General features: G+C 48.4%; 2 protein-coding genes across 4 annotated transcripts; one reads left to right on the top strand and one right to left on the bottom strand.

Annotated features, from left to right (window-relative positions):
- Window positions 1–59,827: 59,827 nt before the first annotated feature.
- Window positions 59,828–103,230, top strand: WIPF3 (WAS/WASL interacting protein family member 3). Of its 3 annotated transcripts, XM_054726408.1 has the most exons (11): window positions 59,828–59,917; window positions 60,242–60,365; window positions 61,182–61,292; window positions 61,796–61,945; window positions 84,399–84,531; window positions 86,750–86,881; window positions 91,587–92,351; window positions 94,069–94,218; window positions 95,204–95,305; window positions 99,828–99,904; window positions 100,594–103,230. In XM_054726408.1, the coding sequence occupies exons 4-11, from the start codon at window positions 61,853–61,855 to the stop codon at window positions 100,615–100,617; spliced, it is 1,476 nt and encodes a 491-aa protein (XP_054582383.1). In that variant the 5' UTR covers window positions 59,828–59,917; window positions 60,242–60,365; window positions 61,182–61,292; window positions 61,796–61,852; the 3' UTR covers window positions 100,618–103,230. The 3 variants fall into 3 exon arrangements, with proteins under 3 accessions (XP_054582383.1, XP_054582384.1, XP_054582382.1); XM_054726407.1 differs by lacking the exon at window positions 60,242–60,365 and having other exon boundaries at window positions 59,843–59,917; XM_054726409.1 differs by lacking the exons at window positions 60,242–60,365; window positions 61,182–61,292.
- A 6,652-nt stretch (window positions 103,231–109,882) lies between these two features.
- Window positions 109,883–137,345, bottom strand: SCRN1 (secernin 1). Its single transcript, XM_054726339.1, has 7 exons — window positions 137,187–137,345; window positions 125,234–125,415; window positions 122,128–122,330; window positions 119,056–119,250; window positions 116,761–116,926; window positions 112,044–112,224; window positions 109,883–110,041 (listed from the first exon to the last, which is right to left on the bottom strand). Exons 1-7 carry the CDS (start codon window positions 137,343–137,345, stop codon window positions 109,883–109,885), a joined length of 1,245 nt encoding a protein of 414 aa, XP_054582314.1.
- Between the last annotated feature and the right edge of the window lie 5,928 nt (window positions 137,346–143,273).

The following is a 143,273-nucleotide window of genomic DNA, read 5'->3' as shown; positions in this document are numbered from 1 at the left end:
AGGCTCCTATTATCTGAAAACCCTGTCTACCTTTCTGGAGTTGGGAAGAGTGTGAGCTGTCACCCTTCTCTTGGGCAGGAGTGAGCGGGCTTTTGTGTTACTTGGCACGAATCCACATAGAGAGGGAGGAGTGTGCAGACTGTGGATCTATTTATTACCTGGCTCTATGTATTTCCTGTGTGATCTCCATCTGTGAAATGAGAACAACAATATCCATATCACAATGGTGTTGTGAGAAGAAGAATTGGTGTGTGTTAACTACTTTGCATTTTCTTCTCATTGTCATTAATAGGAGCAATAATAATAATACTCATACTAACATGGAGAATACAGCAAATTCTGCCCCTAAAGGGATTCAATGGCAATTTAACAAAATGAACACCTCCCTGGGTCACACTGGATTTGGGTCTGCTGATTTGAAAGTACAGCATGGCTATCATGTGTCCCGTAGCACTTTGTCATGATAAACTTGAGCCTGTGGCAGGACCATTCTCTCCAGCACACCTGTGTGCCAATCACTCTGGGCTGTCAAAGACATCAGCTGTCCCAAGAGCATTAATCGCCGCCCCACCCTCTGCAGGGCTCTGAGGTTCAAGGTCCATGTAAATGATTCCATAAAAGAGAGCTGATCTTGGGTGAAGGCCAAGGTCAAGGTATGCTCAGTGCTCTGTAGGCTTCTATGCCCCTTCTCTCTGTCCTTAGTGCTTTGCTATACCTCCTGTATCCCTATCACCATCTCCCAGCTAGTGATTCTCATCTGCTATTGCGGAAGCATAAAAATAGAAACTTTTTAGGCTAAGAAGTTGTAATAGGAAAATAAGGTCACCTGAAAAAAAAAATGCAGAAATCAGAACAGAAATATACATAATGGACATGTTCATATACACTGAGTGGCCAGATTATTATAATCTCTGAACGCATAATAATCTGGCCACTCAGTGTATATCCTATTAATAAAAGGCTAATATGCAAACTGTCCCCTCCACCAGGAGTTCAACCAGCAGGCAGGCCGGCCAACCGCCCATGTCCACTTCCCCTGGCCAGGCTGGCTGGACCCCACCCATGCACGAATTCATGCACCAGGCTTCTAATCCTACCTAATAAAAGAGTAATATGCAAATTGACCATCACTCCAACACACAAGATGGCTGCCACAAGATGGCCAGCAGGGGAGGGCAGTTGGGAGGGACCAGGCCTACAGGGGAGGGCAGTTAGGGGTGACCAGGCCTGCAGGAGAGGGCAGTTAGGGACAATAAGGTTGGCAGGGGAGCAGTTAGGCATCAATCAGACTAGCAGGGGAGTTGTTAGGGGGTGATCAGGCTGGCAGGCAGAAGTGGTTAGGGGCAATCAGGAAGCCATGCAGGCAAGCAGTTGGGAGCCAGCAGCCCTGGATTGTAAGAGGGATGTCTGACTGCCCATTTAGGCCTGATCCCGGTAGGATACCAGACTGGAGAGGGTGCAGGCTGGGCTGAGGGACCCACCCACCCACCCACCCACCCCCCGTGCGTGAATTTCGTGCACCGGGCCTCTAGTATGTATATATATATTGAGTGGCCAGATTATTATGCATACAGAGATCATAATAATCTGGCCACTCAGTGTATATTGCATCTCCAATACATGTATAATACATAGAGAGATCCATACTTTTTCTATAAGTATCAGAAAATAAAAGGAGAGTAAAATTACCCAAAGTCACATTTTCCTGTGAAAAATGAGAGGGGTCCACAAAAGTTAGCAGCAGCTGTGCACAGTCAGGAGGTCCCATCCTCGGAGACAATCAGGACAGAGCAGGTGACAGGCCTGCAGCAACGCGTGTGGCTCCTTTCCTCATTGACTTGGTCATCGGTCCCGGAGCATCTGTGGTGTGGCAGTCACCGCAGAAGCACTGTGGCCTTTGCTTGTGAGGAGCTCATTGCCTAGAGCAGTGATTTCCAACCAGCCGACCCTCCAACTGGTGTGGTGCAAGGATGTTTAGAACATGCAGTACCTGACTGACCTCTTTCCCCTTAGGTTGTCAAATAAAAAAATGACAACAGTCAACACAACAGTAGCCGTCCAGCATCAATGAATCAAAATTGTACCTATATTTTTTTGTCAGATCAGCAAAAAATATAATCTATTTGTTGGTATGCCGCAGAATTCCAGTAATTAGTTCATGTGCCATAAGAGGGAAAAGGTTGAAAATCGCTGGTCTAGAGGCATCATTTAGGTGTTTTCTTTAGAGACTTCCAGTGTCTTCCAACTCAGGAAATCTATAATTCTGTATTTCTATATTCAAGGCTGACTTTGAACAGATATCACCTTATTGGCTATTAAAATAGTGAAAACATGATACATTATATGCAATTTTATATTCCGTTTTAGTTTCATGTACCATGTAATGAATGTTTCCATCATTAAAAACTCTTTGAAATATAATTTGTAATGACTACAAAGTAGTTTATTGTATGAAATATATGAAACAACTTAGGTATTTCCAAGTTTTCGGTGTAATAAATACACCCCAAAGAAAAATTGACAAATGACATGAGCCAGGAGCTCATAGAATTCGAAGTGCAAATGTCCTTCAAACATAAAAAGATATTTAAATTCATTAACATTAAAGAATTGAAAATTAAGCAATAATATTATTTTCACTTCTAAACTTAAAAGCATTTAAAACACTAGATAATACCCCATGTTGGGGAGGACACAGAGAAATAAACATTATCAAAAGTTGGATAGAAGTGTAAAGTAATGTAACATCCTCTAAGGGCTTTATGGCAATTGCAGTATTGTTTGTAATATAGAAAGCTGGGGCAAGCCAGATGTCCATTAATAGGTGATTGATTAGATAAATTACAGTATATGAGTACAAAGGGATATTATGGAGTCTTTAGAAAGCATGAGGTAGATTATATATATGTTGACATGGAGAGATGTCCAGAATATACTTATGTGATATAAAGTTAAAAATTAAAAGGACGATGCAAAATACTTTGTACTCTATGCACATTGTTCAGTGCAGGAAACAGATTAGTCCCCCGGCCTGGGAGCTCTAGCTGAGTCAGGTTAGTACAGCCCTGCCCTTAAGGAGCCGCGTCTCTGACTTTCAACAGTGGTAAATGCTCTCCCCTGCTCCTCAAATTCCTTGAAATAATTGCATGATTCCAGGTACAGTTTATGAATTGTCAGTTCTTTCTTCCAGGCTAAAATATTATTGACGATGACCTTCGTGATATCAGAAAGGTTCCACAAGCACTAATTGCCTGTTGAGCTTCATCCCCTGTTTCCTGGACTCTTCATTAAAGTACCTTGAAAGTTTAAAGCACTTTCATTTTTAACTTCCAGCGTGATTCTCTCCTTTGTTTCTTTAATGCAGAACCATTAAACACCAGCAAGTATAGAGACTCTTACTGCAAGTTCAGCACCTTTTCTAGTCAATAATAAGTTACACTTTCTTCCAGAATTCAAAATCAACAGCAGGAAGAGAAGTCACAGGAGCAGAAATAATTGTATAACAATTATGATAGCTCTCTGGAACTCTCATTGGCTGGAAGCATGCAGTGCAAACCCTCATTGGCCAAAAGTGTACAATCGAATATGCTCTGCTGGCTCTCATTAGGCTCAGAGTGTAGAGCACTAAAGAGTATAGAGAAAATATATAGCTGTATCCTGTGATGGATGTATGTACATTTTGGATAATATTTAAGAGACAACTAATGTTATTTCAAATCATCATCATTAGGGTAAATTAAACATGTTTCTATAACCCCATTGTTGTGAAAAGAAAACAAAAGAATCATATCTAATAAAAGAGTAATATGCAAATTGACTGTCACTCCAACACACAAGATGGCTGCCCCCATGTGGATACAAGATGGCCGCCACAAGATGGTCATCAGGGATGGGCAGTTGTGGGCCATCAGGCCTGCAGGGGAGGGCAGTTGGGAGGGACCAGGCCTGCAAGGGAAGGTAGTTGGGGGTGATCATGCCTGCAGGGGAGGGCAGTTAGGGGTGACCAGGCCAGCAGAGGAGGGCAGTTTGGGGGTACCAGGCCTGCAGGGGCAGGCAGTTGGGGGTGACCAGGCTGGTAAGGGAGAGAAGTTAGGGGTTACTGGGCCAGCAGGGGAGGGCAATTGGGGGCAACCAGGCCTGCAGGGGAGGACAGGTAGGGGTGACCAGGCTGACAGGGGAGGGCAGTTAGGGGTGACCAGGCCGCAGGGGAGGACAGTTAGGGGCAATCGGCCAGCAGGGGAGCACTTAGGCGTCGATCAGGCTGGCAGGGGAGTTGTTAGGGGGTGATCAGGCTGGCAGGCAGAGTGGTTAGGGGCAACTAGGCAGGCAGGCAGGCAAGCAGTTGGAGCCAGCAGTCCTGGATTGTGAGAGGGATGTCCGACTGCCCATTTAGGCCCAATCCCACCAGCATTCAGACATCCCTTGAGGGGTCCCAGATTGGAGAGGGTGCAGGCTGGGCTGAGGGACACACATACCCCCTGCCCCCTTACATGAATTTCATGCACTGGGCCTCTAGTTATGTTAATAATAATTTTAAAACATGCAAAGAAAACTATTTGGAGAAAATTACACTGATCAATTAACAATATCTATGTCTGGGATATGCAAATATGAGACAGTTACTTTTTACATTATATGTCAATGTAAATGTTTTATAGTGAGCATGATCACTTTTGAAAGCACAAAAAAGTAACACTGATTTTTTTAAAACATTTAGTAAACAGTTTTCTATAAACCTTGCCCCCAGGTGACCTTTCCTCCCCTAGCATATCATTGATCTAGCGGTTTGGACCCCCTGACCTTTCCTCCCTAGAGATGACATCTAGGCCTCAGTTGTATTTCAGCTCCAGGCCCAGAAAAGCAACAAAACCAGCCACGGCTGCCCTCAGGACCAGCTGCATTGAATAATGGCCCTGCCCTGGTGCTGGCCAATCAGTGGAGAGCTAGACCCTGAAAGGACACACCTGGAAAACTGCTGAATATGCTGTTGAGATCTTCCCCTGGGATCTCCCCTTAACTCTCCACCCTTAAAACCCTCAGGAGAGAGGACCCAGTATGAGCCCCCTCCCAGGAGCACCCCTGCGCCTTTCCTCCCCTCCCCCTCCCACTGGCCCCAGGCCCATTACCATTACCTTCCCCACTCCCAAGCTCCAAGGGGGGAAGGAGTACCTGTACTCCAGTACCTCCACAACTTTTTTCCTAAACCCAATTCTTCTACAAATTACTTCTTCCACTTCTGTGATTTTCCAGATGTTCTCTTCTAGTTTGGGTCTTGGCTCTGAATTCTTCCCTAGCCAGAACCCAAGTTCCGAGGTTGCTGAACCCAGGTCTGGTCTAACACATGATGCCGTTCTCGTCACCCCAACGTGCTGACTCATAAACTTCACCATCACAATTCTTATAATTCAAAACCCTTTGCCATGATGTTTGGATTCCTTTTCAAAATAAACACTTCTTATCTACATATGTGAGAAGATTGTTTTGAATTATGTTGAATTATTGTTTCTACTTTCATCAATCCTTCTTTCTCACTTGGAAATCGTTGTAATTCCCAAATTAGATTTCTTCACGCTAATCGCCATATTTGTCATCTTTACCTCGTGCTCTCATTTCATTTTTCTCTCTTCTCTTCATTCTCAGAGGGCATCCGAAGCTTCCTCTTTCTATGTCAAACCAGTAATTGATGGGATTTGATTTTTCCCATCATTTCAATTCTGCTCATTACTGTCTTAAAAGAGAATTTCAATCTTAAAAAAAAAAATTTGTCTTTTCCGATGCAGCGATGTGTTTACACAGGCCCCACTTTTCATCCTCATTTCCCTGACCTCTGAGAGATCTCTCCAGGTCACGTGTTTCCCAGTGGCCGGCTGCTTGTTGATGGTCATGGCTCTGCCCCATGGCTCACACCTGGTATATACGTCCCTTGCGCGGCTCCGCTGGGTCTCTGGCTACCTGGCTTTCCCTCGCTCTTGCTGTTCATCTCATAAAGTAATTGCTGTGCGACGGAGAGACGGCTGCCCACGTTCTTGTTGGCAAAGACTGATTTTCGGAGCTGGAGAGGAGAGGGTAGGGATCTGACTTGGAGTAACTTCCTGCTTCATTTCTGGCAGGTGGGTTTGCGGTTCCAGATACCACAGCTCAGAGGGCCACAGAGTTAGTGCATATTTTGGCCATTTGGGCAATAGTCAGACTAGCAGGCCTAGTTCTGGGTTGTTTCCTAAATTTTAATGAGTAATGGAGCAAGACTGCATTGGGGACTTGCCGGCATTTCAAACCACCCATCTTTTCGTGTGTTTTGAAAGAGGACCGTTGTCTGATTTTCTTCTGTCTCTCCTGGACCCCTCCAGCCATGTGAGTGCCTTGCATTTATGGATTTGGCAATCATGGGTTAAACATGAGCAGTTCCAGCTTTCCTTCAATTATCCCGATGGCATGTAACACACAGAAAGCTGTCATTTTACTGGGGCACAGATTCGCCTGCTGCCAGGCTGGGGTGGGGGAGCAAAGGACTCAGCCACAGAACATGCTGGGCCACCTCCGGGCAGTCACCCAGCCCTGGCACCGTGTGGTCTGCTACCTGCTAAGGCACAGTCCGCATCTCCCCCGAAATGCTTTCCACATTATATTTATTTGGGGGGCGGGGGGAGGGGAGAGAAGGGGAGAGACTGTCAGTACGTGGGAGAGAAAGCTGTCTGTGGTTGAAATGGACTGGGATACAAAGTGTTCAGAGAGACTATGTGAGGAAGGCCTACGTGAGCAGGCCTTTGATCGTGCAATTCAGGGAGTAAAGACAATAGAGGCCCCGATACACACCGAGGGTCCATGGCCCTACGGGTGCACAGGTCAGCTAAGTTCTTGGTTAGGTAGCTGGGTGGCGGTATCAGAGCTAGAAATATTTAGATCCAGTTCCATGATTGAGGAGCTAAGTCTCCAGAAAATAAGCCTGTGAGACTGGTAGTTTTGGCTACTTTTTCCCATAGCTACCATGTATTGAGCCCTTGCTAAGTGCCAGGTATGTGCTCAGCACATTATGTACATTATGGAACCCTCAAAATAGATCCACCAGGTTTGTGTTATTATCTCTGGTTAAACATGTTTAAAAGGATCAGATAAGTCAAGTGTCTTTGCAAGGTCACCCAGCCGTAGGGAGCAGAGTGGGCATGCGAGCTGCTCGAACCACGGTGTCTCATGCCCCCCTCTGGCATACAAACAGGGCTCCTTAAATTATACATTGATTTGCTTATGAAAAAAAAAATCTGTCAAGGGGGCTTCCACTTATCTCTAGGTCCAATAAGAGGTGAATAAAATGTAGAGCTTCTTGAAAATAAAGTTTGTCCTGCTTGGCCAGTGTGGTTCAGTTGGTTGGGCATCGTCCCATGCACCAAGAGGTTGCTGGTTGGATTCCTGGTCAGGGCACATGCCCGAGTTTTGGGTTCAATCTCCAGTAGGGGGCATGAAGGAGGCAGCCAGTCAATGTTCCCCTCTCATCCATGTTCCTATCCCTCCTCTTCTCCCTTTCTCTCTCTGAAATAGATAAAAACATATTTTAAAAACTAAATAAAGTTTGTCCCGTTCAGGCTGCTAAAGAGACAGCCATGGACCAGGGTGAGTACAGCTCCTCCAGTGCTCAGCTCCACACGGAGCCAGTCCTCACCCTCTCTTACCCACCCGAGCAGCACCCAGGCCTTGGCTTTTGGACAGATGTTTAGGATTATGGAGCTGGCAGCCAATCCAGAGGGCCTCAGATGCAGCCATGCCATTTTATGGATGAGGAAACTCAGGGACAGGACTACTCAGGAGCCTGCGCAAGGCCGCCGATGGCTAGAGTCGACTCCAGGCCTCTCTCTCGCAATACCGCGTTAACAGTCAGGAAAAGCCAGCCTTAGTTTTGCTCTGCCTTTGACGCTTTCATAAAAATCTGTGTGTGAAATTAACCACTGCTTGCTCCATTCCTCTCTGCTTTGCTGAGCAAGACTCTCCCGGAACTGCTTTCTGGCCTCACAGAAAGTCGATGTAAAGTGATCAGAGTTGAACGCACTCTTGAAAACGAGGTGGGTGTAGAAGAAAAAGAAGTTTCTTCTGAAGCCCTGGAAAGGAACACCCGCCTATCGCACACAGGGTGAGTCAGAGGGCGCGGTGAGGGAGCAGACCCAGAAAACTGATAAACACGGAGGAAGCCAAACAAAGCAAACACTGCGAATCTCCATCCGTCTTGCTCAGGGACAAAGGCTAACAGGCATCTGGAGCCTGGAGGCTGGCATTCCGTCCCCTGCAAAGAAGAGGTCCTGCACAGGAGAGCAGAGTGCCCGGTGCTGAGAGCATGGCTCCGCCCCCTGTCTGCCTTGCCCAGCCTCCCGCCAGAGGGCCTGCTCTGTGGCAGGTCTGGGCTCTCTCCGGCCTGCATCCTGAAGGAGCCTGGGGAATGGCCTGGGTGCCTCAGCATTGCCTGCAGGCAGGGATTTGTCAGGTGAATGCTGACTTGTCAGGTCAAGCTGGGCCATCATATCTCCCTATATCTTAAAGGTCAAAGTCCAAGCTCTCTAGCCAGCACCCAAGATCAGCACTCAGCTAGGCCTCAGTCCAGCCATATCATCTCCTGTTTTCCTTGCCACAAGTCCTCATTCTATTGACTGGTCTTCTCAGTGTGCCCCCAATATGCATTGTACATTCTTCCTCTCGCTACCTGGGATTCTCATTCCCTCCTCTTCTTCATTTCCTCTGTCCCTCCCAAACCTTCAGACCCTGCAGGAGGCTTTCTTTGAGCATCCTGGACACCTAGTGAGTGACTCCCGGGGCTGCCACTGCCAATAGAGATGATAAAATGCATGAGGGTCCCCGGGCCAGGCACTGTGCTCAGCTTCCTCCTGGATTGTCTCAGTGATCGACACACCAGCCCTGTATGGGAAGCATCCATTTCTTGGCAAGTGACTCCAACTCCAGCTGGATTAACACATGAAAAAAGTTATTATCTCACTTAAATGAAGAGTCTAGGCAATGATATGGCTTCAGTGGTTCACCAAGGACCAGTCTTTCTTAGTGCTTTGGCTCAGCTTCTACGAAGTGGCTCCTTTCTAAGCCTAAGGGAAGGAATTCAGGACTCCACGTTCTTATCTCTCAACATCCAGGCCAACCGAAGGCCGCCAAGATCTTACCCAGAATTCCCAGCAAAGGTCTCATTCTGTCTCCTGTTACAAACAGGTGATTTGGGCATCTCGGGGTCAGTTCTTGGGGCCAGAGGAATGAGACTTGGGATTAGCTTTGCCCAGTTTCTTGTGTTCTGCCCTTGCCCCATTCAAGTACACAGGCCAAAGTGGGGGAAGAAATGGCTCTGTAAAAAGAAACAAGAGTTACTGGGATACCAGAAATCACACGTGGGCGTCGTGAAAACACTTTGAGACGGGAAGAATTCTGCACACTAAAAATAAATTAGGTCCTACTTGTCTAGACAGCACGGGGAATATCTTTACTAATAAGTTTGAATGACAGATCACCATTTGGAGGTTGGCCACCAGCAAGTATTTTCCAGAGTTTTCTTCAGAGATGAAAAATGTGAACTCAGTTTCCAAGTCAACTCCCAAGACATTGTTCAAAATCTGCTGAAATAAGATTAATTTTATTGTTGGAGCTAGTGAAAACATGGACCTAACATTTGTTTCAAAGACTGTTTCTTGGAAAATTATTAGAGTAGGAATGGGAGTAGGCTCTCTTTATTAGCTCCAATCAACCAGATAAGGTGTTATCTGCCTGCCTGCTGAACATGTATTTTCATGCGGAACATGGCTACTTAGCATATGGTGGCTGTAAAGCAACTTTGCATGCCTTGGGCTTTGCTGGGTACTCTTGCCTGCCACGGCTAGTTCTGTCTTCCATGTTTGTGAGGAACAAGGCAACCTCATAAAGGACTCTAAGGGTCAACCGGGAGACCCTCTTGCTCAGTGCAGGACCGCCACCCCCACTCCCAGCATCCTCACAGGTAATCATATAGCCTCCGGCTGCCTCCTAGGGGCAGGCAGCTCGTTGTCTTGAAGCATTAACCTTGAGCCTGAAAAGTTGTCATGTGCCATGAGCAGCTTCTCCCTCAGAATTATCAGAGTGAAAAACAACACTGATGGCCACCTCTCATTCCCCACACCTTCCCGTAACCCTAAGCTCTGTTCTCTATCTCACCTCTGCAACTCAGGGAGGAGGCGCTATCTTTGACAGTCGAAAGGTACCTGGGTGTGGTGCCAGACTTTGTCCAGGTCCTGTGTATCTCTGGCATTCATAGACTGGGCAGCCAGGTACATCCATCTGCCTGTGCTGGGGACACAGACCTCTAAGCCTCTTGGTTTACCAAGGAAAGGAAGTATCTCTTTTGGATTCACAGGATGTAAAACAAAAATAAAGTCCTCTCCCTTTTTAGTCAAATATTAACTTCATTCCTCTCTTCTTCTCCCGGTCTCTCTTATTGTCCTCCACTCGTCGCTCTCTTTCCCACTGACTTTCCTTTTTTGCTTCTCTTTCATTCTCTTTGTCTCTCTTTTCTCTTTTTCCTACCCCTCTTTTGCCATGGACTAGATTCCGTACCATGTATCCTGCAAGTCTAGGTGGAGTGTGTGCCTTGCTAATAGAGGAATGTCCGTCCAAATAATTTATCCTCAATAGCTGAGCTTAAGCCAGAAAGAGCAGAATCCACAGATTAGATAACCAACACTTAGGTAAATATTGAGGGATGGGATGGGATTCCCAGATGTTTTTAGAAGGTAGATGAAGGATCTCCAAATTAGTGCCATCTAGTGGTTTGCTGGGGTAAGGTCGGCAGCACAGGTTTCCTCCCAGTGTCACAAAGAGGAAGGGAAGGTAAAAGTATTGCTCACTCACCGTGCAGCAGGCATTGTGTTGAGCAAGACACTATTTGCCATTGTCTTGTTTAATCCTCACAATAGCCTTGTTTTGTAGGTTGACAGTCTCTCTGAGTGAGGCACCAAGGGATTAGGTACCATGTGGGGCTGAGATCCTAACCATCACCTGTCTGACACCAAAGAGAATACTCTTCACACATCCCAGGGAAACAATAAAGCTACATAGATTCAGCTTATAGGACTTGGACACCATAATTTCCTAAAGATAAAATGGACTTTTTCACAATTTTAAGTAGATTTTTTTAGTTTAGATTTTTGTTTGTTTGTTTGTTTGGTTAGACTTTAGATCTTTAGATTTGGTAGATGTTTAGTTTAGAAGGAGAAGACTTCATACATTCACAACTGAATAGTAATACACATTTTAGATACATGGCTTTCTACTTCTACAGTTGAAACCAGTGGAATTTGTAAGACCCACTTGTGTTGTCAATAAAGACTGTTCCCCTCCCCTAATTCCTCAGTTTTCAAGTGGGAAGAATGTTAACATTTCTGGTCCCAGAACCAACAGTGAAAACCATCCGCGGTAAAAAGAATACACCATCCCTTTTCTGAAACTGCTAAGTTCAATGAGATGACAATATTTACTGAGAAATAACCAACCCAAGCGGGAAGTAAAGATTGTCTGTTTCTCATGATATTCATGAAATTGAAACAGCAGGAGTCTTTCATGTGAATCCATAGAAACCAGAGACCACTTCGGATGACCCTCACCTGGGTGCCTGGTGGAGTCCAAGGTCACAGCTAAACGTGAGACTCACTGTCCCGGTGGACTGGCCTGAGTACAGGAACGAGGTTGAGAACGGACACTGTGCACTTTCTAGTAGCCGTGATGGTCTCCCAAGGGCTGTGACGTGAGGGCCTGTCTCTGTGGCCGCATGGAGAAGCAGCATTCTGTGTGGCTGCCCACAGGGTCATGCCTGCTGCCCAGGCCTGGGAGGCAGCGGAAATGGTTCCTTCTGCCATGCAGCGTCGCTGGGCCCCAGTACGTATTGATGACTGACCGTCCCCTCTCCCCCTTTGGCGGGAAAAGACGTCTTCCTCATTGTCCTTATGTCGAAAGAGTAGGGCACTGTTTTTTTTTTTTTTTTTTTTGGGGGGGGGGGCAATGGTAAGATATGTACACATATAAAACCTTAATTAAAAATGGGAAAAAAAAGAGTAGGGCACTAGGACCCATGCCTGGCCGCCGTGGCTTTGCTTGCGAAAAAGTTCATGTAGATGAACTTCTTTGGGGCTTTACGTTTCCTGGGACTCCCCACCTGAGCCATCGGAAAAGTCTTAGAGAGGACCTGGGCATGTGATGGAAACGGAGGCTACTGGGCAACTTCCTTCTTCTAAATCCCTGTGACATTCAGGCCTGCAATGCCTCCCTTCAGATTAACTATGATATTTGCAAGGGAGCTCTCCAATTTCTCATGAGGGCTTCAGACAGAGAGAGAATCCAGAGACAATAATCCAACTGACGTATGATGTCCAGAAAAGAAAAAAAAAATCTGTCTAAAAAAAGGAAGAAGTGTAAAGAAAATGTCTTGAACCTCCTCCCATCCTCTAGGCCAGTGGTCGGCAAACTGCGGCTCGCGAGCCACATGCGGCTCTTTGGTCCCTTGAGTGTGGCTCTTCCACAAAATACCACGGCCTGTGCACGGACAGTGCGATTGAACTTCGTGGCCCATGCACAGAAGTCGGTTTTCGTCTCTCAAAAGAAATTTCCATAGTTGTACCGTTGATATTTGGCTCTGTTGACTAATTAGTTTGCCGACCACTGCTCTAGGACATGATCGCTGAGAGTTTATGTTGAGGATTCACTGACATGGGTGTGTGTCTGCCTGGACGCCTGGTGCATCGGCAGCTGGTCGGGAAGCCCATGAGCACTCCTGGGTAAGTCCTCCACGAGAGGAGAGTTAGAGAGGGGAGGGAAGAGGTAGACTGGAGGCAGGTGGGAGACATGGGGGAACGGGAGGGAGATGGGTGAGAGAAGGGTAGGGTGGAAGAGGAAGGGGGAGGAAAAGAATAGAGAAAAAGAAAGACAGCAAAGGGGGAGTGAGGAAGTGAACAAGGAGAGAAAGCGAGACATTGTTGAGAAAGAAGACGAAAGAGAAAGGAGAGAACCAAAAGCCCAGGGCACCCATCTTCCAGGCCCAGGTGAGGAAGAGCCGTGTCCCTGAGCAGACATGCTTGCAGCAGCCCCGGCAGGGCGAGGCGCCCTAGTTGCATAGTAATGAAGTTTCCGTGGCTGAGAGTCTCTGTGTGGACTGGGCTGGTCTCTGGTTTCACAGCCTGGCTGGCCAAGCCTGGCCACTGGGGGGCTGCCCGGAGCAGGCGTGTCACCTGGCACCTGCTCTGGTGGCCTCTTATTTCCTCTGCTTGCTGACATGCCCTCCAGGACTGCAGCATGGACGTCCGTGGGAAGGCAGTGAGAAATCCCTCAGGATGGGGACTTGGGTTTCCAGCTAAACTGTCATTGTCGTGAGAACCTCGGTGGGAGTGTCGGGTGTCCAGCCCCTGGGAGGACAGTGCAGAGGGGGGAGCACCATGGGGAGGCTGGCCAAAGAAAAGCTTCTGTGCTCTGCCGGCTCTGTTTTCTGCTGATCAATAAGCACTCCTTTCCCCTTTCATCGGCTTTGTCCAAATCGAGGACAGACGCTGCTGCGTGGTGGTGGACGGGACACAAGCCCTGTTCTCTTCTCTTCTTTCTTCCCATGCCCTCCCCCAACCATTTGCAAGAAAGGTGGACTCAAGCCTTTTAGAGGTTTTTGAAAACCCAGAGTAGACTGTGAATCAGAGAACACAAAAGACATTAAAAAGGAGGGAGATTAAATAGAAAGAGCGAGAGAGGGGTGTTTTTTTGTGTGTGTGTTTTTTTAAGGTCAGAAGACACAGGTCATTGACATTTCAGGTATCAGCTTTAGCTGCATAGAAAATAAAGCAAAAAGAGAGGGGGCAAATTTCCCTCCACGTGTGTCTCCTTTGCCCACTACACCCCAAGGAGCTGTCCAACCAGAATCTTAGAGTGTCTAAGCTGGAAGAGACCATCTCTTCAAACCTTTCATTTTCAGGATATAAAAAATGAGGCCAGTGAATGAAACCCCTGTCCCAGGTTGGACAGCTTTTCCATGATGCCGGCGGCGGCTCAGTGGGACAATCCTGGAGACGAATCGAGTTGGTTACCCAGTTAACGAGGCAGATGCAGGGCTGAAAGCTCAGGAAGATGAATCAAACCTAGTCATTGGCCAAGGGAAGTCCAGGGGCCTTGTGAGGAAGGCAGACTTAAACAGTGCGTGTCCACACCTATGGTGGGTGTTGTAAATGCCTTGTGTATTTAGCTTAGGGCTGTGCAGACAATGGAAGTGGTCAAACTCATCTCTGTGTAGGATCAAATAAAATATAATGAATGTATTTTAATTTCATCTTCTATGGGGATTTATAGCTTCATATTTCTCTAGGCCTGTGTCTTTGAGATCTTTAATTTAAAAAAAAAATGGGAAAACCTAAAACTGTAACCTTCTAGAAGAAAAACATGGGGGAAAGTCACTGATCTTGGATTAGGCAAAGATTTATTAAATACAAAAAAAAAAAAAAAGATGACCCATAAAAGAAAAGAATAATAAATTGGACTTCATCAACATTAAAATCTTCTGCTCCTCAAAAGGCAATGTTAAGAAGATGAAAGACGCCGAAACCGGTTTGGCTCAGTGGATAGAGCATCGGCCTGCGGACTGAAAGGTCCCAGGTTCGATTCCGGTCAAGGGCATGTACCTTGGTTGCGGGCACATCCCCAGTAGGGGGTGCGCAAGAGGCAGCTGATCAATGTTTCTCTCTCATCGATGTTTCTAACTCTCTATCCCACTCCCTTCCTCTCTGTAAAAGAATCAATAAAATATATTTAAAAAAAAAAAAAAAGAAGATGAAAGACAAACCACAGATTGGGAGAAAATATTTTCAAAACACAACTGACAAATGACTTGTGTCTATAATATATAAATAATTCTCAATTATAGGAAAACAAACCAACCAATTTTTTCAGTGGGCAAAATATCTGAACAGACGTGTCACCCGAAACAGATACACAGATGGCAAATAATCATCCATCATTAACCATTAGGGAAACGGACATTAAAACCACATTCCAATATAATGGCTAATTAAAAAACAAACAAACAAAACTGGCCATACTACGTGCTAATGAGGATGCGGAACACTAGGAACTCTCACCAGGATGCTACTGGTGGGTACGCAAGATGGTTCAGCCACTTTGGAAAACACTGGGACAGTTTCTCATAAAGTTACACTGATACTCACTATATTCAGTACACTTACACCCGTGCGTTCATTTCTGGTTGCTTCAGGGAGAAAGGACCACACGTTTAGGAGTGTAAAACGATATACATTCAGTCCTTACAGCCGCTGTAACCTACAGCTGGTTATAGCGAAGGGACAAAAGGAAGACTTTCCAAGTCAAAATAAGAATATGCGTTGTTTCCCATAACCCTCTCTCACTCCTCCCCCTAAAAAAAAAATCTCTTCACCATAAACTTTCCTCAAACTTTATTTATTTATTTATTTATTTTTGTGAAAAGAAAAAAAAAAAGAGTGCTCTGCTTTAGCTCAGGTCTAATTCTTCGCGTGTCTTCAGTAACTGTACTCCATTCCGGAACACGTTGCCAAAAATAACCCCTCAGCAGCCGCCACCACGTCCGCTCAGCAGGACGGCCCATCCTTTCTGGCTACTTTCATGTTGAGAGGAGAGCAACCTCTCCTCAGTGAATCCATCTTTTAATGGAATTTCTGCGCTACTTAGCAAAACAAGTCCACTCGGCTCCAACCCACGCTAAGTAATTAGGGATGAGCCTGTTTTAATGCGTTTCTGGGTATTCCACTCTAATACACTCTTCCATCACAAATAGGGACTGAATCAGCCTGCCCTGGGGCCGCGGAGGCCGGACAGAAAACCACACGGTGGATTGTGCGACCGGCTTCCCTGGACTGTGCAGTGACTCAGATTTGCCTGCTAAAGGGGCAGAAAATTAAGCAGGCAACAGGCTCTCCTGACCTGTCAGGTCAATGGTGTTTCCTTCTCTCCACACCAAATGGTAAGACACTTCGGTGACCTGGAAAAGTTGCTTCAGCTACTCCCTCTGGCCAAGTGTTCTCTCCTCCAGGGCTGCTGACTACGGTTCAACTTGATTTTGTTCCTTTTCACACTCAGGGTGCATCTCTGTGGCTCCACCCGTCCCCATCTAGCACCTGTATCAGGACTTCTGGCTGGCTGGCCACCCATTACATCCGCCCCAAGCAAGCTCAAGGCAGGCAGTGCTAAAGGCCAGCAATGATGCTAATGGGAATACTTTCAAAGCCAAGAGGCATGTTAGAGCTAGATTAGGATTCATTTTTCAAAAGGAGGTATAATGTTTATTTCCCATTATTTAGGAAAGATAGAAAACTTAAAGTGTTTCTAACACAAAAAGTATACTGCAATGTTGGTGTTAAAAGTAGCTGTACAACTAGACGTGTGTAATTTTCATTTTCTTGATCCAGGAATTTTGCATTAGATCCTGTTGTTCTGGTTGGTGACACCAGAAGGCCTCGTTGTTTTCCAGATTACATACGGGATCCTGGACATATTCCTAGGAAAGGCTTGGAGCAGTCCTGCTCAGAGTGTGGTCCACAAACGGGTGCTTGTCCAAGATGAGATAAGCACAGAAATTGTTGGCAAGGATGTGAGACTCTCATAAATCCCTAGAGGAAATGCAAAATGATTGAGCCACTTTAGAAAACAGTATTGCAGTTTCTTATGAAGTTAAGAAATTGTGCACTTACCATACAACCCACCCATCCTTTTCTGAGGTAGTCACTCAAGAAAAATAACATGTAAGTCCACACAAAGACTGGTATATAGCAGCATTATTTATAACTAGAGGCCTGGTGCACAAAATTTGTGCACAGGAGGGGGGGGTGTCCCTCAGCCTAGCCTGCACCCTCTCCAATCTAGGATCCCTCTCACAATCCAGGACTGCTGGCTCCCAACCGCTCGCCTGCCTGCCTGCCTGATTGCCCCTAACCACTTCTGCCTGCCAGTCTGATCACTCCCTAATCACTCCCCTGCCAGCCTTATTGAGTCCTAACTGCTCCCCTGCTGGCCCGATTGTCCCTAACTGCCCTCCCCTGCCAGCCTGGTCACCCCTAACTGCCATCCCCTGCTGGCCTGGTTGCCTCTAACTGCCCTCCCCTGCTGGCCTGGTCCCTCCCAACTGCCCTCCCCTGCCAGCCATCTTGTGGCAGCCATCTTGTGTCCACATGGGGGCGGCCATCTTTGACCACATAGGGGCAGCCATCTTGTGTGTTTGAGTGAGAGTGACAGTCAATTTGCATATTACCTCTTTATTATATAGGATAGCCACAAACAGGAAACAACCCAAATTTCTATCTGCCAGAAGTGAATAAACAAACTGATCTATCCACATAATGGAAGATTATACAGCAAGAAAAAAGAAATGAAAGAATATAAGAAATATTATAATTAAAAAAGAAATATATACAATCTCATGGATAAATATCAAAAGTATTATTTTAGGTGAAAGGAGTCAAACACAAAAGACTACATACTGTATTATTCCATTTATGTGAAATTCTACTGAAGGTAAAGCTAGCATGACAGAAAGCAGATGAATGATTGTTTGGGGCTGGGAAGAGAATCCACTGAAAAGGGACAGAGGCAACTTTTAGGATGATGGGAGTGTTGTATTTCATTTTGGTGGAATTTAAATGACTACATATATTCATCAAAATTCATCAAACATACACTTAAAGTGAGTGAATTTTATTGTATTTACATTATCCTATATAATAAAGAGGTAATATGCAAATTGACCATCACGCCCTCGCATAAGATGGCCATCCCCCATGTGGTGACAAGATGGCTGGCAGGGGAGGGCAGTTAGGGGTGACCAGGCCAGCAGGGGAGGGCAGTTGGGGGCAACCAGGCCAGCAGGGGAGGGCAGTTGGGGGCAATCGGGCTGGAAGGGGAGCAGTTAGGCATCGATCAGGCTGGCAGGGGAGTGGTTAGGGGGTGATCAGGCTGGCAGGCAGAAGCGGTTAGGGGCAATAAGGCAGGCAGGCAGGTGAGCGGTTGGGAGCCAGCAGTCCTGGATTGTGAGAGGGATGTCCGGCTGCCAGTTTAGGCAGTTGGATATCCCCTGAGGAGTCCCAGATTGGAGAGGGTGCAGACTGGGCTGAGGGAATTTCATGCACTGGGCCTCTAGTACCTCAATAAAATGGAAGGAAAGAGGAAGAAAACACTACATTCCTTAATGTAGTGCCAAGAATAGGAAATCTTCATCCTGAAAGTAAATTAAATGATTTGAGGGAAGAAATTAAATTTCAGTAGCTCCCACACACACACCCTCCCCGAAAAGGGGGACAATTTTGAGCCACAAGCAATAAGCCTGAAGTGGAGGCATGTTTACTTTATGTTAATCAGATTGGAAGGTTGGGGAGTCCTTTGTAGCACGGGCATCCATGGACAGAATGAACACCCACATCTCAGTCTTGCTACATCATGTCAGCCACAGAGTCAGGGAGCGTCCTTAGAGCCAGGGTATATTTCAGACCTCTGCAATCGTGTGCGACATACACCTTCAGATCAAGCCTTCAGAGTGTGGTCCCTGTCTCTGAAAACAAAACGTCATTCTCACATTTACATTCTCACATTTACTTCGTGTTTCTCTTTTGTGACAGCACCTCAGAGAATAGCATCAACAGCTTAATGTTTACATCCATGAATCAAGTCTGTTTCCATAGCAACACCTCTAATGCTCTGGAGCTGCAATTTTATGTCAATTTACTATTAATGGAAGGTGAAACAAAAGAAAGCAAACAGAGCAGAGAAACCTTAGCACCTAAAACTGACAAGCAAGGCAAGGAGGAAGGGAAGCAAATGTGTCATTTGCGAGGCTTTTAATGAAGCATTCAGCAGTTAACCCTTTCATGCTTAGGTTCCTCTAGTGCAGTGGTTCTCAACCTTCCTAATGCCGCAACCCTTTAATACAGTTCCTCATGTTGTGGTGACCCCCAACCATAAAATTATTTTCGTTGCTACTTCATAACTGTAATTTTGCTACTGTTATGAATCGTAATGTAAATATCTGTGTTTTCCGATGGTCGTCCACAGGTTGAGAACCGCTGCTGTAGAGCCTAAGACCATCGGAAACACAGATATGTACATTACGATTCATAACAGTAGCAAAATTACAGTTATGAAGTAGCAACGAAAATAATTTTATGGTTGGGGTCACCACAACATGAGGAACTGTATTAAAGGGTCACGGCATCAGAAAGGTTGAGAACCACTGCTCTAATGGCTTCCTAGGACCTTTGAGTCTTTGAGCTAAAATGGCCTTTGAAAGCTACCTGGAACCCTTCATTTTAAAGTCCAGGAAACTCAGTCCTGGAAAAGGCAAGGAATTTAATGGAATTCTGTGCATAATGTAATGGTGTTTTTAAGAGAGAGAGAGAGAGAAGAGAGAGAGAGAGAGAGAGAGAGAGAGAGAGAGAGAGAGAGAGAGAGAGAAAAATGTCAATGCAGATAAGATACAAGATTAAATAGCTGGTATCCAGAAGTCCCCGACAGTCTCACCATCCACACACCTGGAGATTGGACACTGGACCACTTCTGGGAGGAAGAAAACACTACATTCCTTAACCATATGCGCATCAGAAACAGCCCCCAAAGCTACAGGAAGATGCTTCCACCGCATTTCCACCTGCACATTTCCAATGAGTGCATCTCATTGGCAGGACCGATTTTGCACCCAGAAACTTACCTGTAGGAAAGTGTAAACATTTAGTTTGTTTTAAAAGCTTTCCAGTCCCTGCTCTACTGGAAGGTGCATTAAAATGAGGAAAAATGAACTGAGTACCAGTTGACTGTATTCAGGGGAAGGGATCCATTGATCCATTGATTCATGGGTATTAGTATAAATTCACAGCAGTTGGAGCATTGCACTGAGAAGTAGAGAAATACCTCGCCTGGGGAAAGTGGGGTAAACGGGCACCCTGAAACACTGCCGTGGGAGGGAGTGGGGAGTGAAGCAGCCGCGGTAGAGAGCATTAATGTTAGATTAAACGTTTTAAATCACGCAGCCCATGACTTGGCCATCCCACCTGCCTTTCCCTAACCCAGAGGAACAAGTGCACATGTGCAAGAAAGAAAAAGTCACTTGTAGATTCCTCACTCAAAGGTAACCATTGTTAACATTCAGTATATTTATCTCCAGATTAATTTTTATGTGTTTTTAAAAATAGTTTATTATGGACAAACTGCTATCTCTTGATGTCGAACCTTCCTCCCTCTGGCTGGGTCATAACCATCAGATGCTCATCCTATATAATAGAAGGGTAATATGCAAATCGACTGAACAGTGGAACAGCTGGTCGCTATGACATGCACTGACCACTAGGGGGCAGAAGCTCAACGCAGGAGCTGCCCCCTGGTGGTCAGTGCACTTCCACAGGGGAAGCACTGCTCAGCCACAAGCCAAGCTGATGGCTGGTGAGCGGAGCAGCCCACCTCTGCGGCAGCGCTAAGGATGTCCGACTGACAGCTTAGGCCCACTCCTTGTAAGCTGTCAGTTGGAAATCCCCCGAGGGCTCCCGGACTTTGAAAGGGCTCAGGCTGGGCTGAGGGACCCTCCCCTGCGCCCAGTGCACTAATGTCGTGCACCAGGCCTCTAGTCTATTATTATTTTTCTCTACTTAGAAAATGTCTATTACACCTTATAGTTATTTTATTACATATTATAACAACATGTATTCTAAGTGCTTTGTCGGCTATAATTATCACAGAAATGTGATGAAGTGAGTTCCTTATTATTCCCATTTTACAGATGATAAAGAAACTGGGGCTTAGAGAAGATACTATCCTCGGAGATGTGGTGACAACCAATCCCTTTTCTTAGCTAAGAGGCTAGGATGAAGCTGGCTGAGAGAGTGTCTCCTTCCTGAAGATGCAAACATTGCAAAATCAAGAAGTGCCTACAAAGTCCTGAGTTGAAGAGTGAGCCGAGAAAGGTGAGAGTTCAGAGCTGTTTCTAGAAGCCACAAAACAGAGCCAGGGAGTCTGCAAACTACAGAGACAAAAGCAGGTGGGAAGGCTGGACGGGATGGAAGTTTCCAGGCTAACACCTGGGGCAGTTGTGATGCCCCTCAAGTCCATATTAGTTTGTCCAGATGGGTCAGGTGTGGGTGGGACAGTCGGGATCTGGTACCAATCTGTTCCAATATAAAGCCTAGCACAGATGCCAAGCAAATGCGTCCTTTATTTTCCTTTATCATTGCATCATGGAATTGTTACAGAAGATTGACTGCTCTGCCCATTCCAGCCCCCTTCCTGCTTCTGTCCCCGGGAACGCCCAGCAGAGCTGGTTGTCAAAGCACGTTTCCTTTTCCTGGGGGCTCTGAAGTGAATAAAGCCATTTCCTCCTGCCCACTCTGATGGGCTAGCCCTGACCTCTGACCTCTGACCTATGGACTTGGGCATCTAGAGAGAGGTTACTTCATTTAGTTAAGAGTTTGGACTACAGTTACTACTGAAAGAATAAAATCAAATAGAAAGATGTGGCAACACGGCTTTCTACAAAATCAAGAGGATATTGAAGAGGTGAAAGTGCTAGTCATTCAAATATAATTTTATTTTTTTAAATATGATTTTATTTTTTATTATAGACAGCAACTAGATAGCCTAAGAGCCTTTTAACGTGTTTTTCTCAGTATTGCCAGACAGAAAATCTATTTTGTGCAAGGGGCAGCAGAGGGCGCTCTTCTTACATATTGGTTTCTATCAGAACTCCAGGGAAAACAGTTGTTAAAACGCCTTTGTGGATGTTAAAAAGTTTATGGCTCTTCCTGAATGTACACATATATTTTATATAATATTTCTTCACTTAAGTAAATATATTTATATACATAAAATATAAATAAATATATTTATATATGTAAATGATTTGTTTTTACAGTGTATATATAAGTAATTTAAATATAGATGTATACATACTGTATATATTTTTCGGAAGAGCCATAAACTTAACATTTATGTGTGCTGGTGTGTGTATGTATGTGTGTGTGCATATATACATATATATGTGTGTGTGTGTATATATATACATATACATATATATATGTATATGTATATATATACACACACACATACACACACACACACATATATGTGTGTGTGTAACCCCTTGGAGATATTCTCAATGGATATTATTAAACTTTAAAAAGGAATTCCTAAGACTTTCATGCAGAAATCTATTGGGAATAGTGTCTGCCGCTCCCTCTCCAAGGAACAATATCTGAACAAACTGTACATGAGGTCACCTCATGGAAGGTACCAGAACTTTCTGTTATTGGTCTACGATGCATATGTTAGAGGGTTGGTTCACTTAATGCAGAAGTGAATGCTCCCCTCAGGCCTTAAGGAACACTTCCCCCAGGCGCCCATGCTGCACGTGCATGAAGCTGGGAGTGAGGACCCCCTGGAATTTTGCACCCGGGACACCTTTGGCTCTGGGAGAAGGTCTCAGCACACAGCTTTTCTGTCACGTGGAAGACAAAAAGGAAACAGGACGTGCTTCACACCAATGGGCAATAATAATAGTCTTTGTTTATATAACACTTGTACCTGTTCCAGTTCTTTGTTCGCAAGCAACAGAAACCAACTCTGGCTAAGCTAAGAAAATAAAAATTTGAAAACATTGGGTGGGTCACAGAATCCAAGGAAAAACAGTGACCTCAGAAAGGACAGAAACCAGGGTGCCTGCAAGGATCCAGGATGCAGACTCTTGCCCTAGCTCGTCTGGCTCAGTGGATAGGGCATCGGCCTGTGGACTGAAGGGTCCTGGGTTTGATTCCTGATCAGGGGCACTTACCTCAGTTGCAAGTTCAATCCCCTGCCCTGGTTGGGGTGCATGTGGGAGGCAACCAATCGATGTGTCTCTCTCACATTGATGTTTCTCTGTCTGTGTCTCTTCCCCTCGAGGAGTAACAAAACAAAAAAGAATGCATACTTGCCCTAGCTGATTTGACTCAATGGGTAAAGCATCGGCCTGCAGACTGAAGGGTCCCGGGTTCGATTCCAGTCAAAGGCACATGCCCGGGTTGCAGGCTCGATCCCCAGGAGGCAGGATTGGCAGGAGGCAGCCAATCAATGATTACCGGGGCACCAAGCCCGAAACCCGGGCATGTGCCCTGGCGGGGAATGGAACCCCTTCCGTGCATGGGACAATGCCCAACCAACTAAGCCACACCGGCCAGAGCTAAATGAGTGTTTCTTGATTTTTTTTTTTTTTTTTTACCCTGAAACTTTTTGTTCTACCAATACCTATCCTTAAGAGCTAGTAATTCCTGGCCTACTCTTCAGGAAACAGTGGTCTGATCATTTGAATGAAGAGTAAGAGGAGAGAGAGAGCCTACCTACTGGTGGACAGAGCCCTTTTTTACAAGCTTGGGGCATGGCCAAGGAAAACTTTGTAAACTAATTGTCTCTGCATTCCTGGGGGAGGGGGGGTTGTTTGGTCCTATATGGAATCCAATAACACTGTGTACTTTTTTTGCTCCTGTCTTTGCCAGCTAACAGAGCTAATGTTATCTCTCTTCACACAAGGAAGGAAAGGAAGTACTTTCCATTCTAGCCCTTGTTTTCATGCCCAAAGTTTCCATGGTATTATTCCGGGTTGTTGACACTTTCCAAACCCCGTGTCATGCAGTAAATGTGGTGGAACAGTTGTGTAAAATCTGTTCTACCATTTCTGAGGACAAGAACTTCTTATGTTTATTTTTGGACCACAAAATGTCTATTTTTCTGACAGCTTAGGAACAACCGACATTGAAATAGAACCTCACATATAGCGACGCTTGAGTCGGGACGAAAGTTAAGCTAGTTCCGCAAAAGTTGAAAAAAGTTTAAATGAGCTGCCTAAACAGAACACAATCCCACACGATGTTCGGTCGAGTCACCGTGGATTAAATGGACATGTCAGAAATTCTTTCACGCTGGCGCGCAGATAGTCCGCGTGCATTTGGAGCAAGATTCTTCTAAATGGTAGAGGTGCATAGTTAGGGAAATTAATTCTGTGAATATTTTTGGGAACTTGGGTAGTGAGGCATTGTTATGGAAATTATAATAATGCAATGTTACAATCAAATTTATATAGGAAACAAAGAGGAAAAATATTTCTCTAGGGAGTATTTTTATTATTTGGCTGGTTATAGTAAAAATCTTTCTTTCTTTCTTCCTTCCTTTCTTCCTTTGTAGAGAATTTTTAGTAGTTTATTTGAGCCAAACAACAATTGCTGGGAAGCAAAATCTCAACGGATTGTGCAATTGCTCTGGAGAATGGTGGTTTAGCAGCTAATTATTATATGAGACTCAAAGGAGGAAATGTAAGGAGGGTTCCATAAAATCCACTGGTGGCAGATTTAGGGGGCGGGAGAAAGCAAACTGGGGGAGTCTCTGGGATTGGATAAAAAACAAAATGGAGCGACACAATGCTTTTACATTGGTGGCTACAGGATAATTAATAATAAACACGGACAGCACCGAGAGATGGTATGTGGGAGACACAACAGTGAGGGGCTCTGTGCTCTGGTGCAGTGCTTGTGCCCTGAGGGGTCTAGGAAGGAAGATTACTCTGACAGGTATGTTATCTTAGATGCAAAAGCGCAATAAAAAAGCTCACGCGTGGTGGAGATTGACCTTTGCCCAGGAAGCTGCAGGCCTAGGGGATGCAACTACTGCCGTGACCTGTTTTTAGTGAGAAATGTTTCTGTTCAGACCATCCTATGTGGTTGCTTTTCAGTCTCTGAGTTTGTAAGACCTGCCATGCAGGCCTCCCCTGAGCTTCTCAGGTTTAGTATATGACCCCCACCCCTCCTGCCTTTTTTTAGGACCCTTTCTTTCTATCACAGCATTTTTATTACAGGCTGCTGGCCTATCTTTTCCACCAGAATGCAAGTGCTATATAACCACAATGCCCAACAGAGTGCTTTCATATGGTGACCTCAACAAATATTTTGAGAGAATTGAAGGAAGAAAGGAAGGAAGGAGGGAAGGAAGGAAGGAAGGAAGGAAGGAAGGAAGGAAGGAAGGAAGGAAGGAAGGAAGGAGGGAGGGAGGGAGGGAGGGAGGGAGGGAGGGAGGGAGGGAGAGAGGGAGGGAGGGAGGAACGGATGTTCAATTATTCATAAACAATACTTCTCTTAAGTGCGTTTTGGAAAAAATTATTTGAAGACAGACTTTAGCCAAACCAGCAAGGATAGAAAATACGTAGTTTGAAGGAAAGAAGATCTCCCCTTGTTCACTTTGCACTCTGACTTCAGGAATCTGGTTGAATTATGTATTTCCAGATGGATCTTGCAGTCTTGGGAGAAAGCTTGACCTTGAGTTGTTTCAGTGAACTAGCCACCTACTCCTCTCTTCCTTTCCCCGTATCATGTTTCCTGAGCCATAATCTCCACCCAGCCAATCAGATGGAATCTCTTGACATGCTAACAATGGCCAGGTTTTCACTGGAGTGGGACACTGTGCCAGAAGAAATACTTAACAAAAAGTCTTTTTCCCCCTGGATAAAAGCTGAACTGCATGGAACAACAGAATGGATACTTTTATGGCTGAGCAATTTTTATAACGATATTTGGGATCTTTAAACTTAAATGATTCTGAGGAGTCTTGTAAGTAGGAGAAACCTAATGAACTACCCAGGGGAAGAGGTCACCTGTCACCAGGCCGCTCTTCATAGCAGCAGGACCTCCTGGGCTCACTGGACTTTAAAATACATGCAGTACGACCCTGGCAGTATGCTCTTGATCATGTAAAAATACAGAGGGGAAAAACTATGAAGAAATATATTAATATCTATAGTGATTATTTCTATATATCGGGAGTCTAGGAAATCTAAAGTTTTTCCTACTTTTCAGTATTTTTTTAATGAGCATATTTTATAATCATTAAAAGTGGACATTATTTTTACAAAAATCAGAGCAATTTGCTTATGTCCATAAATGCTAACTAAGTTAAAAAGAAATGTATCAAGAGAAAATGGCTAACAGGACGAATAGCAGAATTTAACAGTTCCTGTATGATTTCCTTTATGGTTTTTTATGTTTTCCAAATTTTCTAATTAGCAAATAATATGCTAATTTCTAATATAAAAATCACTGTTTTCTTAAATAAAAGGTAAATAAAACAAGGAAGGTAATGTAAAAAAAAGAAAAAAAGTTCCATTGGTAAACAAACTATGGGAGGGGAAGCTCACTGTGGACCACGTGTCAGGAAGGGTCTCATGGGAGACAGAGCTTTTGCTGGACCGGGAAATGGGCAGGTGTCACTGGGCAAACAGGAAGGGGGAGGCACTCCATGCCAGGAAAGACGCCTGCGCCCCGGGTGGGGTGGGACATTCTTACTGGAACAGAGAGCGCCTACAGGGCAGTGTGGGTGATGAAGTTGAGCTCTACTCAGTTGGGGAGGGCTGTGGGTGTCCATTGAAGTTCCTTGAGTTTATTCTGCAAGCAAAACATTGACACCATGAATGCCCAAAGCAGCCCAGCAGGTGCTTTGCAATTACATTCAGGTAGTTGCTTCCAACCACTGGCCCAGCTCCTAAGTCAATAAGACTTTCATGGGTGCCATCCTGTCTCCCTTGTGACCTGTGTGCAACCCCCTGCTGCCTTCTCTTTAACATTATTCTCCTCCACCCGAAGCTCTTGATTTCCTGGGTTCATACTGCTTCCCTGCCCCCTCCCCCCCTCACACACACCCCATAGTGAGTTCCCTACTGTACAAAACCAACCCATGTTCTTCCTGCCACCCACCCCCATCCAAGAACATTGCTCTACCCTTAATGTTGTTGATGGCAGCTAGAAAATTACCTAGTGAGAGTTATTCATAACAAAGGAGAAATTCCGTATACCTTCAACATTTACTTTCCAGGGGCATTCACATTTTAAAAGAGGTGCTAACCATTGTTTTTAGAACAATGGAGGGAGGGAGAGAAATATTTTGAGCTACTTGCCTCCTCCTCAAACTGATAAAACCACCAATTCTACTCCCCAGAGACAACAGCTTTGGAAAAGTTGTCAATCCTTTAAGTCCATGTAAATTCAAGAGTGAGAGCAGGCCCTAGCCATTTTGACTCAATGGATAGAACCTCAGCCTGTAGACTGAAGGGTCCTGGGTTCATTTCCGGTCAAGGGCACATGCCTGGGTTGCAGGCTCGATCCCTAGTAGGGGGGCATGCAGGAGGCAGCCAATCAATGATGCTCTCTCATTATTGGTGTTTCTATCTTTCTCTCTCCCTTCCTCTCTGAAATATACAGATACAGTATAGATATAGATATAGATATAGATATAGATATAGATATAGATATAGATATAGATATAGATATAGATATAGATATATAGATATAGATATGAGTGAGAGCGTAGGGCGCTGTTTTTAAGGGATCCTTTAATGCCAGGGAGCTCTGGTGGTAACAACTATTATAATCTCTTCTAATTACACAACTAGTCAAGGCAGGTGAGTGGTGGTGGTTTGACAAAGAAATGCCTGCTGTCTCGGGGCCCAGACAGGGCCTGGACTTCCTCTGACTTCTGGAGTTGGGTCACATACTTTCCTATTCATCCTACTGCCCACCTGCTCAGGGCATGCTCACCCTGACCCCGTGCCCCACCAGGAAGCAGGGGAAGGAAGGGGAGGTAAGCGTGGGAGAGCACTCCTCGAGCTGCAGGGGTGTGGGGGAGAGGATATGTGGCTCAGATGCCGGGCTGGTTATGATGAGTGCCCTGGCCAACAGGAGAGCTGCTTACCCAGGGGTGGAATCAGCTGTGTTTGTGCTGGGGCAAGCTCCAAAGGCGACTGCTGCCGCTCTCCCCGCTCCCGACTGGATCTGATTTCCTGAAACTTGGAAACTGCTTCCCCTACTTCTATCTTCTTCACCTCACTACTTGCTACAGTGAGATCTGTAATAACAGTAATAATAATAATAACAACAACAACAACTGTTGGGACTAACCATCTGAGACTTCATGTATGTAAACTCAGTTTTCCTTACAGCCACTGTCGGACAGGTGGCGGCCTGAAGCCCAAAGAGTTTGGGTCATTGTCCAAGGCCACCTAGCATTGGATCTATGTACTCCCCCTAACCACAGCACTGCCTTAACTGTTCACCTGTCAACAGAACCTCTCCAATCATTTTGGTTTCTGGCTCCTTCTAGGAATGGCTGGAAAGAACATTCTGGAAAGCACATTCTGTGCTTGGTGTCTCACACTCACCCACATCGCCAGTCCCTCTGCCACCCGCCTGAGTGTCCCCTGGGTCAGTGCTTCTCCATGAATCTCTTGGGGGATCCTGCAAACAGAGATTCTCTTTCCAACCCGGAACAGCTTCTGTTGAGTAGCCTTCCCTCTGGACTCTCTTACTGGGGTTTTTCACGAAGCAAATGCAGCACGTGTTGCCTGCTGCCCAGAGATTCTGCAACTCTAATAACAATCATGTCTGCACACAGGTCTTAACCGGTCTGCGGGCTGCTCACTGCTGTGGGATGTGTATGCAACACAAAGCGGAGAGACGTGTGGGAAGAGAATTAGAAAAAAGGCTGGGAAGAACATTCTGTGCTTGATATTTTACTTACAAGGGGCCTTGATTACTTGTTAAAAGCATTCTTCATCTTCCCTGGAATCCCAAGAGGAAAGAGAGCATGCTGTTGAAGTGGAGGGGTGTTAATGGAGCGCTGGGAGGCCTCTCGGGCTCACACGCAGGAGGGCTGCGTGCTCATGAAGCCGAGGAGCTGAGCACGTCAAACTGGGCTGCCCACGCCTCAGGGCGACAAGGCCACCTCAGGGGCTCCTCCTCCATCACCAGGCACCGCTGTGATGCTGGAACCTTTTGATCATTGGAATCTGATGAAAGGAAGGGCCTCTATGCACTTAATCACACAAGCAAACACTGTCTCCTTAAAATTTCAGGAATTCTCGACCTTCTCAAGGCATGGAACGGGGATCCTAGATTAAAAACTACCCATTTGTTATAAAGTGCATGTTTGTGTGTCCCCAGTTTGTCGGCTGAAGCCATTTCCCCCAGTGAGGTGGTATTTGGGGGTGGGGACTTTGGAGGTGATGAGGTTTAGACAAGATCCTGGGGTCAAGTCCCTGCGATAGGACGGATGCCCTGCTTAGGGCAGGAAGGGACCAGAGCCCCTCTCAGCCGTGTGAGGATGCACTGAGAAGTCAGCCGTCCACAGCCCAGAAGAGGGTCCTCACCGGAACCCAACTCCGCTGGCTCCCTGAGCACGGGACTCCAGCCTCCAGCCTGGGAGGAGTAAACCTTATTTAAACCACCCCCTCGGGGGTCATCTGTTACACAGCCTGAGCTGACTAAGACACCACCTAAGAGACTCGTACTAAGAAAGGCAAGTGCTCTAGAACGCGAACAGAAATGAGAGGCAGAATTCGTGTAAAAAGCATTCGACGTGGAGGTAGAAGGCCTGTATGCCCAGGCCCGCTCTGCCCTCGCTGGGCCTGGGAATGGGGGCCTTTACCTAACTTGGCAGAAGTAGTAATACTTGCTGCCTGGGCTCACAGCAAGGGTTAGTGAGCTGAAGCTCGTGCAGGGATCTTCCAGCAAGCAGCACGCAGTAAATACTGAGCATCGTGCCACTCTGTAATACAGCAGGGCCTTCTAAAGGGGGTGATGCTTTCTCGGAATAAGAGAGATCTCTCTATGTGTCCAGGTTCACAGCTGAGAGGCCGTTCCCTTGCCAGCCGACGCGGTGAGCCATCCACCTCCCTGCGCAGGGCCTGGGTGGGCTGTGGCGAAGCAGCACACCTTCCCCAGGACACCCCAGGAAAATGCTCTTGCAGTTCAACTGCCCGCTGGAACCTCAGGAAGCTGAGGGAGCACAAGGAGCCGAGAGGTTTGCTTACAAGCACTCTTTGCAATCCTTATAAAGATGCAACCTAAGGACAATTGTATTTCTACATTGAAGGGCTTTTCAAATATTTCACATCAGAAGGTCAAGGCTTGAAAGAGCTGCATGACTGGCTGTTTGCTTCCAACCCCTCTGCATGTGGTGCTCTGTGCGCATACTCTGACCTGGGGGGGTGGGGAGGGTTGGGGAGGATGCTCTCTGTGCATTAGTGGACACCTTGAAATGCGCCCAGAGTGCTTCTGAAACTCCGCCAGGATGGCATAAAGGGCACAGACTTCCCTTGGACTCTCAGCCTGGAAACCATGCCGGGCATCTGACTTCAAGATGCCTTACGTCGTCCGGCAGGTATTACTGGAAAGAGAGCTTGTGACAATTAAATGAGAAAACTTTATTTGAGGCGAAGCATAACCAAATCAAACAAAAGCAAAACCAATCAAACTTCTAGAAGAAAATAGAGACTATTTCATGACCTTGGGATAAGCAAAGATTTCTTACCCAGAACATAAAAAAACTAATAGTAAAAGGAACCTATTGATTAGAAAAAACATTTGTCTTTAGTAGTAGGAACTTTCTGTCATCAAAAGATACCATTAAGAGAGTTCAAAGGCAAAGGATGAAGCATGAGATGGTATGTGCCATATGTGTATCTGACCAAGAACGCCTCTCCCACAGTGGTAAAAGATTCCTACGAATTAAGTTTTAAAGAACAAGATCAAAAATTGTAAGTGGTCCAAAGACTTGAGCAGGCCCCTCATAAAAGAAGAGGCCAAATGGCCAGCGTGTGCAGACGAGGTGGTCACCATCCTCAGTCGTCAGGGGAGCGGAAGTGTAAAATCACAGCGCTGTGCCCATCCACTCACCCACAGCGCGGCTGAACTAGAGGACTGGCAGTGCCAAGGGCTGGAGAGGATGTGGAGCAGCTGGAACCCCTATCCTGCTGTTGGGAATGTGAATTGGTTCTACCTTCTTCATGGGTGACCCCCATGCAGATGAGAGTCCTGAGACAGAAGATACCTAATGGTAGGACTAGAAACTAAGCGAACTACTGCTGGGGAGGGAATATCAAATCTCTCCCACACTTGAGCTCTTAGCTACTGCTTGGTGCCATGGGGGACTCCAGCTGGCCTTTACACAGTTCTCTCCTTGTTATGATTCTTTCTTTCTTGGCATTGGGTTTAGATCTCTAGACCTGGGACCACTGATCTGGTTCCACCATCACCTACCACCACCCCCAGTTCCTACAATGTATGCTGACTTCAGGGGGATAAACAAAGAAATAGTCATGGAGCTAACAGATTTACTCCTTGTTGCTCCCAAGTGCATGCCTGAGCAGCCCTTCTTCAGGATGACATGGTTTTATTTGTCAAAAGATACACTTCCTATGGACTGAAATGTAGTCTTTTACTGCAATTATTCTTTATTAAGCATGGATGCTTGTGATTATCATCTTAGTTAGTAAATTATTGTTGATCCTTTCCCCACCCCTCCCTTGGTTATTCTGTTGTGCTCCTGGTGCCTGATTCCTCCTCCCACTCCTACCACCCAGACCTCCTGCTGTGGCCTTTACAGCCTAACAATGCTCCCAGTTCCATGAATTTCTCATTCAGCCAGTGGCATCATTTGCCAAGAACAATTTGGGAAAATTGGATCAGAGCCTCCTGTTACGGCCTGTGAAAATGTTCTATGCTTGGAATTAGAGATAGTTTGGGAGAGTAAAGGTTTAAACCGGGCTAATCTCAATTTCCCTTAGATTTAGTGCATAATGCAGTGAGGTTCGTGTGGGTTATTTTACTGGATGGAGCCTAATTTGGGGCCACTGAATGCTTCCTTGTGTTTAATTCAACTGGTCGGAGGAAGGACAGATGTGTCGCAAGACTCTGGCTAGGAAGTGTATACGTGAGGCACTCAGGAATGTTTTTTTCTGTTCATAAAGTGCCGATCTCCACCAATAGTTAGAACCTGTAGTACAAAGTGGGAGTTTCTTTCATTTCGTTCTAATTAGAATTATATGGCTGGGTTACCTTGTGGCACCTCATCAGCTGATCAGTAGCCATGGGAACAGGCAAGGGAAAGGCCTCTCTGGACCCAGACACATAAATCCCTCTTATTCTGAGAAATAATCACCCCTTTTGGGAGTCCCTGGTGCATCCCAAGCCAGAATGGTACATCCCTTGAACATTGGTTGCATGCCTGATTCCTGGAAGGCACCTGCAAGTGCTCTATCCCACTTACTGCCTACTCATTTCCGGCTCCGAGCACCCCTCCTGTAGAACTCTGACTTTGCTCCTGGGGATATTCAGTAGTGGATCTACACCAGGCATGGAAACCTCATCCCCCTGGCCTGTGATTGGTCTAGAGATGGGCCATGTGACACAGCTCATCCAATGAGATGCAGGCAGATATCCACTAGGTGGAGCTTCTGGGAAAGTGGCTGCTTTCCCGGTAAAAATGAACGGGTCTGCTTGTCATGGTCCTTTGCCTTTTTGCCTCTACTTTCCTCTTGCCTGCTTCTTCCTGCCTGGAACACAAATGTGATACTAGAAACGAAGTAGCCTTTGGAAACGGCCAGGAGAAATGCAGAGGCATCAGCCTTGCATCAACAGTAGGTAACTGCCCGGCTCCGACTTCTTGTTATGTGAGAAAAATCAACCTCTGACAGTCTAAGCCCCTCTAGCTGGTCTTCTGTGCTTGCAGCCAAAGGCACTGCTAGCAGATACCCTCCTTCGTGATGGGGAGGCGATGAGGAATTAGCATGTACCGAGCAGCTTCTGAAGAGCAGGGATTGGGCTGTTTTCAATGTGTTAGCTCCTCAGATAACCCTGTGAAATACTAGCTCTTAGCCCACAGACAATAGCACTGAGTTCAAAGAGACTGAGGAAGAGGCAGGTATGAGGTGAAGCCCAGGCCTGTCTCACTCCAGGGTCCAAGCTCTTGTCACCCACCACACTGGCGGCCTCCTGTTGGGTAGAGCAGACGGGAGCTTGCCCTGTTTCAGCTAAAACATGAGCCTTTGATAGTTTGAAGTAGGGACATTCGGGTGGTTGTTTGTATTTGTTTTTGTTTTTTTTTCTTTTTTGTTAATACCCTTAAAATAGTGTCGTACAAATTGCTGGTCTGGAAGAGGTTTGATATTCTACCACTCTTTATTTTGCTTAAAATTCTGGTAGAACAATGTATGCCAATAAAAGTGGGCAGCCCTAGCCGGTTTGCTCAGTGGATAGAGCATCGGCCTGCGGACCAAAAGGTCCCGGGTTTGACTCCGATCAAGGACGTGTACCTTGGTTGCAGGCTTCTCCCCGGCCTGGCCCTGGTCGGGGATTATGCAGGAGGCAACCCATCGATGTTTTCTCACACTGATATGTCCCTCTGTCTTTCACTCTCTCTTCTGCTCTCCCCAAAAATCTATGGAAAAATATCCTCGGGTGAGGATTAACAACAACAACAAAGTGAGCAAAGCCCTAGGCATTCCAGCTGAGGACAAATGATGCAATTGCGTGTCACTTTCAATTATTTTAAGGAATTCCTGTGGAAGACTGGAGGAGTCCAGTTAATTAAACATGATAGAGCTAGCCTTCCTTCCCCGCCCACTCCACGTGGGTAAAGGGTGGGATTTAGGACACAAATAGGATGCTCCCCACAGCCTGACATAGTCACAAACATTCACCATTAAAGCTACACATTGTTGTGGCAACAAAAATCCCAATCAGAAGAAGCACAATCATCATAATAACTGTGGTCATTCATTAATCGCCTGGCATACCCAGAGCCCTCCTACATGTCACTATGCTCCACACGCAGTCTTATAGGACAGATGTCATCCCTGTCATCAACCCCAGAAATCCAGATAAGGAAGAGGAGACATTCCCGGAGGTCAGGCTCTTTGCCCAAGATCTCACGTAGGGTACCAGGGCATGAACTCAGGGCTGGCGGTTCCAAGGCCCATGTTGTTTCCCCTGAGCCCAGCCAGCAAGAGGGGCCTGGGGCAGAGCTTTCCAAACCCTCTCTGAAGCTATTGTGCAAACCAGGGGAGTGGGGCCTGCTCTCTAGGGTGAGGCTTCCCTACACCAAGCCGCTAAGCTGCTTTGGGGCTTATTCCCTGGGTGATCCCGACCCCCCTCTGAAGGAGAAAAAGCAGAGATTTTTCATGGACTAATGAGATTTTCACCTTTTGTCTAAGTTTATTAAATCTGAAACTCTCTCAGAGATGGATTCTTTCCCATCTCCTTTCTCAGGGCTTTTTCAAAGTTTGACATCACTCGACCCTACAGAAAATATTCTCAAATGCACTTGTGGAGAAGGGGAGAGGGAGAACTGTTCAATTTCTGGGCTGAGAAACAGCAGCTGCCAACACTAGTGCATTAAGGCCCCTGCCTCTGGTTATTTCATCTTAATGATTTCTTTAAAAGCTCCTGGAAACCTGTGTGGTGGAAAATGGTGAATCTGCCATTCCTCAAACTGAAAATGAACCCGGTTCCATCTTCTGAGGGCAGCCGAGCAGCAATATTAGCAAAATAAAGGTGGATGTCAGCGCTGGGAGCCTGGGCTGAGGTCCCCGCAGGGAGGACACCCAGGAAGAAAAAGCCAGATCTTTGTTTTCTTGTTTCTTCACCCAAGATGGTGTGAGCAAGTTCTTGTGATCTTATGGGTCCGTAGAAGGGCCCCAGGACACACTTGATCCTCAGATCATGCAGGCGATGTTCCAGTTTGAGGGATGGCAGACACCAAATTGGGCAGCACTTGAAACTCAGACTCTAAGGAACATTTTCTTTTTCAAATCCATATGGGGCACAATCCAAATTTTTTCGCCCTCTGTCTCTGTCTTTTTCTGTTTCTCTCCCAGATCATTTCAAAAGGGAAAAAATTTGGCTCCTCCAACAGAATGCAAAGGGTTGATGTTCTAAGCTTGAACAGTGCTTGGTTTTGCTTTTCTTCCTCCCCCTCTATCTTGTCTTTTGATTTACATCAAACCTGACATTATCCAAGGGCTTTAGTACTTCCTGAGTTTTCACCTTGTGGACAATTTCAACGTGTCTGATTCATTTGTGCTGGAATCATTTGAATCTGGCCCACTGGACAGCCCTGAAGATGTTGCTGTGACAATCTTCCCTCTTCTCCCGTCCTTTTTCTTTAAGAAAAAGATAAAGAGTAATCCTGACTATTTACTGGGTTATATGCCATATCCCCTCCCAGCCCAGTGAGCTCAAAACCCAGCAGCAGTCAAGCATCTTTACACATTTTCAATTCCAACAGTCAGCTCAACCCCATAAAACTTTATACGGGACGGGTAGTGAGTGAGGAGTAGAGAAGACTCCTGGACTAAATGGTTTCAACTTCCTCAAGCCACTAAGTTTATGTGGTTTTTGGATTAGTATTTGAAAATCTACACACACACCCCAAACAACCATAAGTGTATCATTAATATAAGGCCTACCAGTTTCAATCCTAATCACCATGTGTAATACATGGCAAAGGACCTCACTAAGGCCCATCCTTAAAGATTTCAGATTACTGGTCATAAAGAGAAGAGCTAAGGTAAGCTCACAAACAAAAGATTGGGCTAAGAGTAGCCATGGACTTGTCCACTGCACCATGGAGAGCTAGAAGACAGTGGGGCTGTGCCATCAAAATGTCAAGGAACATAATTTTCATCCTAGAGTTCCATACCTCGCAAAACTAACAATCACGTGTGTAAAGTCTCAATGACTGAAGAATGTGCTAGGGAAGAAGGCAAGAAAGAAGTAAATGTGGATTTTAGGAAGCAGAACATCCAGCACGGGAAGAGAGAGAAAACATCCAGGACAAGGAGAATGAATGGATAGAGGATCTCACATTTGTACTGAGAAACTGTAAGGGGGTGTCAGGAAACTTAGCAATAGATACAAAGAAAACTAAACAAATTTCAAAACAAAGCAATTACAAAAGCTAAGTCCTTATCTACCATGATAGAAATTAGACCATAATGTCTAAAACAGATTAATTGAGCAATAGCACGTATGCATATCATTAAAAATATGGGCCTAGCCCTGGCCTGTGTGGCTGTTGGTTGGGGCGTCATCCCATACACCAAAGGGTGGCGGGTTCAATTCTCTGTCAGGGCACATACCCGGTTGCAGATTTGATTCCCAGTCAGAGCTCGTACAGGAGGCCCAGTCAATGTTTGGATGTTTCTCTCTCACATCAATGTTTCTCTCTCTCTCTCTCTCTCTCTCTCTCTCTCTCTCTCTCTCTCAAAAACAAACAAACTAATATGGGTATAGACTTGTTTTTAAACTATAAGAGTTGAGAGTGGTTGCTTCTGCAGAAGAAGGTGATGGGAGTTAGAGGAAAGAAATTCTGTTTTTCATATAAGCCTCTTGGCACTATTTTTAAACTTATATGCATTATCACTTTGATTTTAAAAAGTCAAATTTTAGCCGAAACCGGTTTGGCTCAGTGGATAGAGCGTTGGCCTGCGGACTCAAGGGTCTCAGGTTCGATTCCGGTCAGGGCATGTACCTTGGTTGCGGGCACATCCCCAGTAGGGGGTGTGCAAGAGGCAGCTGATCGATGTTTCTCTCTCATCGATGTTTCTAACTCTCTATCCCTCTCTCTTCCTCTCTGTAAAAAATCAATAAAATATATTTAAAAAAAAAAAAAAGTCAAATTTTAAAACATAAAAACAAATAACCATGTTGTTCTTCCTTTACTAAATTATCCAAACTACTTTAGTGGTGTCCTTCACAGAAATTATTGAGAAATGAAATAAACTAACAGATTAATCTGGCTTAATTTTATTTTTATTAGGGATTCAATAGTTCTATCAACTGATCCTAAGGATTCCAGAAGTCAAATTTCCATGTTCAAAGTCTATCTATCTCAATCTCAGCACCTATAAGAAATGCCATTCTATCTCAGGAAGATTGACAACAAATGTGCATGTGTAAACACACACACACACACACACACACACACGCACATACACACACACGGCATTTCTGTCCATGTTTCACTATTTGACTTGAAGACTTTAGAACAAAAGATCCACTGGAATGGTTTATAAATACCAGACTGTTAAACTCCTGGGTTCTTAAGAACCCAGTTTAATTGCTGATGAAAAAAAAAAAAAAAGCCAAAATGCATTAATGAGATAAACTGTGGAGAGAAGGAATCTGTCAAACGGAAGCAGGGAAGAAGACAGCTAACACAACATCTCTCCAAAGATAAGTATTGTTTGAAAACTCACTGTGCAAGTTTGTCACTAAGAAATCCAGCTACTCAAAGCATTTCCTGGGCTGAAAAAGACAGAAGAATGTGTGTGCACAGTGTTATTTAACACGTGCCAACGTACCCAGACTTCCCTTTTCTCCTTTCTCTCTGTGAAAGAGGAGTCGATTGAAGCCCCTGGAAGCTTTTCTCCCTTGTAGATAACAACCGAAAGGCAGTTAATGGGCCTTGAAAGTGTGTGTGACAGAGGTGAGCAAAATAAGGGCCACAGCAAGCCTTTCGCCTTGATTCCATGGGCTTAGCCATGCTCCCTGCTGACCCCAAGCAGGAGAAAGCACAGGAGGGTTTGATTCTGCCATAACTGAGCTCCATGCCTTTCCTCTCTTTGATTTGACCCCTCGTGAAACATCTTTTTATTTTCCAGATGCGGGCTTTCCATTCATTACAGGCTCCTAGCCCTCAACTCACCCCAAATAAACACCGGACCTTGAAACCCAGTTGCCCTCAAGTGGTAATGTCACTCCAGGTTGACCCCTGAAATGAGGAGTACACTGCAGCAAAGCTTCCGAAGCTCAGGTCCCTCTGTTCTCAACACTGGACTCTGTGCTGACAAGGACTTTTGCTCATGATATGGCGTTAAGTGAAAAGAACAAGCTGAACGTGAGTATTCATATGTCATATATGTGGATGGGAGTGTGTGTGTGTGTGTGTGTTTCAGAGAAATACATTACAATATTATCTGTGCTTATCAGTATTGTAGAATAAATATGGGTCATTTACAAATTTCCTTCTTTATAATATTCTGTCTTTTCCAGATCATTGCAACAAGGAGGCATGAACGTATATTACTTTATCATTAAAAACAACATAAGAGAAACCTCAAATAAAACTCTTATACTCTTGAAAGCAAAAGAAGGTGTATCACCTGCTTGCCACGTGTGGTCTTCATGTGCCCACACCTGTGAGATCCTATGGAATTTCTATCTCAGAGGCAGTGCAGGGTGGTGGCTAAGAGCAGAGGCCAGCGGGTGGGACTCGTTATTTTGAATGTGTGGAGACAGACTGAGAGTTACACCCTGATATTCCTATGCATTTTTTTTTCTGGGCTGGATCCCATGGCCTTCGGTCCCCTTCGCTGCTGGGGTTTCACTCCTTCCCCCATCTTCCCCCACTCCTTCCCCCATCTTCACCAAGTGCCTCCTGACTATTCGCTTGAATAGCCAACGAGAAGGATAAATACTTTAAGCTGATTAAGATGTACTTTGATTTATGATCATCTGTTTTTCAAGTGGGTTCAGGAGGCAGTCTTTTATTCTCACTAAGCTAAGGAGGATCCGTGAGCAATGTCGTTAGACAAGCATGCTGGTCTTTTGTTCTACAGGACACAGTGTCTGCCTTCAACCTTATGCTGCCTCTGATCAAGAAGTACCAGCATTGGAGGGGACATGGAAATAGCAGTCTTTTTAATGGCAGGGAAACAAAGCTGGTACTTGTAAAAAGAAGAAGCGTAAGCTTTTCCTTTCTGAGAATTGACTAACCAAGGCCCGGCTATGTCATCTGATAGACCGGCCTTTCAGATAACAGAGCTGTCACTCGCCTTTGTTGCCATTAAGTGGCAATTTAACACCATGTCACATACCACCCCTTGTTATCATCTTAATGTGTAGAAAGAACTCCAGGACTTTTTTTTTTGAGAACCGTCAATTCTTGATTGTCCATATCAACAGGGTGTCTCTGTTCAGGCAGTACGAACACAACCCGTCCAAATCGGCAGAAACATTCGAAGCATATCTATTTAACCTTGAGCTACTTTTTTTTTTGTTTGTTTAACATTTGAAATGTGTGTGGCTGCTAGTTCAGAAGCTGGCATCACTTTAAATAAGATAACAAAGCTACAAAGTTGGGATCTGACTCAGGAGTCGCTCAGAGACTGTCTTTCTTATTCTATCACTCTGTTCCAAACTGCTCTGTGATTTCAGGGTCAGGCGACGTCCTTTCTCACCAAGAGAAAAATAAAGTATCCACGTTCCCTGCCTTCTCAACCTCTAAGCAGAATTTTTCCTGGACAGATGAGAAAAAGAGGGCTGAAGATTTTTGGTTAATTATTTAATCAATTAAACACATTGAATGCTAATTCCTGTATAACACCAACTGTGCTAGGTGCTGGTGGTACTGAGACAAGGACACCATTTCTACCCTTGAGGATACAGTAGTCCCCCTTATCCATGGGGGATATGTCACAAGACCCCTGTGGATGCCTGAAACCATGGATAGTACTAAGTGCTATATTTTATGTTTTTCCTTTACAAACATCCTTATGATGAAGTTTAATTTATAAGTTAGGCACAGCAAGAGATGAACAATAACTATAATAAAATAGAACAATTATAACAACACTAGAGGCCCGGTGCATGAATTCATGCATCAGTGGGGTCTGGCGGCCTTCCCTGATGGAGGCCAATGGGGACCTGGCCAGTGAGGTGGGGGAGGGGCGCGAGGGAGGTTGGCCAGCAAGCCCTGCCCCCGATTGAAGTGGGTGGGGGGTCGATCAGGGGCTGGGCCTGCCGGAGGGAGGGGCCGTGGGAGGTTGGGGGGGCCAAAAGGGGCCCCAATCGGGCCAGTTGGCTGTCGCAGTGCACATCATAGCAACTGGTCATTACGGTCATTCTGTCATTCGGTCGCTTAGTTTTTATATACGTAGATACTGTAATAAGAGTTACATGAATGTAGTTTCTTTCTCTCTCAAAATATCTTGTTGTACTGTCCTCACCCTTCTTCTTTGACAATGTGAGATGACACAATGCCTGTGTGATGAGATGAGGGGAGGTAAGGTCCTCAGAACGGGTTGCAATTTAAAATGTATGGGTTGTTTATTTCTGGATTTCCCATTTAATATTTTTGGACTGCAGCTGACCACAGGTAACTGAAACCACAGAAAGTGGAATGACGAATAAGGGGGTCTGCTGTATTGGCAAATAAACCCATAGCTGTGACATCAGGCTGGAAGTGCTACAAGTAGAGGAGGAGGGCGTTACATATTCAGAAGAGGGACCCCTGGGTTCCTTGAGGGCGCAGAGAGCTTTCCCAGAGAAGTGTGCCTTGGTATTGAAGGTAGAGGAGGAGTTCTCTCGGGAACAAGGAGGGAAAGGTATTCTAAGACAAGGGAATGGCTTGGGTCCCCAGTCCTTTGGGGGTAGCTGCAGCACAGTGTAACATGGAGAGGAAGGTGAGGCATGGAAGATTAAGTGGGGGGTGAGGGGGGCTTTATAAGCACATGTTGAATGGCTTTATAAGCACACTAAGTTATTTAGGGTTTATCTGGAGATCAAACGAGACCGTTGGAAGGGTTTTAAGCAGCGAGTTGATTAAATTTTCACTGTAGGAAGATCACTATGGATGCAGAGCAGAGAACAGTTGGCAGGAGTGGGTAGGACATCGGAGCCAGACACACCAGTTTGGAGATGATGGCAGTGGACCAGGCCTGAACTAAAGCAGCAACAACAGGGAACAACCAGGAAAGAAGGGGTCGAGAAGGCAGAAAGGATAGGGTTTTGCAATGGACCAGACAGCGCTGATAGAAGTCAGGGAGAAGGTTAGGATGACCCGAGGTTGTGCTTGAGAGAATCAGTGAGTGCTGGTGCCACAGAAACAAGCAATTCGGAAGAAAGATAGATTCCATTTTTAGAGGCTCCTGATATGGCACCATAGCTCTTACCGGATGGAGGCTGCACTGGCACCACTAAGCTGAGGTGGTGATGAGTCACCCAGCCAGTTGTGCCTTCAACCAACGTGCCCTGCTCCCGGCACTGTGCTGGACAGCGAGAGGAGAATCGCGTGCCGTGGCATCTGTGTCCCTTGCCAATTCCGCCCCTTACCGGCCTTGAGGCGTTTGCAAGCTTCAGAGCTTCCACTTCATCATCTCAAATGTGGTGACCCAACCCCAGGTTATTAGGATGATCATTACGATAACACTACAATGATGATGATAAATAATGATTTCAACAAAGAAGCGGAAAGCAGTTGGCCTTGTGGCTAATGGGCCATATTGGTTACAGAAGAGTCCAGAAAAAGCCAGGTGAAGAAAACTAATCTTAGAAATGTGACAGACCTGGATAGAAGTGAGGCGGGGACTCAGAGCTCCATCACCCTCTTCTTCCTACACCACAGGGACTGTCCCTTTCCCCCACAGTGCAAAGGGAGGTGACCTTTGTGTGGATAAAGGGAAATGCTCTGAAAAAGCATGAGGACGTTGGTAAAGTGGAAAACCGTTATCAGTAACGTTTCTCATTTTGAATAATAATTTTCTTTCAGTTGGTGTTTCCAGTAAGTGCAGATTAATCTAAAATGTGGTACAGTCATGTTTCCTACATTTCTGTGTCCCTTATTAGTAAAACTAAGTGCTTTCCATTTTAGGAATTTCATAGAATTCGTCTCTTGGTATTCTATAATGATCTGAGGCATAGCAGAAATTGTTGCAGCTGTCTTGTAGATGAAAGAATGAAGGTTTTAAGGCTCTAATGAGCTACTGAAATAGTGAACATCACACGCTCATTGATGACAGCTTAAATCCGCATCTTCTCTCTCCAAGATCAAGGTTTTAAATACTATGTTATGTCATTTATTTAGAAGGATCAAAGATCTTGAAATTGCAAAATATTGTTCAGCAAACCCCTTGACGGTGTCTCAAAGAACAGGTCTAAGAGGGCATTTCAGAGAATTCCTTGCTCCACTTCCAACTCCCTTGATTTCCTAAATGTTGAAACCCTTTCTCTACTGGTCCTTTTCTCTTAACCTTCAACATGGTAGGGTCTCTACCCTTCCTTGACTGTTAGAAATAAGGCGAGCCCCCCAAGTCAGGGGTCCTGATAGAACACAAAACATACTCGGGAGCCAGACAGCAAGGCAAACATCTTTACCTCTAGGTAGAAGGGTGCACACACATGGTCTGGAAGCTGGGCACACCGAGCAGGTGATCAGCTCGGGTTTATAATCCCTGATGCACGTGACCTGTCCTTTGCACTTGATTGGAGCTCAGGCACATAGTCTTTCCTGATTGGCTAATTCAAAGGGAGGGGCTGGCCTTTGCTGTTTCAAGATGGTGGCCCCCAGAGGAACTGTAAGCCATGCGGCCAACATGGCAGCTGCCAAGTCACGCAGTCCAGAATGGCGGCTGTCTAAACTGTTCTTTGACAGACAAGATGACTTGTTTATTCTCACATTGACTCTTTCTCCTCTTCTAGTCATGATTCTATCTCTTTCTTTTCTTGGTCGGGCGTTTTGAAAAAGATTAATGCACATTCAAAGTGTGGTCCCCACTCCCTCAGCCTCTGTCCTTACTTCAGCTCACGAGGCTGAGGCTTCGCCAGGCCTCCTGCCCTGACCTCGGGGACTGCGGGACCTGCCTGCAGCTGACACTGTTGAGCAGCCATCTCTCTCCAGGCTCCTCTCTCCCTCCTTCCTTCTCTCCCACCTCCTTCCTGGGCTGGCTCCTCTGTCCCTGCCTGTTCAATACAATCCTGTGTTCCCCACGGGCCTCAGCCTTTCTCTCCTCTCCCTCTGCGGGTGAAGGAGGTAGATCTCGGACCCTTTTGGCTTTGAGGCACAGTTTGGAACTGGAGAATTTTTGGAGGCAGCCTGATGGGATCCAGCTGCATGAACTAGCCCCTTCCCACGGTGCCGCCTGTCCCCAGGGGCTCACGAACCCCTTTCGGAACCCTCCCCGGAACCTGCAGGAGTCACCCAGCCTGATGTTAAGTGATGGAATGCCATGCCTCTCAGCTGCTACCCTCAGCAGGAGGGGCGGTCCCTTCCCTGTGCAGAGACTTGCACTGAAGGCTCACGTCTGAATTCTGTCTGACAGGCAGCACCCACCCAGCCCGCTGAGGGCTTCTGGGGTGTGGGGTGGGGGGGCAGCCTTTACCGGGGGTGGGCCCACTGCCCTACACCGTCACATCCCTCTAAGGTTGTATCTTTTTATTGTTGTTATTGTGATACAATATACGTAGCATAAAATTTACTCTTTTAATTACACTGAAGTGTACAGTTCAGTGGCATTAAGAGCTCTGTCAGGGCAGGAGCGACCTTGTCCTCTCCGCACCCCCCCTACCCCCCTCATGACACCGCCCAGAGCACAGGAAGGGTTCAAAACACTTAGGAATAAATCCACGGAGCGGAGTGTCCCCGGAGTGGCGGCGCTGGGCCCCGTGTCTCCTGCCCCGCAGCCCCTCCCACGCCCCACTCTCAGGGCTCAGGCTCCGTCTCTGTCCCTCCGAGGCGCGCCCCGCGGCTGGACCCGCCCCTCCGCCCCCGGCGACCCCGCCCCCCACCCCCGGCGACCCCGCCCCCCGCGCCCGGAGCGTGGCCGGCGTCCCGGCGGCGGCTCCGGGGCAGGAGCCGGCGGAGCAGGTGGGGGCGGCGGCCCCGCCTCCGCGTCCCGGCAGCACCAGAGCCAGCGGCGGGGAGCGAGCCGGGCGCACCGAGCGCAGCACCGAGAGCAGCGCGGCCCAGCAGCGGCGCCGCCTGGAGCTGGGCGCTGCGGAGGGAGCCCGGAGCCCGGAGCCCGGAGCCCGGAGCCCGGAGCCCGGAGCCCGGAGCCCGGAGCCTGGCGGCGGCGGCGGGAACGGCGGCCGGAGCCCGAATCCTGTCCGGCCCCCGCGGTAGGTAGCTGCTCCGCGCACGTCTGGGTCCGTGACTGAGGGTGGGGCGACCGGCTGTGGCGGCGGCCGCTCGGGCCGTCCCGAAGCGGAGTGACCCCGGGCGGGGCCGGGATGCGGCGCGTGCCGTGTCCGGGGGACCTTCCCCGGGGCCGTCGTCGTCGGGGCGCCGCGCTGCACTGGAGCTGCCGCCCGCTGCCCGCTGCGCGCTGCCCGCTGCGCGGAGCCTCCCGGCCGGGGTAACGGGACCGCGGAGGGAGGAGGTCACCGCGGGCTGGCCTGGTGACTTCCGCGACCCGGATCTCCAGGGAGCGGCCCCGAGCGCCAGGCCGCCCGGCCGGCCCTCTCCGGAGCCCCCTTCCTCCCTTCCCAGTGTCACCCCCTGAACAAAAGGCTGGGGTCTCGCCGAGGCGGGGGCTGCCGCGGGAAGAGCTAGGAATTGCACAACTCCGGGTGGCTTTGGGGGTACAGCAGCCGCCCCCAAGAAGGGAGCCGGTCCGGAGATGGGAAGTGACTTGCCCACGGTCACTCAGGAGCACAGGTCTCGGGACTCCCCTCCCAGTGATGGCCACGAATCGGCTTCCAAGTCCTTTGGAGGAGTCGGGGGAGGTGGCAGAGACTCTCCCCTCTCCACCCCCAATACACTCCTCAGGCCTTGGGGGGGCAGGGGAGAGCCCTGCGGGTCTCGGTGTGTGGGGGAGCCAGCCCCGACCCCGTGGGCAGGTAGGCACCTGTGGCAGGAACAGCGCCTTCTGAACGCGGCGTGCCAGCCGCGTGGGGTGCCTGCTGCGGGCGCGGGGGCGGCGTGGGGACCGGGTGTGCGCTGCGCCCTGGAGAGCAGTCCTGCAGGGAGCGGGGAGCGAGGCTTGGAGGAAAGTCACTCTGTAGCGGGACGTGAGCTCCCAGCCTTGGTGCAGACCTTTGGCTGCAAAATGAGGGCCTCGTTCGACGTGACCTGTGTGATTTAGGACGCCCTCGCCTCCTCTCCAGGATCTTGCATCTCCCCAGAGGAAGGCTTGGAGGTACATATTTTGGTCAGCAGTAGCGGTTATCACTGGGACACCAGCCTTCCCTGGATTTTTTTTTTTTTCTTTAACTTTAGGCAGAGCTAATCAAGGTGATAGAGGTTAGAAGAGGGGTTGCCTCTGGGCCTGGTGATGACCTAGAGGGAAGCTTCAGGGGTGCTGGGAAAGTGCGCCCCTCCACCTAAGCGGCGGTCACTCAGGGGCACGCATATCGAAATGTATGGTTATTCCCTCGAGATTTGTGCACTTAAGTTTTCCCTCAATAAAAAAAGTAAATAAAATTTTAATGCAGCTTTCCAGCCAATGCATTTTAGAGAGACATTTAAAAACCACAGAATCCAAATCAGGAAAAATAAAAGGACAGGGGAGCAAAAGAAATTTGGGGACTTACAGGAAAGGAAATATACCGAATGCCTTCACATGCATCACCTCATATGACACAATTGTTGCTGTGCCTTTTTACGGATGAGAAAATAAAAGGTCATAAGGTTAAATGCCTTACTCAGGGGAGCCAGAGGTAAGAACCTGGGTCCACAGACTTCAAATTCTTTTGTGGTTGTTGTTAATCCTCACCCGAGGATATTTTTCCATTGATATTTAGGGAGAGTAGAAGAGAGAGGGAAGGAGAGAAATATCTATGTGAGAGAAACACATGGCTTGGTTACCTCTTGCACAAGCCCCCGACCAGGGCCAGCGGGGGAGGAGCCTGCAACCAAGTACATACCCTGGACCTGAATCGAACCCGAGACCCTTTGGTTCGCAGGCCCCCGCTCTATCCACTGAGCCAAACCGGCTAGGGCTACAGACTTCAAATTCTATACATGCAACCATGAACAGGCTACTCCGGCCACCTGAGTCAGGGCACAGCTGGCTGAGTGACAGCTGAGTGACGGAGACCTGGAGGCTGGCTCCCTGCCAGGCCCCCTTTTTGTTCCTTTCCAGGAGTCTCCGTTGTTTTCAAAGAATTGCGAGTGTGAGATGGTGTCACGCAGACCAGAGTTAGCCGGCAGCAGAAGGGATGGAGGCAGTGTGTCTAAGAACACACAGTTTTAGGAGCAGGAGAAAGCCAGCTGGGCCAGCTGGCAACGTTCTTCTTAGGAGATGTATTGTTCAGAAACCATCTAGTACAGGTTGTGATTTTGCAGTCACACACACACACACACACACACACACACACACGAGAGAGAGAGAGAGAGAGAGAGAGAGAGAGAGAGAGAGAGAGGAGAGAGGAGAGAGAATACATAATACAACCTAGAAAAGGTCTGAGAAACCAAAATGTAATTAACTCTAGAAGAGAGCATATAGAGTTTTCACCAGGGAGGATCACTCAACTTTCTTACAGTCTAGAATTTATAACCATATGTTCATCAACGCTACGTTAAAAAAAAAAAAACTACAAAAGTGACTCGGCAGAAGGAAGGAATTTGTTTTCTAGCAAACATTATTATGAATACCCATGAAATTTGGTGCAGAAACATTTGAAACTTTAGGGTTCAGTAACATGGTACCTAGAGGGAAAGCTAGAGAAATGTGTCCTGGTGTGTGGTCTCATGGTGATCTACTTCTGCCTGCAATTCAGAGCCTAGAGAAGCAGGGACGTGTCTGCTTTACCAGCCAGTTTCTCACTGCCGAGTTGGGTGTTTGGAATTATAACGTTGGGTTTGAAGAACCCGGACGAAGTGGGGCAACTGAAGAGGTCTCTCTGGGTGAATGGGCTCAGCCGCGTGCCATCAGGCATGATGATGCATCACCAAGTTATCTTTAGGCGAGTTTTGCCTTGTCACAGTAGCATTCCTGCCATCTGGCTGCTGGAATATTTAGCAGGGAACCGTGATGTTTGACTGACTTTGCTGATGGCACGACAAAACAAACTCAGAGAGGGAACTCTTCTGTCTGAGCTAGCGCTGGCGAGGCAATGATTAATTCCTTTTGATTCAGCCGCGGCACAAAACCCAAGAGGCGTGGGGTTCCCAGCTGATGCAGAGCAGGTGTAGCACATGTTTTCTCTGTGGCTTCAGCCAGTTTGCAACTCTAGTTGGGTCTTTCCTTAGACCTGTTCAAGCGGGAACCTGACCCCTTGTGCAGCTGGGGAGTCGTACCGTGCGCTGCAGGGTGCACGTGCCAAAGAGATACCGTGAAACGGAGCGGATGTGGCAGAAGCACCCCAGGAGAGTCATGAGGGCCAGGCTCTGTGGAGGAAGGGTTTCAAGTGCATCTTGAAGGGATGTTCATTCTGTGTGGGGCTGTATTCCAGCAGACGCTGGTTCTGAGAAGGTGGCATCCAGAAACGAGTGCCAGGCCCACCTGTGGACTGTAAGTCAGCTCCTGGGAGGAGGTTGGAGGAGGCAGGAGCCAGCCTCTGCTCTTGAGCTTCTGAGGACATGTGTGCGTGTGAGTGCACATGTGTGTCTGAGGATGTGTGCGTGTGAGTGCACGTGTGTGTCTGAGCAAGGTGCCCGGGCTGCCATCCACTGTGCCTTAAGAGTAAAGACTCACACGTACTGAACCCTTCATGTGATGAGCCAGGCTAAGAGCTTTAGATGTATGAAATCATCCGACAGCCCTAAAAGGGAGTTGATTCTTATTCCCGTTATCAGTTGGGACAGAGAGTCTAAGAGTTACTCAGAACGATCACGTCACACCCTGTGTGGTCTGCCGTCAGCCCACTCATAGCCCCACGTGCCCTTTACCACCTGCCTGCCCTGCCCTTATTGCACCTGAGCTCCTGGAGGACAGGTTCTGGGCCCACCTCACCTCTGTTCCCAGACCCCGCACCAGGCCTGGCCATGATGGGGACCGACGGAGTGAGTGAAGGGAAGAATATCTTTATGATCCAAGATAAAAAGCCAACTACTTTTTTATTGTTTGTCCTTTTGACTTTTACTGTCTCATTGCCTTCTATTGATATAGCTTATCAGGCATCATTGTATGGACAAGATGTATAATAGATATCTCCTTATGAAAGAAAAATGCTGAGCTCAGCCTATAAAATCAGAAGGCCTCTACTTCTTTTAGAAATTAAATATTATTACTTCTTCTTTTGTATGACTCGCATAATTCAGAATACCTGAATCTTGCTCTCATCACTTATTTGTTGTATGATTGTGAGCAAGTTGCTTAACTGCTCTGTGACTCAGTTTTCCCGTTTGTAAAATGGGCATCATCATAAGAGTACATATCTCATATTTAGGGCAAATAAATTAAGGTAAGTTCAGTACTAGGACAGTGCCTCATTCATAGCAATGTTCAATAAGTTAGTGAGTACTTTTTATTATTATTATTATCTGATACTTTTAAAAATTGCTTGCCTTAAATTGGTCCATAAAGCATTTGAGAAGCTTATAAAAATAGGTAGTAAACAACACAAAATTCATCGTTAAGAGAACACATGGACTAGAAAATGAGATGAAATTAGAGCTACTTTAGAGAACAAGAATATTTCATAAGGTGTAGGTACTTTCTAGAGACGAGTTTACCGGAAAGTCTAATGTCGTTTCTGGAGATGGGGTTAAAAAATTTGTCCGAGCTTCCCAGGAGCCAAAACAAAGAGAAAAACACAAATAGTTGTTACCGGACCCACAGTGACCGGGAGATAAAAAGAGATCAGTTACCCAGCCTTTCCTGATCCTGAAAACTGGAATACCTTTCTCCTGAGGGATCTTCGAAACAGTCAGTGTTGCCATAGGGATCCAAGTCTTCCGCACGGTCCCTGCCAAGGCGACAATGGGCGCTTTGTGGGAGAAGGCAACAATAAGGCTTTCCTCGAATGTGGCTGACCGCGGTTCCGGAGACATAATCCCGGAGCACAGCCAGTGACAGCGCTCTGTGAAGGGCCAGAAGTCTGTGGCTCAAGGTCGTGCCTTTTCCTGTTTGACTGTGTCCCTGGGAGAGTAGACAGACCCTTTCTCCAAAGGTTATCATTCTTGGGAGAGTCAGGTGAACAAGTCCATTTGAAGAGCATTTGTTCTGGCTGCAGCCGTTTACGCGAGCCAAATCAGTTTACCTGGTCCACACCGCGAAGGGTGTGGTCACCCGGATATGCGCAGTCGTAGGTGAGTGTGTGTTGGGGTGAGTTTCCTTATGACTCGTGGTCCCCCAATCTCCCTTTAGCTGCAGTCTGGGGAAAGAAGATTCCAGTGCTCTCTACTATCTCTTAAGCCCCTTACTGCTTTCAGTAATTCTTGGTAGTGAGAATAAATAATATTTTATTTTTAAACACATGTACTAAAAGTGTGGATATGTTGTATATATCCAACGTATATACTGTATCGGAATTGCATTCAGCGGCCAAAAAAGAAAAAATACACACCTCAGAATCTGGCTAACACAGGTGCAAGTTGATTTGTTTTGTGGAATGGCCTTCCAAGAAAGGCAGTCCAGGCCGATGCGGGAGCTAAACTGTGCTATGGGAGAATCGGCCTCTTTCCATCACCTGGGCCTGCGGGGCCTCAGCCTCAATCTGGGTGCCTCCTGGCCACACGTGGCTGCTGCATCTCTGGGCGGACAGCGCTGGACAGGCAGGAAGCAGAGGAAAGTGTCAACGGCCAAAGCGTGAGGGCCCTTCTGTTAGGGCGGTTTGCTGTTTTGCTCAGCAAGTCGTCCTCCCACCTACATCTTAGGGACTTCCTCCTACATCTCGTGGGCCACAGTGAGGTCACAGGGTTACTCTACATGTATGACCGTCTGAGAAATCACATATTTTCAGCTGAGCAAGCTGCAACTGCCACCCCAGCCCCCTCTCCCATTAGGGCTTCTGCTATGAGGAAGAAGAGGGGATGGTTATTGAGTAGCAATCAGCAGTATGAGACACCCGACTGACTTCATTCGAAAGAACAGGTGATGCCAGAACCGGTTTGGCTCAGTGGATAGAGCGTCGGCCTGCGGACTGAAGGGTCCCAGGTTCGGTTCCGGTCAAGGGCATGTACCTTGGTTGCGGGCACATCCCCAGTGGGGGGTGTGCAGGAGGCAGCTGATCAGTGTTTCTCTCTCATCGATGTTTCTGGCTCTCTATCCCTCTCCCTTCCTCTCTGTAAAAAAAAATCAATAAAATATATTTGAAAAAAAAAAAAAGAAAGTACAGGTGACTCCGTAATTTAAAATGAATTTTAAAATGTCGTACTTGCCTAGTTCTTCATACAATGAACATTAGAAAACGAAACACACCCAACTGCCTCATGTCAAGACCCCTAAATCGCTATCACCAGCCCTGCTTTCTTGAATTTCAGCTCTAAATTTCCCCTTGTCCAAAGTACTTCATATGCTTCAAATTAAACTCACTGTTCCCTGCTCCCCTCCTTCCCCCCACACTCACTCCTGTCTTCTCCACGTACCACTCCTTTGTCTTGGCAAGGAGCCTGGGGGTCAGCCTGGTCCCCTCCTCCTCCCCTATCCCAGCATCCAAACGAATATCCCCCTTGGCCCAATCCCACTGCCTGCTCTAATTCAGATAAATCTCCATCTTCCAGCCTACCTATTCGCTGCTTCTTCTCCCCATAATTTATTTTCCACGCACGGCCCCTGCAGTGCTGCCTTTAAAAACAGGAATATCTAAAATAAAATTAATAATAATAAATAAAATAGAAATATCAAACATCTTTCCTTTTTTTAAAAGCCTTACAAAAATAAAGCTCGAACTCCTTGGCAACCTGGCCCTGTGTGCGTGCTCGCCGCCACTGGTTGCCACACATGCGCACACAGCAAAGCTCTGCGCATACCCTCCCCACTCCCTTCCGCCACGGAAGGCCTGGCTCAGAGGTCTTCTGTGCTTTTTGCTTGTCCATAACCTATGGAAGCAATTAAGTAGGTTTCAATGCATGTTTCCAAAGCATTTGATATTTCTATTAATATATTTGTGTCCTGGATTCTGTTTTGCCTGATGTTAATCATGCTGTACCTGTTTTTTAAAAAATAACAGCCTTACTGAGATAAAATTCACATACCCTAAGATTCATTCTTTTCAAGTATACAATTTAGTGGGTTTTAGGATATTCCGAGTCACACAGCTACACCATCATTTAATTCCAGAACATTTTCATCACCCCAAAAAGAAATCCATTAGCAGTCACTTCCCATTCCCCCCCTCAGCCCTGACAAACCCTCATCTACCTTTTATTTCTATGGATTCACCGATTCTGGACATTTTATATAAATGGGATTGTATAGTATGTGGCCTTTTATGACTGGCTTTTTCACTTAGCCCAATATTGGGGGGGGGGGGGGGCGTGTTATCCATGGGATAGCATGTATCAGTACTTCATCCCTCTTGATTGCTGAGTGGTATTTCGTTGCCTGGTCACACTGCAGTTTGTTTATCTGCTCGTAAGTTGATGGACATTTGGGTTGTTTCTAGATTTGGGCTTTTATGAGAAAAAAATGCTACTATAAACACTCAAGTCTTGAGTTTTTGTGTGAGCATATGTTTTCATTTCTCGGAGTGGAATGGCTGGGTCCAATGATAACTGTTTAACTTTTCAAGGAACTTCCAGACGTTCCCAAAGCGGCTGCGCCATTTACAGCTCGCCAGCAATGCGTGAGGGTTCTGCACCAGTGTTCAGTGCCTACCGTGTTTTCCTCCTTTTACTCTCAGAATTTCAAACCTCCTTTCGTTTTAGCTGTGTCCCTTATAAAGCAGCTCTAGCTGATTTTAAAAAGCAGTTTGAGCATCTCTGTCCTTTAGCGGGGGAATTTAGTAATTGGTCTACCGTGATTGTGATTACTGATATATTGGGACGGATTTTGTCCTTTTGTGTACCATATTGCTTTATTGTTACTTCTTTTTTTTTTCCTTTTCTGACTTTTCCTAGAATAGTGCCTGGCGCATAGTAACTTTCAATTAGATTATGGATTATTGTTTGTGAATAGGAGCCATGTGTCTGTAGATTTATGCATTCACCGAATATATATATATATAAATTGATTCCTGCAGTCCATGTTCATGGTGTCACTGAGTGGCTCGCGTAGTGTCTGACGCAGAGAAGAAGCTCAGTAGATACTGGCTTCATCGCACTGACTGGGCAGAGTCTGCTGTGCTTGTCAGAGGCTGGGTGGAGTAGTGGGAAGTGCACAGGTCTGAAGTCGACTCACTTAGGTGGGGTACGGTTTTGTGATGTCCTGACTATTTGATCTCGGGTGGATTAGTTTACATCTCTGAGCCTTTGTTTCTTCGTCTGTAAATGGGGGTAATAACATCTACGGTGCAGAGTTGTGTTTGGGGATGAAAAGTAATTCTGTAAATAACAATCAGAGTGACTCACTTAGGTGATCGCAAACAGGTGGTTCACTTGGTCCACTGGTTTGTGGGTGGACCGTTCCACATAGCACTCCGCACGTATGTCAGTGTTAAGACATCAATTATGTCTGCCCAGGGAGTAACCTTAGAGTAAAACAATGGCATTGGCCCCTTCGCTATGTGTCTGACGTAAATTATTACTGCCCTGATAGCAGGGGACATTTTTTTCTCATATGGTAGAACTGCCTATTAATGACAGAAACAGATTTTAAACCCCTGGCACCCCTTAAAGCCATTGTTTATCCCAACACCCTTTTAAACTTTTGAATAAAATACTTTTTTATCATGCTGCTCTCCAGAAAATCAGAGGAAAAATAAAGCAGCTTCAGAAATAGGGAAGATAAGAGAAGAAAATGAAACAAACAAACAAAAGAAATAGGTAAGATAGCTGCTTAAAACAAGACAAGTGGGCAAACATTTTTCCTAAATTTAAAATGAATTTTTTCACATTCTAACAGCTTCTGGAGGACTTTTTCTTTTCTTTTTTTTTCACCCAAATGTGTATCGCCTGAGGTTTTAGAAATTCACCTGCAGGCTTCTAGACGGAGGCTTCAGGGGACCTGGGTTCAGGCCTGGTGGTGTCTTCTTGCACGCCTGGATGCTCAGTGAGTTTGAAGTGAGGCATACAAAAGCGTGGTCATGTTGATATTTTCCGTATAAATTATATTTGCCTGAAAAGGGTAGGTCAGGATCCCTGTCCGTAAGATCTAGGAGTGCAGTAGTCTGTGGCTGTTGAAAGAAAGTCGCCAATTATTTCAGACCCACGCACCCCCTCACCGTGCTCGCACCCCCTCACCGTGCTCGCCTGTGCTCTCGCATTTAATGAATGACAAGGATCAGTTACCGCTGGAACCAACTCACAAATGATTCATGCCTGATGGACAATCGTGTCTTAAAACTGTTCCTCGCTGTGCATTAACCATGTGTTAACAGAAGAATTAAGCCAGACGCGTTATGGACTGGTTTGAGAGAATTCTTTTAGTCTACTCCTGGCTATTTTCTGAGCACGCGTGGTCAGTCATCTCTGACAGTTGTGGGCGGCTGTGGGGTGATTTCAGCTGCCCTGGGGGGGTGGTCTGTGCAGGGCCAGCTCAGCAAGGCTCAGGGTCCGCCCTCAGGACTGTTCTTTATGGACCCAGCAGCTGGTCACTGGACTCGATGGTCAAGACAAATTTATGTTTTTCTTTATTCATCTGTATTTACCTTTTACATGTAGAGATGTCTCATCGGATAGTGCAAAGCATTTTTAAAAATGCTTCACAATAATCCCAAGAAGGCAATGCAGAACTTTTATTTTTTAAATTTGTTTTTCAAATAGGTAGTAATGCAAGTGAAACATACTTCCAAAAGTGTCAAAAGGATATATGGTGTAAAGCAAGCCTTTCTCACACCAAATTCTCAGACCATGTTATACATTCTTCCAGGGATATTTCATGCACATGTATGTGTATACCTATAAATATATCTATATGTTTTTAGGTATACACATATAACATAAATAAAGGCATACTCATTCAATGAAGACATTTTCTGCTGCCTGATTTTTTCACCTAATATAACCTGAAGGCCATTCCGTATTGGTATGCACAGGCCTGCATGTTCTTTGTAACAGCTACCTGGTATGCCATTAAAAGTTATGAACCGTAATTTCATAACCACTTCCCAGTCAATGGGTATATCGTTTATTTCCAGCCCTTTGCTATTAAAAAAAAAATGCTGCAATGAATGTCAACGTTCACATTATTTCTCACAAGTGTATCAGTAAGATAAATTCCTAGAATTAAAATGTGTATTTTCAATTTTTGATGCATTGGCACATTGCCCTTTACAGGAAATAATGTTCATTCGTGTTTCCACAAGTGACTGTGAGAGTCTGGTCCCCTGCATGCTCTCCAACACGCCTTTATCAAACTTTAGATGTTGGCCAATCTGAGTGAAAACTCGTGTCTTGGATTGGTTCTGACCTCATGAATGAGGTCGAGCCTCTCCAGTGTGCTGAAATGCCCCTTGTATTCCTTCATCTGTGAACTGTTTGGCCCACTGTTCATTTTTCTGTCAAGTTATTGATGTGTCTTATGGGTTTATAGAAACACCTTATACAAGAAATAAAGGAAAATGGCCACTTTACGGCAATTTTTATTTTACTGTAATTTTCTCCCAGTTTGTGATATGACTTTTTTGTGTTAATGTCATTTTCCTCCAATTTGTGGTATGACTTGGGCTCTGTTTATTGTGGTTTTATGTCTGTATGTGTGTACCTATTTTTGCAGAAACCTTTTCTCCTCTAGCGTTTAGAAAGGTTTTCCGACTTTGAGAATTTTTCTTAAAGTCTCCTGTATTTTGTCCTAGTGTGCATTGGGCACTTTGAGACCCCAGCATCCAGAATCTATTCCCACACTGATAATAAGGCCCACAGTTGAACAGGAATGTCTCCTGTACTTCCCTTCCCTTCTTACTTTAGCTTGTAATATTATTCTTGAACAGTCGTTGACATGCCTATTTCATCTGTAGACTCACATAGAACTTACATCATGTTCTGGCGCCGAGGTACGCCTGCATCTTTTGCTTGAGTCGTTGGCCTGATCCCTGATATATATGTCTTCTCTTTATTCCCCATAGCGCACCAAGGCAATGGTATTTGGCATTACCTTTGACCTTGGCAATACCGAGATATCTAAGACAATGTCCCTTTCTTTGAATCTTTGAGTAGCCTACGGTTGAGTGAAGGGAGACACACAGGCATGTGAAAAGGAAATTGCCAGAGTGCCTAGTGCCACACAGAATGAAATCGTAGACAAAGTACCAGAGTGCAGTTAGTTGTGCCAAAGGGAGCAGGGGATCTGTGCGGAGAAGCTGGCGCCTGGGCACGTTTTAAAGGATTAGGAGGAATTTTCCAGGCGGTGAAGGCCATCACACTCAGCCTGAATGGCACTGACAAAGGCGTAGAGATAGAAAGAAAAGGTATGTAAGGAAATGGCACAGGTGTGGTGTGGGCGGAGGATAGGGTGCATACCACAGGGTGGAGGATAAGGTTAGAACCTGACTCCAGAAAGAGCCTTGACAGGAGTATATGTTAAAATTAGAGATGCCATTTTTCAGAAGCGTAGCTGTTATATAAAATGAAGCTTACTTATAAGTGTGTAATGAATATCATGTATTTTTAATAAGCCTCGTTCTTATTTTAGCTAATACAAAAGGCAGCAAAAATGTTAACAATAAATGACAGGAAAGCAATCTTTTCTCCTTCCTCCCTTGGGACTCATATGATTTTTATGGCATTTAGCCATAATATAAATACTTGAGTTAATGATAAATATTATCAATATCTCCAATTTTCCCTTCACCAAATACTGTTCAAATATTAAAATGAATTCAATGAATAATCTGGGAACAAATTTGCATTTCAATATGAATCTCATTTTAAGAAGCTAATTTATGAGTTCATTGTAGGTGTGGCTTACTAGGTTTCATATCAGAGTGTGGTTAAAGGTCATCTTCCTTTCAGAACTCACGTAGACAATCCTTTAGGCATTTCCGCAGATGATTAACTTTAATATCTGGTTAGAGCTGAGCAGATGCCGCCTCAGGAGCTATTGTCGGGGCTGGTGTTTCTCAGGCGTCAGACACTCTTGGGTCACCTAGGTGAGAGGTGAGTGGGCACTCCGCTGGGTTTCCCTCTCACTCTGGTGTGTCAATGCCAAGCAAGTACAGCGTGCCAGTGTCCTGGGTCCGGTCTGCTGAAATTAAGTGAGTCCACGGAAGAGGTCTGCTCAGGAAAGGATGTGATTTCTGACTGTGTGGGGCAGAGTTTCATCATCCCAGGTGTTCTAGAACAGGTCGTGCCAAACTTTGTGGGACAAAACAGTCACTTGATCAGACACCCCCAAAGATTCAGATTTGTGGGACATTTGGGGACCCCTGAGGATGTCTCATTTGTGGGACATTGGGAACGCCTGAGGATGTGGCAGATGTGGTCACATTCTTAGCATCTGATGACAGTGGGTACGTCACGGGGGCCTTTTCATGCAGCTGCCTCAAGGGCCCTGGACTGCGCTCACTCCCCACCACCCTGCCGGCCTCCTGCTGATGAGGACTCGGAGCCCCAGGCCCCAAAAGGGGTGGCATGCATGGCTCAGGAATGCTGAATGTGGGAGGCAGGGGTGCTGGTGACCCTAGTAAATTCCAAGTCCTCTTCTCTGCCAAAAAATGATTCTGATTCTGGGGTGGCGACTGTGCCTTTCTTACGTGCTTCCACATTCTAGCGCTACTCACTGTGGTCCCCAGACCAGCAGTGTTCACCTCGCTTGGGAGCTTGTCCGAAATGCAGAATCTCGGGCCCCACCTCAGCCCCAGTGAATCAGAGTCTACATATGAATGCCAGCTCCCCCACTGATTCCCTGCCTGACTTTGGGTATGTTTCTTAACCTCGCTGTGCCTCCGTTTTCCCATCTGAAGAATGGAGGTACCAGTATCTATCCGGTTGGAGTGTTTGGGGTCTACAGTGCCTGACACATACTAAGGGCTGTGTCAGAGCCAGCTCATGTTACTATTAGCTAGAACACAAACACCAAGGATCTTTTATGCTGGGCTTTGTACTAGTATTTCCCCCTGCCCGGTCCCCTGCTTATCTGCTTACTCAGGCCAACACGCCCCCACCACTCCAAGAGGCAAAATATTTCCAGGACTTTGTACCATTGAGGAGCATGAGAACAGCAACTTCCATGTAGCCTTTACAGGACAGTCTTACTGGGAGAGTTGGCGCCTGGGGCACGAGACCTTACAGGAGGGAAGTCCCAGGACAGGGCTGGGCCCAAAGCATTCTATCCTGGAATGATGAGGAAGTGGCCACAGACCGCTTCATAAATCATGGTCATCATCACCTGTAGAGAAAGGTGTTCCGTTTCTAAAAATATTCCTCATTACTTTGCCGAAAGCTTTGGCAGCTTTGCCCCATGTTTTTTGAGAACCTTTATGTTGGTGCCTTGTATGCGCATGGGCTGGCGGGGGCTGGTTTCCCGGCTGCGGGCACCTCTGAGAAATACAGTGAGTGATGTGGCCCGGCAGGACCTGCTGAGACCATGCCGTGCGAAACAGCTGCCTCCTGGGGCGCGTCCACCGGTACCGGGGGCGCGTCCACTGTTACCGGGGGCGCGTCCACCGTTACCGGTGCCACGGGGGGAAATCTCTGTTCTTTTCCCGGGTTTCACAGCCAAGAAACGAGAGACTCCATGGAGCCGTGTCAAACATGGAAGCCATGAGTGCGTGGAGAACCTGACGTTCAGATCCCCACTGAAATGTATTATTAGAACCAGCAGAAGCCGCTTCTGTCTGTTAGTGGCAGTAACCCTTGTTGCTTCTATGTTTTTAAATGGGCACGTTTTCTATTTGTGAACAGCTGTAGTCCGACACACCACTCTTGGGGGGCACCGTGAGTGCGAGAAGAGCGACTGGTGCGTACCAGTGCTTACCGCCGGTTACTCTTCCTCTCTGCAGTCACTCACAAGCTTCAGTGCTGGACAGGGAGTGGGCGGCGGTGGGAGGAGGGTCAACACGGCTTCCAGTGACGTGGCTGCCGAGTGTCAGGACCTGTCTTCTGTCCAGTCTTCATTTTCATCCCGATGACAAACCGAGAATCCAGCATTCCAGCTGCTTTGCAAATAAAATAAAAAAGGAGGCCCGCTGAGGCTCAGGGACCTGGCCCCGGCCGTGCCGCTGGGAGAAGGCAGAAGCGAACGCAGGTCTGTGTGACGTGAAGGCCAGCCCGTCCCCTGCATTCGGGGTCTCCCGTGGGGGCGCTGTTCATTCTCTCCCCCCTGCCTCCCTCGAACGGCGCAAGAATATCGAACCTGCCTCTCCACGCCGTTCTCCAGAGCTATTCCATGCATCGGGAGAAAATGTAAAAAAGCTTTTGAGAATCTGGCGTTTTTATCCTAAGCCCTTTTTCATGCATTATGGAGACAAGTAGCATTTTTTTTTCAATGTGTCGGGAGAGCACAGGGCATGGGAGAGCGCCTGGGTGCAGCCTGCGACTTCCTGGCACTCTGCATGCTTCCGGTTTGAACAAACTCTTCCCTCCGTGATTGCTTAATTACTGTCCCCGTCAGGAGAGAGCCTTCCAGCCATCAAGTGCCGCATATAAAGACACCCTGTCATCTTAGCGTTTGAAAAACCGTTCCCGTGATTTCAGCAAGACGGAAGCCCAGTGGCGCCCAACCGTCCTCAGATTTCTGAGGATAGACGAGGTGGGCAGCAAGGATGCTTAGCTTAGGCCAGTGGTCGGCAAACTCATTAGTCAGCAGAGCCAAATATCAACAGTACAATGATTGAAATTTCTTTTGAGAGCCAAATTTTTTAAACTTAAACTTCTTCTAACGCCACTTCTTCAAAATAGACTCTCCCAGGCCGTGGTATTTTGTGGAAGAGCCACACTCAAGGGGCCAAAGAGCCGCATGTGGCTCGCGAGCTGCAGTTTGCCGACCACGGGCTTAGGGGAAGCGAGTGGCAGAATTATACTCACCTGGATGAGGTCCCTGTCCCTGGAGGGTCGCAAAACGATTTTTAAATCTTTGCAAAATGAAAGCAGGGAAGTAAGATGGCCTGAATTATACCAAGTCAGTTATGCAAAGAAATGAGGTTTGGGAATCAGAAGGGCTAGGGCTTTCACTCAGCTCGGGTGCGCTTTCTGAAGGTTAGCAGGAACTGCATGCGTTGCGTGATCTCTCCTCTGGACATGTGGGCGTCTGCCATGGAGCTGCTGGGCGGGTTAACCAGATCAGCGGACTGTTAGCGCCTGGTCCGGTGCCGAGCACACGAAGAATTACACAGTCGATGTCATCATTCACGGGCTCCATAGTCTGCTCATCACCCACTCGCTGAACTGTACCTGTCACCTCCAAGTCAGTACTCACAGGCGCCTTCACCGTCATGGGGAGACGTGTGCAAAGTGGGGGAACGCTTGAGTGCCCCGATGCAGGCATAGCAGCTGAGGTCCCACCTGGCGACCCCCGCCTCCTTGTGGCGGCCCCCGTGCTGTAAACTAGTGTCTTCTCCACATTCTGTGCAGTGCCCCGCTTTTCAAATGTGGGTGCTTATTGCTGGCAGTTGCACTGTGTTAATGGCCCTCCACGTGTAACGCCCAGGTCCCGTCCACTGTTCTTGAGTGGAGGGAGGCTGAGGTTTGCCTGATGGAGACAATGTGTGTATGAGATAAGCTTCCTTCCATCATGAGGGACAGTGCTGTTGGCATGAATGTTAATGTAACAACAGCACATACCTCTCTATAAGGTGTCTTGAAGCAGGAACACATGTGAAACAAGATTACATATTAATGCGGTGACGAGAATCTTGTAACCAGTTATCCACGGGAACCTCACCCTGTGTACCTCCTAGGAGCAGTGGTTCAGGGTGTGTTAACTCGGAGATCATGACAACTTTATAAAACATACCTACCGCAAATGATGAGAATTCGCTGTCATCTATTTAGTTCCTGTGTTAGGCAGGTTAAAAATGAGTGGCTATAACAAATGAACTTCAAATGTAGCTTAACACAGAAGTTTATTTTTTTAGGTATTTAACGTCTAATCAGGTGTTAAAAAGTGAGTCAGGAACCCAGACTCCTGACATCTTTTGGATGGAGAAAGAGGGAGTTGTAGGTAGGTCTTTATGGACCAGCCTACAGTTGGAGCACATCACTTCTGCCTTCTTCCTATTGGCCAGAGGCCAGTCACATGGTCACAATGAACTGCAAAGGAGGCTGGGAAATAGTACCTAGCTGGGTGCTCCAGGGTTCCGTGAACAGCTCAGCCACAGCTCTCCTTAAGGTTACTACCTATGGCCATTTTCCCTTAGATACATGGCGAAACCCTTAGGTAAGAAACATTTACCTTTTCAAATAATCTCTTTCCAGTTCATGACCAGGGGAAGCAGGTCTTTGTCCTCTCCTCTGTCTTGTATAAAAGATGGAATCCTCATATAATGAGATCTCTCTGCATATCTTCTCTTGTTCTATTAATACTTCGGCCAACCCTTCAATACCTACTATCATTGTTGGCTGCAGTTATTTTTGCCACTGAATAGAGTCACATAAAGAATGCGCCCAGTGCCTTCTATGAAAGAAAGGGTTAAAATACAAATAACTGATCATTTATTTTTGTCCCAACTAAATTGCGGACTCAACATCCAACGTGCTTCAGCGTTCAGCCAGTAAAATGCCGGCTTGGTCTGACCATACATTACCGAGTGTGTTAGGTTGTGAACTAAAACGTCACCAACGCCACCAGGAAGAAGTACCTGCCACCCTCCGGGATCTCTGCCCAGGTTCACTGTCGTCTTACGTTGTGGACTCTGATGAGTATTGTTTCTCCAGTCTTTCTGTCCTGGTGTTACTGTTGCAGGAAGAGGCAGGGGTACAGTAATTATCCAGCTTTAGGAATTCTGGGGGGACACATCCTAAGAAAACTTTGGTCGCCCATAATGATCAGCTCATGCACATCTTTGGAACTCTTATGAAACTATCATGGGCTTTTTCCACAGAAGAAAGATGAACGTATACATATATTTTTAAAATTTTGTACAATATTAGGGGAGGCTTAACCCTGCTGAAAACAAGGTCGTTCTGACCTTAGAATATTATCGTGGAAATGAATGTGACCAGCCTGTCACATCGCAGCCAAACAGAACTAACATGTATTACATAAGCAAAACAGTAGACCCTGCGAAGAATCAGGTACCGTGTTACATAACTGCTCTTTACCGCTGGGAGATAAAAATATTAGCGTGGAATAACACAGGGGCCATAGGGTTTCAAAGTTGTAGAAGCGGGCACAGGTCTTGTTCTGACCTTCCATTGACTAAAGAGACAAAAACAAAACAAACAAAAAAACACACCACAAAACACAAATTTGCCCCTGTGCAGGTCTGATGTTTATTTCTGTTTCTGCTTTAATTATGTTTAGAGTCTCACATAGGTTTTCCTCCTTCCTGTAAACTGTGGGACTTGCCTTTAGTGTGGGTTTTAAGCCCTTGCAATGTGCCTTGGTATGGATTCTAAGGCGCACATGCACACACACACACATTTATAGGAGCCCAGGTGTCCTACAGTATGAACTGTTGGAAACATAACTGTGTTTTCAGAATGGTGGCAAGAAGCCCTCCGTGTAGCAAACCAGATATGACGCTTCTGCAGAGAAGTGCTGTGCCCCCACCCAGACGATTGTATCGAAGCCACAGAGGGACAGCAGTACAGTGAGAGCTGCCGGGGGAGGCGGGAGCAGGAGAGGGACTGAGGCCCGTTAGGGCCCTGCTCCAGGCTGGCACCATGAGTAACGCGGCGCCTGCGCCCTGCACAAAAGGTTACACTGCACTCCGTGTGCTCTGCTCAGGGAGCGGGGAGCATGTACGGAATATTTTCTAAAGACGTCAGAAACGATAAAAGGGTAATGCGAAGGAGGTAGAAGTCAGTTATTCGGAAAGATCATGGAATGAGGGGTTGCTATTTATGTGTTCTATTAATTTTGGTACAGAAATAGCTGCGTTTTATCAGTTCCGTCACCCAGTTCTCTCCAGAATCCGGCTGCTCTTTCAGTCTCCAGCACGTGGCACCATGCCTGCCTCACAATAGACAGTGTTTATTGAAAGGAAGAGAGAACGGAAGAAAGAACCCATAATATCCGTGTGTCTGCATGACATGAGTTACCTGTGCGTGAATAAAGACATTCCCATTTAAAACTCTCTCCTCTCCTTTTCAGAGCAGAAACCATTCTCTTGGGACCGTTCACAAGCAAGAGACACCAGCGCCGTGACATATGCCAGTGCCACCGCCACCTCCACCTCCTCCTCTGCCTCCACCTCCCCCGCCTCTGGGAGCTCCTCCCCCTCCCCCGCCATCAGCACCCCCGGTAAGGCCTGTTTTTCTGTCTCACTGACTGTCCAGCATAAGCTGCTTTGAGCACACTTGAGCAGAAGGTTTAACATGTTTGGGACCAGCCACCGCTGAGCTCCCCTGTGACAGGTGGCATCTCAGGTGGCTGGTCATGGCAGCTCCAGGGTCTGATTGCCAAAGAGACTGGGCAGGTCTTTCTCTGCCTAGTCCTTGGCCACCCCCACCCTCCACCTCAGTGTCGTCTGTCTGCAGACCTCTAGGTAATTTCTCTTCTGATTCCTGCTGCTCCATGCCGGCTTCCTGATCTCCCTAATCGATTCTTCCATCTCGCTGGAAAGCTCGGAAGTGTGCAGCCAATGGGGCGTGCCACCAAGTCAGGTTCCCGTGTGTCATTGGATGGTGATAACGATCGCTTGGGCTTCGGTTGCCTGGTGCTGGGCCCACATCAGAGAAGTGTCGTACGAAACGCCACAACGAAATAGAAATCTCTAAAGGAAATGTCCCTGTCCACACCAGGCCATTTCATCTGTGTTGCCGGATGCTCTCTCGTGGTTTAACAGTTTGGTCTGGGCGTCGGGTAGGAGAGGCATGGAGAGGGTGGTGGTTTAGTCTGAGAACAGGAATTCTCAACGTCGGCACCACTGGCATTTGGGGCCAGATCCTTTTTGTCGTGGAGGGTTCTTCTAGGCCCCGTAGGGTGTTTAGCCACAGACGGCTCCTGTTCTCAGTGGAAGATGGAAGATACGGATGCCATGGCGATGTGGCACGCAGAGGCAGGGCTGGTAGGGATGCTCTGAGCCAAGTCAGCCGAGCCGGGAATTGAGCCTCAGCTGCCATCCTCCCCCGCTATGCATTCCGCTCCCCAGGTGTGGATGACGTGACCTTAGGGGTGCGGATGACGTGACTATGGGGGGTGTTGGTTATGAGGTCTCCAATGCATGGCCACAGGCCACCGTGAGAGCACACGTATGCCTGGGACGTCACCCCCTATGATGTTACCTTTGCACGACAACCATATCTGAATTGCCAGGGACCTAGACCTGCCTGAGACGTGGCCTTTGCCCTAGGAAAGAGTGGGAAGAAATCACATAGATGAATTACATATGAAAAGCTCTCTGGCCAGTATATTAGAAAGTGTAGGAGTAAGTTGGAAGTTCCACTGCTGAACTTGACCCCACCAGGGATAAAGGAGAGGGACAGTTTATAAGTGAAGGAAACATACATGAAACTGTCACAGGGATCTTGCACAGACCGGCTAGCACCAAGAAATGCAACTTATAATCACTTCAGATACCACAATGCACCCGTAAACTTCGCTAGAATAAGTAAACTTGTCAAAACCCTTATTGTTGGGGATTTGGGAAAATAAGCCCTTTTTTAAAACTTTGCTGGTGACACACAAATACCTGGAACTCAGTGTTCATTGAACCTTTCTGGAGTATTCTCTGGCAGAAAACAGTGGTCTTGAATGTATCATCCGTTTCCCCTGGAAATCCAATAGTTTCATTGTTGAGACTTATATAAGGATTAACCCTAAAGGAACCAAAAGGAATGTATCCAAGGATGTGCACAGCAATGCCATTTATTCTAGTGAAAAATGCGATCTTATGAGCACTATGTGAAATGTGTTAGGTCATGCTGGTAATTAAAAATTGCATTATGCCATAGTGGTAATTAAAAATTATATTTATAACTATGCCAGTTATGGAAAGTAGACATGGAATGGTGGTTTCAAAACACAATGAAATTAGCTATATATTATATGTAATAAATAGCAGAGATCAGAAGAGAATTTTTAATTCTGATAAAATTTTTAATTTTATTAGGGGATTCTTTTTCTTGAAAGACATTTAAGTCCGTGGTCCAGTGTTTGTGTAGCCTGCAAGCTAAGGATGGTTTTCACATTTTCAAATGGTTACAATAAAAATAATATCTTGTGACATATGAAATTCACATTTCGATTCATGAATAAAGCTTTATTGGACCTCAGCCATGCTCACTCATTTACATATTGTCTATGGCCGCTTTTATCCTGCCGTAGCAGAACACCAATTGAACAACGTATTATTCCTCCCAACAACAACAACAAAATTCCGTTTTTGTCACTACTCAACCTATAGTGTTAAAATTGTACCCAATGATGATGATGATGAATTGTTATTATTATATTTTTCATTTCATCCATGAACATTTTATGGAACTTTGTTTTTCTTTTTATAGTGCTTACATGAAAGCCATGATTTCTCCTCTTGGCGCACAATGCCTACAGCACTTATTGTCTGGCTCTTCCCGGGAAAAGTTAGCCAACACCTGGCCTACGAGTTGGCTGGCTTCTCCCAGCCTCCCTGTGCTCAGCAGCAGGACCTTGCATTGGGCCATGTGCCTCTCTGCATCCCTTTTCAAGGACTCCCCACCCCCCTCTTGACAGTAGCCCGCTCCACCCACACGGGCTGGCCCCTGCCTGCCTCTCAGACCTCGCACGGCGCCCTGTCCTCGTGTCTTCTACTTAAAGGCGTGAACATAGCTGTGCTGTTTGCCTGGAAACCCTTTCTGCTCAGCTCCGCTCAGCGGTCACTTCCCTGGAGCAACCCTGGAAATGTATAACATCCATTCCCACCCTCCCCACAGCACGGATCAGTGTTTAATTCTGTTTATTGGGATGGAGTCCGAATTTTATGGGTTGTGGTCTTTCGGTTCCTAGCACCTGGCTCACAACAAGCACTCTGCTCATTGACCGAATGAATGAGTGAGGGAATGAATGGATGCATGCAGACATTGTGTAAATAGGGCTCAGAAATGGAGCTAGCCCTCTTCATAACCAGTGTTCAGCACTGTGAACATCTATGCTATGGACCAGCCTGGCAGATTACTACATGCAGTCTTTGATCCATATATGTAATCTTTGTGTGGCATGTCTGATGGTCTGTAACGAGAAGCAGCCTATCTGGCTTCACCTTAGCTCGGGAAGAGCTGGGGCTTAGACCAGGGCTAAACGTTTTTGGTTTCTTCCTTCTACCTCTCACCTCTCCCTTCCTGCCCCTCCCATCCTGGTCTCCACCTCTTCTTTAATGAGCATCTTTTCTTTTTCCGAGAACGTGAGCGTAATAAACCAGAAGAAGGACCAGTGGAGTCTGCCGAATTTTGGAGCAGGCTTGAAGCCAAACCGTCCTCGCCATCCTGTTTCACTATTTTTCTTGCCCCCTAACTCCCCTGTCTTTTGAGTTCTACTCCATTTCTCACTCATTTACAATCCAGTAACAATATAAAATTGCCTGCCTGGTGCATGGGTCCACTTATAACTATATTATCATTGTTGCTTTGGTTACAGGATGTAGCTTTTTAAAAAGATCTAAAAAAAAAAAAAAATACAAGTGTTTGATTTTGAAACGCAGCAGAATTTCACTGATCTTTTGTTTTCTGCGTGGACCCCCTGGTAGTGTCTGAGATGAGAGGACAAACGTGGTGACAGCCTGTGATCTGTTTCCTCGTCGTGATCACATAAGACTGTCTCCACACGAGGAAGGAAATAGATGTGCCTCTGACCGGCTGATAGGTTCTTTGGAGTTGGGTTCCTCGTGCAAAGCCTAACAGGAGGGCTGTACGTTTTTGTGGCATTATTTTTCAATGTTGCAGTTCAAGTTCAAACATCCTAAGGAGGAAACCGTTCTTTATTTAAAAACAAAGGGGCCCTGGCCGGTGTGCTCAGTGGTTGGAGCTGTGTCCTTTGCACCAAAGCGTCTCGGGTTCTAGTCCCTGTCAAGAGCATGTACCTGTGTTGCAGGTTCAATCCCCAGCCCAGGTCAGAGAGAGTGTGGGAGGCAACCAATCCATGTGTCTCTCTCACATGGATGTTTCTCTTTTTCTCTCTCTCCTCCTCTCTCTTTCTCAACCCACTCCCTCCTACCCTCCCTCTCTTGCACTCTCTCTAAAAATCAATGGGAAAAAATATCCTCTGGTGAGGATGAACAAAAAACAAAGGGGAAACTGGCTTGCTAACCGTTCACTTACCATGAGAAGCAAAACTCCCAAGTTAGGAAGACGCCCTAACTTCAGAACCAGCACTCCCCACGGTGCCGTGGATTTCTGCCTGCCTCTTCCGGGGGGTGAAGTGTAAAAACGCTTAAGGGAAATGACAGCGAAAGGCATACTGGGGCCCCTCGCCGTCCGTTCTCTCCTTCCTGTTTGCCAGGCTTTGCCTCCAGGTGCCTCCGTGAGATGATGCTTCTCCTTGTAGTCTGAGGGTCGCACGGCGCATGGGCGAGGCGGGCCTTGCACAGGGTCGGGCAATGCCAGCTGCGGCCACCCCGGGAGGGTGCCCACCCTCTCTAGGAGGCAGGAGCTCGTGTGCTGTACAAAAACATGTCCGTCTGCGAACGAAAATGCGTAAAATGGAGTCTTATCTGAAATCACACCAGAGCCTTTTTCCGTTTTGTGTTTGCTGTGGTTTAAAAAAAAAACACACACACACACAAAGCTATGTGGAAGGGGGCTTAGCAGAATTGCGTATTGCCCTACGTTCTGCAAACGGTAATTTGCATGTTTACTGGTGCCTTGGGAATAATGAGAGGCTTAAAAAATCTTAAATGCTGTCACTCACTTACGTTCCCCCAACCCTGGTGCTTTGATTAGTGCCGTTAATAAGGGATCGGGGACGGTTACCCAGGGTTGCCAGTGGCCACTGGGACAGGGAGAAGCCTTTTGCATTAGGCCAAGCCATGGGGATATAGTATTACATTTGTTCTCTGCTTAACAGTTTGCAAAACTACACCTTTGTCCTCGAGTCCATTTGAAAACTTAATCCCTCCCCCCGGTTGGCGGGCTGGCACCTGCGAGCAGAGCAGTCCGGCCGCCTCAGTGAGGAACCCGGGAGAGGTGTGGCGGGACCTGCCACTCACGCGTGCAAAGGGCCATTCAGGGCATATGTATGGAAATGCGTTTCTTTTTCTCAGCCCTGAGCTGGGCGGGGCTGCGGGGACAAAGGCGGAGGCTGCGGTGTGTGCTGGGGGCACACGGTGCACTCCTCAGGCCCGGGCTTGGAGAGAAAAGCCTGCCAGCGCTTGATCAAGGCCTTTATCAAGTTTCCTGGGCGCCCAGGCCCAGCAGCCGCTCTCGCTCAGCGTCTGAGGCCCGGGAGGTGGCAGGAAGGTGCGGCGCGATAAGAGGCCAACGGACCATACACAAAGACCTCCGCCCTCTCTAGCAAGGACTGCTCACCAAAGCTTTCATCGACACCGAAAATGCCGGCTCTTGGCCTTGGAAATCTTTAGAATTACAATGGAACTAACAAGTCCTAGACAGCTGCCCCTGAACATTCCCCCGCCCGGGGTGTCTTCCGTACGTGCACTGTTACACCTGGGGTCCACCTTGGTTTGGAGCAAGGATCTTTGGGACGTGTACTTCTTCCCCCAAACCACTCAGCCCACTGTCCTTTCATACAGACCTGCCCCCACCCCTGGAATCGAAAAGCAGGAAGTCGGTGCTTTCCACCCCCACACCCGGATTTCTTCCCGTGTCCCCAGGCCTCCTGCTCAGATTCCTCTTTTCTTTTTTGCTTTGTGCTTCCATCATTTCTCCCCATTGGCTTATTGTTTTTTCTCTCCATTTAAAAGGGTTTTTTTTTTCTTCTTTTTAATAGAAGAAAAAACATTTTGCAAGTTACCCTCTGAATAAAACCAAGGGTTAACAGCAGAGAATCGGCATCAAAGAAGCAGATACGATGCAAAGGAAGTCAGTATTGCTTTGTCTTTAGTTTACAGCTGGGCTGCCCGTGGGCTCCGAAAAAATGGGATCGCTGCTGCTAGCGATGCGGGCACAGTGGGGATAGTAAGTACCTCTGAGCTCAGTGGCCACACTGTCCTGACCTTGAACGAGCCATCACGCAAATGGACCGAGCTTTTGCTGCCCAGAATTAGCCAGTCTGACTGATGAGATGAGAACCTGAGTCCAGAGCAGCCTGGACTTCGATCCTCCACCAAGTCCAAGAAGCTCGGACCATATGTAAAAAAGTTGTTGATTGCTGCTCAGTCATGGAAATCCTGAGAATATAACTGGTTATGCCCAGACCAGGATTTTGTACCTTGTGTTGCTTCGTCCTGACGGACTTCCCACCTATGGGATCCTCCAAGTCTCATCTTTGGGGGCCCTCCTGTCCTCTGAACGAATTACTCTTCTTCCTGAGCCTGCTTCCCTGAGCTCCAGGGGCTGGACATGTCTTAATGCTGTGACTCTCTCCTGAGCAGACGCGTCGAGGATGAAAGGACCTCGGGGCCAGCGAGCAGTGAGTGAGTGACTCTGAGACGGGGAGTGCGTGCCTAGGTCAGGTCTGGCCACGTCGTACACACTCAGTGTCGGGCATCACTTCCCGAACTAGTGAGTTTAGGGGAGGTACTATCATTCCCAAGGCAAAGCCCCTGTGGGCGAACCAGCCACGACATGACATCTGCCACCTGCTTGAGCCCCATCGTGGGTCCTGCCAGGACACCGTTAACACATTCGAGTTGTGGTAGGAAGAATGTTTTATACACCAAGTGCAGGTCTATCAGAAGCAACAGATTTATGGATAGCGGAAGACAACACCCAGCTATTATTTTTAAAGCCATAAAAAGTCCATTGGCACATCCCTCCCCATTGTTTCCAAAGAGAACAGACCTTGGACCGTTGCTTTACATAAAGACAACTAAAAGTCAGGGAAAGCAACTCGGTGTACCCATTCCTGTAACATGGTAGCAATCAATTTCTATTTCCGTGAGGCCCGTTCACCACAGAGGAGTGGGAATGTGTTTGCAAGCTGGCGAAAGCAGGTTTCCATCTGGAGCCCATGCAGCGTTTAACACATGAAGGTGCAAAAGCAGGCTGTGCCCCCGTCCCCCGCTCAGCGCTCATTGTGCCAAGCTGTGGGTGTCAGTGGGGATCATGTAATGATGCAAGGTGGTGTGTTCAGAACGAAAATGTCAGCTTCCAAGCCACATTCGATTAGACACTGAATCCCTGCTGGGCCGTTTGATGTCAGGCTAATTACTTAGTCCCTCGGAGCTTCAGTTTCCTCATCTGCAAATGGGAAGAACAGCCGCCCCCTCCTAGCACACACTGCCCTGAGAGTGGGAGCTCCCTGCAGGGAGGGATTTCTGTCTGTTTTGCTCGCTGTGCATCCTCAGCGCCTGAGCAGCGCCTGGCGTGTTGTAGGCATGCGGCAAATACGCGTTGAATGCACGAATCATGGGGTCCTTGTGAGGATCTAATGAAGTAACCATCGAAGCTGTGCTCACCCAGGGCCAGCTGAGTCGGCAGTGGCCACTGTTGTTTCAGGGACCAGGAAACACTGTGTGAGTAACCAGATCTGGGACTGATAGACTGAGGGCAAAGGCCCCTGGGGTCAGTGCGGGGTGGGAGGTCAGAAGTCAAGGTCAAGGTGGGGAGCCTGACTTATTCAAAGTGGGCAGTCAGGCCAGCAGCAGAGAAAACTGTTCTCTGGGCCTTGTCCGGGAAGCTGAGACTCAAAAACAGGTGGGCAGAGGTGACCCCATTAGGTTTTCGGGGTTCCAAGTCCACCGTGCCGGTAGCTGCTGCTGCATGATTCTGGGGGGTACATGGTGTGCAGCCTCTCCTCTTTCATGCCTTGTACAGAGTGGAGTGGCCTGAGTCCACGGGGGTAGCGGGGGCAGAGGGAGGAGCTGGAATCAGCCACAGATCAGAGCCATGAGCCCTCAGCTGTGGGGCCGAGGCTGTGAGCAAGCACGGCATGGTGATCCGAGGGGCCTTTAGGGTCCACTCAGTGGAAATGGCAGCCTGGTGCAAGTATGCTCAGCATTTAGAGGAGGCTTTGTTTTCTCAGCTGCTCTTCGAGTTGTCGTTGTACAAGCAGCTTCGGCAGTTGCAGACCAGGAGGCTGCCTAGGGCAGTGGTTGGCAAACTCGCGAGCCGCGGTTTGCCGCTCTGTTGACTAACGAGTTTGCCGACCACTGACCTAGACTCTCGATTCCAATAATTACGGGCTGTTGTTCCTTGTGATTAAGCCCCTATCCCAGTGGTCGGCAAACTCATTAGTCAACAGAGCCACAGTTTGCCGACCACTGACTAGGCGAAGGGCACACGTGTCTTTGGAAGGTTTGATGGTGATGCTCATGCAAGAGTTCTCGATCGCCTGGCTCGGAGCCCCCGCCTGAAGCAAAACTGTTCTCTGCACCTTGGGCAGCTCCAGGAAGCTGAGACGCAAATGGTACGGCTTGGTCTTTCTCTGCTTGGCTCAGCGTTTCATTTAAACACTAGTGACCGGGGGGGGGAATTTGAACACTAATGAGGTATTAGGTGATATAAAGAAATTATCGACAATTTTATTTAACAATACTATTGTTACATTTTGAAGTGTATATATTAAGGTGCTTAAAGTCATATATATATACACACACACACACACACACTAGAGGCCTGGTGCACAAAATTCATGCACTTGGTGGGGGGCATCCCTCAGCCAGGCCTGCACCCTCTCGCAGTCCAGGAGCCCTCAGGGGATGTCCAACTGCCATAGAGGCGGGAGAGGCTCCCGCCACCACCGCTACGCTCGCCAGCCATGAGCCCAGCTTCTGGCTGAGTGGTGCTCCCCCTGTGGGAGTGCACTGACCACCAGGGGGCAGCTCCTGCGTTGAGCGTCTGCCTGCTGGTGGTCAGTGCGCATCATAGCAACCGGTCGTTCTGCCATTCGGTCAATTTGCATATTAGCCTTTTATTATATAGGATATATATGTATATATATGTGTGTATATATATCATCCAATGTTAGATATATGTTTTTAATAAGCAGAGAAGAGCAGGTTAGGGTGAAGATAAAACAGGATTGGTTGTGAGTTTGACGATTGTTGAAGCTGGTTGATGGCACATAGGTGAACCTTGAGGTCCAGCACGAACTCCAGATAACCAAAGTGGCTTGTGACACTGTCGCATTTACTGTTCTGGCCCTGGTACAAGGACACTGAGCCCTATCTGGCGTTTCTCCTCAGATAAAGCACAGAGGACAGTTGTGGGAGTTATTAAAGCAAAACTTTCCCAGCTGGCAGCTCTTCTCCAACCAAGGTCACCCAGATACCGAGGCGTTCTCACTTTCACCATTCCTTCCTCTCGGGGTAAATGTAAAGCTAAAGCTCACATTTCATTGCTGCGTTCATGTCTGGAGAGCATCTGACCAAGTTTAACCCTTTGCACTCGCTTGCTTTTTTCTCGATTCCTTTATTCTAATGCTAACCGTGTCGAGTCACACTCGACATCCGAGTGCAAAAGGTTAAGCATCTTACAGTCTGGATGAGCTGAGATTGAGTTTAAGCATCTTATAGTCTGGGTGACCTGTTACTGAGTTTAAGTACCTTACAGTCTGGGTGATCTGTTACTGAGTTTAAGCACCTTACAGTCTGGGTGAGCTGTTACTGAGTTTAAGCACCTTACAATCTGGATGAGCTAATACTGAGTTTAAGCACCTTACAGTCTGGGTGACCTGTTACTGAGTTTAAGCACCTTACAGTCTGGGTGACCTGTTACTGAGTTTAAGCACCTTACAGTCTGGGTGAGCTGTTACTGAGTTTAAGCACCTTACAGTCTGGGTGACCTATTACTGAGTTTAAGCACCTTACAGCCTGGATGACCTATTACTGAGTTTAAGCACCTTACAGTCTGGGTGACCTGTTACTGAGTTTAAGCACCTTACAGTCTGGGTGACCTATTACTGAGTTTAAGCACCTTACAGCCTGGATGACCTATTACTGAGTTTAAGCACCTTACAGTTGAATGACCTGTTACTGCTTGTCTTCACTGTGCATGAAGATGATTCCCTCAGGAGGAAGCTCGTGCTGGCCTCGCCCTTCACGGAATGGCCTCATGGCCTCAGGAGCTGCTCAGGAAATTCCCACTCATGAATGAGAGTCCAGTTCCCCTGGGGTTCATTGGTGACACAGGAGCTCAGGTTACACAGCCAAGCTGCCTGCTGGTGGTGACATCAGCAGAGAAAGAATGTGAAACACGGCCGCCCCCGCCCCCATGGTGCACTCCTCCCAGAATGTCCTCTGTATTTATGGGACCCTATTCTGAGGCCATCAAAAGGAGTGTCAGCTGTGGCTCAGCTCTTTAATCCTCAGAGAGATGTAGTTGGAAATGAAAATACGAGTGTGACATTCTCATGTGCAGTATTAACGTCTACCAGTGATTATGGGTATTAACGCTGTGTGGCAACAGGTGGACTGCTTTTGACATCTGTTTGACCTTGACACACCGTTAAAGTGGGTCAGGGTCAACTTGGGTGTCCTGTTTTGCATATGAGGAACTCAGCCGCATTGAGGTGTGCAGAGGGCCTGAGGCAGAACCAATGTAAGCCAGGTTCTTGTTCACAACCAGCAAGTTCTTTTAGGTAAACGTCAGAGGTTCCCAGGAGTGGGAGGCGGGGTATGGCCACCAAGTCTCTGATCCAACATGTTATATGAGCTGAATTGTGTCCTCCCCTGAAATTCATGCATTGAGTCCTAATCCCCAGGACCTCTGGATGTGACTGATGGGGTCTTTACGAAGGAGAGAGGTTAAATGAGGTCATTAGGGCGGGCCCTGGTCCAATATGACTGGTGTCTTTATGAGAAGACGAGCTCAGGACACAGACACACAGAGAGGTGACCATGTGACGACAGGGAGGAGATGGCCACCTGTGAGCCCAGGAGAGAGGCCTCAGAGGAAAACCAGCCCTGCGGCCACCTTGATCTTGAACTTCTAGCCTCTAGGACTGTAAGAAAATAAATTTCTCTTGTTTAAGCCGCTCAGGCTGTGATACTTGGTTAGGCTGGTGAAGAAGCCGCTCACCAGCTCCGTCAGCTTGGTGCCGCCCAGCTCTGTCCTCTGCTGTCCCACCACACCTGGGGGAAGGTCCCTGGGGAAAGGGAGTTCCAGGGTCAGCTGTCCCCAGACAGAACCTGCGTCTTGTATCTTCTTCACTCCCCTGCCATGCAAGCATCCTCTCCCGCAGGTTTCTGTGCTTTTCTTGTTTTATCCTTACTGGTTCTGGCTTGTCTCATTTCGTCTGCTGTTTAGAAAAACACAGAAGCTCTGGTTAGACGTGGCCTTCTGCCTCTCAGACCCTGTGAAGGCCTCCAAGGCCTTTGCTTCTGACGCCATAAACTGCTGAGTGTGCTGCAGGGGTGATGCATCCCAGAATCAATGGGCAGATAGCTTCTATTTCTAGACGCTCATCGGGAGAGTCGTGTCTATTCCTTGCAACCTTAGATCGCTGTAGCATCCATTACGGGCCGTCTGTCAGCCGTCACAGAGCAAATGGCTCTGCTCACCTGCCACGTAGCGGCTGCCGACTCCCTTCTCGGGACCTCGCTGTTCCTCAGGGATTCTTGCTGGAATGATGGCCCTCTGGCATGGCTGGTGTGGACGGGTAAACGCGGTAAGCGCAGGGGGTCCTAGCGTAAACTACGGAATGCTGTAAAGCTTTTCACGGTACCAGAGAAACCACAGGAAGTGAAAGTTCATTTTTTTACAAATCCTCGCACTCCTTCCCCTTTTCTGGTCTCCTTTACTTTCTCTCATGCTCCCTTTTCTTCGTTACTTTATCTCTGTTACCAGAGTGAGCAGGTGAAAATGCAAGACGCCCAATTAAACTTGAACTTCAATTAAACAACTAAATGAATTAAGAAACGAAACCAGATCATTGTTTTAGTATAAGTGTTGTTTATGTAAAGTTCAAATTTAACTGGGCATCCTGTATTTTAGGTGGCAACCCTATCTATCTCTCAATATGCCCTCTTTTGTGTGTTTCTCCCCTATTATCTATGTATGCATTAGATAGATATAGATATAGCTATAGATGCAGATGTAGATGTAGATATAGATATAGATGATATAGATATGGATATAGATATAGATATAGATATCTCCCTCACAGGCTTTACTTATCTGTCTTTCCCCCGGCATACCCACCACACACACTCCTCACCTTCATTTGTATGTATGGGGTGATCACACATATATCTCTTCTCCCCTTTGTTCATTCTTCCACATCCCTACCTGATTATATATCTTCTTTATCTATCTTTAGAAACTACAGTTTTTTTCCTCCCTAAATATTGGTCCTACTTAAAATAACTTGGTTTCCTTCTTCCTTTAAAATGTTGAGAAGTAAAGCACTTGAGCATTAGTTCTCTTTAAAAGCCAGTAAAGGCAGTCATTCTTAGCCTCGTTATTTTGATTTGAGTTTTGTTATTTTTATTTACATTTATCCTGCCTGGCAGGGTCACTGGCTCTTACTGTGAAATGGGCTTATCCCCTTGGACAGAAGGTTGATGGGGCAGATACGTGTCATGTAAGCACCTCGTGGGCACCGTAAGAAGCTTGAGGAATAATGCTTTTCTCTAACGTTCATCCCATTTTATTTTCCAAATCTTGAGTTCTACCTGTTCATAGGCATAAATTACTCCAGTCTGTTTGGGGTTTGTTATTGTTGTGTGTGTGTTTTTTGGGGGGGGGTGTTTGTTTTTTGTTTGTTTTTGTTTTTGCAAATCACTATGCTAGGCTGTAATCCCAAATGAGTGAAGCCCATTGGTCTCTTCTCTCAGATAAGACCATGAAAAGATAAGAATACAAAGTGACTTGTACTCATTGCAGCCAAGAACAAGGAGAGCGGGTTGAGCCAGAACTGAGTGATAAGGGACTTCAGTCCTTACTGCCTTCCTCAGTGGGCGACAGAGGGGAGGCGCCCGGGCCCCTCCGGGCACTTACGTGCTCTCATTCTGCACCCAGATGCGCCCTCACCGCCCCTGGGCCCGGGCCTGTGACAGTGCAGGGAAGCCTTGCTCCCTCACAACCCAGCATCTCAGAAGCTAGACCCAGTTGTTTTTCTTTCAAAAAGAACCGTGGCACCATTTCTCCCAGTTATTTGAGAAAAACATATAAATAAGTGAACTTTTTAAAATTACTATGCTCCGCCTCATTCTACCAAAAGTTGACACAGCCATTGCTTAGAACTCTGCTTCTACAACTTTTCCACAGAACTTTGCGCCTGCAGATTTGTTTGTTTGTTAACAAAACAGATCAAAAGCTCTGTACAGGCAGCACCACTAATTCAGTGAGAAAACACACTTTCCAGGCCCAGCTCTGGGACCCGCTGTGGGCCGTGGGCATGATCTGAGGCTTCCACTCTCCCTCGACCCCACACCTTGACTTCAGTAACTAGAGTGCTTTAATATTTCTGTTTAAAATATTTCCATGTAAACACTAGAATGTACCTCTGTGCGGGTATATGATATGATTTTTTAAAAATAGGCTTTGTTTTTTAAAGCAGTTATGGGTTCCCAGCAAAACTGGACAAAAAGTAGTTTCCTTATTCCTCCGGCCTCCACACACGCACAGCCTCCCCCACAATGAACATCAGATGTTTCTTTAAGACTTACATCTTCTGTTTTGTTAAAGATTCAGCATCTTCGAAACCATTCCTTGGATGGCATTGTTACTTAAAATGAACAGAACAAGTACCACAGATCAGTGGAATTTTTAAATGTGATTTTTTAAAAAATGTTGATGTATTAACTTTTATAGCATCTTACATTCCTGTAAGGTAGTCATATTTTCTGCCAGTACCAGTACTGTCGGTTCTTAAAATGGAATTAAATGAACTAAAGATTGGAGTAGCAGCTGGCCTATCAAAGGCAGTTGATGTTGATTCTATTCTGTTCCTTAATGAGTCTCCTGAGCAGTCTTCAGCCTGGAAGGGCATGGCTGTCATCATGTTGTAGGGAGCCTGGTGGTCCTCCCGTGGCCTGTCCCTGAGCCGGGCTGGAGGCCCTTCCTCTGCAGGGCTGACTTCTCTGAGATGCCACGGAGGCAGGGATCCAGCGATGCAGGGGAAGGACACTGGATGGGGATACATCTCCGTCTTCAGAAGCATTGGTTGGCTGCATCAGCCTACACCACTGACTACATACAGCCTCAACCAGCGGGCCTAATTTTAGGAGGTCTCAGACAAAAATACAGTTGAGAGAAATGAACTAAAAATAGCCCCCTCTTTATTCTGTTACAATTCACTCCCTCTGATGATAGGCCTGCTCCGTTTAAGCTCAGTTCTTTCCCTGTCATAATTGTCACCAAGCCACGTGGTTGGTTACTAAGAACAAGGAAAGCCTGCATTCCATGTTGATTCATTGCAGCTGTCGTGACCTTCAATTTATTTCTGCTCTCCTCTAGAATTGCTGGCATTCGGTTCAACAGATGCTACTGTATTTTTAAGGGAGGCTTTGAGGTGGGCCCATTATATTAAAAATACGCAGGAATGTCATTAATCAGAGTCTGTTGTATGAGTCACACTTTGGGTGCTCCAATGGGCCCCTTCCGTGATTCTCATGACAAAAATATTTTTAATTCACACTGTCTTTTCACATTAAAGAACTTATTTTATGTTTGTGATTTTTTTTTGGCATATGTGTTATATCTAAGACAGTGTTTATTGTATATCAGTGAAAAGTGAATATAAAAAGTGGTGGAGGAACTAGGAAGGTGGTGGGAATTAGAGATACATTCTGGAAGTAAAGTTCATAGTAGGTCAATCTGAGGAGTTATACAATGCCAAGGGTACGATCTAGGGCAGCGGTCGCCAGCCTTTCGGACCTCACGGACCACCAGTGGTCCGCGGACCACCGGTTGGCGACCGCTGATCTAGGGAGTTCTTGATTTTGAGCCTGGTTGACTAGAAGGATATTGCTAACATCCCTACCACAAGAGCAGTAACAGGTGTCTGTGTGTGTGTCTCTCTGTGTGTGTGTGTGTGTGTGTGTGTGTGTGTGTGTGTGTGTGTGTGTGTCTTTGGTGGGTGCTATGGGGGAGCTAGTGGGTTTGTTTGGGGCGTGTTGAATTTAACGTGCTGGTGGGACACCTACGTGAAGATGTCCAGCAGCCAGTTGGAAGCATAAGCCTAGGGCTGCAAACTCAGCTCCTTCCGCAGTGACCTATCTGAGCTGCATAAATGCCAGCAGGTCCAAAGATAGACGGAGCAGATTCCAGGTCTTTCTGCTCCGCTGGCACATCTCGGAGTCTTACCCAGCAAGTAATACGCGGAAGTGTCTGGCTTCCCCCTGGGCTGTCCCACCCAGGGCAGAAGCACAGTGAACATTTGTCATTGAAGGATGAGAGCATTCGCCTCAGTGAGGCAATGCTAGGAGAATTAGAAGAAGAGCATACACTTTTCCGGAAAATTACAGCATGGAAATAATTTTCTATATTTACTTATATTTGATGTAGGTCCAAGAGTCATGACAGAGTTATAGAGCACATGTGCTGAGCAGTCAAGTCGGAGACCGAGGGCCTCAACCCAGAGAGGTTTGGAAGCGGGTTCCGGGATGAGTAGCATCAGACCCAGCAGTGCTGACAGACCCTTTCGGTGTTGTCCTTGGGCTAAGCTGTGGGCCATTGCTTCTCTAGGAGCCAGTCCAAGTCCAGACCCAGAGGATTCTGTTGCATTCTCCATCCAGAGGACCTAGAAAAGTGACTGTGGGAAGAGAAAGTCTAGATCCATCTGCATTGTTATCCATAATAGGTGCACTCCTTTGGAAATATCTCCAACTTTCTAGAAATTTTGGAATTCCCTGCCCCCTCTTGGCATTTCTGTTGCCTTCGTCTCCTTTCATATTTGAGCAACGTCCATAATCCTTATCTATTTCAGTCAGCCAAGGGCGGCCACGTGCTGAAAGCCCTCTTCCTCCTGCAGCCAGCAGGGAGGTGTGAAAGGAGATAGGGGCTGACACTTGGAAAGAAAGAGGTGGGCCAGCAGGTTGGCCCAGGGAGGTGGGTTCTGTGTTACCTGACCAGGGAGGGTTAAGTACAGGCTATTTACAGTTGCGGGTATCAGCCTCACAGCGTAGGGTTACTCTGTGCAGTTTCCATTCTAAGGGCTCGCAGTGCTCCCCTTGCCAAGACGGCGGCTGGCTCACGTTTAGTGCACGAATCAGACTCCACCACGCAGCTTTGGCCCTCCTTTCCGGGCCTGGCAAAGGCCCAGCTCCTTGGGCCCCAGCCTTCCTAGAAGCATCTCTCTCTCTCTCTCTCTCTCTCTCTCTCTCTCTCTCTTTCTCTTTCCCTCTCCCTCTCTTTCTCTCTCTCTTTCCCACTCCCTCTCTCTCTCTCCCCCCCCTCCCTTTTTCTTCTGGTGCCCTTCCTGCCCCCTCCTTCCTGCTCTGCCTGTCACCCTCTTTGTGAGGCAATATCTACCATGGTCCAAGCCAGAGGGCAGTTGGACTACTTCCTTCCCCCAGCTGCAGGCTTGCCATGTATTTCCTGGGTGTTTCACCTTCACCAGTTTCCTGGGTGGTGTTATTTCTAAGAGGCTATACAGCTGGCACGGTGATGAAGAGACGCCTGGCTCACGTCTCTGCTCTCTACTTACTAGCCAGAGATGGACAGCCTGCTTTGCTCTGGGCCCCATCTGTAAACCAGGCCCAATACTCATAACTGGTACCTACATCAAGGGGCCGTCCAAGTGCCCTTTCAATGAGTTAATGCATGTAAAATACTTGGAACAGTGCCTGGCACACACAGATGTCTTCTCGTTGCTCTTTGTTATTGCTGTTGTCATTGTCACCCTTTGCATGGTGCAGCCTCCTTACCCAGACTCAGAACCACCTGCGTGTCACAGGAAAGAGAAGGAACCAGTGAACCTTGGTTATGTCAAACGGAGGAGGGAAAGGAGTCAAGATTTCAAGCTTGGAATGAAAACGGTCCTGCTGAGGTCATGAGCTGAACTTGATATAGTTTACAGATTAATCTGCTGGGAGGGTTGGGCTGGGCCAACATGTTTCTTTTTGATGGTACTTTTTGTCTAAGAGAATAAAAGATAGGAAACCTCCACCAGATGTGAGGCACTGTTCAAATCATGTTATGTACTAGCAGTTCCCGCCTCCTGCCAGGCCCTTGCCCTTGACTCCCTTGCTGACCTTTTTTGTTGTTGTTGTTGTTTACAAGGCTGTACTTTCCAGATCCAGTGTAGGTTTTAACATTAGGTTTTCTCATAATTTCATTTTAGTCTTATAATCCTAGGAATAGTGGCATCATCAGAAAAGAGAGAAAGGTGCTGAACTGAATTCTCATTTCTCGGGACAGTGGCCAGAGGATAAAAAGTGTGAGGGCGTGCGAAGAATCGGGGCGTGGCAGAGCCTTAAGGCAGCAGCTTCTCTCCCAGGTCTGTCTGAGCAGACAGATGGCAGGGACCCAGGGGCGAGGGTGTCTGTGGAGTTAATTTCCACAAAATATTGATAGACTGTTCACATGGTTTTTTAAAAAAACAAGACATGCTGATACTAAAAGGGGCATGGCTTTATTTTTGCATTTTTGCATGCTAGGAATTTCCACTCACAAAGAAGGGAAACACCAATATATAAAGCTATAATATCTGGCCAGACCTGAATAGTGCAGTAGAAAATGGCAAGGCGCTTGGGGATCATACAAGGAAAAGATTAGTTGAAGAAGTTAAAAGGACAAAAGGATTTTTCAAGTAAACTCTGTTTGATGTGAAGCTTAAAAGAGAAGTAAATGCCTTGGCAGGTATGGTGAGGCCAGGGTGGGGGCCAGGAGGGGGGTAGGAGTGGTCACAGAAGGGGCAAAAGCATGAGCACAGGCTTGCGAGTGGGGAAGAAACACGTGAGAAATCCACAGCAGCTTAAACTCCGCGAGAAATATATGATGAGGTGGAAGGATTGCTTGGGACAGGATGGCTGAGTCCGTGACTTGGAGAGTGGAGAATCAGACAGCGGGTGCTCTCAATACAGCCGCAAGGGCAACCTCCAAGTTATTAGGATCCCCTTGTGGGACCAGCTCAGAGGCTCAGATCCAGGAAATAAATAATGAGGAATATATATATATATATATATATATATATATATATATATATATATATATATGGCAGCTCTCTGGTCTAGGTAACAGTCCGTTGCTCAATAAACCAGACTTTAAAAAAGGTTAGTGGGTCCATCCTTTTTGCGCATAGATGTTAAGTGTATATTTGCATTTCTGAAAATGAGACGGAGAACTACTCGACTGCGATATGCCTCATTCTGGAACTACCTGACGTATACACATTTGGGGTGCAGGGAACACGGTGTCAGGCCTGGCCGGGGAGAGTCAGTTGTCTGAAAATATTCCCTGGAGTCCAGGCTCTTTGTGGGCCATGTGGGCTGTCCCTGGGACTCAGATGTGCTCATGAAAGGCAGGTACCCTGGCTGCCGACACCTGCCTGTCTGCCCCCCAAGTTCAGAGGAAGCAGGAGGAGGCTGAGGTCTAGGGTCATGAGCAGGCTGTGTGTCTGGAAACCTAAGGACCAATTTTATTAATTTATTTATTTTTAAAAATATATTTTGTTGATTTTTTTTTTACAGAGAGGAAGGGAGAGGGATAGAGAGTTAGAAACATGGATGAGAGTTAGAAACATCGATGAGCTGCCTCCTGCACACCTCCTACTGGGGATGTGCCCGCAACCAAGGTACATGCCCTTGACCAGAATCGAACCTGGGACCTTTCAGTCTGCAGGCCGACGCTCTATCCACTCAGCCAAACCGGTTAGGGCAGGACCAATTTTAGGTGTGACAGCCACGTGGAGAAAGTATCTTTCGAGGCTGCAAGGCTGAAATTGTAGGAAATGATAGGGCTTAGATCATCCTGAGACAAACAGCCTGCTAGGTGCCGGTCAGCCGGCTAGATTTTTATTAGTGTTTTGCACAGAAACCAGTATTCAAATCAGACAGATGCGGTCATGGCCTTTGGTGGCCGGGTGACAAATAGCAGGAAGACTGGGCATTTCAAAGTTGGGATGTGCGCTGAACTGCCATCCTTCCTCACCCTAAACTGCACTGGAACCTGATGGAGTTGTTTGTTGGAAAGACAAATGGGATCCATCAAAAAAGGAGGGCAGTCACCTCACGCCCTTGGCTCGCTGAGTCCTGCCACTCATTTTTGTATTTCTAATCCTACTGGTTCGCTTCAGTTTTTCAGCCTCGGCAACCCCAGCAATGGGCTAATTTGCATGACTCTTCTGCTGCTCTGCATCTTTTTGGGGTCGGGGCTATTCCATTGGAACTTGCTCTAGCAGAACGGAGCCCACAAAAGCCTGTGTGGAATCCCCCAGATTGTCACACCCCACGACAACGCTAACACGGAGGAACCAGAGGAGACTTTGGAGTGATGCTTTGGTTTCTCTTTTTGGGGGGAAGAGGGAAGGGAGGAGGTGGGTTTGGTGGGTCGAGTTGCCTTGGGAAAAGTGTCCAGGAACGGCTTTTTCTCCCTTGATTGTATTTTTAGTAAAGTTGCCAAGAATCGGGATCTGCATAGAATAAAAGCCCGGGGTTTATTTGGAAATCTTCTCTTTCCTGTTTCTGTATCCTGTAACCACAGTAACAAGACTGCTTAGGATTGTGGATTTTTAAGAAGCACATTCTGATTTAATGGTCAGTAGCTATTGCAGATGACAGGAACCACGGTCTCCGTGTGCTTTCGTTTTCCATGTTCAAATGAATGAGCCCTTGGCTGCCCTTTAGGTGAGCCTGCATAAGCACGATCACCTTAGCCCTGAAGCTGCTCATTCTTTCCCACCTCCCAGGAGAGGACTGGAGGACACACAGTCATGCCAGGGGAGGAGGGCCCTCTAGTGGAAAACCATCCGGGCCCACGGAGAGCAGGAAAGCAAGCCGAGCAGTCACGGAGGCTTGTTAAATTTAGTCCCGCGAGTTGGGCTGCGTCACGCAAACGTGACGTGCCTTGCCACGTCCTCCCACTGATTTGGAAGGTGTTTATCAACCAACCTGTCCTGTGGACTCATCGAGAACATCCTGAGACCTGTGCTAAAGTCAGGAATCCGTTCAAAAGCATAACCCTAAGGACGTACAACATTGTTCACAGCCCTCCCCTGAAAAGCCTGGGGTGGGCTAGGTGGGGTGGGGGATGAATTTTGATATTGAGATGACCCCCCGCAGGTCACTAGGGCTCAGGTGTGCTCATCTCCAGTTCTGTAAGCAGAAGAACGCCCCTTTCTCACTCTGCCTTCCTCGGGGGCCAGCACCTGAGCCGGGTCATGACTGTCATTATAATTCATGGTGCTGGTCACCTTGCAACTAGGAAGAAAGTGACAAAGGGCATTCTCCCTGACCCCTGGCCGTAACACGTGTCTGAGATTACAAGGCCAGGTTCTTACGAAAATGTTCCTGCCCTCTTGGCTAGGGTCGTGATACTTCTATTGAGCCTTTCTTCCTGTCACTAATGATTTATGAACAACATTTTAAAATAAAATTTAAAAATCTCAAAACGTTGTAGTTTAAAATAGCATAGTGATGTTAATGTTTTATATGTGTGGGGGTTTCAAGCATGCTGTGTGGGAAACCCCCTGTGTGCATGTGTGTGCTTACATGCATTCCTAGAAACGATGGAGCAGTAGGGTTGGGGTCTCTAGCTCAGACCTCTACTGTTGACCATGAGCCCCTCTCAAGGATGCAAAAGGCATGTCTCCAGGCAATGAGAACCGACTCTGAACTTGTGTCCTTCCGATTCATCATGCCGTAGTCGGCCCAGGAAAATGCTGACTCAGCACATTTTAGCTAAACCCACAGTTGCCTTCGTTTCTAATCTGTGACACTGAGGAGTCTCTGACTATCTAGTAAGCAAACATGGTTTGTCCTTTTCTGCACAACCACAATAACAACAAAACAAAAAGGCCTCCACAAGGATTCGTGAGTCCTATCTGTATTTCAAGAACCTTCTGAGTCTCACATCATCCTTACAGCCTGCTCAGCTCAGCCTGGCAAGTATGGCCGTTTCTGAATTCTCAGCGGTCTTCCTCTCACATGGGTGCTCAGTCATATGCTGCATGATGTAGTGGCCTAACTCCGTGCATGTATGTCCTAACTCTCTGTACATGCGTATTATACATCCTAGGTCTAGTTCATTTATTCACTCATCATTCACTACTCATTCATTCATCCAGTAAACAGTGATTGAGCTTGTCTGGACCCACGTCCTGTTCTACTCTCTGAAGACATATTGATGAACAAGATCTTTTTCCTGATAGAGAGAAATGTGGGATGGTGACCCTTGAACTCATGAGCACAAATGGAAATTTTCACACTGAAAATGGAAATAAAAATGTATCCTCCATGATAAAAGTTGCAGAGGAAAAAGCATATGGTACCCCAAGCAAGAACACTGGGTAGACTTATTTAGACGGGGGGTCAGAAAAGACCTCTGGGTGGTGCTGTTTAAGGGGAAAACGGAAGACACGTGTACTTCATGCTTTGAGAAATGGTTAACCAGCTCTCAGGTCACGTGGTACAGACCCTCCAACTTCGGAGGATCCTCCTGGCTGTGTCTTCCAATGCAGCCCCCCCGCCCCCCTTATTTGCCACCAACCTGCGTGTGTAGTTTCTGGTGCCCGCTGGTTCTGATAGCCCATGGAGACCCCTGCCGTGTCAGCTTGAGCTGCAATGGAAGTGAAACCGTTGGACCTCGGGGCTACTTGCAGAGTTAGGATAAAGGTTATTCTCACAAATATATTTATGAAGCAAGTTAGCAGTCAGTGAGACACTTATCCCAATGATGGCACATGCCCGGGTTGCAAGTATAAAGCACATGGCCGTGGGAATTTAGCAGATCTGGGTTTGAACCCAGCCCTGTGGCCTTGAACAGACAAGTTCATCGTCTGTTTTCTCAGCTGTAAAATGAAGGCAAGCTCACTGGACACTCACTGGTTTTATGAGGATTAGAGTGACACACCCAGGCACCGAGTAGGCAGCCCCTAAACCTTCCTGGAATCCCCTGCCCCCACTTCCTCTCCAATTCTGTGACCCCTCTGGGTCCCAGTTCTCCCCTTTGCTGCGTGCTCACATGAAGGTAGTCATCCTTCCCTCAAAATCAGCTCCTCAAGGCCAAACCTGCTTCCGTTGTGAGATACGATGGGCACAGCTGGGAGGATGACTACCAAGGGGACTGCATGCTACTTAGTGCCACTCAGGAGAATAGCCCAGGGCATGACAGGGCCATAGGACCAACTCCATCATCAAGCTGGGGTCAGCAAAGGCATGGTCCAGAGGGGACCTGGGACGCCGGGCAGGGTGATCACTCAGAATCCGGCAGCCTGGGTCAGGAGCACCCAGACTGAAGCCCGGAGCTGCATGTGGCCTTAACTATGAGGAGGAAGAGGGTCTGTGACTTAGGCTTCCTTGAGACTTATAGGGGTGTGAGCACAAGAAAGAGTCCATTCTAGGTCCCCAGGGAGAGGGGTGTGAGCAGCAGGAGCTAAGTGTCCATCGAGTCTTGTGGGCAGATGCCTAGAGATCAAGGTGAGATGGCCTTAGGAATGGTGGGGGCAGGGCAAGCAGGTGAGGTGGACTGTGGAGGTAAACCTTACAGCAGACAGGACTTTGGGCTTCCCTGCACATGTTCTGTGTGATTATAATCGCATCCCTCCTCCTCCCTTACAGGCGAGTACAGAAGCTTCCAGCTTGAGAAAGGCCGATCCCAAAGGTCGAAGTGCACTGTTGGCTGATATCCAGCAAGGAACTCGCCTTCGGAAAGTCACGCAGATCAATGACCGCAGTGCCCCGCAAATCGAGAGTAAGTGCCCACGTGGGCCAGCACCGCCCTGAGCCTCGGGAGCATGGGAGCTCAGCCAGACACCCCCGGCTCGCTCGGGGCAGGGGCCTTGTCTGTTACCAGGACAGCATCAGACCCTCTCAGACCTGCTCAGTGTGCAGGCCACGTGGGCGAGTCGGAACTTCCCTCCAGGTGTGCAGGCAGTTTGTAGGGCATCCTTAGTCATCACTCTAGTGCTTAAAAATATCACAATCATTATAAAATACATAGTCTATAACATTCACCATTGTAACCATTGAAAGTGTTCAATTCAGTGGCATTCAAACATTCACTGTGTGATTGCAGCCATCACCTTCTTCTAATTCCAGAACATTCCATCACCCCGGAAGGAAACCCCATATCCATTAGCAGTCACTCCCTCTTCCCCTCATCCCCCAGTCCCTGGCAACCACTAAGTCTACTTTCTGCCTCTATGGATGCTTTCATTGAGCAGCATGTTTTCAAGGTCCATCCATATAGCAGGAACCAGTCCTTCATTCCTTTTCATTGTTGACTAATATTTCATTTTAGGATATGCCACTTGGTGTTTACCCATTGTGAGGTAACGTTTAAACTTCGTTGTGTCAAAATAGTCCTCAAACTCAATGAGAGAAAACATAAAGTCTCAGCATTAAAAAGTGCAGAGTTTCTGTTTTGCACAAGGAAAAAGATGTATTCAGTATTCTCTCACAGGCTCAAAGGACTGCAGCTTTCTATGTCTTCTAGAATATGAGAGGGTGAACGGAGCCCTGGGCTCGGGTCAGGTGACTTCTGATTCTGCTACCGGGCCAGCCAGGGAACCTCTTTGGGACTCAGTGTGCTCACCTGCAAAATGGGAGAGAGAATAATACCTGCTCCTTTTTGTATGTGTCAAGATAGTGGAAGGTTGAAATAATATATGCAGAACTGTTTATCAATGCCAGGTATTATTATGTCTTCACACATTTTTCAATGGTAAGCATGATGTCAATTCTCAAAGATAGTCCCAAAAATATAATTGTATCTAGTATCTGTAATTATATATGTTAACTAGAGGCCTGGTGCACGAATTCATGCACAGGTGGGGTCCCTCAGCCTGACCAGCAATCGGGGCCGATCGGGGCCTATCAGGGCTGGCCAGCTCGGGGGACAAACCCTGGGAGGTTGGCCAGCTGTGGGAGGTTGGCTGTGGGAGCGCACTGACCACCAGGGGGCAGCTCCTGCATTGAGTGTCTGCCCCCTGATGGTCAGTGTGTGTCATAGCTACCAGCCAGTCGTCCTATGGTAACAGTCGCTTAGGCTTTTATATATATAGATACTCAAGGATAGACAAATTAAGAAATCTTTCCAACAATTACAATAAAAATTAGTTTCTGGCGATACCCACTAACTAGTTGGTTAAGCCCAATGAACAGAGAAGTCCATTTTGTAGGAACACTCACTTCCTAATCATTGCAGTGAGCAGGTAATAGATAATACTGGTATTTAGAATAATCCGGCCATGTTTGTCCACCAGTGGGCACTGTGCCTTAATTTCTCCACGTTAGCACATTAGCTTTAGGTCACCCCGGTTTTCTGTCAGGAATCCTTGTCTAAGCTGAGTGTCTTCTCATCGTAGGTAGATGGTATCCCACGCGTCCGGAAGGCTGGGAGTAGTGACGCCTCTCCTCCGGCTCTTCCGTAGACAGAAGGGTGCAGGGACGGGTGCGGGGCTGGGGCAGGAAAGGAAAATGCTGAAGCACAAGTCATTGCGTGGCCTCACTTCCTGCCTGCAATTGGACAGGAAGTTACAATTACTGTCTGAATTAAATCTGCGGGTTCTCTCTGGCTAGTCCTCCCACAGCCACAGTCAAGTTGAAAACAGGACCAGCCCTGCACCGATGATGTTTGGGTTTTCTCATTTGAAAGGCATCACTGGTTCCTCCATTGGCATCTACTCACTGGCAGCGGATAGGCCCCTGGGTTCCGGTCACTTTTCAGAGTGGTCAGCTACCGATGGCTGGTCCTTCGGTAGACCCAGCGAGGGCAGCACACAGGCCCGGGCACCAGCCTGCAGGGCATCAAGGCAGAGGGTGCTTGGGAAAGATGCCGTCAGGAAGGGTAGCACTGCAGATGAGCGGACGGGAGGCTGTCCCCGGCAGGGTCCGACCGCGGCCCGGGTGAGAATTGGCAGCTCCGCTCTGCTCACAAGTCCTCGTCTACTGGCCTCTTCTCTCTAAAGGTCCTAAAGGAGCCAACAAAGAAGGAGGAGGTTCTGCAAACTCTCGAGGAGGGAGCACGCCCCCAGCCCTGGGAGATCTGTTTGCTGGCGGCTTCCCTGTGTTGCGACCGGCAGGCCAGAGGGATGCAGCAGGTAAGGAGGCATCCAGACTGGCTCTCTTGTGACCTTCATCTCCTTCGCCTGTAGACCCACCAGTAAGTGACATGTCTTCAGTGAAGAGCTGTGTGGTAGGAGATCATGCATTTGGGAGCCCAAGCACCGGAAGTTTCCAAAGCGCAGAATTGTGCTCGAGGGATCTTATAAATCACCCTTCTGTTTAAATCCTCCCCTTGTAATAAATGAAGAATGACTGGCCGTAGTGCACAGTGTTTAGTGATGGTGTGACTGTGGCCCAGACTGCGAAGTACAGACAGCAGGTGTAAATCACGTTAGTGGCATCGCTGTGGCCTCACTGCAATGAATGAGTCATAAAGGTTCTCAGTCATTGTAGTAGTTAGGTATTGCTGTGTAACAAAATGCCCTAAAACGTAGGGGCTTTTAACAACCATTTATTTAGCTTATGATTCGTGAGTTGGCAATGTAGGGTGGTCTCAGCTGGGCCCCCTCTAGTATCTACAGGTTGGGGAGGTGTCTGCTCACCATCTCTCTCATATCTTTGGTGCTTCATCTGGGACCTCTGGCCGGACTGAGCCATATGGCCCCTCACTATGTAGCAGACTGTTCGGAGTTAGTTTTCATAGTGGTGGCAAGGTTCCAACAGAGAGGACAGGAGTATATAAAGCCTCTTGAGGCTTAGATTTGGAATTGTCATAGTATTGCTTCCTATTACATCCTCTTTTCCAAAGCAAGTCACAAGGCCGGGCAGAGACAAGGGTGGGGAAAGACACTTCATCTCTTGGTGAGAGGAGGTGTAAGATCACATTTAAAGGTTTCACAACCAGGAATGAGTGGCCAATCAAGGCCATTTTTGCAAGCAGTCTACCACAGTCATTTGTGTCTTAGTGGAAGTCATGTTTTAAAAATATTGCATTGGGATTAGGAAAATATATATTTATTGTGTGCAAAAAAAAAAAGTATTATTTATTTTTTAAATAAACTCAATGAATTTCATTAACCCAGGAAATATCGAGCCCCCAAAATTCCTGGTGTAGAATCTTCTACCGTGTGACTTTGCTCACTTTCTTATGGACTTTGTGGCTGTTTGACATAGGGATGCATTTGCTGCCGTCACCTATTGATAAAGTGCAGCACAGACAGGGGCTGTAGGATGCTTTGAAATCCACTTGAACCTTCTCAGAGGCCATTTCATGTCATCAATTTTGCTGAGGGTTTCTCAGACAAGAAAGCTTCCAAGGTCATCCTGAAACCTGGCATTCTTCTGCGCCCACGTTTTTTCAAACTTCCTTCACGGTGTCAAAGAAATATCATTTGGGATATAAAAATTCCACTAGTTTCTCTTCTCAGAAATAACCCCAATCAGCTTATAACAGGGATCAGACTATTCCTACTTGTCGCCAATAGGACACATGTGTCAGGTGTTTGAGCCCCTGTGTGAAGTGGAGCATTGATCTCTTTAGAGGAGATCGAAATCCATGATGACGTGACTAAGGATGCTTGTAACAGGAGGGAGACTCAAGGTCAGGACCAATAGGTAGATGCATGGGCTTAGTGCCATGTCAGGGTGAGATACCATGGCTCTTCTCTCTCAGAACTCTCCCATCGGCCCCCTTGTCATTCAGAGAAAAGGACTTGGGCCTTGGCTGTGCCTCTTGCCTCCCACTCTTGCTGGCTCAAGCCCTGCACTCCAGCCACACCCTGCCCTCCTTGCTGTTCTTGCACAAACCAGGCATATTGCTGCCACAGGGCCCTTGCACTGACTGCTCCCTTGGCCTGAAACACTCCTCCTCAGGTGTCCACATGGTTCACTATCTCCCTTCCTTCAGATCTTTGCTCACGTGGCATCTGATCAGCCTATCAGTGGGGCGTCACTCATCATCCATATAAAATGAGTCACACCCTGTCATTCTGTAGCTCCTCTATCTTATTTTTCTTGTATTACCACCTTTGGACACATTATACATTTACTGGTTTATTCTGTGTCTTCTCTCTCTAAATGTATTCTCTATGAAGGCAGGAACTGTGATTTGTTCACTGCTTTACAAATGCCTGGCACATAGTAGGTTCTCAGTAAATACTTGTTGAATGAAATGTGTGAGTGGGCAGTATGGTTGCTCGGAGCCATTAGGCCCAGAGAGCGCGGTGTCTAGTGCTCACAGTACTTTTAGGGGCCTGTGAAGACATCTGAATTTCTTTTAAAATCGAATGTGCAGTGAGACTTCGTGCAGTCCAACGTTTTTTGGAAACGTGCACATTGAAAGAAGATGACTGACTTCATCATCTGGTAACCCCCGGGCTCTGGCCGCTAATTCCTGTCCTATCAGCGCAGCCTCCTGTGTGCACTCCAGCTGGCCCTTCCCCGCCCGACTCATGGTCTCCTTCTGTGTTTCCGTTTGGGTTTCTAGGGCTAGCGCTTAGGCTGCATTGGAAAGTCTCCTCCCTTCCTTCCCGTGGCACTCGCTGCCGAGCTCTCTGCTGGCCCAGTGCCTGGCTGCTGTCGTCGCCTGCACTCACGCCATCAGCTCCTCTCTCCCCTGTCGGGCTCACCTCACATGCACGCTGCCAGCTCTGCGCATGATCCCAGAGTGGGCAGGGACGCAAGCCGAAGGAGGATCGGCGCCCTCCTTGCTTCTGCTCCTCATGCCGTGATAAAAACGGGCTTGCCCGTGTCTGCTTTGTCTGGCTGCGTAGTAAGCAGAGGCTCCTGTCCTTTGCACTGACTCACTTTACAGGGTTTTGAAACTTGGAGACAGGGTGTGCTCAGCCACTTAGAACGTTTGGGTTGGTCACTCGGGGGCTGATTCTGTTCCTCGCCTCTGTTATCCCTTTACAGTTCAGCCAGCGACGGGGCAGAGGGAGGCCTTGCCTGGTGTAGGGAGCTGCCTGGGCTCTCCGCCTTCCTCTCTGCGGACTAAGGAAGCAGGTTTGAGGAGTCAGAGGCAGGAATCCCTGAGCCTGGCCCCTGCCCTTGAGCTCACATAGAACGTTGGGTATCCAGGAGGTAGAAGGCCAGATGGGGGCTCTCCTCCCATCGTGTTCAGCCAAGCTGCTCAGGCAGTGCCTGCCTTAGACGCCCAGGGGATCGAGTCAGCCAGGGTGGGCACACCCAAGCAAAGGCATCTCTTCCGGAGCCACCTCAAAGGAAATCCTCAACAGAGGAATAATACCGTCACTGGCCGCCTCCAGGCAGCCCTTCCGCCGCCGAGACCTGTAATGAGCAGTGCTGTCCCGGTGGCGGTCACATCATAGCCAGAGGAGGGTCCTCCGTTTGGGAAGCCAGACGCCACAGCCCTGCCCACGTAGCCTCAGCCCAGTCAGCTGGACCACACCTGGCTCCGAGGGCCTGGCTTTTGGCATCTAGTACACTGGGGTAGCGTGTGGGAGCGCGCATGTTTTCAAGGGCTTCCGCATGTTTCCTTCCTTCCTTCCTTCCTTCCTTCCTTCCTTCCTTCCTTCCCTCTCTCTCTCTCTCTCTCTCTCTCTCTCTCTCTCTCTCTCTTTCTTTTTTTAATTGATTTCAGAGAGGAAAGGAGAGGGAGAGAGAGATAGAAACATCAATGATGAGAAAGAATCATTGATTGGCTGCCTCCTGCACGTCCCCTACTTGGGGGGGGGCGGGGGGGGATCGAGCCCGCAACCCAGGCATATGCTCTTGGCCAGAATCGAACCTGGGACCCTTCAGTCTGCAGGCCGACGCTCTATCCACTGAGCCAAACCGGCCAGGGCCACATGTTTTCTTGGGGATTGTAAAACAAGGGTGCTGAAACTGGGGGAAAAGCATTCCCCAGAATTCCTCTTAGTGAGAGCTCTGTATTTGTTGGGAAGAAGTACTTGTAATGCCTCCTAAATGGAAGCATCAGTGACGACAAAACTTCTGTACAGTAAACAGGGACAGAGGGACAGAACTAATATTGTGACGCAGGGTGTGCGGCGTGGCAAGGCCACTCCCCGGGAGCACCCCCAGCACAGGGCTGACTGTAGGCCGTGTGTGGTCGAATCCACGAGGCTCTGGGCTTCCCGTTGGGGTCGATGTGGTGGAGGCTCCTGGGGTGAGGAAGCCAGGAGACCAGGAGGCAGCGAGCCCCTGAGAGACGGGCACACGTCTTCGGGAAAAGGAACTTGCAACCTCCAGAGGCCAGCAGATGGGGAGGTTCAAAGTCATTGGCCCTGGATCCCCAAGGGCCTGTATCTTCCCACTGGCTTTGGACTTACCTTACATGTTCAGGGAAGCAGGAAGCTTCTGATCCCGATGTAAAGTCCTTGTTCACAAATGCGGGGAGTGAGGAACACCCCCCCTAACCAGGAGAGTCTGGTTGACACCCGAGGACCCAAACAAGGACCTATGGGCTGATGGACCTAGTGGGCAAGCGTGAACGAGTGTGAGGTGACCTTGAGGTGAGGAAGGCGGAGGAGGGGGAGCAGTCCTGTGCCTGGGCTGGGAGGCCCTGGCCGGTGCGGGCCTGGTGGAGGCAGTAGGAAGGCTGGTGGCTGAGCTGGGCTCGTCTCAGAGGAGGACAGCACGGTGATGCTGGCAAGGACCCTGCGGCTGGCCAGCTGGCCTCTTGGGTGACGGCTGCTGCCCCTGAGGCCTCTCGATGGGCATGCAGGGAGAATGCGATTCCCCGACATCATGCCTGAGGGCGTTGGGCGTTGCTGCCCACACACCTGGCCTTTCCTTTCCTCTGTCGCTGAGCTAACTCGGAACTTGTTTCACTTCCAGGTGGCAAGACAGGGCAGGCCCCTGGCTCCCGAGCGCCTTCTCCCCGGCTTCCCACCAAAGCTATCAGCGGGCCGCTCAACGCCCCAGCATCTCCCAGGCTAGGCACTGCCTCGGAGGCCAGGACGGCCCCTCCTCGCCCCAGCGTGCCTGCCCCACCTCCTCCCACCCTGCCCCCACCGCCCCCGCCGCTACCCCCACCCCTGCCCCCTTCCTCTCCCGTCAGAGCTCCCTTGGTGTCCCCACCTGGCTCACAGACCAAAGGGAATGCCCTGGCAGTGGCACCCGCTCTGCCCTCTGCACCGCCCTCTGCCCCTCCGCCTCCCCCTCCGCCTCCGCCACCTCCCCCAACGCCACCCCCTCTTCCCCAGACCTCCGTTCTCAGTGACAAGACAGTGAAGCCGCAGCTAGCCCCCTTGCACTTATCGCCCATCCCACCCCCGCTCCCTCTCCTCCCACCCTGTGGGTACCCAGGGCTCAATGCGGATGCTGCCAGCCCCACCCAAGATGCCCGGGAGCCTCCTGCCCCGCCCCCGCCGCCCCCGCCACCACCACTCCCCCTTTACGCCTCCTGCACCCCGAGGTCCTTGGTGCCATCGCCCCCTATGCCAGGCGCTAACAACAGCAGCGAAGCCCCACCCCCACTGCCCCCCAAGTCCCCCAGCTTCCAGCCGCAGCCCCCGAAGCCCAGCGTGCAGGCCTTGCCCGCTCCGCCCGCCCCGCCTGGACAGCCCTTCCTGCAGAAGAAGAGGCCGGGCCGAGGCCCAGGTGAGCGCCACTGTCCCGGTCCAGGGTGGCCAGATGGGAGGGTCATCAGGTGTTGCTGGCAGTCGGGGAGGTGCCAGGGCCACAGCCAGAGACCTGCTCCTTGAGCCGCTGGGGACTACCTTGCGATGTCTTATGCTGGGATTTAGGTTTGGAACAGACCTATTCAGTGCCCCTGTGAAGCGTCATAAAGCCTGGCTGTGGGACTTTAGCTGGGGTGTTCATGTTAGAGGCAGGAAATCAGGGCTGAGGGAGGCTGGGAGACCTGTCCAAGGTGATGCAGATCACAGGCCAGGGAACCTGCCTAGATCCCCTTGCCTTTCCTAGCTGAGTGACCCTGGACAATCACAGCCTCCTGGTGCTTCCTTCTCCCCTGTGAAGTGGGGATAGCAGCAGCGCCCCCTCAGGCAGTTGTTGGAACAGGCCCGATGGCAGTGAGATCTAGGGGGGGGCGGGGTATGTATTCTTCCCATCACGTTCAGCCGCCAGATCTCCTCCCTGGGGTGGAGGGGCCGTGGTGCGTTTGCTTCAGAACCAGCTTCCTGTTCAATTTTCCCTGAGTTATTTCAACCTGGCTCCCAGCCAGCATGTCCCAGGCCCTCAGGAGGTTGGATCAGTGTTCTGCCTTTTTTTTTTGGCAGGTTCTCCTGCTGACTCAAGGAAATGAGGGTCTGTATTTCAGCCAAATATTAAAAGGAATTCCTTTAGCTCCCCAGCAGCGGTGGTTTGGGACTGAGCATACACACCTGCCCCATGACTGATGTCCGTGTAGCGGAACGGCTTCGTTCACTCTTAGTGCCTGTCTGATTGAGAGGCACACCCACACATCCACGCACACACATGCAAACACTCTCATAAATACCCCCACTTTATATTTACACACACCCACACATGCACCCAACACACATCCACACGTATACACATATTCCTTGATCTTCCAGAAAATTCTTTGATGCGTAGCTTCTTAAATGTGTTTATTTGCATTAAAAATAACACAAGCTCATCGTAGAGCAAATAGGAAGAATTTTAAATCACCTGTAATAACATCACCCAGAAATAAAAACGGTCATATTTGGATGTGTTCTATTTCTTTTTTTCTGAATGTACCTATGTATTTGCATAGTTAATACCATTTTATACATACTTTTTTCTATTCTGTTTTATCTATTATTTTAAAAGCAATTTGTCAAATCTTTAAAATTTATTTGTAAGTATATTAATATTATAATCAGTATGTACCATATTTTTAGTGTTACATATTAAAGTTGATTCCATTTTTGGTTATTGTGAATATTGCAGGAAATACTTTTATAGCAGCGGTTCCCCTTTTGGGGGCTGTGCCATCTGATGATGAGGGTGGCCGTTGTCATTAAGATTATTGCAGCAGCTAACATTTATTGAGCCCTTACTACACGTGACTTCCTTCAGTCAACAACTCTAGCAGGTGTGTGTGTGTGTGTGTGCGTGCGTGTGCGCGCATGCGCTATTATTATTGCCATTGGCCAGAGGAGAAAACTGAGGCACAAAGAGGTTATGTTATTATTCCAGTGGGAGAACTGGGATTCGGTCCAAGCAGGTTGGCTCCAGAGGCGGCCTTTTTCCTCACCACATATCATCTTACATCCGAAGGTCTCAATAGCTCACCCCTCACAGCAGGTTACAGCATTGGCTGTCCCCATTCACTCTGGCATCTGAATACACCCATCATCTTCTCTGGCAGGTACCAGTGGGGGAAAGCTGAACCCACCCCCAGCGCCCCCTGCGAGATCCCCCACCACGGAGCTTTCCAGCAGGAGCCAGCAGGCCCCAGGCTGGACCCCGACACCGCAGCCGGGAGGCCAGCTGTGGAACGGAGGCCTGCACATCATTGGTAAGCGGGGCCAGGGGCTGCCGCTCTGGCTGCCGGGGAGCGGGTGGTTCCCTCTCCCAGGAGGAAGCCCGCCCAGCAGGGTGCATGCTTTGCAAGAACAGGGTGCTCACTGTAGCATGGAACAGCCCACAGGTTGTGTTACATATAGGGTTTCCCTTGAGGCTTTCTGGAGGGTTCCAGAACCCACTCTTAACCTTCTGATTGGGTTTAAAGAGAGGGAAGAAAACAAACCTGAAAGCTGTGTCTGTCTCCATGGAGAAACCCATGCATAGGGCTGAACGGATAGAGTGATTTGGATGAGGCGAATGAATGGACAGCAGGCCCAGCAGGCAGGGGGACAATTAGGGCAAAAATATGGAGATAGGAAGGAAAGTCACATGGGATCAGATGAGACCAAAAATCTTGGGATCCCTTTGTGGGTTGAGCTACTGTCAGACACAAAGCCCGGATCATAAAGCAGGGCCTCAGCCACTGACAAGGCCACACGCCCCTCTCCCCTTGCCATCAAGAGCTCAGGACAGAGCCCGCTTACTTTGGAGACCCAGGTCGGTCCGCATGGACACAGGCCATGCTCCATCTCACCAGCCAGGCTGGGGACTCCTGTTCGGCCCACTCCTCCCCACCCAAGCCCTCCCAGGAGCTCAGGGGGTTCAGGCCATGAGGACTCTGCTGTCCCTGTGGCTGCCACGTTCCCCGCCTCTGTGGTTCCCCCGCCCTGTGGCTCTTCGGCTCCCTTTAGCAGCTTCCTTAAGATGTTGGTGGGCGTACGTTGGGGTGGGTAATGGGGAGGTCTGTTGATTTAATTTTCCCTGATTCCCCTTGTCCCAGCTAAACAGTAAAAATTGAGAAGTGGATGGTGGTCTGGGGGGAACAGCCCCGCCATTGAAACCCTAGCCCTGGGCAGGCCAACCTGTGGGCCCCGGGAAATCCCCCAACTGGGGTCATCACAGCAACCGAGTAACCTTGCCGTTTCCCACGCGTGCAGATGACTTCGAGTCTAAATTCACGTTCCATTCTGTGGAAGACTTCCCGCCTCCGGATGAGTATAAGCCCTGCCAGAAGATTTACCCCAGCAAGATCCCCAGAAGTAAGTACCGCCTTCGTGATGCTAGGACCCCCGGTTCCCCGGACTCTCCAGCACCCGGTGCTGGGCGTGTGTCCACTGGGTACAGGCTGCCTCTCAGAGATTACCAAGATCTACCTCACCGTGCTGGACAGGGATACAGTGCCGTTCACACATCTGAAGTTCCAGAACAGATTAGTCCCAGTCCCCAAGGCTTCACTTACAGGCTTGCACACAATACCAGAGTTAATCGTTTAATCCTATTTGGGTGAATTCACCACTGATCCCTCCCCTCTCTGGGGCTTTTGACTAGGGAGCTAAACACCCCAAGGAACATGGGATGCAGGAACTTTGCATCAGTTGCCTGGAAGAACCCTAAAAGCCCCGTTCTGGCAGACAGTGAAACGAGAGTGTCCTCAGGCCAACGGTTCTCAACCTCGGCTACACAATAGAATGACCTAGAGAAATTAAAAACCCTAAAGGCCAGGCTGCACCAGACCAACCAAGTCAGAATTCGTAGGTAGGGCCAGGGTGTTGGCCATTTCGAAAGCTGCCCGTCGATTCCAGCGTCCAGCTAAGGCCGAAGGTCTCCCCGGTGAGAGCTGCCTCCTCCTGGCTTCATTATGTGGCCAGGCTCCGAGGGAGGCCTTCCCTCAGCTGAGCTGTTCAGCCCCAGGAATGCAAGAGGGAGGGGCTGGCGTCCTGCCCCTCGGGCCCAAAGGCCCGGGAGGCAAGACTTGAGGAACACGGGAAGCAAAGCAAAGCAAGGTGTGGTGTTGAGCGCACACTGATGCTGCTGCTTGGTTAAAACATGAGCCAATTCGTGTCTGGTGCTGAGCCAATCCGATTGGACGGGAGCTGGCGAGACGGGACAGAGTCAACAACACAGGTGAGGGTCTGATGTGCTCCCACCCACAAGCTGAGGAAGGCCCCCAGGCCCAGACTTCTGTGGGCCAGCGTGGAAAACGGTAAAATCATCAGAGTCCGGGCTTAGCCCAAGACCAGGCATCCTGAGTCTCTTTCACAAGGACCTTGGTGAGGTCCCTCCTCCAGGGTTCAGCTTCCTGCTGGTTTGCAGCTGTCCACCTTCATGCCGCAACCCGCTGCTCTGTTACACCCCAACTGCAACACACAAGTGTGACCCCCCGGGCCCCTGGAGGCGTTTCAGTTGCCGACCCCTAGGTGAAGCCAGAGGTCAGCAGACGTTTCCTCTGAAGGGTCAGAGGTGACATACTTGAGGTTCTGCAGGCCATATGGTCTCTGCCACTACCACTCGCTTCTGCCATTTCCACGTGAAAGCAGCCATTGACGGTGTGTAAATGAATGGGCGTGGCTGTGTCCCAGTAAAACTTTATTCACAAACACAGGTGCTGTCTGGATTTGATCTGCTGGCCGTGTTCTGCTGACCTCTGTCCTAAACCATTCCAGCAGGCAGGTTCTTAAAAGTCTCCTTCTGTTCCACAGCCTTTCTCAGTGTGCTACGGAGTCCTTCTGCCTTCAGGCTCGGGAAATGCTCATGTGAGGTTTCTGTGCGTCGAGCCCATGGTGCCCAGTCTCATCTCTGAGAATAAGAAAAGCTATGCCCGCACACAGCTGGCCAGGAGGGTGCAGTTGGCAGTCTGTGCTATTGTTTCCAGTGGGGTTTGGGAAGACCAGTGAGCATGGCTGAGCTATGGAGGAGCCTGTAGTACTGCCCAGTGGTTCTCCAGTGGGGGGACCCACCCCCAGAGGACCCTGGTGCTGTCTGGAGACATTTTTTGTTGCTGCAGATGGTCTGGGGCACAGAGGATGTGCTACTGGCATCTGGGATGATGGTGAACAGCTCGCAGCTCACAGGCAGGCCACACACGATCAACCAGCCCAAAATGAGCCACATTAAGAAACCCTGGCCTAGAGGAAGCCTTTTCTGTGGTTGACTGGAGTTTTTTAAACGTAAGAACAGTCAGTTCAAGGTCATACTGCCACGTGGAATTAGGGCTGTGTATCAGTGTCTTTTTACTTTTCATTTAGTTAATAAACTGGCTAAAAATTTAGCACTCTCTATGTCATTTACCTAAAAATATCTTTATTCAAGAACAAATGTAGTCCTAACTGGTTTGGCTCAGTGGATAGAGCGTCGGCCTGCAGACCCAAGGGTCCTGGGTTTGATTCCGGTCAAGGGCTCATACCTTGGTTGCAGGCTCCTCCGCTGCCCGGGCCCTGGTCAGGGCACGTGCAGTAGGCAACCAATCAATGTGTTTCTCTCACATTGATATTTCTCCCTGTCTTTACCTCTCTCTAAAAATCAATGGAAAAATATCCGTGGGTGAAGATTAAAAAAAAAAAAGAAGAACAAATGCACTCATTAATTTATAAAGCACTTTAATGGGAATTACAGAGCCCGTTGGATTCAGGGTGTGGCAGTTGCAGAGACCTCCTGTGAGATAGTTCACTCAGAAAACCGTGTCCTACCTCAACAGGTTCCCAAGACCACGTCTGGGTTCTCATAGAAAACTGAAAAGGTATTCTTCAGAGATTAAAGAAAACCAGCTGATCCAGGAAGAATCAGTTCAGTCTGTTATACATATTTTTATGAATTTTAAAAATAGTTCAGGTCATTCTCCTTATACAATTCCTAGCCTGCTTTTCTCTCCCAAGGAGCACACACAGCAGCTGGCATGTTTGGATGACTGCTATTCTTTGAATGTCACCCCAAATTCTCTGAGCCTTTGTAAACATTCGGACAGCTGCTATGACTCCTTCAGAGGGAGATAAACCTTAGATTCCCGGACACTTTTCTTGTGGTTTTCAATCTTATAAATAACTAGAGGCCTGGTGCATGAAAATTCGTGCACTGGAGGGGGGGGTCCCTCAGCCCAGCTTGCCCCCTCTCACAGTCCGGGAGCCCTCAGGGGCAGGAAGTGACCCGGCGATCAGGGGAAGGCGATGCCCCCATCACACCTCTGCTGCTGCCACTGCCAGCAGCACAAGCCTTGGCCGGCCCTGGTTACCTGAACCTCGGGCAGCCCTGGGCGGCTGGGCAGCTGCCATCCGAGGCTTGCCTGTGCCTCAGGCCAGCCCTGGGCAGCTGGGGGGCTGAGGGGACTGGGGGACTCTGGAGGCAGGCGCGCTGAGCAGCCAGACCCACTTAGGGGCAGGACTGGCCGTGCCGCACGCCTGCCGCCCCGGCGGGGCTGAGTGGACTGGGTGCTGCCATCTTGTGTCTGTGGGCGCCACCACCTTTAAGGGCATGACAGTCAATTAGCATATTTCCTCTTTATTAGATAGGACTAGAGGCCTGGTGCACGGATTCGTGCACCAGCGCGGTCCCTCAGCCCAGCCTGCGCCCTCTCACAATCCAGGAACCCTCGGGGGATGTCAGAGAGCCGTTTTTGGCCCGATCCCTGCAGGCCAGGCCGAGGGACCTCACTGATGCACAAATCCATGCACCGGGCCTCTAATATGCATATAAGATCTTTGGTTAATCTCTTCCCACCCTCCCCCTTCCCTCTGGGATTCATCAGTCTGTTCCATGTTTCCATGCCTGTGGTTTCTGTTCCTGCGTTGAGCGTCTGCCCCCTGGTGGTGCACGTCATAGCTACTGGCCAGTCGCTTAAGCTTTCATATATATGGATTTGCGATGACTATTCCTGCTGCTCACGCTGCTTTGTGAGGAGCACAGCAGTGGGGGTGTCTGGAGGACTCGGGGAGGTGGCTCTTTAATTCTCATCTGTGGCAGAAGCAGGACAGAGGGTCTTGTACCAAACGCATCAGGAGAAGCGACAGCAGGGCCACCGTTCGGAACCCTGACTCAGGAGAAGTCCTCACAGGAACGTCGGGGAATGTGGATTTAAAACTCAGCTAGCAATAAAAGTGTATGAAAAACAAATAAGGAAAACTCTGTGAGACCATATATGCGCATATACCTACACGGTAAATCCCAGATGGAAAAGTATCTGGAGGAATAAACACCAAACTCGGAGAGCGGTGACTCTGGGATGGAAAATTGGGATTGGGTGGAGGGGTAGGCAGAGAGAGCCACTCCAGGTTGGTTTTCTTTCCCTGCCCTGTTCTTCTGTATTTGGATTCTCCATTATGAGAATACAGTTATATATAACTTGTGTAATATTTCAACATAATGCATTTCAGAGGAGTTGGGTCCTGGTGGGACAGAGGGTGACTGTCAGAATGTACTTATCTTTGGCTCTTTTTTAAAGCAAGGCCAGCGCTGTGCGTGGCACGTTCGGGTGCTGGGCTGGCGGGTGTCTGAGCTAAGATGCTCTCCGTGTAGACACTGAGACGACAGGCCTCTGTGGCTCGTCCCCCCACTCCACCCCCACCCCAGCATGCTGGACGTGACCCGTAGACACGCAGTCCGGGGCCCAGCCGCGGTGTGGAAACGCAGTCCGGGGCCAGCAGCTGCCGGGCTCAGGTGGGCCGGCTCACGTTGCTCGGTTCCTTTGCGGCTGCTGTCCGCGCTATGAGCACCGGTCTAGCCCGAGTCTCTGTGCCGTGCACGGCCGGGCCCTGCGCCAGCAGATGGTGAGATTGTCCCCGTGCCTTTCAGGCCGTACACCTGGTCCCTGGCTCCACGCCGAGGCTGCCGGGCAGAGCTCCGATGACATCAAAGGCAGGAACTCTCAGGTAACGCGTCCCCCAGGTCCCTCGGAGACGGTGTGGGTATGTCTTCTCCTAACGCCTTCACCTCTTTCCTCCGGGAGAGCCACGGGGTGTGCCTTTGTTTCCCGCTGGAATGACACTCCGAACCTCAAAACCTAAAGAGTGAGGGTGGGGGTGGTCCCTGGAATCGCCACCACATAACCCCTGTGGGCTCGTCCTGCAGTCACGCCGTCCACTCCCCACGCATTCTGCCCTCCTATGTCCGCTCGAGAAGCCTGAGAGAGTGCAGTAACGTTTATAAACACAATTCCATGTTCTCTCTCATACGTAGAACACATGGTTTCTTATCCTGGGGGCGGGTCTTCACCCATCAATATTATAATGTTTTTTAACTCTTTTTATTGAGCACTTTTATTGGAAATTTCTGGCTAAAGCCAGACTGTGTGAAACATAAAAGGAGCTGAAGAATGCTTGATCCTATACATGTTTATACAGTGGCATTAGGCTCCCCACCTGTCATGAACTACATGTCCCATTTCACCCCTTTTCCACCTGCGACCCCTGGGTAAAATCAGCTCCTTGCGTATGAGGGGGCGTCAGGTCCTGGCAGCCTTGCAGGGGGAGAGAGCTTCAGTGCCCGGCCCCGGGGGAGGGGGGTGTCACCTGTGTACAGTCTTCTAACCGCACCTGGCGATGCTCTCGTGTTTCCACAGTTAACTCTGAAGACGCTCCGGTGAGAAGACCGAGGAAGCCAGCGTCCTGCGAGCCCCGGGGGCTCCCCACTGCGGACGGGCAACCCGGGAGGCCGTGCCTGGCCTCACCGTTCTCCAGTTGCGATGCAGTTGACATTCAGGCTCTGCAGGGAGCATTTATTTATTGTAAATACGTGGTTTGCACAGGCTTTAAATCGGTATCTTAGTGGACTTTTATTTTGTAAAAAAAGCCACCCTCCCCGTTTCTCCACTTTTTCAAAATGCATCTGGGCATTCGCCTGCCGGTGCAGATGGAGCCCCGCCCCGCCCCACCGCGTCCGTCCCGTGACGTGCACACCGTGCAGGCTGGCCCTTCCCGCACGGGCCCGTGTTGGGAAGATTCCTTGGTTTGCCCCACAAGGTGCCCCACAGTCACGGTATCCACGGTGGCTTCTGATTGGCATGATTTTATATTCTCAGCACACGGACTGCAGGATCAAACCAAACAATGCCTTAGACGTGACACAGCTCAGAGAGCCCCGAGCGTCCCCTCACCCAGACGACGCCACTCGGCCTCCAGCGGACGGGACGCCGCGTCCCGCTTCCGTCTTGCAGGACAGGGATTTTTTTTTTTTTCTGCCTAATGTAAATATAACGCAAAGTCCAGGCAGGCGTGGGCTCGGCCCCTTTCGTAAATGAATGTTCCTACAAGTAGCCAATGCTCTGTTTACAGTGCCCCTCGAGCCCAAGTCCCCGAGACGTTGCTCCCGTCCCCTCCAAGCCCCCAGCCCCTCCCTGGCAGCCAGGCCGAGGTGGGGTGAGCTTTAGGAGATAAGGGTATTTTCCCTGCAAGTTAGAAACCTGCATCACACTCATTTTTAGGGTAAATGACTAATTCTATCTCAGCGGTCTTTGGTTTCTCTCCCAAGTGCAGGATTTCTATGGCAAGAAAAAGTGTGGGCCGAATGTATTATGAATATCTGCCTCGAATATCTGGTTCCCCAACCCCAGCCCTAGGACAGCCCCTCAGGCACAACCTAGCTCCCTCTGAGCTAAAGAACAGACCTGGCGGCAGGCACCTCTCTGTGGGGTCAGCCACCCCTGGGTAAGGAGCAGGCCAGGGCGGGCTCCCACGGCTGCTCACACCCTTGGTCTCGAGCTGGCGAGGGAATGGACTGTGTGTGCGCGCTCGCCGCCTGACCCCGAGTGCTCCCTGTCCTTGGAGAGGCCGGCTGTGACAGAGGAAGGGGAGAAAATGGAAGGAAACGGGCTGATCTCTGGTCTGTTATCAAAATAGCTGCAGAGGAAAGGAAACGGGGAAGGCGAGGCTGGCAGGCGGTAAAACTGTTCCCTCTGGAACCAGCCTCGCCTGGGCTCCACCTCGAGGGGACCATGCCCCGACCAAGCCACCCAAAAAGGCAGCCGGATAGGCGGGTGCTGCTAGCACGTGACCACACGCAGGGAGCAGTGGTCTGGAGTCCCGAGGATGCTACCCTCCCCCATTGTGCTTCCTCCTCGAAGGGAGAAGCCAGTGAGCGAGGTCACGTTCCCTTCTCCGGGGACTAACTCAAGCCAAACTGTAACAAATCAGTGGAAAAGGAGTTTTCCAGGTCATAGCTGCTGGGCTTCAGATGTTCTGGAAGGTTTCCGAAAGGTCAGAATTGCTTTATTATAACAGTAGCCACACCACCTCCCTCCCGGTTGTACGACATAATTACAAAGGATTTAATTATCTCGGTTAAGAAGGCCCTAGCAAAGGCAATCCTGCCTACGGGCACCGCCTGCCCATGAGGTGTTTATACGTGCTGGGTCCACACGCTGGGCTAGAAATGAAAAATAAAACGATTCGAGGACAGACAGAGGGAATGAGCAGAAACCACACGTCGCAATTAGTGGGGGATCTCAGGAATCAGCGTCGCATCGCTCCTCGAGACCGATCACTGCATTCAGGCCCCTTGGACTTGCAGGCCAGAGGCGGAGCCCCTGACCATGCACCCCCTGCCGCCCCCAGACAGCTGATCGCAGCGGACCCCAATCAGAGGAGATTCCCACAACAGGCCTGTGTCTGCGCTCCCCAGCGTTTCCCACGCATTTTATATTTACAAACATAAACATGAAAAACCTCTGCAGTTAATTCTCTGTACCTGATACACTGATAAACAGACATGCTTCTGGCCGTCTCCCTGTGGAACCCAGTGTGGTCGCCAGTACAAGCTCAGGGTCCGGAGGGCTGACAGGACGGAGCGGCTCCGGGACTCAGGCTGGCCCGGCGCTGCTGGAACGTCCCGTTAGAACCAGGCCTTTCTTTACTGAGCTGACGTTCCCGATTAAACCACAGTTTCGTCTAATGTTTCCCTGGTGTTGGTAAGCTAACTAACTGAGTGGGTATTTGGAGAAACCAACCAAGGGAAAAACTTTCTTAAATGCATTTTTTTCAGTTTTATTGATATGGGTGGCCCGGCCACATGGCTCAGTGGTTGAGTGTCGACCTATGAACCAGGAGGTCACAGTTCGATTCCCGGTCAGGGCACATGCGCCGGTTGTGGGCTCCATCCCCAGTGTGGGACATGCAGGAGGCAGCCGATCAATGATTCTCATCATGGATGTTTCTATCTCTCTCTCTCTCTCTCTGAAATCAATAAAAACATTTAAAATATGTATGTGTGTGTGTGTGTTTATGTAGAGTATATGCAGAGAATTCCTCTAACTTCTGTTTAAAAGGAACAACTTACAACTTTCAACCTACAGTACACTTAGCACCCCCCAACGTAGCAAACTCCTCCAAAAACCTCCCTTATGGAGCAGCAATATCACCCCAACTGCCATGCCTGTATTTGCAGGTGAGCTCCGAAACATGGGAAAGGGAGAGGAGGTTTACCCACTGGGGCGCTGGTTCGGGGGCAAACATAATCTGAACCTCTGTTCTGCCCCTTACACGTTTAGGGAAGTGAATTACTTCACCAGCCTGTGCCTCAGTTTCCTCGCCTGTAAAATGGAGACATCAATATGTACCTGAGCACATAGTGGTGATGGCTCTGACGTAACACCCGGGCAACCCTGAACCCCTGCGTCACAGCAGACCCGGGCATCGGCCCGCCCCTCGCCCTGCGACCCACCCTTGGCGGGGGCGGGGGGGGGGAGGGTCAGTTTGCCGAGGGCACTGAGCTCTTGCTGGCCACCTCCCAGGCAGCCCCTTTAGACGTCTGCTGAGCAGCTCAGACCGCACTGCACCGGCTCTGCTGCTGGAGAACAAGGAGAGAGCAGCAATTAGAATTCACGGATGTCCTCTGAATAGATCTCCTCTGGACACTGACTTCAGAGTTCGCTGCTACACGCTCTGCATCCCAGTGAGTCCAGGCCCTGCCTTGTTTTACCTGCCCTCTGAGGGGTGGAGGTTCGATAAGCTCTTTAATGACCAGAGGAGCCGTCTGGGTGGAGAGGAAACGCAATCGTCCCAGAAAGTTCACAAAGTGGGTGATGCACTCGAAGCTATTGCGGGGTGGGGGTGGGGGTGGGGGGAGTGAAGCAGCAGCATCGCAGGCACCCCTTATAGGTTAAGGGGGGAGGGGTGCCTGCAGCCGGAGGGAGCAACTCAACGGGAAGGGCTCTGGGCTCCCGAAGCAACCTCCAGACCCACGAGGCCTTGGCTTCCTTCATGAATCTGTTCCGTTGTGTCTCCCAAAAACTCAGGGTGAATCCTAACCCCCAGCTCCTCAGAATGTGACCTTATTTGGAAATGGGGTCATTTCAGGTGTTCTTAGTGAAGATGAGGTTATAAAGGAGTAGGGTGCACCCCCTACCCCAAAGTGACTGGTGTCCTTATAAAAAGGGGAGTTTGGACACACACACACACACACACACACACACACACACACACGGACAACGCCATGGGACGATGAAGGCAGATAGGGGCGATGCTCTCCAGGCCAAGGAGTGCTGGAGACAGACAGCCAAGCTCTGGGCGTTAGAAGACGGCCCTCGGAAGGAACCCACCCTGCCCGCACATGGACCTTGGACTTCTAGCCTCCAGCACGGTGAGAGAATTCATTTCCGTTGTTTAGCGGTACTTTGTTAAAGCAGCCCTAGAAAACTCATGCAGGCTTTGTCTCCTTGGAGTTTTGCAGGAGTGTATTATAGGGAACAGAGCTGGAGGTCAAGTTTAAAGGGTTAGCAGTTCCTTGTCATATAAATGGGGCAGTTGACTACTCTGACCTTGACCGAGGTCACTCGTTTCCGTGAACAAGGTAAGTAGTTGCATATGCCCATCCTGGTGGAGACAGGGTGGTGGGAGCAATCTGGCATTTCTAGGCCACAGGAGTGGAGAGAGGCTGACTTTTTCCTTAAGCGACATCCTTTCCTCTGGTGGACCCACTCGGGGCTTTAAAATAAAGATGCTTGGCATAGATGCCAGCAGCCATCTGAGGATCTAGACTCCTGTTTCGAGTACGGCTTTAATGGTGGTACCATAAACACAGCAACGTTTACCATCCTAACCATTTTTAAGTGCACCGTTCAGTAGTGTTGAGTGCATTCACATGATTGTGCAACCAATCTCCAGAGCTCCTTTATGAACCGCAAAACTTCCACTTTATACCCCCTAAGAAATTCCCCATTTCCCCCTCCCGGCCCCTCACCTGCGTCGAATAATACAACACTTGCCGTTTTGAAACTGGCTTATTTCGCTTAGCATGATGTCCTCAGGCTCCATCCATGTTGTAGAATGTGTCAGAATGCCCTTCCTCTTTAAGGCTGAATGGTATCCCATTTTATGTCTGTCCCGCATTCTGTTTGTTCATTCATCCATCGACGGACATGGGCAGTTTCCACCCTCGGGCTTTCATGAATAATGCTGCTGTGAGCAGCGGTGCACACACACATTTCTCTGAAAACATGCTTTTAACTCTTTAGGGTGTATACTCAGAAGTGGGATTGCTAGGTTATATGCTAATTCTCTTTGTCATGTTTTTAGGATCCTCCACACTGTTTTCCACCCGCACTGCACCTTCTTCCATTCCCACAGCCAAACGCAAGGGTTCCAGTTTCCCCAGGTCCCCCCAACACTTGTCAGTTCTGGTTTTTCACAGAGGCATCCTGACGGGTGTGAGGTGGTGTCTCCTTGTGGCTTTGTATGTACAGTACTTTTAAAGAGTGAACTTATCCACCGAATGGTACGAAAATGGAGGAAACTGCTGAAAAGGTTGGGTTTCCTGAAGATTAAAGTCAGAAAAACGTATCTCCTTTTACACATTGTCTGTGTCGTGACTGAGGCCCACATTTATTCACGAGACACAAGGTAGGAAAGGCCACGGGACATCAGTTTCAGGGTTTTTTATTATCATTACTGTATGCTGGATGTATTTAGGGACAATTCCAAGGGCAAGCACTGGGTGGGGAAGTTGTCTGGTTTGTGGGTATTTGTACAAAAGGCTGTTAAGACGACAGTCAGTTCCCACCGCAGGAAACAAAGATTCTCCTTTTTGGTGCCCTGCCCACAGCATCGTCCAGCGCACACACTGAACTCCTCGCAGCACGATCGCAAACGTGTGCGTGTTCATGCCCACGAGACATCTGCACGTGACGGTTCGGGATGTTTGACACAAACCACAGGAGGGGAGCTGGGACGCAGGGCCTGTGGGGTGAACTGCTGGAAGCACAAAGGATTCTGGGACAGCGTGTGCCTGGGACCCCCACTCCTCTCCCTTCAGACAGGAAGGAATGGCCAGCGAGGTGGTTCCCGCTCCCCTTCCTCTATGTGCTTTCCCCCCGCCCCCCCCCCCGCCCCCCCAACGCTGAGAGCTCAGCGGACACCTTCCCCAGAAACGCCTCGTCAGCTCCTCAGTGGAGAGTGCAGCTAGTGGTTCCAGAACACACACTGGTCCCCCCCCCTCCTGGCTTCCTGCTGGGCCAGCCGCAACATGGGGTGACATCAGTTAGGGAGCAAAGTAGTTTGCCTGGTTAGTCATTATTGTTATACCTACTGAGCCGCCCAGTAGTGAAGGAGCCGGCTGCACCAATCTAACAGGCGCACCCCTGCTCTGCTCGCTTGTCAGGCAGACTCTTCCTAACGATAACACTGTGTCTCAGGTTACTGGGCACCAAAGAATCGCCATCATTTCAAGTCTGTCCTTACTCTACCTGGAGTTCCAGCTGCTTCTGCTTTGTTCATGCTCCTTCCTGGAGGCTTAGCCGCCCCTCCCTCGGGGTGCGAGGGCTGTCTTCCTCTCTGGCAAATGCCTCTACTCGACAAGACGGACTGGTGCTTGGCTGTGGGGTGGGAGCGGGGAGATGCTATCCTCGCGGCCATGTCTTCCGTCTGCACAGCACCCCCCACCCCGAGGGTTAATGGATACACAGATGGTGTTTTAGGAAGCTATTTACACTCTGACCCTTACACATGATTTTACAGTTCATCTCGAATATTCGTTTTCTCCACGTTGCCTTTAGGAAAGCAATCCCCCGGTCAAGGAGTTATCCACGTAATGATACGCATTTTTCCAAAGCTCGGTCTGTGTGGAGCGTTTAAAAAACAAGCAGTGCCCCCAGCAGCAGCCTGCCCAACGCCCAGCAGCGTGTTTCAGGCTGCTCACCGAAGGGAAGGGAAGTCCCTGGAAGTGAGCACGGGCCCTTCGGCAGGTTCTTGGCGCTCTCCTTGCCCTTCCCTGCGATGCCCACTGTGCGAGGACTCTGCCCGCTGCTGGTCTTGGGTCAGACTGTACACAGACCACCGCTGGGCCCCAGGGAAGCATCCCAGCCGGGTTGACCGGCTGCCAGGCTGTGCCACGGAGGGCTGCCTCGCCCTCTAGTGGTCACCCAGGGGCATCACAATTGTGATGTACAGTGTGAGCCCAGACAACGCTCCATCGGGGTTGGCGCTTCTCTGAAGTGCTGGGCTGAGGTCAATGCCGCCTCACAGAAGCACCCATTGTGTTCCCCACCGCACCACGGCTGGGCAATGGCGTAAGGCTGGCTGGGTCGCCCGTGACCTTTGGCCCGTAATAATGAAAGCAGGCCTCTTTGGGTAAAACCCTGGATCGCCTTGAGCATCATCACAGGTCTGATGCGATGTTTCCAGAACAGGTGGAGGTGAGACCTCGGTGTGAAACTCAGTGTTTTAAAGAACCACTCTGTAGGTGGGCTCAGGGGGGGGGGGGGGGAACGGGGTCCCTCCGTCGTTCTGGAACCCCACCCTGGCCTCCTTAGCAGCTGTAGGCAGACACTCTGAGAATGGCACCCACTCTGGAGGAGACCCTAAGGGAATCTGCAGTGAAGGCCCGAACCTGGGCGGAAGCTCGGGGACCACAAGCCACCACGCACGGCTGCTGCTAACTCTGCCAGCCCCACGGTCTTCCTCGCTGTCGCTGCCTGTAGTCAGTCATTTTCCTACAAACCTGCTGGGCAGAGAGCTCAGGGTGCTCTTCAAGGGCAGTTGGTAGGAAAAAAAGGTTTGTTCCGATAAAACCTGTGACCCTCGGGCCACGTCTGCGTATGGGACCCGTGTCCCTTCCAGCTCTCGTGGCCTGACACATTGCTTCTGGAGAGTCAGTAGGAGCAATTGGCTGCTGTTCTCCACTAGCTGTCTATCTCCACCCCTTTCCTTTTTTTTTTTTTAATTTATTCAGAGAGGAAGGGAGAGAGAGAGAGAGAGATAGAAACATCAGTGATGAGAATCATTGATCGGTTGCCTCCTGCATGCTCCACACTGGGGATTGAGCCTGCAACCGGGCATGTACCCTGACTGGGAATTGAACCATGACCTCCTGGTTCATAGGTCGACGCTCAATCTCTGAGCCACGCTGGTCGGGCCACCTCCGCCCCCTTCCATTCTGAGCATGGCTGAGAGTGTCAGTGGCTGGAGGTAAGCCCCCCACCACCTCCACCTGCCCGCGTCAGCCACCAGTCTCAAGGCAGCTGCTGGGGCACGCGGGGTGGGAGGGATGGAGGCCAGGCCCGGGAAAGCCAGCTGCTCCCTACACAGCTCTGTGGGATGTAACAGGCTGGGCAGGGAGGGCGGGGGCTGGCCTGTTACCCTGGAGCGAAATGCTTCTCCATCCATCTGTCGCGTTCTTGCCCTCTGTGTTCCCAGCGCTGGCCCATCTGGTCTTCCTCGCACGCTCTTCTACGCTCCCGTGACAAGTCAGATCCTTCATGCGAACACGACGTTGGGAACAAATCGGTCTAATTAAAGTCTCTGCTGAGATAATGTTGTGGCTGCTCGGATTCCAGCTACTTTAACTAGAATCGAAACAGCCAAAAGTTTCTCCCTTTCTTCCCCCTCGTTAACCGAGAGTTTGGCGGCTTGGCGGGGTGGAACATCAATGATGAGAGAGAATCATGGATCGGTTGCCTCCTGCACGCTCCACACTGGGGATTGAGCCTGCAACCGAGCATGTGCCCAGACTGGGAATCGAACCATGACCTCCTGGTTCATAGGTCGACGCTCAATCTCTGAGCCCTTTACTAGAATTCACCTGAACCAGGCGGCGGTCAGCAGCCGGAATCATCCTGCACCAGGCGCAGCCAGGGGGGCGGGGGCACTGCGGAGCCAGGTGAGCCTTGTGCCTTCGGCGGCCCACGTGGGGGGGGGTGCGGGCAGCCGCAGGTGCGCTGCCTCTGACTCGCTGCAGTGGGCGGGTCCAGCTCCCGCCGCTGGCAGCCCTCCCGCAGGTGGAAGCAGTTGGCAGGCCCGCTGCTCACCAGCACGGGCACCGAAGACGGGTTTGTGAGGATCGCGGGAAGTGGGACGGAGCTGGGACTGGACAGGACCCCCGTTCGCCTTCCCCCCAGATGTGTCCCTCGGAAGACACCCCTGGAGGCCTCCTGCACGGCAGACAAGCACTCGCATCAAGGGAGGCCGGGAAGCTCCTCCCCCGAGGGCACAGGCAAGACCCCGGGCCTTCTGTGAGCCTGGGGGGGACGTGCTCAGCGAGGAAGACCAGGAGGTTCGGCCTCCCCGCCCGCTCAGCACCGCGGCGCCGGCTTTCCGGGGCCTGGTGAGCGCGCACCCTCCCGGGAAGGCCGATGTGTCCACTGTCACGGGAACACAGCAGCAGCAGCTTGAAATCCACGGTTAGCCACACGGGGGACAACGGGCACACGGGGTGCAGTCACACAGCAGGGGAAGGGCACCACGTGGCAGAGGGGACGTGTGGAGGTTCCAGCAGAACAAGTGTCCGTCCGGTCTGGCTTCGGAAAGGGGACCACCGGCCGCCACGCAGGGCCCCTCTCGTCTTTCCCCCGCGGGAGAGCGGCGGTCGTGCTGGTAAGTTAGTCGGTGGGAAACGTGAAATACGAGGGGGAGGGCGTGCCCGCTTCACTTAAAGAACTTGATCTCCGTGTCCACGCAGTCATAGAACAGGTCCCCCACCTCGGCGGGGTCCGGGGGCGCGGGGCCGGCCAGGATTTCCTCCATGGCCTCCAGGCCTTGCCTCTCCAGCTCCAGCATGGTCCTCCGCAGCCTGCGGCCCTGCTCCTGGGAAGCACAAGCGGGAGGGGGAAGCGGTCATTGCCACGAACCCTGAGAGCCTCCTGGGGTGGGGGACCCTATTCAATGCCTCCTACATGACCGCCACAGGGATCCTTCCGATGCCAGCGTGGATGTCACTGCTCTGCGTGGCATGCCTGCTGGCTTACGCTGCCTTCAGGATGCATCCTGAGTGGCACCCTGGAAGGAAGGCCAGTGGCTCTTCCTTGGCCTCGAGCCACACCCCCTCTACTCAGCCAGACTGAACCGGCTGCCTCCCTCCCGCCCATCCTCCCCACCGCCCGGGCCAGCGTGTCACCCCAGGGCCTGGTCAGCTGCCCCCCTCTGCTCCCCTCTCCTCTGGGCTCCCAGTGCAGGGTCTTGCCTCTGCACGGCCGCTCTCCTGTCACGTGAAGCTCTGTCTCCTGGCCTGTGTCCCCGTTAGACCCTAGGCCAGTGGTCGGCAAACTCATTAATACCAACAGGACAACGATTGAAATTTCTTTTGAGAGCCAAATTTTTTAAACGTAAACTTCTTCTAACGCCACTTCTTCAAAACAGACTCGCCCAGGCCGTGGTATTTTGTGGAAGAGCCACACTCAAGGGGCCAAAGAGCTGCATGTGGCTCTCGAGCCGCAGTTTGCCGACCACAGCCCTAGGCTCCTGGGGAGTGAGGACGGGGCGTGACTCCAGGCGCCAGTGCCTCAGACGTGGTAGCACAGTAAGTCCCGGAGGGGACGCTGCTGTCACCGCCCCCGACTCACACCAGCGGTCATTTCTACATTTCAAAGCCCACCCCACCCCACCCGTCTCATCTCTGGAGTTTGGGGTAGAAGCGCTCAGCCCACACGGCCCTTCCTGCCTCTGCCTCCTGCTGCCAGATCCACAAAACCAGGCGTGCACAGAAAGGGGCGCCTCCCTCGGGGGTCACTGTCCCTGCCTAGAAAACCCGCTGGCAGGAGCCAAGGGAACAGTCCCCTGAGCTCCGTGGGCAGCAGCGGTGCGGGGGGGGGGGGGGGGGGGGGGGGGGGGCGGCAGACAGGCGTGAGGCAGCCGGTGGGTGGAGGTGCGAGCTCTGGGACCGCTGAGCCTGCCCTGCTCAGAGAGGCGGTCGGAACCCCCTGGGCTGCCATCCGGGTCGCCTCCTCTGTGTCCCTTTGCGCGGTCCCCTGCGCTCACCCGGCCCACACAGAACGCGTGCCCGGTTCACCTAAAAGGGGCCCTTTCTTCCGGAGAAACTGGACCTGCTCCCGGCTGGGCACTGAACGCTTGGGGGGTGGATGCGCGTCTAACAGGCCCGGTCCTTCCTCCTCCCCTCCACCAAGTCCGGCTGGGGCTGCATAGGATGCCCGGGCGGCTGGGGGCGGGCGGGGGCGGCCTTGTTTGAATTCACGTCTCAGAACTTCAAGTTCCAAAGCTTTGGGCGGGGCAGGGGGCCTGCACTTTAAAGAATAACTTCTTTTTAACTGAAAACTTGAGAATCTTTCTTCTATTGTCATAAAATGAATATCGCACCAAAAAATACCACTTGAGCCCTTTTCAATGTACTGTTTAGTGGCATTAAGTACCGTCACATTGTTGTGGACCCTGTCCATCTCCAGGACTTTGGGGAAGAATTCAGTTTTTTTTAACATTTTTAAAGTGTTGCCGCCACATACAACCTTGTGTCCCCAAAAGTATACAAAGAACGGTAGGGAGCAGAGAAGCAGCCGTCCCCACGGGGCCTGCACATTTCGGTGATTCCCAGGAAAACGTCAATGGGAGGGGCTGTTCTGAGCCCCCTGGGCTCCAGAGTAACAGCAAAAGCAGGGGCTTTGGTTTCCGTCAGGCCTGGTGGGGAAGTGGACACCGCGTCCTGGTCCTGGGCGGGGCCCTGGGCGCTGGACTGTGGGGCGGAGTGTGCCGGAGAGGAGGGGGGGGTGACCTGTTCCCTGCTCTCCTGGGCCTTCTCGCTGACCCGCCACTGTCCCCGGCCCAGCCCCGGCCCAGCCCCGGCCCAGCCCCGGCCCACCTGGTCGCTGGCAAGGACAGCGCGTGCCCACTCGTGGGCCTTGTACAGCTCGTGCCGACGGTCTGGTTTCTCCTGGAACCGGGGCTCCCTTTTGGCCGGGTCGTCATCCCCGAAACAGGGGGACTGTGCTTTGGGGACACGTTTCACATCGTCCACGAAGATGAAAGGCTTGAAGATGGACCTGGAGAGGAAGGAGAGGGGCTTCAGCCAGGCTGGGCCGAGGGCACCCCGAGGCAGCACTTTCATCCGGCAGCCATTTCTGGAGCCAGCCCACGGGGGAGAGGGGGGGAGGGTGGTGGAGGGTGGTGGGTGGTGGGTGGTGGAGGGTGGTGGGTGGTGGTGGGTGGAGGGTGGAGGTGGTGGGTGGAGGGTGGTGGGGTGGTGGGTGGAGGTGGTGGGTGGTGGGTGGAGGGTGGAAGGTGGAGGGTGGTAGGTGGAGGTGGTGGGTGGTGGAGGGTGGAGGGTGGTGGGTGGTGGAGGGTGGTGGGGGTGGTGGGTGGTGGGGTGGAGGGTGGTGGGGGTGGGTGGGTGGAGGGTGGGGGTGGAGAGTGGAGGGTGGAGGTGGTGGGTTGTAGGTCGTGGGTGGAGGGTGGTGGGTGGGTGCATGCCAAGAGGGACACAACTGCAGGGTTCAGTAAAGGTTTCCGTGAAGTTCACTGCCACCTACAAGCTGTGGTTTCTCCTATTCACAGGGAGGAGACGTCAGACAGACCTGCTCTGCTCGGGGAGACCGTGCGGAGGCCCCTCCGTGACACGAAGCGAGGCAAGTAGAAAGGGGTCCTCTGTTCACGCGGAGCGAGGTGGCCTTTCTCGCCCATGGTTTGCTGGGAAGTGGCCTCCGGGGAAGGAAGGCTCGCTCTTTTTTTAAGTCCTACCTTATCTGAAAGATTCTGGAATAATTCTGACAGATCTGGGGAGGGGACAGATTCAGGTGGATGACACACAGAGAACCCCCGAGAGGACACAGCGAAGGGAAGGCGCCGTCTGCCTGTGAGAGGGCGAGGAGCTCTGGGCACAGGAGGCGGCCAGGCAAACACGCTTTGATTCAGCTCTTTTGGCCCAGTGGGTGTATTTTAGGGAAATCGCTGTGTGTGTGTGTGTGTGTGTGTGTGTGTGTGTGTGCATGTGTGTGCGTGTACGTGTACATGTGTGCACATATCTGGATATCTTCGCCTTATCTGTCTTTTTTCTCCTAAATTTTGTGATGAATGCAATAAGCCAGTGTAAAAAAAAAATGTGTTCCTCTCATTTAGAAGGAAAACAAAATTATCATTTTTGATAATGAATGGTACCCCTGCTCATTCATTCACTCACTCCTCCCTTCCTTCCTTCACTCATTCAGTAACTACATGCTGACGGCTGACTGAGTACCAAATACTGTTCTAGGAACTAGGGTTACAGCAATGAACAAGGCAGGGCAAAAGCTTCTGTCCCATTTCACAGACGAGGTGACTGAGGCTCATAGAAGCTCCGAGCTTTGTCCAGACACATTCCTAATGAGTGGCAGACCGAGAGCTGAAGCTTCCAAAGCCAAGGTCAGCTTTCCCCACTACCTCTCACCGTTACAGCATCCTGTTGGTTTATGTACATACACCTTGGGTGGAGAGTGGAGGGTGGTGGGTGGTGGGTGGTCTGCAGAAAAAGTGCTGCAGAAAAATGAAATACTCTTTGTGCTTTGGGATTGAGAATTGTAATGTCAGTGCCAGCCGACGCTTCTGACTTCAGCGTGACGCTGTTCTTACTGAAGGGGCAGACACGCCCCCGGAGACTCGGCCAGGCTCACCCCGCGCCTCAGAGGCCCCCAAAGATCCCATGAGGGGTGCCTGGCACAGACAGGAGCAGCACACAGGGGCCCTCTGGGATGAATCTGCTAAACTTGGAACCCACCTGGAAAGATTCTAGAATAACCAGTTTCTCTCAACTCCAATAACAAGAAGGGGCCCCTTGTCCCTAATATCTGAATTAACCAGATGAGACGGTCTCAGCAGATCCAGTTTAGCCTCTCAAGCCTACTACACTGGGAGAAGGAGGAAACCACACACACACACCATGTCCCTTGCATCTCCCAGCTCCTTGCCACTAGTTAAAGTGCATCAAACACCCTATTTCCCTAGAACGTCCTCCCTCTTTTCTGTTTCCTGGGCGAAGTGCATGGCCTAATGCAATGAGGGAATTGGGTTGGGAAATAGCCTTCTAATATCTAAAACGGAAAGTGTTTAAATTATCTTCCCCTCTTGGTTTATCCATCCTGTGTGTGGAGTGTTTGTTTTCCCAGTCGTGGGGGCCTCTCAGTGCTGTGCTGGGTTGACAATTGCATCTCTGAGAAAAAAAAAAAAATAAGCCCTGCTTCCTGGTGTCTGCCAATTCCTGTGGTGTAAATACGCCCACTGTGGCCCATTCCAAGTTACTGATGTGACCTCACAGAACATAGAGTCAGGAAGGATGCACATAATCGGCTCTCACTGGCTCCAGACCTGCGGGACTGAATTGTAGAGTCTCAAAATGCGAAGGTACCGCTACCCTTTCCCTCTCTGATTCTTCACATCAATGGAGCTTTAACAAATACTGGCCTCCAACTGGAAATGGTTTCCAAAGGTCAGAACTGGTGCACAAAAGCCAATCAGTGTCACTCTATGAACGACTAAGGCACCAGCTGACACAACAGAGTATTGATAAGGTGGAATGTGCTTTTTCGATAAATCAATTCAAGGTCTTATGCATCTCCCTCTAGCTTGAACTCCGACTTCTGCACCTCCTTCTAGCTCTCAAGCTTACATAGTACCTGGTTCTTGCTAGGAGGCGGGTGGGAGAAGATAAAGGAGGGAAGGAGGAGAGAAAAGAGAACGTGAGATCAAGTTGTTTTGAGAAGAGGATCTATAATTAATACCGTGTGCAGAGGGCGGGGAAGTGCCGCTGCGCACGGAGCATAGCCAGCTCGTGTCCTGCGGTTTCTGACACTCACTGGGAGGGATGCGTCCCACAGTCCTGCTCTTTGAATCAGAATCTTTTGCAAGTGCGCTGTCCTGAAACTGCTCCCCACACACCTCTCTGCTGCTCTCAGCATTGACAGAAGCAGCTCCAATGCCCCTCATTCTAGTCCCTCAAAGCCCAAGAGGAGGTAATTGTGCTTCCTGCTGACAAAATACAGAGCGCTGAGCGTGCCCAATTACAGGGAAACGTGGAAATGTTGACGAGGAAAGGAAGCTCTGACCGTCCTGCGGTCGCCGTGGAAACAGCTCATTTAACTGTGGGAGACAAAAATGAATGCCTTCGGAAGGCTCTTAATCTTCTTTAAGGCCTTCTTAATTAACGGGATTCATGAATAATTTGCTTTTAAAGTTACTTGAGATTTTCCATTTTAAATACCTGAAGGTTATCTCCCAGCCTGTTTCTCTAACTGTATTAGGCCCAGCACTTCAGCCGAGGAATCAGACTCCCTTTACGTTACTGTCCGGGCATCACACAGCCTGGCTTCCAGCCACTGTCAGAGCAGGCGTCTGACACAGGGGGCTGGGCGGGGGTACACAGTCATTTTTCAGTTCTTCGAAGGTTCCTGTTCCCTAAAGAACAATGTCCAATACCTCGGCAGAGCATCCAGACGCTCCCAAAGCCCACGTGTACCCTCGCGGGCAGCAGCGAGCGCTCACCAGGGGCTGTTGAGTCACCAGCATTGGGAGACAAGCTTTCATGCCTCTATGCTTTTGCACATGCTGTTCCCTCTACTCAGACTGTCATTCCTGCTTTTTGTCCCTAACGAACTCCTATTCCTCCGACAATGCCCAGTGCTCAAGAGTCCCTTCCTCTGTGAAGTGTTCTTCTTTGTCGTCTCTTTGTGTCACCTCTTCCCTTGTACACAGTTAGTCTCTAGTTCCCACAAAGCACACTGTGTGGTACACAGTAGGTGCTTAATAAGTGCTTGTTGAATGAATAAATGAGTGAATGAAAAACTAAGAATATCTTAAACCGAATTTAATAGTCCGGTCCTGCTAGAAGTCTCTGTTGATACTGGCTGTAATTTAAAACATGAGGCCCACACCTGAAACTAATGCAAAATAATACTGGATATAAACTGCAACTGAAAAATACAACCTCAAAAATGAGGCCCAACAAACACATAAAAGTAGGGACTAGTGTTATCCCCGTTGTACAATACGTCTCTAAGCTGGTACATGACGTATCCAGCTCCTGACTGACAGAGGTGGAATTCAAAATCCTGGCAGTTTGTTCTCAAGGCTGATGCTCTTACCCACAGTGCAACTCCACCCCTTCGCTGAAGTTCCTGGGCAGAAAGCAACCCCTAAAATCCAGTGTCTAAAAGTACTGGCCATACACGTGAAGTCGCTTCCATCAGCCTCGCCTCTGGGCCATTTTGTCCTCTAACTGCGAGGAACTGGTGGTTGTGACACGTCTTGGGCATTCCTGCAATCTCTCTGTCTCACTGTGTCTTGTTTAGCTTTGCCTGGCCCATGATACATAATCAATATGTATTTGCTGAATTTAAAACCATCGGATGCCATGATTGTGAGGAACGCTATGTGACTAAAGCTGGAACACCCCCGAATCGAAGCTCTTTATGCTGCCCCGGCCACGTTGAGAACGACTAAATCCTGTGGCTCAGCCACGCAAAAGGCGGGGGGGGAACTTGGTGTGCGCTTGTTGGATGAGCTTTCTAGGGCGGCATGCGCTTTCTGCTTACACGACTGTGTCTCAGACGCACCTGGAGGGATCTGGGGTCCCGGTGAAGTAGTGGATGCACGGTGAACCTCTGCTCTGGGGCAGGACAGACACCACGCTGGCTGTGGTCAGGAACGACTCGGAGTCTATGCAGACGCCGCTGGCTTTGTCCCGTAAGATGTCAATCATAGTCTGCACCGTGATGCTTTCTGTAGAGACAGAGGTGGGGAGACGTCACTGCGGCAGGCGGCTAACCAACATCCGTTCACGCCTTTCCCTTTTCTGTAATAGAACTCCTGGCATTGTAGCTGGGAACACAACTGCCTAACTACAGACCGTATTTCCCAGCTTCCCTTGTGGCTAGGTGTGGCCAGGGGATAAATCCTGACCAATGGGAGACAAGTGGGAATGATGTGCTCAACTTCCTTGTCACATCTGTAAAAAGAAATGCTTGCCCTTCATTTTCCTTTTCTCCCTTCCTGCTGGCTGGGAGATGCCAGTGAGTGGATCCCAAACAGAAGTCCTGTGTTGAGGCAGAGAAACCTACCAGCCCAGGACTGTCCATGGACATCTGGACTATACCATGGGAGAGAAATATACTTCCATTTTCTTTAAGCACATTTATGTCAAGGTCTCTTTGGTACAGCACTTAGAAATGCCTCAACCAGCACAGTAACACAGGAAATGATACCCATAAGAAGGTATATGCAATCTATGTACAGTCCACCGGGCAACCTCTCTCATGCACCCCTACTGGTTGGAATCGGTACTATAGTTGGAGAATGCCCTCTGCAGTGAAAAATATGCACAGAGACATATTTAGAATAGTCTGAGTCACTATGGTGGGTGGCTCTGACTGTAGATAAATAAACAAATCCTTGAATCCAGTTCTACTTTTTCTCCCTCTGGTTATAATTCATTAAAACACTATCTTTTCAGATGGAATCAAAGCATCTCTTAGGGAGAAGACACCTTAAAGTTCACTAGCACAACCACATCGTCCTTGTATATCTCTATTTACAACATATCACTCCCAAAAATATTCACAATAAGTCCTCGATTCCTTCCACTACTCAGTATTCAGATCTCCTCACTGTCTCATACATGAGTTTATTGACTTGAATCAGGATCCAATAAGTTGATAATGACTCTTAAATCTCTTCATCTCTGCCTCAAATTTTTCTCCCTTACATTTTATTTGTTGGACCACATCTCCTATAGGATCCCAGTCTGAACTTTGCAGAACATATACCCCTGGTGTTATTTAATATGTTTGCCCATTTTTTGTATTTACCAGAAACTAGTAGCTAGATTTAGAGATTCATCAGAATTAGGTTTGTTGTTTTGGCAGAACAACTTCATACATGGCATTGTATGTGTCCATCAAGCTAGTTTTTTTTATTAAGATGTTGAGGGTTTTTGTTTTTAAGAGTTCCCCATTTTAAAATACGTTCATACCTTTTTGCTCAGAATATATTCATTAAGTTCTACAACAAAAGTCTTTAAATGTTCTTCTAGGTTTAAGGGTCAGAAAACTTTTTCTTAAAGAACCAGATAAATATTTTAGGCTTATGGGCCATATAATCTCTGTTGTAACCTACCTGTTGCAACTGCTCCCAGAGTAGCCATAAATAAACGGGTATGGCTGAGTTCCAATAAAATTTTAGTTACAAAATAGGTGGCTGATGACAAGGCATAGTATGCTGACCCCGATTCTAAATGATCAAAGGTTTGACTTAACACGTATCACTGGCAAATATAAAATGTGGCCACTGAGGTTTATTTGGAAGAGCTTCCACTCAGACACAAAGTAACAAGCTATCCAGTCATCATATTTACCTAAATATTGGTTCTGACTAAGTCCATAATTGGGTGGAAGACAGAGGGCTCAGGAAGAAAGTTCAATTCCACAGTTAACTTCATAAATGTTCATAGAACAAAGGACTATAACAGGCATCACAAGAGGGTCCTAAGATGAGTAAAAGACAACCCCCTGCCCTCAAGGCCCAGCAGGCTAATAAGAGGAGAAAATTAGGGAGGAGATAAGTCAAATATACAAATGCTGAGGTATAAGAAAGGCTGCAATAAGTATCACAGTGACGTTAGTGTTTAAACAGCAGCAGGAAAATTCTGTGGATGAGAAATCATCCTATAAGAATAAATGCAAGTTGTCATCCTGTCTGATCATCAGGACCTTTAGTACAAGTTGGTTTCTCCATACAAGGTCTATTCTCTACTCCTCCTCTTTGCTCACCCTCCTAAGTTCAGACAAGTTCTCCAAAATAGCTGTAAGACAAAAGGTGTTTGAGGGAGAAAGATAAGAGATGTAATAACTCACCTTCTTGCTTTTCTAAGCTGTCTTTGCCTGCACAGCAGTGTAGATGGTCATCAGCTGGAGAAAAAACTTCAGAGAAATTGAACTCGTCCTCTCCTGTCCACCAGCCTTGACTCTGAGCATAACTCCTGAGCTCAGGATGCTCTGCATCAATCTTGGTGGTGAGTGAGAGCTGATTGCAGATGCACCTGACGCCCTCTGCAGAGAGTGCAAGGCCCAATTAGTTGGAAATACACTTACAAAGACTTAATCAAGGAATGGAAATTTACAGGGAATCTCTCCCCTGCAACCTGACTTTAACTACAGGGATGGTATAAATTCCATTTTTGAAGAGAGAAACAGACAGTCCTTGGTCCTCTTTTGAGAAGATCTCCCAGAAGGTTTGACCAATCCTCACCGTCATTACCACATTGTAAATGAGCAACAATCACAGGATCTTAAATTTATAATCAGAAGGAAACATGTGAGGCCCCTCCTTCTGGCTATATAAACCCATGCATTTACTACTTACGAGAAAAGTGAAAGGTTCTTTGAAAGAAGCATTGAGCGACTAACAAGACTTGTGAATGTCGCAACCATGGAGAATCTTCCTCCCCAATTTAGTCTTGCTCTACCTGAAGAACACCTTCCACCACCACCTTCCACCCATATATGTATGTAGTTATTTTTAAAAAATACAAACATGATCCTTTTTCATTCAATTACTTTTTCGGGTCCCAACATTTAGAAAAACAGAGTGGCACTGATAATGAATAGTGTTAAGCTAACAGAATGTACCTGGAAATAGCATGTACCTGTGTCACATGTACATGTGAGAAAAATCTATGGGAATTTTTCCTCATAAAAATATAAGTATAGCTAGATACATCTGGAATCAGAGCTGCCTGCTTTCTGAGGGCGCTACTGTGAAGAATATGGGTTAGGGCACCCGTTCTCCTATGTGCTGGAAGGCTGGCTATGGCTTCTTCAAAGCCTGGGCTACAAATACACTGAGGATAACCTGACCTTCAAGCTTCAACACGATGTCCAGATCACGAGGAAGCTATTACTTATAGGTCAAAACAGTCATGCATGGTGGCTGCTTCCAGGGAACACGTTTCTCATCTAAATTCTTGGAGAATGAAGTAGAGGAAGACAGCCCGGACTGCAAGCTGCATGGAAGCCATTACTGCCTGAAAACCAGCTGCTGGAGGCAGGGTCAGGGCTGGGCTGAGTTCCTTCAGCATCTTCTGCTTCATCAAAGTGAGCATTTTCACTTCACCTCCAAATCGAGCATGCCTGGCTGATGTCCTTTGCCATTCATCTTTTAAGAGGTCACCATAAGAGTAAAATTATTTTTAAATGAAAATAAATAATAGCTTTGGCCTACATAAGTGATTTTGACATTATTCACACTAAGATATTTTTAAGTCTTGCGAATAACTCCACATGTTATTTTCCTAGAAAACTGATTATAATAGACATTTGCTTTCAGGAATTTTAGCATTCTAGGGCCAGAGTTCATTAACTCCTACTGCGGTCACACGACTGATGAGATCAGAGGACAGGAAATCAATGAATCCAAGGAATGGCTGGGGTTTTTCCCCTTTAAATATTTAGTGAGAGAACATGCATTTTGATGAGATGGGTTTTTAAGTTGTACTTTGAAGTGAGACTAAGCTTTTGAATGCAATTATAGATCAGAAAGTTTTACTAGTACATTCTACTTAAAAGCAATATGATTGTTTTTCAGCATGGACCAACAGCCTTCTTGATGGAACTATTCAATGGTAAGACTTCATTTTAGAGGAGAGTTTTTTTTTAAGGGAGTCTTAAGTTCCTGCATCGCAGGAGGCTTGGAGAGCTGGCGGGCCACACCAGCTACATTAGTTTTGTAACTATTGTGTAAGTAGGGCAGGCAGGCACACCTGGGTGTGTGTGGGGTGTACGTGGGTGGAGAAATGCTCTGAGATTGCCTCAAGGTGCAATTCCTTGTGAGAATGAGAAGAAATCGCCTCCTCCTCCAGGCAGACACAGCCTTCGCACAGCTTCATCAAGAAACCACAGCTAGCTCTCACTGCCTCCTCACCGCCTCAACGACTGCAGTAGATCTTCTGCTTTTAACGCAGCTTAGGTTTGGTTCCAGTCACCCTTCAGGCAGAGATGGCAAACAGGTTTCGTCCCTGACATCATTTCTGAGGAGCTGGAAGAGACTGCCTGGTAAATTCAGTTGAGAAAAATGCATAGACCAAGTATAGGTTCAACAAGAGAAGAGTTCTGTAGCCATGTCTTTCACTGGCACAGGAGCGGAGAAATGCTGTGAGCGTGATTTGTATTTGTGTTCCAGGCCTCAGGAATATAAGCGGGACTTCACTGGCCAATCCTTCCTTAGAACTCTTTAGTCCTCTGGAAGCCCTGTAACCCACTATGAGATTCCATCCTGTGCAGAATTTGAGGGTGCTGAGGCAATGATACAAGACAGCCATTCCCTCCCCCTCACCCCCCCGCAACACATACACAATATTTCCTTCCTCAGAACTATCTAAGAACAAGATGCTGCAGGAAGCAATAATAATTCATTGGGCAGTAAGACCTTCTGGGTGGATTTCCTAGCCTCTGCTCTTCTAGAAACATTGTCTCCCAGCGACATGGCTTGTTGGCCCAGAGGAACTCAACGGTTCGCAGACAAATCCAAATTCCTCTGTTAGAGGAACATTCCAAGCACGAAGATCTATAGGGCTGCAATGATCAGGGCAACTCCCTATTGTAGTAATTCATTGACCTATTGTGAATGGAATGGAGAAAAAAATCACTATTCCCTTGGCCAATTCATCGAGAAGCAATTTGGATCATGAAACCACTGGTAGTCTGAGTGGGGTCCTGCCCAGAAAGCAAACAGAAAATAGGACATGTTAGGAGGATGCTTCCCAAGTGGTGACCTCGCTTCCCTCGGGTTCAGAAGACTCCAGCTTCCTCTCTAGAAGATTCACGGCAGCACAGAGAGTGTCTACAGCAGCAGCATAAGTCCCGTGAGCGCAGGCAACATCCATCCCAGCCTTTTCTGCAGGAAGCTCTTCACTATCCACACCCACTCACCTGTGACTTTCTCAGCAGCCCAGTACTTCCCTACGGTCTCGAGCACCCAGGCCTCCTCACGATCCACAATCAGATAAGCACTCTGGAAGCTGTGGCAGGAGCCTGCATCTTCGTAATAATTCCCACCTTGCCCGTGTTCTTCCAACAAGGCGACGATGACATCTAGGGCTTCCTTGGCTGTTGACCCTCTTTCTAAACCAAGCCTGAAGTAAGGAAACCAGAGCTATAGCTCAGACATTTCGTACCGTGTGATCATTACCATAGCAACCAAAGATTGGGACGAGGCTGAGCTATGAAGTGTGCCAACATGTGTAAATATGTTAAGTACGCAGGCCAATATGCAGGCAAATGAACAGTGCTCTCACACGTTTGGTTCAAAATCATCGGGGTGTTTTCTGTCTTTGGGCATCCCCTACCCACACAGACAGAAGAGCCAGGACCCCAGTGGCTCAGCCACCTCCCCTTCTCTTTTCTAGCTCTGTCTCCCAGGGAGCTGGCAGGCTCTGCTCTAGCTCTTAGCAGACCCCTTCTGCTGGTTAATTCTCCCTCTTGCCTCTACTCTCCTGCCTCTGGGCAAAAGGAAATCTCTGCCCCGTCCAGCCTTGTTCTCTGTTATTCTACATCAGGTAGTTTGGTTAGTAATACAAGTGTTCCATAGCCAGCCATTGTCTTTGGTGCATATAACTGACTCAAGAGACCTCAGTAGGGGAGGGCTGCTGGTTAGGATGCAATCAATCCTTTTCTACATATTTCACCTCCTGCCTATCAGCATATCTCTGCCGGGGTGGCTTATAGCTTCAAAAAGCACATATTTCTCTTGAAGCAAAACAGCAATCTCCTCCCAGCCCTTCCAATTCATAGACCCCTGAGAGAGGGCACAGATCTTGTCCTCCATGTGACCTTGGGAAAGTTACATACTCTATTTGAACTTCAGTTTTATGTCACCTATAAAATAAGAATATATATCATTGGGCTCCTAGGAGGATGTGTTTTATGACATAATGAACATGAAAATCTATAGCACAAGTGCCCAGGACCAAGTAAGTGACCAGTAAGTTGTGAACAACCATGGCCGAAAAACAGTTGACTGAGAAATAAAGACCCATGTTCAGTTCTGGTTCTGCCACCCACGGCAGTATGACCTTAAGTAACGGAGCCTTTCCGAACCTGATTCTCTCATCTGTAAAGTGAAAACAGTCCGACTTCCCTCTCTGGCCGATTGGAAAGAGGAAGCCACATGCTAAGTACTCAGTAAATGTCCATTTATTCATCTCCTCATTCAAATCACAACTCCGGTGGCCGGGACAGGGTCTTAGAACGACCACAAGGGGAGCACAGGCCAGTTCTTGGTGAACGTTCAGCGTGAGACGCACTCATTATTGAAATTCACCCAGCTCGATTCTTCCTGAAGGGACATGTATTTCATTGGGCGGCCAGGGAGAAGAAAGGGTGACAGGCTACGGATTTATTCTTGTAACAGGCTTATTTTCATAGTCGGAAAATTATATATCAATTCACTCGGCATTTCTCCATTTAAGCTTATTTAGGAAGACTTGGTGCCAAGGCAATGATTTGTGAAGCTGCACCCTAAGGCCCTGAGAGAGCGATAAAAGAATGAACCCATTAGAAGATTGCAGTGGGTCGGCTTTCCGTTAAAGTGGTGACCTTTGCCAGTGCTGGAAGTCCCACGCCACAAATACTACGATAAGTCAAATGCAAGGCGATCAATGACGCACATGGGGGGGGAGGGGCAGACTTTTCCTCGTTAACTCTCCATGTGCAGGATTTCTATGAAGGGTGGTGGGTAAAAAGATTGGGACGGCTGTCAAACATAACCTCAGAACTTGTTACTCCATAATTTCACTGTTAAGAGAAAACGGATGGTAAACATGAGGCTGTTTCCTCTTCAGCTCGGGGAACCTGCTCCTCCGAGTTTGTCAGAACCAGGAAGAGTGCTGACAGGCGAGGCAGGCACAAAGGCCACATGCCACCCAAAGGGTGTCGCTAGCAGGCCCATCCATCGTTTGGCAGAAGCTGTGGGCCACAGAGGTCTCTGTGTAAATGTGCAATTTCTCCCTACAGACCCTACAGAACGTGAAAATCAGGACTCCCTTTTACAGGATGTTAGCTTCAGGGGGTTCGTTAGAAGTCATCCAATCTAAGGGCTCACATTGGACAAATGAGGAAACCATAGCCCAGAGCGGGGCTGTAACTTGGTGTACCAACACCAGAAACCCTGGACCCTGGCTCCGACCTAACCTTCTTTCAACTGTGTCCGAGGCTCTGCTGCGTTTTACTAGCTCAGAAGAAAGCAAGCCCTCTCAGCACGTTGTTTCATTCCAGCCCACCCCCTACTTTAGTCATTCATCCCTAACTCCGTCATTGTTCGCCCACTGTGCGCCAGGCACACGGGTCCTGGTGCTTGTGACGCAGTAGTGACCACGCAGACAAGGACCCCTCTCCTGTGGGTCCCTTCTGTCACGTGGTGGCTAGAAGAGCAGGGAAAGGAAGGAAAGATGACTGACGTGTAGAGGAGGAAGGAGGGAAGTGAGCTCTGACCTTTTCTCCTTGGATCTTGTCTATTTTATATGTTCCCTTGTTCTTTTACATGTTTTAAATATACTTCAAATACCATAAATTCACCCATTTAAAATATATAGTTTAGTGGTATTTACCAGTCGTGATATTCACAAAGTTGTGCATCCATCTCCACAATCTAACTTTAGAACATTTTCAACACCCCAAAAAGAAGCCTCGTATCATTAGGAATCACTCCCACTCCCTGAGCAATGACTAATCTCCTCTCTGTTTCCATGAATCTGTCTATTCTGGCTATTTCACAGAAATGCAGTCATACAATATGTGACCTGTTGTGTCTGGCTTTTCTCGCTTAGCATCATGTTTTTGAGTTTCATTATGCTATAGCACATATCAGTACCTGATCATTTTTTTATTGCTGAATAATGTTCCACTGTAACTATTCCTTTTCTTTCCATCACCTCAAAGTTTATATCAGATGGCACACGTATTCTTTGGGAGGATTGTGTTACGAAGTGTGAGGTTTGGAGGGAGGTAAATCCTGTTCCCACCCCCTCACTACACATACCTGACCAGATCCATCCCCAGCAAGGCTTCCGTCTCGGCGGCCGGTTCCCTGGCATTGACCGCTTCGTTGGCTATGCACACTCCATGGTCATTGGCTCCCATTTCTGCCCCCCAAAGCCAGGCAGGTCTGCTTATCACAATGGCATTGGTCCTGGGAACTTGGTCGATGGAAATGTAAGTACACTGGAACATGAAGACAGGAAAGAAAGGGCCATCACTAGTTTTCACCTTGGCACTTACTAGGTGTACCGGTTAATAATAGCGGATTTTGTAATCAAAGAAAACACGATAATTTCAAGAGAAACATCAGAAGTGCTTTATTCAAAGTAATGTCCATCGCTAGCTACACATTTCCCCATCTTTCAGGTAATTTGTGGATACTGTCCCAATAGAACTTTTCTTGTTTTGAGGCAAACTATTCAGAGACCCAATTTTCCACTTCTTCGTATGTTTTGTATGTGGTGCTCAGAAAGTGCATGTGCCATTGATCGGAACAAATGGTAATCTGAAGGAGCAAGGTCTGGTGAATACAGTGGGTGGGTTACTCCTTCCAAGGCAAGATCTTTTAACGTGTCTTTAACTGGTTTTGAAGTGTGTGATGGTGCATCATCATGAAGTAAAATTACTTTGCCATGTCTTCTGGCACATTCTGGTCATTTCATGATCAAAGAGTGGTTCAAATTGATTATTTATTGTTGGTAGCGATCAGTATTAATGGTTTCATCTGGTTTTAGAAGCTCATAATACATCACACCTTCCTGATCCCACCAAACACAGAGCATTGTCTTCTTTCCGAAGCGATTTGGCCTTGCAGTCGATGTTGATGGTTGACCTGGATCAACCCATGATTTTGTGCATTTGGGATTCTCAAAATAAATCCACTTTTCATTGCCAGTCACAATTCGATGCAAAAAAGACTTTCTTTTGTGCCGTTGAAGCAACATTTTACTGCTGACTTTTCGGTTTTCCATTTGTCTTTCGTTCAGTTGATGTGGCACCCATTTTCCTTCCTTTAAAATCTTTCCCATTGCTTGTAAACAATCGGAAATTGTTTGCTGAGCAATATTTAATCTTTCTGCAAGTTGTTTTTTAGTTTGACATGCATCTTCATCCAATAATGCTTGTAATTGTTGGTCTTCAAACTTTGTCATTTGACCTGGACGTTCTTTGTCTTTCACATAGAAATCATCACTTTAAAATGTTTAAACCAGTGTTCACAAGTATCTTGAGAGATGGAGCATGTTCACCATAAGCTTCCTGAAGTATTCAGGAGCACTTTTCTTCAAAATAAAGTAATGAATTAAAACTTCCCTCAAATGCTCTTTTTTTGGCATGAAATTTGACATTTTTAAGTGTAAAAATATCTATGATGTTAAAACCTTCAGAAAATTTGACATATGAAGTTTTGAAGCTTGTTGTCAATACAACAAAATAGCATACATATCACATCGCATATATATCAACATATGTGTAACTCCATCTGTTGAAAAAAAATCCGCATTATTAACCAGTGCACCTAGTACACTGACCCACCACATCAGCACAGACAGCCCAAATGAATAGGTAAAGAAAAGGCCTTGAGAATACTGGACTTCAAAGACACTCCAAGTCTCAGTGCAGCTCACAGGTCTCCATGGTGACTGTTGTCTTGCCAGCCACTTGGTTTTCAGCCTCTTTGTTTCCAGACAGGCCTTCCATGAGGCTCATATCTATGGCGGTCATCTTCTTGAACCAGGGGTCAGACACACTGAATATTCCGTGGCTGGTCGTTTCAACAGACACAGATGAGTAGCAGCATTTCAAACAAACAGTTACTTGTTCTTGCTTGCAAAGATCCTTCTCTCTCAGAGATTTCAAATATTGTTAACGGTAGAGAGCCCTATCTGTAAAAGATACTGTACCTGGAAGCCTGACATAGAAAACAGACAAAAGGGAAGAGGCTTCGTCTGAAGAAGGGAGGTCCCTAAGCTTCCTGCAATGACCCTAGGGTGCCCTGGAACACAGTTGGACAACCTACACGATTGCTCCAATAGTAGGAAAGAGAAAATGACAATACCTTACATTTCCCTAATGCATTCAACACACACTCCCTTATACACTGTGCTTCTCTGTCTGTCCCATTGGATCCCCGTGAGGTGGACACATAGGAAACCGTCCCAAAGAGGTGGGTTTCTAACTGCTGTTGAACTACAGTGCACACCACGGGAGTTTGTGCGTCTTACCTTCTCCCAGGGTGCTTGCTATGTCTTTACCTGGAAAACGAATGAGCCGATCTAGATCAAACTATGTCTTTCAAAGTGTCTTCATCCTCAGAACCCTTCCTTCACACAAACGCTTACGTGGAAGCATGAAGACAATATAAATGCTCAAAGTGTGTTGAGAGGCAAATGGAAGAACAGGGGTGGGACTGGGGTTGGTAACTCTGAGCCTTACCTGCTGGTTCTGCCTCTTCCCTCCCCACTTTGGGCCCCACGGGAGAGCTCGACTGGATAGCGAACCCAGGTTATCCAGAGGGGCCTCTACCCGGACGGTCTAGCGGTCTAGGACACACTCTGGTGGATGCAGTGTTGAAATCATGGCTCTAAATTACACAGAGCACTTTAGCTCTCCAGGGAGAATTTTATCAACCACAGCAGCCATTTACATTTTAAATGAGGAAGCTGAAAGCATTGGATCAACTGCAGCCTAAGATATTTTTTTTTTTTTGACTCAAGACCCAATTTTATCGGCTGAATGCTGCCCAATCTTCTGCATCGATTTCCCATAATCTCTCAACCACAGGTAACAGCTGAAATGCACACTCGTTGGCCACGTGACATCTGTATCTCCGCCGTCCATGGTTAGATATTGCTGTGCCCTGGGATAATGTTATTTCATTTGACAGATATTTGTAAACTGAAAGCTAACGAAATCTGGAGGCTGTCAAGACAACCTGGAGTTTTTCATGGCAAGTGGATACTAAAATATACCCTGGGAATGTTTTCTCTTATTCGGTTGCCAGAAGTCATTTACTTTACAAAAAATGATTCTTTTAGAGCAAATCCTGGCCAACGCAGTAAACCATTAAACTATGGTCCTCTGTGTTTGTCTACATGTAAATGAAGGTTACATCTTAAAATTGCACGCTTTTATGTAAAAAAATAGTTCAGGCGTTGGCCAACACTTTCCCAAACCCCTGTGCATGCTGAGCTCCCGTGACAATTCCGTTTAGAAACAATAAGGAAGTAGGGAAGGAATCTCAGGCCCTTAAGCACAGATATCAGAACTTTTAAAGGCAGAACAAAAGGGAAAATAGGAAGTGGGTTTACTTATTGGCCCTCAAGTTCATTTTTACACATTCATTTCCATTTCACCAGTTATTTATGGAGCACCAACCACACACAGGCGCTGTGTGCTGAGTGCTGCTGCAGATCAATCAATGAGCTGTCCAATCCCCAGCCTTCTGATTGGGAAAGAAGCAGGCACAACTGCTCATAACGAGGACCCCCAGGCCAGGCTCTGTGAGTGTCACTGAGGCCTGTCTATTAATATGTGCGGCCTCTTGCCCCCGCCTCCTCCTTGAACCTCTGGTCAGTGCAATCCTGCTCTGCTTTTTCTTTTTCACACTCCATTCCATTTGTCCCCTCCCAAAGCACTATCTAACTGACTTGTGTATCGCATGTGCGACTGATGTATGCTACCTCCACCTGTGGAGGTGTCTGTTGTTCAGTTCACTGCTACATCCCAAGTCTGGTACAAACTAGGCATCGATAAACCTTTCTTTGAATGGATGAGTGAGCGGGTGAATGAATGAATGAATGAATGAATGAGTAACAAAGGTCAGAGGGAGAATAAGGATTGAAACGAAAGAGGGAACACATCCTAGTGGTCAGCAGCTTTATCAAGTGGGTGATATTTGCGTTGATTTTGAAAAATGGATCAGACATCAAGGTATTCCAGACAGAGGTCAGAGCCTGAGAAGAGGCAGATGGGGGTGTCAAAGGTATGCTCACCGTGCAGGGAAGGCCCCTCCTGTACCACTCAGGACAACCACTGTGATGTCACTGAGTCACAGGATTGCCAGAGCTCAGGACGTGAAGCCTGAGCAAAATGTTGACAGTTGAATCAGAAAGACCATATGGTCTTCGTGGGAGTTCAAAATATATGCAGCCAACTTTTCAGGCCAAACTCAGAATGAGGAGGAAGGAAGGAGATCCCCGAGCAGCCAGATGGGCAAGTCAGTCTCTCCTAAGCAGTGGGTGGAAAGCCGACACCCCAGATGCCCCTCATATGCTACAGAGCAGGGGCAGGGAGATGGGGTGAGCCTGGAACACCTACCCCTCAGGGCACCTTTGTCAGGAACCTCATGGGCCCTTCCGTGGCTGCAGTTCACACACCGCTATTGTGTTTGCAACCTGACTAATCACACCCAGGTCTGGGAGGGGATGGGAGGACGGACCCGCTGGGCGCATATAGATGGGTTATGTAAAATCCCACTTCGGGAGCAAACCTCGAAACCAGGAGCATTTGCACAAGATGTAGTCAGCTGAACTTTGTAAAGCCAGCTGCCTAGAACCGTGGTCGGCAAACTGCGGCTCGTGAGCCACATGCGGCTCTTTGGCCCCTTGAGTGTGGCTCTTCCACAAAATACCACGGCCTGGGCGAGTCTATTTTGAAGAAGTGGCGTTAGAAGAAGTTTAAGTTTAAAAAATGTGGCTCTCAAAAGAAATTTCAATCGTTGTACTGTTGATATTTGGCTCTGTTGACTAATGAGTTTGCCGACCACTAGCCTAGAACATGAACACGGCAGGCAGTCGTTTTTCAAACGGCCTTCACATTTGCCACGTTATTAACGAGGCAGAGCGTAAGTGGGGTGTGAGGGAGCAGAGGTCTCACCAGGAAAAAAATCCAAAAAAAGTACCCGAAATCTTTCCGTGTGCCCAAAACATTTTAGTTCCCCCAGTCAAAATTCCTAGCTAAATGTCTCTCAGAAAAGAAAAAGAAAACATTCACCGCTTATAAGATCAACCTTTCCAGGGATGTCGCTGGCATCGGCTTCAGTTACTAAGCTGTGAAAGTGGTGAGCAAACTGTCTAGCTGCCCCATGTCCACTCCTAACCAGCCTTACATGAAGCAGATCCGCGGGCTAGTGTGACTTCTGGGGGCCAGGGCCACACAACAATAGGGGAGTGCCCAGAAAGGAGGGCATGGGGGCAGACTTCCAAACGTCAGAACTGCCTGGTCACCGGGTTTTAAAGGTGTTCCCTGAGTTGAGCTTGCCACTCTCTCAGGTGGCTCCTGGGGACACATGCCAGGTCAGAGGATAAAAAGGTGAGCCCTGACCAGGCCCCAGAGACAAGCACAGGAGACGGTTCTTCCGAAGAGCAAGTCCTCTAGCATTGTGCGCGGTTGTCTCAAAAATGGAAACGCAAGATCAGCTTCAGGCTGTCGCCTGCCCCTTGCACATTCCAGCGCATACTATTTCTGGGTCTCACCCGGGAAAGGAGGGCCGGAGACACACACAATGGACGCTTCACTTGGTGAAACGCGGCCTTTGTGTCCCTCCTCCGGCGCTCAGCTGGGGAGCACCGCCCCACCACCAGCGAGAGCCAGGGAAATGAGCTGATGAGTCAGCCAGACTCCTGAGGGCAGGAGAAGAAAAGGCAGGGAAATGGATGCTTCAGAGGAATATGTTTGGTTTTGGAAAATTTGCAACTCTAAAGCAGCCTTGCTAATTATCACCGAGAGTTTTTGCTTAGTTGGTTGGTGGGGGTTTCGTGTGTGTGTGTGTGTGTGTGTGTGTGTGTGTGTGTGTGTTGTGTGTTTTTTAATCCCAGTGTCTTGTCTGCTACTTGACTGGTTTTGAAAATATGCCCTTAAGGTTCAGATGAGTCTAAACAAAGACAAATGAAGATGCCGAGCACATCTTATTTCCCTAAAGCTGTAAGATGATTGAGGATGGGCAGTGCAAAGGCCCGGGGTCAGAGGCAGGCTTGGGGGAGGGGAGAGGATAGAAGGACGACCCCGGCTAAGCCACGCTCCCATGGGGTGAGGGAGATGCTTCTGCCTCCACACAAGACCGGGAACTCCTGCCCCTGGGAATGAAGAGAAGAAAACGAAACAGACAGACAGACAGAAGTGGTGCACACGCTACCCAGCGCCACGGAGCTTTGTTCAGCTCTCTTTGATTCCAGAAGGACCTGAGCTTCCTACTGTGAGAGATAGTCTTCAGAATTAAAACTCAGATCTCATACACACACACACACACACACACACACACACACACACACACACACCATAATCCAGGAAATTACTCCTCTGCTTCCTCACCACCTCCACCACCCCCGCCCCCCCACAGGGAGGACCGGGCTTGAGGAGAGGTTGGGATGTGTCCCATGATGCGCGGTGGCACAGCATCCTCAGAGAAGATCGAGGGGCTTCCACAAATAGCTACATATTGATCCATCCTACTCTGCAACCCAAAGAGGAGTTGTTAAAAACTCAGAATCTACAGAGAAAGACTAACGAACATAAAACAAAATGCTCCCATCCGCCAACTGTGCAGCTGAACAGAAGCCGTGTAATTTTAGAAACTGGGGAATTGCGGGCTGGGGGACCTGATCTCTTCCTCTCGAGGTCTCAAGCAAAATGAACTTGACATACAGTAGATGATAGGTGAACGGGCAGACACGTGGACAGACTGAGGAGGGTGGGAAGGGAGGACCACTGAGAAAAAGGGGCCAGTTGGGCGGGTGTGTGGGTGAGTGGGTGAGTCATCAGGATGACTTTCTGCACATGGTTATTCTCAGAAACCGAGCTTCTGGGACCTCAACCCTCAAGGATACCATTTCTAGGAAAACCACAGACTGTGCATGTTTAAATTGTCATGAAATGGCTGAGGAATGGGAGGGTTTTTGTGGGAAGTTCTCTTCATAGTTGAAAAAGTAATTTCTATGTGCTAGCGACGGCTGCTATGAAAGTAACATGATCGTTATTGTGGCTCACAGGCCCGAATGTGGAAAAGAACCCGTCACTGTGCGCTTGGGACAAGTGTCAGGTGCGACTGCAAGGGAATGAGAGGCCTGAGCAGGCGTCTGAACAGCAGACTCGATTCGGGAGCATGTGCGGAAGGGTGGAGTTTGGGAACGGAGACCTGGGATCACGGAATCCCTCACACTAGTCAGTTCTTTAGAAGGGGGCGAGGGAGAACCAATGTCTCGGCACAGTGTTCTCCTTAGAGTCTGCATAGTGCTTTCGCATGTCAGCTCACAGGTGCTTCACAGAAAGCCCTGTCACAGTGCGTGTTATGATCTCCAGCTGGCAAATGAGGAAACTGAGTCTCAAAGACCCAAGATTCAGTAAATGGGAAAGGCGACACTGGAACCCAGGGCCCTGCCTCCTGGGCCAGAACTCATCCCCAGATGCAGGTGATTGTACATTTCAGTCGATTTATAATGGCATTAAGTGCTACCTGTTCACAAAAGATTGGCAGGCTAGAGGGAGGAAGGGATATCGGTGATGGGGCCTCGAAGGATGCATTGGTGTCTAGCAAGTGGGTGGCAGGAGGGGAAAGGAAGGACATTCCTGGCAAAGGACAGAAAAAGCAAAAACACAGAGAAATACAGGTGTGCTGTTTGTTCAAGAAATGGCGAGCAGCCCAGTGCCGTTGGGCTGATGGTGTGTAGGCTGTGAGAGGAAAACTAGGACGATAGAAAAGCAAGCAGGAAATTGTACAGCGCTTGTGGCGTTCAATTACTACAAACGTTACCCCCGGCCCAGCCATCCTGGATGGAAGTGTATCCATGGCTACGTCCACACATGTACAGAATGACTTGTGTGCAGTGTTCTTTGTGGCTATACTTCCTAGACTGGCCAACAGTCCTGACGTCCACCATAGAGGACTGATTCCATAAATGATGGACTATCTCCTCAATGGACTGCTACCAGCTGTAAAAAATTATAATTTCTATGAACAGATATAGAAACTCTTCAGAAAGTGTTATCAAGCCAAAAAAAAGCAAATGGTACACCTTTTCTAGAAGTTTAAAATTATATATTTAAAAATCAAGTTTCAGAATAGTGTATGTAAAGTTACTTTCATGGAAGAACATAAAAGGCTAAGTATTCATATTTATGGCCAAGAAATTAATAGAAAGTGTTGCATAACAAGGAAATCTGAGGAGATTGGGAGAAAGGAGAGTAAGACTTCTCACTAGAAACCTTTTTTGTATCACTGAATCGTTAAACCACATCAATATGTTATCTATTCAAAATGTAAAATTACATTGAATGAGTTAAAAATTTAGGTTCACACAAAAAGCCTGCACACAAATGTCTCTGGCAACTTCATTCCTAAGTGCCACCCTCCAATGCAACCAGGATGTCGTTCAGCAGGTGAAGAAAGCTACATCCAGGCGAGGAGTATGCCTCAGCACTGGAGAGAAAGGCATGACTAAGCCTGGGAAAGACACGGAGGAAGCTTACATGCATATGACTAAGTGAAAGGCGACCATTTGAAAAGGCGACACACTGTGTGATTCCAACTAGATGACATTCTAAGAGAGGCAAAACTATGGGGACAGGGAAAGATCAGTGGCTGCCAAAGGCTGGGTGCGGGAGAATGACAGGAGATTTTAGGGCAGGGACACTATTCTGTAAGGTCCTGTAATTAATGGTGGTATGTGTCATTATACATTTGTCCAGAAGGTGTACAACACCGAGAGTGAACCCTAATGTAGACTACAGAAGGTGTCGATCCTGGCTTATCGGTTTTAAGGATGTTCCACACTAAGGCACGGTGTTCATAATGAGGGAAACTGGGGGCGGGGTGGGGGTGGTGAGGGGTTATATATAGGAACTCTCTGCACTTTCTGTTCATTTTTCTGTAAACCTGAAACTGCTCTAAAAATAAGTATTCATTTGGAAGAGAGAAAAGAAAGGAAGAGTGAGCAGGGGGCCACTTGGGAAGAGTTCTGAAGGGCATACAAATCACTCTCATCCTATAAACACAACACAACATTTTTAAACAAGGCAGTGACAGAGCGGTGTTGGGGCGGGAGGGGGGGGGGGTTCTGGTGACCCTGCAGGGATCAGACTCCAGGACAATGAGATGGGGCACCAATAAGCAGATGATGGAAGGGGTGGGGGTGGGTCTGAGTGAAATGGGGCCGTGGGAGGAGATGGGGACACGGGAGAGGAAGCAGCAGGACTCAGTGACAGCTGTCCCTGTGCATCGGGGTGAGTGTGAAAATGGGGGTCACCGTTTTCTAGATTAAACTCTCTGGCAAACAGTGGAGCTGTTCGAGTACATGGAGCAAATGAGATGGGAAAAATGATTTGCTTTCGGACATGTGAGGTTGTTTTACCTGCAGAGTCTGGATGTGGAAATATACGGAGGCAACTCACGACACAGAGAGAGGTCAGGGATGCCTGAGACACTAATCCTGGGGCGTATCAAACCACACTGATTTATGCAAGGGGACGAAATTCAACCTACAGGGTATTTTAGTAATAACATCCCCATGGGCTAACCAGGGAGATCATCTATTTCTTGACATGATTGTAACCATTAGACTAATATATTAATGTACTTAGCCTATCCCCCAAAAAAGGAAACAAACTTTTCTAAAATTATTTCAGACACATTTATATAGTGGTCCCCCTTCATCTGCTGGGGACACATCTAAGACCCCCAGTGGATGCCTGATAGTACCAAACCCTATAGACACTATGTTTTCTCCTAGACCAGTGGTCGGCAAACTCATTAGTCAACAGAGCCAAATATCCACAGTACAACGACTGAAATTTCTTTTGAGAGCCAAATTTTTTAAACTTAAACTTCTTCTAACGCCACTTCTTCAACATAGACTCTCCCAGGCCGTGGTATTTTGTGGAAGAGCCACACTCAAGGGGCCAAAGAGCCGCATGTGGCTCGCGAGCCGAAGTTTGCCGACCACGGTCCTAGACAAACATACCTATGAGAAAGTTTGACTCATAAGTTAGGCACAGCACAAGATTAACAACAATACTAATGGTAACACAGAACAACTGAAACAACATACTGTACTAAAAGTTGTGTGCATGTGGTCTGTCTCTCTCCCAACATACCTTATTGTACTGCACCCCCCTTCTTCCTGCGAGATGCGACGTGATGACATGCCTTAAGGTGAGAACTTTCACCTTTCACCTGAAGGAAGCACTTCACGGCCTCCCTTGGGCAGGTCCGAGTTGCCAGCATCACTGCCCGGGCGCTTTGGGGCTTTAAGTACAATAAGGGGTCTGTGAACACAAGCACTGCAACGCCAGGAGAGCCGGCATCTGGACGGCTGCTAAGTGTCCGAAAAGACCTTGAAAAGAATGTAACAGCTATTCCTTAGGTGTTTTTCTTGTAAAGCACTCAACATAGGAACCGAGGTGTACTTCCTAACATGATAAGGCTCTGTGAATCTCAGACCCAGAGCCAGCATCTTACTCATGGGGAAGGTTTCCAGGCTGCCCCTTAAAGGCCCAGAGACCCACTATGTCCACCCCTGTTAACACTGAATCCAAGCCATACGCCCATCAGACAAGAAAATAATTGGAGGTTTAAGAGCAACCAAACGATCTCTATTTGCAAGTGTTATAACCATATACCTGGTAAACGCAAAGAGTCGATGGTAAGAGCCGACACAGCCAATAAAAGAACTTTAATAAAATGTAAAATTAACAAGATACAGGAGTCATCATGAAAGTCTGACAACACACTCTGGGAATATGGAGAAGCAGGCGCTGTCAAACATTGGTGGTTGGGAATGCAAAATGGTAGACCACCTTCAAGGAAATTTGATTATATTTTATAGCAGTGCATACTTATTTACCCTGTGACCCAGCCATCCCATTTCTAGGCACCGATCCCAAAGAAATACCGACAAAACAATTTTATTTAAGCACTCAAAATAGAAATTGATGAATATTTTTTTAACGTAACAAGAAAATATAAACCAGAGCAGACGAAGCATTATTCACTTCAGCACTGTCTGTAATAGCAACACACTGGAAAACAACCCAAATTTCCAGCCATATGGGATGGATTAAACTCCGATACAGCCATAGAATGGAACCTCACACGGCTCTAAATGAGGAAGAGAGGACAGCTCTGTATACCATATGGAGGGACCTCCAGGATCCGGTTTTAGTTGAAGAAAGCAACGTGGAGAAAAGTGTACTGTGCATGGCATGCTCCCATCCACCTGAGAAAGGAGGGAAGGGCCTGCATGGATAGGCACATGTAGTTTATTACATACATGTGTCACTGTTCTAATGAAAGAATAAACCAAAACCTTCCCAAACATGGTGGCCGACAGGAGAAAAAGGAAATGAAGTAAATGAGGAAAACAGAAACTAGACTTCTATGAATCTACAGGCATCCCTCATTGTATTGTGCTTCACAGATGTTGCTTTGCTTTGTTTTTTAGTTTTCAATTGCAGTTGACATGCAATATTTTATTAATTTCAGGTGTACCCATAGTGATTAGACATTTATCTAGCTTACAAAATGATCATGCCCTCCCTCTCCCCCTCCCCCGCACTTCCATCAGTCTGGTACTCAAAAGATGTTGCAGATGTTGCATCTTTTACAAATGGAAGGCCAGGCATTTCACCAGCAAAAAGATTACGTCTCACTTTTATCATGATACTCTATTGCGGTGATCTGGACCCACACCTGCAACATCTCCAAGGTATGCCTGTACCTTGTTCTGTACACTTGAGTTTGGAACCATGTAAACATTTTACCTAATCATAAAATAAGGGCCATAGCAATAAACACGGAATTCTCCCTATGACCCTGTTTTCAAGGCTATAAACAAACCTAATGGAATCCACAGAGCCAACATGACCGTTCAGACTAGAGAGCAGACTTCACGGAAGAAGGCGCGCTGGGCACAGCGAGAGGAAGAGAGTGAGGGCTCATGGAGAGGCCGCAGCGCACCACTCACCTCCACCTTGCTCTCGGGTTCGTGATCGGCAGCCGGGAAGTACACCACCTCTTGCACTTCATCCCTGGGCCGAGCTGAGTTTTTCCCAAACACCACCAGGCCGTCCTTAGCACGAGGCGGGAAGGCCACCAAACAGCAGCTGGGAGGCGCTGCAGCCATCCTGGGGAGAGAGCAGAAGCCAGAGGCCCATGGGAGCTGGCGAATGAAAGGGGAACACTCCACCCGCGAGTTCATGGAGCCTAGTCCACCAGCTCAAAGGGTTTAGTATTGAACTGTGTGCAGCAGGCTGGGTGCGGGGAGATCACAGCGGGCAAGTGACGGTGGGGAGCCTGGAATAGAATTACAAAGCCACGGAGACCAGATACCATTTAGTCCTCCGTGGGATTAAACAAGCTCCGATCTGCAACAATCCGCAGTGCCAGCCCAACGTGCGTGACGTCTGGAGAGGAAAGGAGGCTCTTGTTCCAGGCAGCAAACGCGCGCACATTGCCATCTGTCCTGGCACCGGGAAAAGAAATCAATAGACCTTGTCACAGTGCCCTACGGAAGTGTCGGATCTAGAGGTGCATGGCTGCCATGTGATAGATTTGGGGGTGGTGATAGAAACGGGTCTAGATGGAAAGGGACGCCCCCTTTGTATCTAATCCTCCTCCATCTCAATGACAGAACACCCCAGCACCTCCTGACCCCCCCGCCCACCTCTCCCGCTGGCTTTTTCTCTTCTACCTGGTCACGGAGCATCCTCACTGCTCCATCCTTCTCTCCTCCTTTAATGCTCTTTTCTCTCTGGGAAAAGTCCGCCGCACTCAGAGCTACCCTGGTCACTTACACACAGCGGCCCGCATGTTTCACTGCAGCTCAGTCCGCTCTTTGAGCTCCCATCCCAACGGCCTACGGGATATCCAAGCCGACCTCGTCATCTTCCCCAAGCTGGTCCCGTGTCCAAGGTTCTCCGTCGCAGTGGCCAGCTCCACACCCCGCCCACAAGAGCGCCAAGACCTCAGGAGCTATCTTACCATCTGCTTCTCCGTTACCTACCATATCACCACGCCCTGTAGGTGCCATCTCCTAAATCTCCGTGGACACTCACCACTGCTCTCCATCTCCACGACCACCCCCTGCACCAAGCACCGGCCGTGTCTCGCCTGGCTCACTGCAGTAGCCTCCTAAGGGATGACCCCAAGAAGCTATTACGTACCCCCACCCCCACCCCAGATATTGCAGCCAAAGTGATCTTTGTAGCAGGAAGATGTTTTTCATGTCATTCCTACTTAAAATCCTTGATCGGTTTCCCACGGCTCTGAGACTAAAGACCAAAATCTGATCGAGTTCATGCCGCCTCCCCAGCCTCATTTCCAGCCACTCGCCCCTCCACTCTCTCACCGCTAGCACACTGGCCTTTTGCCAGCTCCTGCAAACTCCCAGGGCCTTTGCACAGGCCATGCCTTCTCTCTTGAGCTCCCCTTTCCCTGCTCCCTGCACCAAAACCATGTGCCGCGTTAACTACCGCTCCTGCACATACCAGCTCCAATGCCCTGCTCACTCATGGCACCAGATGATACAAACAATCAAATCTAAAATATTTGGGTAACTATTTGATTATCAACAATCAGTACTTAGTCTCTCCTCCGTCCCCCCGCCCCCAAAGTCTAAGCAATAGGAAGGCAGGGACCATGTCTCTTTTGCATACCACTGTAAATCCAGCTCTACACAATGTCTTCTGCAGGGTAGATTTTCAATAAATAATGAACAGGTGTCCAGTTCTCCTTTCTTAATAGTCCACCAAACGGAACCAGACTCTCTGCAACGCTTTCTCCCCACCACGCCTCTGCCCCTGGCTAGAATGAACGCCCTGCTCTTAGTCTTCATGAAAATCCGTCCAAATCTGATTCAAAATCCCTTTCTTTCAGAAAACGGTCTATAAAGAACTCGGTCATTTTCTCATCATTCATAGCACTAATGCATCCAGTTTGTTCTAGGATAACGCGCATCTGTTGCTTGTACATGTACTGCTTCCTCTTCAAATAAAGCTCCCTGAGGGCAGGACCCAGGCCACCCAACTATAGTTACCCTTCCCCCCACCCCCTGCTATTATCTATTGAGCCAACTGTCATATTTGTGTCATTACTTACCCAACTTAAATGTATTTTATTTTACAAACCCAAAATATAAGTGAGAAATAAAGCCCTGTTCTCAGAAGAGCAACTGGGATTTAAAACTCAGCCCCACTACCCACTAGCTGTGTGACCTCGAGCAAGTCACTTTACCTCTCTGGGCCCAGGTTTTCTCTTCTGCAAATGCTGTGCCCCAACCCACAGGTTTATCAGGAGTGTCAAATGAAATGATGCTTGAGAACATATTTTTGCAAACCCTGGAGGCTACATGAGTATACTAGTAAGATATTTTATTTGGTTTTTCGCTGTTTAAACAGAGCCGAATCTCAAAATTTCTGTTGAGCAAGCCAATCAAAACCAACTCACCTCACTCAAAACAGGGCAGATATCAAATTGCGGAGTCAGCAACGTTGTGAGGGACTGTATTGCTCCATCTACATCCAGGCTACTTCGTTAGTCTGTACTTGCACACCCGGGGCTGTCAGAGTTCCTCTCTGCATTGCTCAGGGCAGCCTTTAACTCTGAAAATAGTTCCCTCCCAGCTCAGAGAATTAGGCCCTCTCTGCTTTGTGAGAAAGAAAAGGCAGAATGATAAAGAGACTCCAGTTCTTTCTCCCCTTACCCTTTCCCATGTTCACAAAAACTGCATTATCTCCAGACTTCAGGGGGTGGGAGGGAGAGAGAAACAAAGACTCTGTATGTGTAAGAGAGACCTAGAATAATTATAAGATAAAGTGCCTTTACAGAGGGTCTCTACAATTTGGGGGTGGGAGGAACTACTGACTCAGCCGAATAAAGTGAAACAGACCAGGAGGAGACCTGTGCCCGTTTGCCTCGCGTCTGTAACATGACTTCCCTTCCTTCCCTATTGCTGGGCCAGTTCAAAAGTACTGCTGGAGACAGTGAAACCTTACTTTATTTGATCCTTAAAAATAGCAGGAATCCCCTGGGCGGCAGTGATGAGGTGTGTCTGTAGAAAATAAATAAAACCCACGGGGCTTTTTGCCAAGCACCCTTTCTTCAGCCAGGACACCTGCTTGGTCAGCCTGACTGAGTCATTGGGTCACATGATGAGGATATAGGCAACGGTCTGTGGGCCAGGGAGGCGGAATTTGGGGAATGATTGGGAATGCCAAAAGGGAGCAGAACTTTGTCTTTTTTTTTTTTTTTTTTAAGTGTAAGATGAACTAGAAGCCTGTGTATCACATCCAGTGGCAAATGAGCCAAAGCTATTGTCCATTTCTTTTTCCTGGCTCACCATTCTACACACGGCAGCCTCAGCGATGACTTAGCTGGTTCCTTCCTACCCTCTCCCAGTGCTGTGCAGGAATTCCTACAGTGATGGGAATGCTGTGTCCCCACTGTCCAGTATGGTGGCCACGAACCTCAGGTGGCTACTGAAGCGGTTAGCGTGATGGAGAAACTGGATTTTAATTGTATTACACACTTCAATTAGTTCAATGAAATGGTCGCAGGTGGGTAGTAGGACGCCCGTTGACCAGAGCAGCGATACAACCTCCCAATAAACCCAGAGTGAAGCGTTTCAGACTGCTCTTCCCCGTGATCCCAGAAGGACTTGGTGTGAAGTCCCCCACGTACTCTAATGACAGAAGGTGCTCCCGTCCGTGTAAAATAACCGCATAACGTGCTTTCATCGCTGCCATTCGGCTTCGAGAAACAGCACAACTGCTGAAGAATGAATTTTCAACTGTAGCTAATCCTACTTGGACCAGCTTTAAAACCAGAAGGGAAGCCATGCCTGATGGCTTTGTTTGTAACGTGTTTGTTTTGAGGAGTAATTCTGGGGGCCCAGAGTTGGGGGTTGGGGGTCACACTCTAGGCCTGGAACTGAACCCCGGTGTGTCAAAAAGCAGAGTTTCCCAAACGGTATGTGGTGGCCTTTTCTTGGATTATGAGATCATTTGAGTGGATAAGATCAGCATTTTTTTTAAGAGACGCATTTTTAGAAAAATATATATACATATGCATTTCACATAGTAAGGATTACATGTTGGTACAAAAAACTTTATGTTCAGGTATCAAAATATAAGTGTGACAAACTGGGTTGAAATACAATATTTCTCTCTTACTGTGGGTTTCAAGCAAAATTCTTTAAAAGCAGTGGGCTTATTCTACTCACTGAGGCTTCTTTGTGCTAAATACCCATTAGGATTCTTGCCAGGTTGGCAATAAACTAACAGTTCCAATTAATGAAACACTCCCATTGAACTCCCATAGATGGCCAAACTGCCAGCCATTTCCTACAAAGCACTTGTTAAGAATATTTTAAAGTACATTTATTTGTACGTCATGCTAAGTGGAATAAGCCAGTCACAAAAATGCAAACCCCGTGTAATTTCACTTACATGAGGTTCTCAGGGCAGTCAAATTCATAGAGACAGAAAGTAGGATGGTAATTACCAGGGACTGGGGGAGGAGGGGGAGATGGTTAACGGGTTTAAAATTTCAGTTTTGCAAGACAAAAAAGCTCTACAAATTAGTTGTGCAACAATATGAATGCAACTAAACTGTACACTTAAAAAATGGTTCAGAATGTAAATTTTATGTGACGTGTAATTTTTAAAATAATTAGCCACATGTGTCTAGAGGCTATGGCACCAGACAGTACAGCCTTACATATCGTGCCATCAGCCAGGGTAAAGGATCCTCAAGCTCCATTTCTAACCACCCGTGTCCTCCTCGTCAAACTCCTTTCAAGATTCAGGATTCCTCTGGGGACCCGGATATTAGACTCCAGATTCCCTGGAGCCCACAGCACGGGAGCTGCGTCTACCAACATTCATCCTCCGACGAAGGACAGGAGGAGGTGGGTGCAGGCGTGGGGGCTGGAGCACAGGACCCCTGTAACCAGGAGACCGCTTACAGAATGTCTAGCCACGGAGGGAGGAAGCTGCCTGGGAGAAAAGGTCTTTGTCCTCAAGTTCAGTGAGTAGTCATTGAGGGGTGTGAATGCTCTGAGCCAGGGGGGCGGTTCTTTGCCTGCAGCCACACTGCCCTGCCTTTCAGCTCCAGAGTGTCCCTCATCGGTCACCATATCCTCTTATAAGAAAGCCCTGAGTCTCCTGAGAGGGAGAAATGACTGTCTTTATCAGCGGTGGGCTTATTAACTGCCTTGCAAACCACTGTGGCGAGGTGCCTTTCCTTGTGCCCGGCCATGAAACCCAAGGGCCCAGCGAGGCCCACTTCCTCGCCAGGCTCCCAGCTTCACCTGTGAACATTTACACCCGATGTCTGTGACGTCCCAACTTCCGGAAAAGCACAGAAGAAATTATTTGATTATGTTACTTCTTGATAAATTCATTCTTTAAAGTATTGGTATTCCTGCTGAGCTGAAAATAGGACAAATGGTACTCCTGTATGCATTGATTTTTCTCTCACGCCTGCTATTGGAATAGGAAGGAATAAATAAGGAGGGTGGGGAAGGGACTGTCTAACTAAAAATTGGGTTGTCAACACCAGCTGCTGAAAGGCTCAGACATCAGCTCAGACTCCTCACGCTCTGCCTAAAAGGCAGACTCTACGAAGTTCTTCCCTGAAGGCTTGAGAGGGGAGAGCACACAGCTTTCAGAGTTTATTATAGAGGGGACTGCTGGGAACCAGTGATTTCCAGCTTCCCACAGGCAACGCCCAGACATAGGAACTATCTAAGGAGAGACAGACTGTATTACATCAGCAGGCCTGAGTCTCAGCCCCGTGTCACCTTCCTAGAACAGGGATAATGATGGGATTGTGGGGAAGTTTAAAGGGGCGGAAACGTGCAAATAGTATGAGATGCTCAGAATCCCGGCTGAGACAGCATGAGGACCGAGTCACCACGAGGGTAAGAGAAGGGACCTGGGACGGCTGCTTGTCAAGGCCTGATCTGTTCAGGCTCCAGAAATGTGACTTTTCCCTTGCGGTGTCGAAATGTTCTTTCACCTTTTGAAGATTTTCTTCACTCTCACTTGACGTC

Source organism: Eptesicus fuscus, chromosome 14 (genome assembly GCF_027574615.1).
Source record: "Eptesicus fuscus isolate TK198812 chromosome 14, DD_ASM_mEF_20220401, whole genome shotgun sequence".
NCBI classification, from domain to species: domain Eukaryota; kingdom Metazoa; phylum Chordata; class Mammalia; order Chiroptera; family Vespertilionidae; genus Eptesicus; species Eptesicus fuscus.
This window is presented reverse-complemented; position numbering and strand designations above follow the sequence as displayed.

Excerpts from the sequence above, each read along its gene's own strand:
- SCRN1 (XM_054726339.1), bottom strand. The coding sequence starts at position 137,345 with ATGGCTGCAGCGCCTCCCAGCTGCTGTTTGGTGGCCTTCCCGCCTCGT. Across the intron at positions 122,331-125,233 it reads CTGGGGATGGATCTGGTCAG|GCTTGGTTTAGAAAGAGGGT; the intron begins GTATGTGTAGTG and ends TCCTTACTTCAG. Across the intron at positions 119,251-122,127 it reads GGCTGCTGAGAAAGTCACAG|AGGGCGTCAGGTGCATCTGC; the intron begins GTGAGTGGGTGT and ends CACTCTCTGCAG.
- WIPF3 (XM_054726409.1), top strand. The coding sequence starts at position 61,853 with ATGCCAGTGCCACCGCCACCTCCACCTCCTCCTCTGCCTCCACCTCCC. Across the intron at positions 61,946-84,398 it reads CCCCGCCATCAGCACCCCCG|GCGAGTACAGAAGCTTCCAG; the intron begins GTAAGGCCTGTT and ends CCTCCCTTACAG. Across the intron at positions 92,352-94,068 it reads GAGGCCGGGCCGAGGCCCAG|GTACCAGTGGGGGAAAGCTG; the intron begins GTGAGCGCCACT and ends CTTCTCTGGCAG.